This window comes from Lactuca saligna, chromosome 9 (assembly GCF_052625555.1).
Source record: "Lactuca saligna cultivar CGN05327 chromosome 9, ASM5262555v1, whole genome shotgun sequence".
Classification (NCBI taxonomy): Eukaryota; Viridiplantae; Streptophyta; class Magnoliopsida; order Asterales; family Asteraceae; genus Lactuca; species Lactuca saligna.
This window is the reverse complement of record NC_136425.1, coordinates 72,821,570-72,965,748: the sequence shown is the minus strand read 5'-3', so window position 1 is coordinate 72,965,748 and position 144,179 is coordinate 72,821,570.

Here is a 144,179-nt window from a genome sequence, read left to right as displayed (position 1 = left end):
GTTGTATTTTGTATTTTCAAAAATGGTTTTTCCTTAACATTATTATTAAAAGCAGTAGATTAGTACATTGGTTTGTCCTCGGTAACACTCCACAGAGATATGCGAGTGGAGGATCGTCTTTGTAGATAGAACTTAAACAGGAGATTCCACATTATTACTTGTAGATTTTTTATTACTATAATTTGGAGACATGTACTCCGAGAACACTCCATAGAGATACGCGAATGGAGGACTGCCTCTGTAACCTGAATCTCTTAAAATAGGGAGCGTGACTTAAGTGTATAGACCTATACGGGGCTGACTACCCCGCACCTGGCTGCTAGCTACAACCGAACCAAAAAGGTTCAAGGGTGATAAAATTCATAAATGATACTGGCCTTCCTTTTCCATATCTAGTCTATAGTATGGTTATAGAACTCGCAATTTGGATAACATAGATTTACTTGTTAGTAATAATGGATATAGCAAATTAATAACCATAAGAATCAGTTTACTATGTTGATAGTTTTATATACATGTTAAAACTAACATACACTCCACAAGGATAATCATGTTTTCAGTATACATCTTTTACATTACATTTCGGGTTGGTAAACTAACATACACTTCACAAGGATAATCAGGTTTTCAGTATACATCTTTTACATTACATTTCGGATTGGTAAACTAACATACACTTCACAAGGATAATCAGGTTTTCAGTATACATCTTTTACATTACATTTCGGGTTGGTAAACTAACACACACTTCACAAGGATAATCAGGTTTTCAGTATACATCTTTTGCATTACATTTCAGATTGGTAACCAACTTTTAGGAAAATATAGGATTTTCCTAGGGTAATAACTACTCATAACCAGAATTGTGTAACATAACGGAAAACTAAACATTACTTTTAAGAAAATATGGGATTTTCTTGGATAACCACTTTTTCAGAAAACAAAAGGAATCTTGTTCATTTTCATAAAACAAACCGCTTATGAACTCATCAGCTTTATGCTGATTTTTAAAATGGTTGTATTCTCAGGTTCTCCTTAGACAGGTATTCCCGTGTTCTTTTGCAGAAGACAGGGCGTATGGAAGTCACGTCTTTCTTTTGTTTAGACTTATGTATCTATGAAACTTGTATTACTTTACTTTCAAACTGATGTAAATCTAATTTATGTAATGTAATGTTTTGTGTCTTACTTCGCTTACTATGTACATTGGTTATGATACTTAACATGAAGTCACCTCCGCCCCGGAACGTTTCTGCCCTGGGTTTCGGGGTGTGACAGATTGGTATCAGAGCCTTTGTTTATAGTGAACTGAGTATACCAAACCTTACATGGTATAATACTATAAACATAAAAGGGGCCTAAGTGCTCTAAACTAAAAGTATACTTCAAAATATAAGTATTTTCAAAAACATACAAGTATACCTAACCGTCAATATCCGTAACTACAAGTAGAACAAAACATAAGTAAATGGGTGTTTTACGCTGTGGTTAAACCTGGGTAGTTATTTAGTCGTGTCTAGGGTCAATATAGTCTGATCAACTATATTCATTCGGGACACGGCCAACATGTGCATGGGAGTGACTGTAGTGTTCCGCATGCCTAAAACTTACCCAAATACCCCAAACAACGAATCGTCGTCGCAACGAATCATGAAATACTATGGGATTATTTCTAGATCCAAATTTGTTGTAGAAAATTCTCATTCAAGCGTTACCCCCTCGATCATTCCTTTAGTGATAGTTTATCTACCTTGATAATTCATTCTTGCATTATCGCTTAATGGAATTATACGTCTGTCATAAAGAGATATCCTTTGTTTGATATCTATTGATTTAATGCAGAGGACTTACCATCCTCTTTTTCCTAATCATTTTAGATCGAAATGTCTTCAAAGAAAGGACCCAGTTCAAGGAACAACAACTCTCCGCTGCCATACTCTCATCCATTCAACTTCATCTTGTTTCAAACAACTGTTAATGCTGCAGTGACAGCCGCAGAGACATATTTGAACCCTAGCAGGTCCAGCGGACCCGAAGGTAACGTGTATCCCCAAAACCATGAAGATGATCAAAAGTATCAGGATGAAGGTGATAAGAGTAAGAAGGTTTTCTGGAGAAAGCGAAAGGGTCAAAGTTCACAAGGACCCTCCAAGAGGCATGAAACAGTGGCAGTTCAAGCTACCAGTACTCCTGTTGTTGCGTATACAACTCAAGCACCTATCATTGGGTATGTTGGAAACTACCCTTGGTGCAACAGGTGCAATTATCACCATCGTATCCCTGGCCCATCCCGTGAGTTGATCAGCAAAAGATGTAGCAAAAAGGGCTACACCGCTCGAAATATCCAAACACCAGCCCAACTAATCAATCAAGCTTCCGGATCGAGTACGGATCAGGCCTGTTTTGATTGTGGAGAAATCGGGCATTTCAAGCGAAACTGCCCAAAAGCAGCAACCACCAACAACGTCATCAACGCCGAGATGGTTTTATCTATGAAGCAAGAGGAGGCAGCCACTGATCCCACCATTGTCACGGGTACATTTCTTCTCGACAATTCTTATGCTCGCATCCTTTTTGAATCTATTGTCAAGAAAGTTTTATTAGTCATTCATTCAAATATCTTCGTAAAGATATCCCTCGTCTAATAACCAAAACATTTACCGTTAATATGGTTACTGGTGAGAATGAGTGCACTAACGACTTATCCCCAAGTTGTATCCTTACCTTGAGTAATCATTCTTTCCTCATTGACCTGATGCCAGTTTCAATAAAGAGCTTTGATGTTATCTTAGGCATGTATCAATTGAGTCCTGATCATACTGATACACTTTGTTATGAAAAAGCTATTCGTCTCAATTTCCCCTCTGACCAGACCCTCATGATATATGGTGTGAAGCTTATCTCAAATCTTCACATCATTCCCTGTACCAAAGCTCGAAAGCTTCTACAAAAGGAGTGTCAAGTATTCCTAGTCCATGCAAACAACGAGAATCAAGAAGTTAAAGACCTCTAGAGCGTCCCCGAAAACTATAATATTCCTGACATCATCCCGATGAGCTCCTGAGAATTCCTCCCGAACGTCCAGTCGAGTCTCGTATCAACCTAATCCCTGGAACTACCTCTGTAGCCAAATCTTCGTACCGTTTTGCTACAACAGAAATGCTGGAGTTATCTAGTTAGCTTAATGAGTTGACCGTCAAAACCGATATCCTCTTTCCCGAATAGATGACTTCTTCGATAAAATTCAGGGAGCTAACTACTCCTCAAAGATAGACCTTAGGTCAATACACCATCAGCTACGAGTTCACGAGGATAATGTTTCCAAGACAGTATTCAGGACTCGATATGATCACTAAGAGTTCATATTGATACCCTTCGGTCAAACCCTTTTCCCTTGGTCATGTAGTGAACGATGAAGACATATGTGTGGATCCTCATAAGGTCGAAGCAATAGAGAATTGGTCGGCACCGAAGACACCCATACAAAATATGTCAATTCTTGGGTTTCACCAGCTATTATTGCAGACCCGTTCAGAAAATTTTTCCAGAATCACCAAACCCTTAACCACTCTGACACAGAAAGGTGTACCCATTTTGTTGGAGTAAAAAGTGAGATACATCATTCAAAGCATTGAAGTAAGAATTATGCATCACACCTAACCTGTCCCTACCAGAAGAAACAGAGGACTTCATTGTCCTTTGTAGTACGTCCAATCAAAGTTTAGATCATGTGCTTAGGCAAGAAGGAAAAGTTGTCGTTCACACTTTAAGACAAGCAAGAGGCACACGAAGTTAACTATACAACTCACGACTTGGAATTTGGAGCAGCAGCCCCTGCACTGAAGAATGAGAGACATGATCTCAATGGAACCAAGTACGTGAATTTCAATGACCATAGGAGAGTACAACATATCTTTAATAAGAAAGACATAAACATGAGGTGCCCTTAGCTGAAAGGAAAGCTTAAACAGCAAGACTAAGACATTGACAATGACTATTTGTCCTTGTTTACTCACCCAGACCTGAGAAGCCTAGTCAGAAACCCTCGGGGTTTTTCCAACAGCCTAGATACCTGAATGGGAATGGTAAATAACCAACATGGATTTCACCATTAAGTTACCTAGTTTTCCCGAGTGAGTATGATACCATTTGGAAATGGTCGATCCTTCGATAAATTATGCTTACTTCCTTCCGATCAGAGAATCATTCAAGATGGAAAGACTCACGCGAACCCACATCCAAGAAGTAGTCCGACTGCATAGTATACCTGTGTCCATTATCTTTGGTTGAGATAGCAGGTTTACCTGAAGATTTAGGCAGATTCCTTCAGAACACTCATGGAACAAAGTTAGATATGAGTACAACTTATCATCCTCAAACAATTGAACAAAGTAAGAGAGTTATACAGATCATGGAAGACGTACTGGGAGCATGTGTCATAAATTGTCGAACGACTTGGGATACCCCTTTACCTTTGGTCGAGCCCTCGTATTATAACAATTATCGCACCAGAATCCAGACTGCACCATTTGGAACCCTCTATAGTAAAAAGTACAGATTCCCTTGTCTTAGGCCAAGGTAGGAGGCACGTAGCTAGCCAAGAGTCGATTCCCCGGTAGTACCCTCACTGGTTCTGAAATCATCCGCGTAATCATCGAGAAGATCATCCATATCCGAGAACGATTGAAAGCTTCACGAGATTGATATAAGAGTTATGCCAATATACAACGGAAACCTCTAGAATTCCAGGTTGGAGATCGTGTCCTGTTAATGGTCTCGCCCTGGAAAAGATAGGATAAACTATGGAAAGCACGGAAAACTTAACTCGTGATACATTAGACCCTTCGAGATCCTCATTAGGATCAACCTCCGTAGCCTTCAAACTCCGAGTACCTTCAGAACTTAGAAACATCCATCCTATCTTACACGTCCCAAATCTTTAATTATGGCTGTCCGATGAAACCCTAGTAATCACTCTTGAACAAATCGAGACCATAGTCCGAGAGATCAAACATACGAAACAAAGTCACGTCCCGATAGTGAAGGTTCGCTGGAATGTCGAGCGGAAACCTGAAATCATTTGGGAACGTAAAGAATTAGATGAAGTAGATATATCCTCACCTCTTTCCATAACTTGCACCTAAATCTTTGAATTTCGGGATGAAATTCCCTCTAACGGGGGGATAATGTTACAACCTGAAGTTGTTCCATCGTCGCAACCCGTTCTGTCCGTAAAACTCGTCTTAAGCGAATTATTCCGATTTCATTTTTGGATTAGGTCATTTAAGTTAAGAATTTTATTTTGATCTCGTAAGTATCCAAAGACGTTAGAAACACATGAAAATGCCCCAAACTAGTAATTAGAAAAATTTTAGTTTCGACCATATCGGGTTACGACAATTTAATCGGGTGCGACCAAAAGCCTAGGTTAACGTTAGTATCGAGTAGAATTCCATCGTGTCTCAAATCCAAATCATATTTAAAGTTTTTTAAGGCTCATTTGAATCCGTTTTACTCTCTCTCTCTCTCTCTCTCTATCTCTAACTTCTCTCCTCAAATCCAACTTCTTGATCCAAAATCACTCATTTCAAGCTTCAAATCACCAAGGTAACTATCCTAGCTCCTAGTATAACATCCTTAGCCTTCAATTTCGTGTTCAAATCATGATTTAGGACCATAAACATGTGTTTATGGCCCTGGAACACTCTTGGGCCGTGAAGACATATAAAAGGGGTTTTTGAGCCTTAAAACCCTTCCAAACCACCATTGGAGCTTAGATATGGCTTAAGGACTTATTGGATTGGACTTAGAACACCTTAAACTCATTATTTAGGGATTAAACATGAGTTTACTACCCAACAACATGCTTGGGCCATAAACTCCATATCATGGGTAGTAAACTCCTTTTTAGGTGTTAAAATGCCATTTACACACCTCCTAAGCCTTGAACTAATAACTAGAAGCAACCACAATCGAATTAGAAGCCTTAAACTTGATTGAAACAACTCCCTTAGGAGTTCGTGGCCATAAACCCCCCCCAAGAATGGGTTCGTAGGGCGTAAACTCCTATAAATGGGTTAAATGGTGCCCTAAATTCACCACTTGGCTTATAAAATGAGTTTAAATCACATGTGATTAACCTAGGACCTTCAAAGCACTTAAGAATTGAGTGGGTGAGAGTTTACGGCCGTAGACTCACATTTTAATTTCGTAAACTCATCAAATGGTCCATATGATTGATTTAATCCCTTTCTAATGCCCTAGAACCAAAGCTAGCATCATCCCTCAAATATTATAAGGCCATTTAGCACTTAAGAACACCACTAATGAGTTTACAGCTATAAACTCATGTGGATGTGGTGTTTAGTGCTGAAAACTCTTCTAAGAGTTTACTATTGAAGAGTAAACTCCATACCCAAGCCATATGTGTCCATTGATGTCACCCGGGTCACTACAAACACTTGAAATGAAGTGTTTTTGCGACTAGAAGTGTATATCCTTAACTATTTAGTGATTTAAAATCTAAGTAGATACATTTGTGTATCATTTAATATTACATAGGAACCTCGCACGTTCTCAAGCATTGATCCGGCGTTTAGCATCCTAGTCGACACATTCCTCGTCCAGTGAGTTCATACCCTTACCCTTTTTCAATGTTTTTCACTGTTTTCAGGGGGAATACAAGCAAAGTACAAGGAATACTTGTACTCAAAAACATGTTTTATATGTGTTGTGTTTTATATTACATATGTTTTTAACACTGACAATCATAACAGATAACCGTTTGAACTTGCAGATCACATTATCGTATTATTTGTGAAAAACGTTATAAATTGTTGTATTTTATATTTTCACAAATGGTTTTTCCTTAACATTATTATTAAAAGCAGTAGATTAGTACATTGTTTTGTCCTCGGTAACACCCCACAAAGATACGCGAGTGGAGGATCGTCTTTGTAGATAGAACTTAAACAGGATATTCCGTATTATTACCTGTAGATTTGTTCTTCCTATAAATTGGAGACACGTCCTCAGAGAACACTCCACAGAGATACACGAGTGGAGGACCGCCTCTGCAACCAGAATCTCTTAGATAAGGAGTGTGACTTGAGTGTATGGATCTATACAGGGATGACTACCCCGTACCTGGCTGCTAGCTACAGCTGAACCAAAAAAATTCAAGGGTGACAAAAGTGATATATGATACTGGCCTTCCTTTTCCATATCTAGTTTATAGTATGGTTATAGAACTCGCAATTTGGATAACAGAGATTTACTTGTTAGTAATAATGGATATAGCAAATTAATAACCATAAGAATCAGTTTACTATGTTGATAGTTTTATATACGTGTTAAAACTAACATACAATTCACAAGGATAATCAAGTTTTTAGTATACATCTTTTACATTACATTTCAGGTTGGTAAACTAACATACACTTCACAAGGATAATAAGGTTATCAGTATACATCTTTGACATTACATTTCGGATTAGTAAACTAACATACACTTCACAAGGATAATCAGGTTTTCAATATACATCTTTTACATTACATTTCGGGTTGGTAAACTAACATAAACATCACAAGGATAATCCGGATTTCATTATACATATTTTACATTACATTTCGGATTGGTAACCAACATTTAGGAAAATATAGGATTGTCCTGGGATAATAACTATTCATAACTAGAATTGTGTAACATAACGGAAAACTAAACATTACTTTTAAGAAAATATGGTATTTTCTTGGATAACCACTTTTTCAGAAAACAAAAGGAATCTTGTTCATTTTCATAAAACAAACCGCTTATGAACTCATCAGCTTTATGCTGATTTTTAAAATGGTTGTATTCTCAGGTTCTCCTTAGACAGGTATTCCCGTGTTCTTTTGCAGAAGACAGGGCGTATGGAAGTCACGTCTTTCTTTTGTTTAAACTTATGTATCTATGAAACTTGTATTACTTTACTTTCAAACTAATGTAATTAAATTTATGTAATGTAATGTTTTGTGTTTTACTTCTCTTACTATGTACATTGGTTATGATACGTAACATGAAATCACCTCCGCCTTGGAACGTTTCCGCCCTAGGTTTCGGGGCGTGACATAAATTTAGTCACAGATGAGCCGATGGGGTTCCTTGAGCTTGTTTTTGGATATCTTATTCTCACACCATTTGCCAATAGCTAGCAGATTAGTATAATTCATGAATGGGAAATCTTCCTTAGGAACAATCCATGTTTCTCTATTTACCCACTTTAGTTAATTTTGAACGTGTCTGGTAGATTTGAAAGATTCGAAATTGAATTGATTGACTTGTTTTGGTGACCTCTAACATCTAGTTTCAATAAGTTTATCATTTCCGAATGACAGACTTTAATTTATTCAAGATCGGGTATCGGGATTCAAAAGGAAAAATCTTGGACCTTATTAGATGTTGATAATGTTGGTGTATTGGAGCCGTAAATGGGTAAAATAGGAATAGTGATTTTTTTGGACTTTTTATGTGTCTTAATAAACCGGTTCGGTATGGTTTATGTCAAAAATAATTGGATATAATTGTGGGGATTGTCAATACCTTCATGTGTGTATAAGACCACTGAAGTCAACTTCAGAATGAAGAAGTTATGAATGTTTGAAGCTACAGTTGAAAAATCAAAATTTTGGAATTATCTGAGAAGCCTATAGCACCCTTTCACGAGTGTGGGGCACCTCCAACCTAATGGGCTATGCGTTTTTAGGGTTTTTGGAGTATTTAAAAGCCATTAACCATTATGTTCACTTTCTTCAGCCTCCACCTCCTATAGAACACCTCTAATGAAACCCTAGCCTCTATTAAAGTGTTTGGAGTTTGTCCTCTCTCCTAAATTCATTTTGATGCTTCTTTTTGCTCTTATATTCCTCTTGGGTGATGATGCGTGAAAGCTTGGGTAAGGAAGCATGGATCATCAATAATTTATCCTTCTTAACACCTTTGGTACTTTGTTAATTTTAAGGATTCATGATTTATTATGTTTGATCTATAGATCTAAGAGTGTCTTGGGTTTTTGATCCATTTTATTAACTTTTGGTCCCTTTATAGCTTATTCCATTAAGTTGTAAGTGTTGGATTAATGTCTAAGTCCATAACTATAATTGGTAAGACTTGACCCGACCCGACATGGTCCATTTAGGTTGCATACCATCATGCACTTGGATAGACTATAATGAGAGAAATAAGACACTTATGGTTATTAATATATTATAAGTTCTAGTATATTAATAATAAGAATAATAAGATTATTTAATTAGTATTGATCAAGAATTAATCTAGGATTAATTAAGTGATCAAAAGAAGACTAATTAAATATATGGGTTGATTGTGTAAATCATCCATACTTATATAGTGGGCTAATGCTCCATGGATAATCAAGTTGGGCTAAAACCCATAGGATGGTCCATGGATGATCCATGGTGTATTTGAACCCATGGATCCAAGGAAATGGAAAGCCATGACAATTAAGGATTTACCCTAATTGTAACACTATATAAAGATCTTATTCTTGACAAAATCGGCCACTAAGATCACACTAGAAATTAAAGAAAAGGGCTAGCCGATTTCATGAAGTGTAGAACTCTCTCAAGTTATTCTAAGTGTTTTGATGATTGTGATTCCATTTGAGGCTTCCACACTATTGGGGCTAGGCACTCAAGCTTCATGAAGACTTTCTACATCAAAGAGGTATGTATTCTATCTTGTTACACTCATTGTTTTGTATGCTAGATTAGGATAATACCTTGGATGTTCTTATTTGCATGTATAATAGAGAAAACATAGATCCAAGGTATTTAGGGTTGCATGTACACTTAGGAGTGTTAGAATGCTCAAAACCCAACAGTGGTATCAGAGCCTAGGCTTGTTTTCTTGTTATACCTGCAATAGAAGCTGAAAAAACGAATTTGTTGGTGTCTGATCATCAGACTCGGCGAGTCCATCAGGAGACTCGGCGAGTCTATGCCTAAAAAGTGATCAATTCGATCCAACTCGCCGAGTTGGTTCATGCACTCGACGAGATGGACCCCCAGACAACATATTTTCGAGGTTTTTGGCTAGAAATGGACTAGGAACATTACCCTAAGTTGTTTTTGAACTTATAAACTTGTTTTTAATGTGGTAATGTTCATGCTAATCCATTTTCAAAGATAATTGTCAATAGATTCATGTTTTGTATTAGTTTAAGGTTTAGACTAATTACATGAGAAAGTTTGATTTGAATTATCTTGTTCCTATGAGTTGCTTAGATTAATAGAAAAGTTAATTGAAATAGTTGCTTTCAATCCATTTTAATCTAAGTGTTGAGTATAAAATGTGTTTGTGTAACTTGTCCTCAAGTTACATGAAGAGTCACATTAAAGACTCATAAAACTCATAAAAGTTGGTAATGGTTACAAAATGAAGAGTCTTGTGTCATTGAAATTTTTTTTATGACTCCATAACTTATCCTCAAATTATGGAAGTTCAAGAGTCACTTCATTAATAAATAAATAAATAAATAAAGTGTAACCTTAATTAATTCCATAAGTTATAAAAATAAAGAAAAGTTAATTCTCTTATTAGTTTAAAGTCTTCCATAAGTTATGGAACTTAATTAGTTTTCTGGATTAAAACTACTTTAAACACATAAGTTATGGAATTTTTTTTATGACTCCTTAAATTATCCTCAAGTTATGGAAGTTCAAGAGTCACTTCATTAATAAATAAATAAATAAATAAAGTGTAACCTTAATTAATTCCATAAGTTATAAAAATAAAGAAAAGTTAATTCTCTTATTAGTTTAAAGTCTTCCATAAGTTATGGAACTTAATTAGTTTTCTGGATTAAAACTACTTTAAACACATAAGTTATGGAATTAATTAGTTTTGAATAGTTTCAAAACTTGCCCTCAAGTTTTGGAATTTGAAAAGTTTTCACTTATGAATACTTTAATTCCAAGTTAGCCCTTAGAATTTTAAAAGATTTAAAATTCAACCCTTATACTTTATAACATTATAAGTTAATAATATATATATATGAATAAGAGTAAAGTCAGTCTTACCGCTAGTACGCCTCATTCACGAAGCCGGTCTATAAGGTGGGTATAAGGTTGTTGCCTATAAAATGGCGACTTAATGGGTGTCCACTCTCACCCACCGCTTGCTTGATCGGTGGAGGGTCGTTAGCCGAACGGGTAGGACAATGACTTTAAATTCTCATTAAAAGTATAATGAATATTATAAAGTAACTAAATGTTTTATTTAATTCCCAATCTTAGTTATTTTAGGAAAAATGTGAATTTGGTGCTAGCCCATGGAATTCACACTTTTTACCTTACCAAGTCGTTGGTGGAGCGTGTGTGGTTAACCGGCACACTAACTTGGACTAGTAAGTACCACGAAGCGTGACTTAATGTTTGTCATAGATCAATGGAGTGTGTGTGGTTAACCGGCACATTGATTAGGTGATAATATTAAGGGTACCAAGTGAATTGATATGGTTATTCACACCTTGTTTTGTGATCCTCGGCATCCCAGTCACAAAATTTGAGAGGGCACACTCGAGATTGAAACATGCCATTGAAAAGTTCAATGAATCTCAAAAGATCTAGGAATTTCAAATCCGATTAAAACCTAATAAATTATTTCGTTTTTCATGGTGGAAATTGGTGAATCGTCATTCGCCTACCTTCAAATATTTTATAGCTTGGATTACGGCATCCCTCTTCCAAGTTATAAAATATTGTGTTGGGTCCTAGCCTTAATATTTCATATTGGGTGTTATATTAAGGATTTTGAATCAACTAACTTGATATCTCCCAAAAGATGTCTAGTTTAGACATTTATGATCTTCCCAAATCTCTTTAAACAAGCTTTCCTAATGAAGATGATGTCCCTTGGAAATCATACTTCTTTCACCTCTCCAGTTATTCTCCCTAACCCACAAGTTCTTGAAAAGTTTAAGATCACTCAATCCCTATTGGCAAGGCAAGGTCTAGGTGTGGTCACATCTTGGAGATGTAGTCACATATTGACAAGCCGGGAGAGTTGGGTGTCAAAGTCTTGAGAAAGTTGGTGGTTTAATCACTTTCTAAGTCACATAGTGAGTTCCTTTGGGGCACCTATGAAACAGACTATGACATGACCCTTAAAACTTGATGGACATTGACAATAGGGACACAGGAAATCCAAAAAAAAGCATTCTCTTCCCAATGGAAAGGGATCGGCCATAGTCAACTCGGTTGAGCAAATGGTAAAGAGAAAAGCTAAGTTTGTGATAGTCCAGTGTACCGTTATCAAAGGGTCCATATGTTTATATTTCCAAAGGAAGGGGCATTGGTTGCGAAGCTGCCAAATTTACCTAAGGAGGTTAAAGTCAACAAGTTTGACTCTACTTCAGGTAAAGTCCACTGTCTAACTCTATTAAGTTTGTATTTGGAGATTCTTATTACATAATGTGAATGGGTCACATGTTGATGTCTTTTAAGAATCAAATAAAAGATAGGAAGCTTAAAGAAGTATATGCTGATTTTGATTGCGAAGATAGGTTTCGATTGGATGGTTCGGTAATCAGAATTTTGAGTTGTTGCTTAAGAGTTATAATATATTGCTTGTGAATAGATAACAACAAGGTTTTCATGTGGATTGTAAGGATAAGTTTTTCCGCAAAGTTTTAAAATAAAAGAAAAAAAGGGTTTTAATTTTATTTATTTTAAAAATATCCTTACAATGGCATCTGTGGAAAATTGTTGCTTATATGTTTCCAGTAATAGCAATATTGGAAAGTGGATTTGATTTTTTCATTTGTGGTAGTGTATGAATTTACCAAATGAAGAAAGTTTTTCATCACCCAAGTTTCAATTGGACAGAAACTTGGAATCATAAAAGTTGTATTGTATGATGAATGAGAATTTTCATCTTTGAAAAATTAAGACTAATTCTTTGATCACATGTATATGTGAGTCAATTAAAGGACTAAGGAATTAGGTACACTGGGTGTACACTGGTCAAGGTCCACCACAAAGATTGATTTGTCATGATTTACTAAAGATTAGTAAATATGATTATACTTATAAGGTTAAGTATAATTCTGTAACATTGAAAAAGGTTCCAATGTATGGCAGAGCGAATAAGAAGAATCAAATTAGGTAGAAGGATAAAAGTTTCTCAAATCTGAAAAGATGGGTGAGTACTTTAGTATCAGTTTTATGATCATCTTAATGATTTAGAAACCATATCACAAATTCATACTCTAAGGACGTCTTAGTGCATTGTTATGGCTAAGAAGAGAGGTCATGAATTGTTGGATTGGTTAAGATCAAGAAGATGAGTCATACTTCGTTCCAAAACAATTCTTAGAGTCTTACTCCAAGATTGTAACCTTGAGTGACATAAAGTAAGGTTTAAAACACTTATCAAATGTAGTGTAAAATGTTTCTACTCTTGTACATTTGAGATTAGTTAGCTGTGATGTCTTGGATGAGACAAAGACCAACTAAGACCAATTGTGTGAAGTGTTAGTCTTGATAAGAATCCGCACTATCCCTTGAATATTTGTTTTGTCAAGGAATGGTTCTTGACTAGGAAAACATATATGTCAAGGGGGCAGTGGGAGCCTTAAAGATCCCGAAAGAGTTTCAAGATTTGATCAAGAGTGAAACCTGTAATTTATCACTAGCACACGACTTAAGGTTTGCAACCTATCGTGTTGACATAATTCTTATTTTTGTACCTACTTCAAATAAGTTGAATTTGCATGTGAGTTCTAAGAGTTCAACTTGGAAACATTGGTGGGCCTTGTGCTACCAAGGTGACAAGAAAGTAAGATTGAATATGTTTAATCCATGTAAGGCTGAATTTGTCACTAACCTTATCTTGTGATTATGGTTTTGACAAATTCGCATGGATAGGAACTCATACACTATAAAATCTAAGTGTCATAAGGTTTCTCTCCGATTCATGAAAATGATGGTGAGGAAAAGCTTTCACTAAGTAGATTTTACGTAGTAAGCAATTGTGTTATTTGCATTTTCAAAAGTCGTTAGTGGAGCGCGTGTGGTTAACCGGCACACTAACATGGACTTGTGAGAAATGGAAAATGCCTAAGCAATTGAGACTATGATTACGGCATCCCTTTTCATAGTTCTGAAAATTGTTTATACACACATGTGAGCTATCTAAGAAAGGGTGTATGAATCTAAATTTCAGAAGTCCAGCAGATTTCTGGAAATATGTCAGAGTTAGTGGGAGCATAAGTGTTATGATAATAATCATCATGTTAGTGGGAGCATGATAATTATGATTAGTATTGCAAGTTAGCAATGTTAATTATAGAAAACAAGGTTTCAATTGGGAAAGAATTGTTTTGCTATAATTAAGGGAGAGGAAATTATACTTCATCTCAAATCTATAAGCTTAGATCGTGAGGTTTTAATCATTTAGTCAAGGGTATATATGAATTTCATGTTGGAATGGCTCAACATAAGGAAATTCTGTATATGGGTCCATTATTTGTGTTCTAAAATTCGATAATGATTACGGCATCCCTTTTCATAATCTGAATTATGAGAACTTGGCAAATAGAAATGGAAATGTTATAGCAAAGGATTCGTTTGGTCTTTATGTGAGACATCATGAATCGTGTCCCATAATTTGAATTATGTGCTATATTCATCCTTTCTAAAATTTTCCAAATGCCTGGGGCATTAAGAAGGGAAAAGGTTTAGAACTGGATATGACTAAAAGGATTAAATAATTGTCGAGGACAATCTAAAGGTTTACCAAAGATTGGTTGCTCAAGGTCATTTGGAAGTATAGTGATAATTCTGGAAGGACCATATTGACATAATCTGTAAGGAGGCAACTCTTGTTCAGAAGTGATAGTCAAAATGGAATCTGGAAATGTTTCAAAGTTAGAATTTTCAATCTGTTTAAGATTAGGGAACTTAATGCAAGAAGGATGTTCCCAAGGAGCTGATTTCCTTTGGAATGGTCTGTAATGGTTGTTGTCAAGTCTTGCTGACTTTGTGCATAATCATTACAAGAGGATCAATGCATATAAGTTTAGAATCTAACAGATTTCAGTAAATGACATGAATTTGGAATTCTTGCGTTTGCAGTAAGGATTTGGGAGTGTGAAAAGAGAATCATTGAAGTTGTGTTCAATGGATCTAGTTTACAAAGAAAAGGATCATAGAAAAACATAGTATGCATACTTGGTGTGTGGCACGACTATTGTTTAGAAAACATAGTGTACATGCTTGAAGCATGGGACAACTATTGTTTTAAATTCAAGAATAAAGTTGATAGCTGAAACAGTATACAATGAATAATGTGTAATCATATGGTGATAAATAAAAGGTGCTTTATTTATATTCATAAGTTCTGAGACCATATTGGATTCAATTATTATTGTGTTTCACTTTGCATGTTTTGACTTCCCGAATAAACTAGGTTATTCTTCTGGAATGACTAAGTTATTCAAACCATCCACAGTCGGTCATATGTTGGAAGTAGATATGAATTAAGACTGTCATGAGTTGGCTTGTAGAGGTCTAAGGTGTTGGACAAAGGGCTACAACATTCATGAGTGCTCATAAGTTCTGAGTATTGGATTCAACCCGCGCTCATCGGAATCACTTCATGGATTTTATCATGAGTGATCATGAGACGATAATATTTTATATTCTTCAAACCTAGAGATATGAGTTGTTCCTATGAGTTGATAGTACATTGATTGCACGAAAACGCATTTGGTAACTCGGTGCTATAAAACGTGCCTTTGTGTATGATTCAGCAAGTAGTAGAACAAGCCATATGAGTCGAAGTTTATCCATTCCTTTTACCTTCGGGATAAAAGCGATATCTGTGGGCCCCTCGATGATTTGATGATTACAAATGGAAGTGCTCGGCCGGGCCAGGACTGATTTGATTTGTTCAATTAGTCAGTCGTCATAAATCGGAAATCGGGAAACAACAAATGGACAGAGAGAATGATTATAATCCATGTCTCAGTCCATATGATATCTAGAATGGAGGAATATATGATCCCTTATCTAATGGACAAGTCATTGACAAGGTCAGAGTTCATCTACAAGGTCAAAGTTCGACAGAAGCTTTTGAGAGCTACGATTGCCAGTTGGTTCCTGAAGTCATACGCAATAATAAGTTTTAGACTTATCCAAGTGGGAGACTATTGGATTAATGTCTAAGTCCATCACTATAATTGGTAAGACTTGACCCGACCCGGCATGGTCCCATTTGGGTTGCATACCATCATGCACTTGGATAGACTATAATGAGAGAAATAAGACACTTATGGTTATTAATATATTATAAGTTCTAGTATATTAATAATAAGAATACTAAGATTATTTAATTAGTATTGATCAATAATTAATCTAGGATTAACTAAGTGATCAAAAGAAGACTAATTAAATATATGGGTTGACTGTGTAAATCATCCATACTTATATAGTGGGCTAATGCTCCATGGATAATCAAGTTGGGCTAAAACCCATAGGATGGTCCATGGATGCTCCATGGTGTATTTGAACCCATGGATCCAAGGAAATGGAAAGCCATGACAATTAAGGATTTACCCTAATTGTAACACTATATAAAGATCTTATTCTTGACAAAATCGGCCACTAAGATCACACTAGAAAGTGAAGAAAAGGGCTAGCCGACTTCATGAAGTGTAGAACTCTCTCAAGTTATTCTAAGTGTTTTGATGATTGTGATTCCATTTGAGGCTTCCACACTATTGGGGCTAGGCACTCAAGCTTCATGAAGACTTTCTACATCAAAGAGGTGTGTATTCTATCTTGTTCCACTCATTGTTTTGTATGCTAGATTAGGATAATACCTTGGATGTTCTTATTTGCATGTATAATAGAGAAAACATAGATCCAAGGTATTTAGGGTTGCATGTACACTTAGGAGTGTTTGAATGCTCAAAACCCAACAATAAGAACTCTTGATACTTTTATTAAGATTTAGGATATTATATGGTCATTTGGTGTAATAAAGAGTGCATGCAAGACTTCTCTTTACTCCATGTATAAAGAAAGATGTGTTTTTGGTCATTTCTAAACTTAAGGTTTTAGATCTTGGAAGTTTGTTGGTTTATAAGGGATAAAGTTGGAAACTTTATTCATTTAGACATCATGTTGATTCAAATATGAAAGTAGTTAGCTCAGACTTAGTAGATTAACTCGAGAAAGATGAATTCTTGGACTTTTTTGAGACTTAGAAATTAGATATTGCTTGATTGGTGTGCCTTAATGGGTAAAGTTGGAAACTGTATCCATTAAGACATTGTTGAGGAGTGGATCTAAGAATTGGAAGCTTAGAATTAATGGATTAAATTATGAAAATTGAGTTGGAATTATTTTAGGAGCAACGCACTAAACTGGTGTGCAGTGCACCCTGTTTGGGGAATGACACACCTTTTTGGGGCATGGGACACTTTTGTTTTTTTCTAAAGAATCATTTTTTAACTCCATCTATTTTGTAGTGTAGTCGGTGTGGGGTGCCCAGTAGGTGCGCGAAGTTCCTCATTGACTAAAAGTTGACTTGTTGACCAGTTTGAATTTTGGTCAAATTTGGGTGGAATTAAGTATTTGGCTAAGTATTGGTCTTGGTTTGGAATTAGTAGCTTGTGTTAGTTGTTTTGTTGTTGAGGTTCCTGTTAAGCTTCTATTGTTTAGCCCATGTGAGTTTTCTCACTATACTTTATACTTAGTATGTCTCCTCTATAGGATAGGATGTGTTTGTCCAGAGATACGCTAATAGCCACGTAGATTTGTTAGTTAGTATCATGTGTGTGGGATTACATGTGTATATGTGTGATATATGTTTGTTTACATACTTTGTGTTGAGTTACGGGTGGTCTAGCTATATGTTGTAGGACAAGATACTCGAGGCGGACCAACCTTATGTAGAAGGTAAAAGGGGCGGACTAGCTTTTTGTTGAACGTCGGGGCAGACCATCTTTGTGTTGAAGGCAAAATGGGCGAAGCAACTTTGTGCTGAAGGTCGGGGTAGACCAACTATGCATTGAAGGCTAGGGTGGACGAGCTTCGTGCTAGAGGCCATGTTTGTATACATTATGTCTATATTGTTGTATAAGCTATTTTAGGAAACTCACTAAGATTTGTATTTATAGTTGTGGATTAATGTTTTTCAGGTATATTATCAGATCGTCAGAAGGAAAAGGGCTAGAGTGTACACACATATAAGCAATTTTATGATTCGAAATCACGCATTTGTTTTTCTGTATAACATCGATAAATATTTAAGGGCTTTGAATAATGGTTTTCCATGGATGTATATTTATGAATATGGGTGTTTATCCTATTTTAAAAATGAGAATTTTATTCTGAAAATTGTGATGTTACATGACCATATCGTGTTTACTCCTTGAAACCATTGGTGTTTGTAATCAATCAAGTTATGTCGCTCTCTAGCAAGGAGTTCAAAATAGGACGGTTAAGTGGGTACCTATGAAGTGTCTGGATCCTGAAACCAATTAGAGAATTGGAATATCCCAATTTTTATTATTAAAAGGAGGATTGCAAGAATACCTATGGTCATAGTTTTTGTTGGATATGAGAACGATATCATCTAACCACTTCTAGTCATTAGGGATCACTGGTTGCTCTTGCTCATATTCTTTCTGTAACATGGATGAAATTGGTTTCTTTTAATCTTCATCTTCTGATTCTTCAACAACAATCTTGTTTCTTTCAAAAGACAAGTCCTTCAATAGTTCTTCACTATTTCGAATTTTAGTATCATTCTTAGTTTCAATGTTTGCTTGTCTATCAAGCTTAGCTTGTAGCTTCAGAGTAGATTAAAAACGCAACTCTTATTGAATCCCATTTTGCTCATCAACCTATGGAAAAAATTCCTCATATGTAAGAGGAATGGATTCATATTCATCAACTTTGGCTTTTCCTTGATCTTTATAGGAGTAGGAGGAGTATCTACGTTGTTGCCTTACAGGGGAAGAGGAGGTGTGATGTATTGAAGATACAAGGGAGGATGATTTAACTGACTGCTGGAGGAGGGTCCTTCATTTTCTATAAATATCGAAAGAGATTTGGCTTCTACTTATCATTATCCGAAGAGTCTTCAACAATTTCAAGTATGTATGGTTTGGTATGAAAATACCAAGAGTTTGGATGATAATGTTTATGTTGTGATTTCACTCCCTATACATTTACTTGTTGTACTCTTCCTTTTGTGGAGGTAGCACCATTCATAGACATGAATTTGTGATTCTCGAGCTCCTGTAACTCTTGAAGAATTAACATACAATGCTTAGCCGGTTTACTCAAGGGAAGGTGTAGTCTTTCCTTCAAATCATCAATGAATAGCTAAAGCCCCTGTGAAAAAATATCCATCTTGTCATTTAGAAGAGCGAGGGTCTCTTATTTGACATTTAGGATCTTGATATTTCAAGACATCCTTTGAGAAATTTCATAACAAGGTTGCTCAATCTCTTCTCCTTGATCAACCCCCAATGTCAATAGGGATAGAGACTGTGAGATCTTTTAATAAATCATGTTTCTAGTTAATTTCCTTGACCTGCATGACTAATGTAAACTTATTTCTCTGATTTAGTGTCATTTGAACAGACTGACAGCTGAGATAGACTTCTCATCAGATATATGGAGTTTGTCAACTAAAGCCGACTGCACATTGTCATTCCGATATAGATTATTGGTGTTGTTTTCTTCCTCAAATGCAATAATATCTTCAACATCGTCATCGGCACCCAATGTCTTAAAAGCAGTGCCTGAATCCACAATGTGTTTAGGCTCCACTCTGTAACATCCATAAAAATAATGCCAAATTTGAACTTTTAAAAACCTTTGAAAACCATTAATTCATCACAACTTGTTTTCAAAATATAATATATTAGAGTATTCCTAGAAACATAAACAAAAAATGAGGAGTTGTATGATTATGCCTTCGCCTTTCTGTGATCCCCCGATGTACATGAAACAATAAACTGAAGCTGTAAGCTGGAAAGCTTAGTGAGTTCCCCTAAAATACCTATACCCACAACAATACACATATAATCATAAACAACATACTATGGGTCTAGTCAACCATCGGGTTGGAATACCCCAGGCCCTCAACCATTTGGTTGGAATGCCAACATACTATGGGTCCAATCATCCTCGGGATGGAATACCCCATGCCCACAGCCAACAGGTTGGAATGACCAGATACTATGAGTCCAATCATCCTCTGGATGGAATACTAACGGCCCACAACCAACAGGTAGGAATGCCTAGGTCTATTGGCTTTCGCACAAAGCAGATAAGCCTCAACCGCCAAACAAACATGTGCACATATAACATGTAATCACATAACAGTCAATAGACAACAACTGATCTAACGGATCATACCACATAACACATAATATTGTCCCTATCTACCAGGATACTGATCTAACAGATCATACAACACATAATACCATCCTACCCCCTAGGATACCGATCTTACAAATCATACTAGCATAACATGTCGAGATAACAATCCAAAGGACTAGCCTTGGTGCCTTAGACCCTTGAATATAGTGAGGATAATTCACCTCGCAACTGTCGACTCGAAAGATAAGCTCAAACTCTCGGATCACCGCCACAAACTCCACCACCTATATTCGCCACACAACCATGTTCATAAATTCCCAAAATGCCCCAAAAGTCAAATAGTCAACCTTTGGTCAAAGTAAAAGTGAATGATCAAGGTCAGCAGTCCATGTTGACCCGACTCATCGAGTGCAGTCACCGACTCGTCGAGTCCTTCCAGAACTAGAGTTGTCATGAAATACCCTACTGACTCGTCGAGTTTCCCTGTAACTCATCGAGTTCATGTGTGTCCAATGCCGGGAAAACCCTAGCTAACTTGCCGAGTCACCCTACTGACTCGCCGAGTCCATCCAGAAGTCCTTTCACGAACAATCTTCATCGGACTCCCTGAGTTAACCATGCAACTCAACGAGTCCCTTTAGTCCTTCATCCATTCAGATTCTTTTTAATCCATTTTAAAGTTCCATATTGCATATCTAGTTTCCGAAGGCATGTTTATCATGTAAAGTTGAAAACTTTACATATGTGCAAGGCTCTAGAGATTCATAATAACAAATCCAAGCTTGTAATGTAGTTTTACACCTAAGTATAGGTTCATATTTGCAAAAGTTGGAAGCTTTATGGACTTAGAGACCCAAGCAAGTTTAGATCTGATGTTGCAACTTCAAATCCTAACTCATGCACAAGAAAAGCTTCCTAATATGCTAGAAAAGCCTGAATGTTTGCCTAAATGAGATCTAGAAGGAAATGAGGTCAAGATAATGACTTGATAGCTTCCAATAATGCTAACAGAGGTAGATTTCTAATCCCCCACACGTTCCTTGCTTCTAGTCACTTGTTCTCGAAGCTCTTCTCACCAATAATCCACTTCCAAAGGTTAAATCACACAAATGGAGAACACATGTATTAGGATGTGTTGGACTCTCAAGGGACTGTAAAGAGGCCAAATGAGGCTAATGATCCGTTAAATAGGGTGCAAAACCCTAGAAATTAGGGTTTCATCCTCCAGCTCCTACTTGTCGAGTACTATATTGGACTCGGCGAGTAGGTCACTTAAAGACGTGGCCGAAACCGCTGGTACTCGACGAGTCAGGACATCTAACTCGTCGAGTAGACCTTGAAATTATGAAAATTATAACAATAAATCAATACCTGAGAATTGGAGCATTACAATTCTCCCACACTTGAACTAGACTTCGTCCTCGAAGTCTACCGCAGTGAACAACTCCAGATAGTGCTCCCGCATCTCTGCCTCTGGCTCTTACGTCCACTTGGATCCTCTTCGGTTCTCCCACTGTAACTTTAGCAAAGGTATCTCCTTGTTCCATAGAACCTTCATCTTCCTCTCCAGAATGGCCACGAGCCTCTCAACATAATTCAGGTGCTCATCGACCTGAATGCCATCCAATGATACCACCGCCTCCCGATCCATAATGCACTTTCATAATTGTGAAACATGAAAAGTGTTGTGGATCTGATTGAGCTTCTTTGGTAGCTCTAGTATGTAAGCCACCTTGCCTACCCTGGTAATAATCCTGAATGGCCTAATATATTGGGGACGCAATTTCCCCTCTTCATGAAACGCATCACACCCTACCAAGGCAAGACCTTCAGGAGCACCATGTCCCCAACCTGGAACTCTAACTCATATCAACGTTTGTTGCCATAACTCTTCTTTTGACTCCGTGCAATCTACAGTCGCTGCCTAATCTGTTGAATCCTCTCGGTAGTTAGCAAGACTACCTCTGTCCGCCCCATTACACTATGTCCAACCGCACCCCAATAAATCGGGGCGCGACATCTCCGCACATACAACAGCTTGAAAGGCGGGGTGCCAATGCTGGAATGATAGCTATTGTTGTAGGCGAACTCTGCAAGGGCTAGGTGGGAATCCCAGCTCCAACTAAAGTCAAAGTCACATGCCCTCAACATTTCCTCGAGGGTCTGTATGGTCCGCTCGCTCTGACCATCGGTCTGCGGATGATATGTTTGTGCTAAAATGCAGGCGTGTGCCTAGTTCCTCGTGGAACTTCCGCCAGAAATGGGAGGTAAATCTAACATCTTGGTCGGAAACAATGGAGACCGGAACCGTGTGGCAAGCGATGATCTCGCGGACATACACATCGGCCAACTTCTCGGCTGATGAACTCTCCCATATGTCCAAGAGATGGGCACTCTTGGTCAATCAATCCACAATGACCCATATCACGTCAAACCACTTAGTTGTCCTCGGTAGATTGGTAATGAAGTCCTTTGTGATTTGTTCGCATTTTCACATGGGAATATCCAGGGGCTGCAGCCTCTGATGCTCGACCTTGACCATCCTACATGTTAATCACCTCTCAACATACCAAGCGATTTCTCGCTTCATGAACGACCACCAATAACTTAAACTCAAATCCCTGTACATCCTGGTGGCCCCCGAGTGAAAATAAAAGCGAGACTTCTAAGTTTCCTCCATGACTGTCTATTTGACCCCACCAGACATCGGAACCCATACCCAACCGCATCGGGTAAAAAGTCCCTGACTATCCTGCGTAAACTGGGTTTTCTCACCCCTGATCCTCTCCAGCTTCAAGTTCTCTAGTCACATTCCCTTAGCCTGAGCATCCCTGATCAAACTCACAAGCAGAGAATCGACCGCTAGCCTCATAAATACCACTGGGGTGGAATACCCAGCTGCGTCCGCCACCACATTCGCTTTAACTGGGTGGTAAAGGATCTCGTAATCATAGTCCTTGACTACATCCAGCCACCTGCGCTGCCTCATGTTCAGGTTCAACTGATCCATGATGTGTCTTAGGATCTTGTGATTCGTGAATATGGTACAACGGACCCCATAGAGGTAATGTCTCCAAATATTAAGAGAGAGAGAATAGTATCACTCCCAACTCCATGTCATGTGTAGGGTATATCGTCTCATGCGGCTTTAGCTGTCGAGATTCGTAGGCTATCACCAGTCCTCTCTACATGAGGACCGCCCCCAAACCTGTGATGGATGCTTCACAAAATACCACAAAATCCTCAACTCCCTCCGGGAGAGTCAAAACTGGAGCCTCGCATGAGGGCTAGCGGAGGGTCTCAAATGCTCTCTGCTCCTCAGGGCCCCACCAAAATCCACCTCTTCCTCGCAGGCTAGTGAGGGGTACTATAATCTTGGAGAAATCCCGTATGAATCTCTAGTAGTACCCTGCTAATCCCTAAAAACTACTGATGTCGGAAGGAGACCTCAACACCTCCCACTGCATGACTACCTTGATTTTGGCCAGGTCGACCAAAATCCCCTCCTGGTTAACAACCGAGGAACTGGACCTCTCGTAACCAAAACTCTCACTGTGAGAACTTGGCATACAACAATTCTCGTCTCGGAACTCCCAATAACTACCTGAGGTGCTCCTCATGCTACTCTCGGTTCTAGGAATACACCAAGATATCATCAATAAACACTATGACGGATCGATCAAGCATCAGTCTGTAGACCCGATTCATCAGGTCCATAAATACTACCGGCATGTTGGTGAGCCCAAATAGCATCACCATGGACTCATAATGTCCATAACGAGTTTGGAATGCGGTCTTCTCCACATCCTCCTCTCTAACCCGGACCTGATGATATCCCGACCTCAAATCTTTCTTTGGAAACCAAGATGAACCCTGTAACTGATCAAAGAGATCATTTATACTTCGGAGTGGATAAAGTTTCTGCACTGTCAACTTGTTCAACTCCCTATAATCAATACACATCCAGTAAACTGTCCTTCTTCCTGACGAAAAAGATTGGTGCTCCCCATGGAGAACTGCTAGGTTGAATAAACTACTTGCCTAACAGTTCCTGCAGCTGTGATGACAGCTCCTGCATCTCAGGTGGCGCCAATCGTTACGATGTTTTAGCGATAGGGGCCGCACCTGGTACCAAGTCGATCCAGAACTCGACCTGCCTCTCCGGATGTATCCCTTTTAATTCCTCTAGAAACACATCAGCGAACTCCCTAGGCACTTGAACCTCTGAGACTAGAGTCTGATCCTTGACCCGTGTATCCACCACATGCACTAAATACCCCTCAGACCTGTGATTAATAAACTGCCGAGCCCTGGCAGCTAAACAAAACCCTGATCCCACTCTGGTGCGTCGCCAGATACAACCAGTTCTCCCCCACTTGGGGTTCGAATTACCACTTGCTGACCCTCACAATTAATCATGTAACCTAATCGACTAAGCCAGTCCATCCCCATAATCACAAACACCTACCCCTTGGGAACATGAATCAAGTCTATCGGGTAAGACACCCCGAAGATCTCCAACTCGCATCCTCGACAGATCGAAGAAACAGAAAGCTCATGTTTGTTGGCGATAGAGACTCACAATGGACACTCCAGCTCGCCTACTGGCACACTAAACTCCCTACTAAATGTTTGAGAAATGAAAGATCGAGTCGCCCCGAGTCAAATAAAACCAATACAGGAAAGGAGTTCACTAAAAACGTACCAAACCACAGGTACCACAGATAAGCATATAAAAGATATAATAAATGAGATAAAGGATAGAAACATACCAGCAACCACATTCGTTGCTACCCTGGCTTCCTCAGCTGTAAGCTGGAAAGCATGCCCCTGAGCCTTTAGAGGCTCCACCCTAACTGGCCTCCCATCCGTAATCCTCAATGTAGCCAGCGTTGGTGACTGCACCGGCTTGGCTACTAATAGAGGACATTAGGACTTCATATGTCTCATCTACTCATAATGATAACAAAGTTTGACTCCGGGTATAACGTCATAGTTTTCAAAACCAATTTTCTTTTTCATTTTTACAATCATCAAAACATCGAGTAATAAATTTAGGTTCCAATGTAACAATTTAGTCACGACCGATTACATAACAAAGATCCCAAAATGGTTTCCCCGAGTGTGTGTACGATCACGCCGGCGCCTTCCCACGGTCCTCACTAGTACCTGAAACACATAACACAACAATTGTAAGCATAAATGCTTAGTGAGTTCCCCAAAATACAACCTACGCACATACGCCTTTCCAGGCCCTGACCTTCCAGTCCATGTGTCTCAGGGGACTTCCGTCCCGCCTGGGTAAACCTTCCGGTCCTACCCACGTCAACCTTACGGTCCATATTACCACGCCTTCCGGCCCATAACATATTGCCTTCCGGCCCATATCAAGCATATCATACATGGCACATATAACGAATAACTTATCACACATAACACATATATCGCATAGCATATCCGACCTTCCGGTCACACAGTCAAACCCTTCCGGGTACAGTATAGTGAGAAAACTCACCTCGAATGTCTCGGTAACTCATGAACCCTGGAAATCACTCGTGCTCGAACCCCCGAGCTGTAATCCTCCTATGACATCATGAATCTATAATTATTACTTGTACCACTAAGGTTGACCATCCTTATTAAGCCAACACTGGTTGACTTGGTTAACAGTCTTTGGTCAAATTGACCGGACTCGGCGAGTGCACTATAGTGACTCGGCGAGTCTACATGTTTTCTCCAACTCGCAAAGATTTTCCCTTTGACTCGTCGAGTACTCCCCTGACTCGACGAGTTCCACCTGGGCATGAGTCACGGGGCCACCACGACTCAACTCGCCGAGTCACAAGGACAACTCGGCGAGTCCCAACTCGACTCAGTCCACCTGTCAAAACCTTTCTAACTCTCCGTGACTCACTAAGTCACCCACAACTCGGCAAGACTACACACTGGGTGGTCACAAGGAAAATCTTCAAGCGACTCGACGAGTCTGTTCTTCAGAGTCGGCGAGTCCATGCCATGCATCAGCTAAAGCTGGCTTTTGCGGTCAGATCCGTTCCATACACACATATATCTGGCCTTCCCAAGCTCATTTGTCACGTAAAGTCTCAGTCTTGGTCGTCATGCAACGCATACAAGGCTCATTTTGGAGAAATAACCTCTAATATGGCAACCCTAGCTTCCAACTCAAAATAATGGATATAAAGCTTGTCATTTGGGGACTTCTGCACCTGCTATGGTCCAGATCTAGGTTCCATACCTCCATGGGACCTTTCATACTTCCAATTCAAGCCAAATAAGGCAAGAAGAAACCCTAGATTTGACACATCAACCAAAATACGAAGTTTAGCTCTGAAAGTTACCTCAAGAAGGTTCCTTTGATGAAATAGAAGCAGATCCAAGCTCCCTAACTCTTGAAGCTTGATCTTCTCCTTCCTTCTTGCAAAAATCACACAAAATGATGAACAAATAGTCTCTATCTCACTCACAAAGTCTCTCAGCCGTTTGGGTGCACTCAGGGCTCAAGGTGGCCGCATATGAAGGCCATAAGGTCATTTAAATAGGGCTTAGGACAGGGAAATTAGGGTTTCATTAAACAGCACGGACTCACCGAGTCCATCCCTTGGACTCGCTGAATCTGGATGCGAACCTCAGTCCAAAACCACGACCCGACTCGGCGAGTTCGACCTCCAACTCGCCGAGTCCCCTCACAGAATACCAAAAAAAATATGAAAGTAAAGATACCTGGGGATCCGACCTGTTACAATTCTCGCCCACTAGAACAAGACTTCGCCCTCGAAGTCCCGCTAGGAAAATAGCTCCGGATGCTGCTCACGCATCTCACGTTCCGGCTACCAAGTCATCTCTGATCCCTTCCGATGCTGCCACTGAACCAATACCAGGGGTACCTCCTTGTTCATCAAAACCTTGATCTTCCGATCTCTGATGGCTACTGGTCTCTGAGCATAATTCAGGCTCGCATCCACCTGAATATCCCCTAATGGAACCACCACCGATTCGTCGGCTATACACTTTCTCAACTGCGACACATGGAAAGTGTCGTGAATCTGCCCCAACTCTGCTGGCAAGTCTAAACGGTGGGCTACCCGACCCACCCTCGCGATCACACGGAAAGGACCAATATATCGGGGCCCCAACTTGCCCCTCTTCCTGAATCGAATCACTCCTTTCCAAGGAGAGACCTTCAGGAGTACAAGATCACCAACCTGAAACTCAAGCTCGGATCGGCGTCTGTCTGCATAACTCTTCTGTCGGCTCTGAGCGGTCAACAACCTCTGCCTGACCAGCTGAATCTGCTCGGTCGTCTGAAGTACGATCTCCATGCTACCCATAACCTGCTGTCCCACCTCACCCCAACAGATGGGGGTGCGACACCTCCGCCCATACATAAGCTCAAAGGGTGGCATACCAATGCTCAAATGATGGTTGTTGTTATACGAGAACTCTGCTAAAGGTATATAGGTTTCCTAGCTTCCTCCGAAATCCAACACACATGCCCGAAGCATGTCCTCGAGCATCTGAATCATCCGCTCACTCTGACCGTCTGTCTGGGGATGATATGCAGTACTGAAATGTAACCTAGTACCCAAATCCTCATGAAACTTCTTCCAGAACCTGGAAGTGAAGCGCACGTCACGGTCCGAAATAATCGAGATCGGCACTCCATGCCGTGATACTACCTCCCTCACATATAACTCGGCCAACTTCTCCGTAGAAGAGCTCTCGCTGATGGCTAGAAAATGAGCGCTCTTCGTCAGCCTATCCACGATCACCCAAAGCACATCAACTCCCCTCGCAGTCCGCAGTAACTTGGTGATGAAGTCCATAGTGATTTGTTCCCACTTCCATTCGGGAATCTCTAGCGGTTGCAGCTTACCGTGCGGTTGCTGGTGCTCGGCCTTGACTTGCCGACAAGTCAAGCACCTCTCGACAAACCAAGAGACATCCCTTTTCATACAGGGCCACCAGTACTCCTTCCTGAGATCCAAATACATTTTCGTAGCACCGGGATGAATCGAGAATTTCGATCGATGTGCTTCCTCCATCAAAATAGTACGTGTACCGCCCACAAACGGTACCCAAATCCGACCCTGAAAAGTCATAAGCCCTCGACCATCCGTGATGAATCCTGATACTTGACCTACAACCCGCTCCTTCTTCTGATGTTCTGGCTTCGCAGCCTATACCTGAGCTCCTCGAATAATATCCAAAATCGGGGTCAATATCATCAATCTCATACAAATATCTCAGATCGGGGCGCTATCCGCCCTATGGCTCAATGCATCGGCTACCACATTAGCCTTGCCCGGGTGGTACAGGATCTCACAATCGTAATCCTTCACCACATCCAACCACCTCCTCTGTCGCATATTCAGATTTGGCTGATCCATCAAGTACTTCAAGCTCTTATGGTCCGTGTATATCGTACATCGAACCCCATACAAATAGTATCGCCAGATCTTGAGGGCAAACACCACAACCCCCAATTCCAGGTCGTGGGTGGGATATCTCGACTCATGAGGCTTCAACTGCCTAGAAGCGTACGCTATCACATGACTCCTCTGCATAAGCACCGCCCCCAAACCCGATATAGAGGCATCACAGTATACCACAAAATCCTCCATCCCTTCCGGGAGTGCAAGCACCGGAGCCTCGCACAATTTCTGACGAAGCGTCTCGAATGAGGACTGCTGCTCCGGTCCCCATGAAAATGTAACACCCTTCCGGGTCATCCTAGTAAGTGGCACAGCGATCTTGGAGAAATCCTTCATAAACCTGCGATAATATCCAGCCAAACCCAAAAAACTCCTGATCTCGGTGGGTGATCTCGGCACCTCCCACCTCAACACCACCTCAATCTTGGCCGGGTCGACCAATATCCCTTTCTGGTTAACAAGATACCCGAGGAACTGGACCTCTCGTAACCAGAAATCACACTTGGAGAACTTGGCATACAGTCTCTCCGATCTCAAAACCCCTAGAATCTCCCTCAAATGTTCCTCATTCTGATCCCTAGTCCTCGAATACACCAAAATATCATCGATGAATACGATCACCGACCGATCCAGCATCGGCCGGCACACTCGGTTCATAAGATCCATGAACACGGCCGGGGCATTGATGAGCCCAAAAGGCATCACCACAAACTCATAATGTCCATAACGAGTCCTGAAAGCAGTCTTTTGGATATCTTCCTCTCGAACCCTCATCTGATGATACCTCGACCTCAAGTCAATCTTGGAAAACCAAGATGCCCCCTGCAACTGATCGAACAGATCGTCGATCCTAGGTAACGGATATCGGTTCTTAATCGTCAACTTGTTCAACTCCCGATAATCAATACACATCCGGTGTGAACCATCCTTTTTTTGATGAACAAAATCAGCGCTCCCCAAGGTGAGCTACTCGGTCGAATGAATCCCTTTCCCAACAGCTCCTGAAACTGCGAGGATAATTCCTACATTTCCGGCGGAGCGAGACGATAAGGCGCCTTGGCGATGGGCTCCGCTCCCGGAACCAAATCGATACGAAACTCCACTTGCCTCTCCGGAGGCACACCCGGTAACTCTTCGGGGAACACATCCGAAAACTCGCATACAATCGGGACGTCATCAATCAAATTGGGCCTCCTCGCAGCCACTCGAGTATCCATCACATTGGCTATGAATCCATCACAGCCCTGCTGCAAACTCTACCTTGCCCTGGCAGCCAAACAAAACGCCGACCCACACCGGGTCCCCTCGCCATAAACCGTGAGCACTCCCCCACTAGGGTCTCGAATCATCACCAGCTGTCTCTCACAGTCAATGACTGCTCCAAATTTACTCAACCAGTCCATGCCCACGATAACGCAGACATCCCCCACAGCTATAGGGACCAAGTCTATAGGAAACTCGACCCCAAAAATCTCGGGCACGCATCCTCGAATCACCTCAGTGGCGTATACCGCTTTCTCATTTGCTATAGCAACTCGCAGGGGTCGACTCATCACCTCCCGATCGATACCGATGTGCTGGCTAAAAGCCAAAGAAACAAAAGACCGACTCGCACCTGAGTCGAATAATACCAAAGCAGGCACATAATTCACAAGAAAAGTACCTACGCATATAATAATATAAGCACAATATCTCAGTATAAATTTAAATACATGAAAGAATACATATCGGCTACGACATCAGGCGCCGCACGGACCTCATCCGCAGTCAACTGGAAAGCTCTCCCATGAGCCTTCGGAGCCTCGGCCTTCACTGGCCGAACCTCGGGAACCCTGGCAGCAGGCGTAGATCCCTGGTAAAGCTGGGGGCACTCGGCCTTCCGATGGCCAGTCTGGTTGCAATGAAAGAAAACCATGAATCCCTTAGGGAAATCCCTAGCAATGTGCCCCTCCTTGCCACACTTGTAGCAAGCACCCGATCAACATGCCCCCTCGTGACCCTTGGCAAGTGCGGCCCTTCTGACCTCCGGATCTCGAATCGGCGGACTTGGTCCGCTTGGCTGCTGGCTAAGACTGAGCCGGCTGCCGATCCACTCGTTGAGACTCGGCCTCCTCCCTGGCCTTGGTCTCCAACTCGATCTCACGCTTCCTGGCATTCGCCTGAAGCTCAACAAAAGTCTGATATGACGAGTTCGATACGAACTCCCGGATATCCCTCCTCAGCACTCCCAAATACCGACTCATCCGAGCCTGTTCCGTGGACACCTGCTCGGGGCAGAACATCGCCCTCTCATGAAACTTCCGCGTGATCACCGTAACAAAATCATTAACCTGCTTGAGGGTCAAGAACTCCTGAACTAACCGTTCCCTCTCAACTGGGGGAACATACTCGTCTCTAAACATAGCATTAAACCTCTCCCACGTCACAGCTGAGACCTCTGCCAGAGTGAAGTTCGCCGTCACAAACTTCCACCAATCCTTTGCTCCCAGGCGGAGCTGGTTCAAGGCGAACCGTACCCTCAGATGCTCCGGACATGAACAAGTGTAGAAGCATCCCTCGATATCAGCAATCCATCTCATCGCAATGATCGGATGCTGCGTCCCGTCAAACTCCGGTGGCTTCGTGTTGCTGAACTCCCAGAACAGCAACGAGTCACCTCCCTGTGGTCTGACAACGGCCACAGCTGCGGTAGCTGCAGCGGCGGCGGCCTCAGTCAACGCGGCGTACCGCTCATCAAATGTCTCCATCAGTGTGGTCTTAATAGACCCAAACATCTCCAGAATCTCGGCCCGGATCGCTGCAGCTACCTCCTCATGAATCATCTGACGAAGCTCCTCGTCAGTCACACTACTCGTACCAGGTCTGTGTCGTGGTCCAACCATGACGTCTCTGAAATACAACATAAAAATATCAGAGACTCTATCGGGCATAATCACACTCGATAACGCAGTCCTACTCAGTCTCCGATACCCAGGGATTCTTACTTGGGCTGCCCACTGACCCGGTGTCCTTAGTAGTACGGGCCCAATACTACCAATTACACCGCGTCAGTATTCACCCCAAGTCCTCCTCCCCAAACCCCGAATCCTGAGTACTCTATTCTTGTCATACACTAGTTACCACTCGCTCTCAAGCACCTCATAGAAGCAGGTTTCCCTAGACTAAGGCATCACAAAATAAGGCCACTCTAGTCCTAATATGTATAACTAGTCTACTAGCATGCGTATCATATTATATCATATTTCATAACACATATTGTAAGAGTATTTTGGGGATTTTACCGTTCGGGCGCTGGCTGACCGTACACACCCCTTTTTCTTTGGTTGTCTCGAAATCACTTATCAAATTTTATTGATTTATTAATTAAAATTTTCTCAAATCTCCGGTTTGAGTTCAGTTACGCCCGAAGGTGTACCCAAATCCCTCAAACCAAGGCTCTGATACCAACTTATAACGTCATAGTTTTCAAAACCAATTTTTTTTTTTTTTTTCATTTTTACAATCATCAAAACATAGAGTAATAAAATTTAGGTTCCAATGTAACAATTTAGTCACGACTGATTACATAACAAAGATCCCAATATGGTTTCCCCGAGTGTGTGTACGATCACACCGGCGCCTTCCCACGGTCCTCGCTAGTACCTGAAAAACATAACACAACAACTGTAAGAATAAATGCTTATTGAGTTCCCCAAAATACAACCTACGCATATACGCCTTTCCAGGCCCTGACCTTCCAGTCCATGTGTCTCAGGGGACTTCCATCCCGCCTGGGTAACTTTCCAGTCCTACCTACGTCAACCTTACGGTCCATATTACCACGCCTTCCGGCCCATAACATATTGCCTTCCGGCCCATATCAAGCATATCATACATGGCACATATAACGAATAACTTATCACACATAACACATATATCTCATAGCATATCCAACCTTCTGGTCACACAGTCAAACCCTTCCGGGTACAGTATAGTGAGAAAACCCACCTCGAATGTCTCGGTAACTCGTGAACCCTGGAAATCACTTGTGCTCGAACCCCCAAGCTGGAATCCTCCTATGACATCATGAATCTATAATTATTGCTTGTACCACTAAGGTTGACCATCCTTATCAAGCCAACACTGGTTGACTTGGTCAACAGTCGTTGGTCAAATTGGCCAGACTCGGCGAGTGCACTATAGTGACTTGGCGAGTCTACGCGTTTTCTCCAACTCGCAAAGATTTTCCCTTTGACTCATCGAGTACTCCCCTGACTCGACGAGTTCCACCTGGGCATGAATCACGGGGCCACCGCGACTCAACTCGCCGAGTCACAAGGACAACTCGGTGAGTCCCAACTCGACTCGGTTGACCTGTCAAAACCTTTTTAACTCTCCGTGACTCACTGAGTCACCCACAACTCGGCAGGACTACACACTGGGTGGTCACAAGGACAATCTTCAAGCGACTCGTCGAGTCTGTTCTTCAGACTCGGCGAGTCCATGCCATGCATCAGCTAAAGCTGGCTTTTGCAGTCAGATCCGTTCCATACACACATAGATCTGGCCTTCCCAAGCTCATTTGTCACGTAAAGTCTTAGTCTTGGTCGTCATGCAACGCATACAAGGCTTATTTTGGAGAAATAACCTCTAATATGGCAACCCTAGCTTCCAACTCAAAAGAATGGACATAAAGCTTGTCATTTGGGGCCTTCTGGACTTGCTAAAGTCCAGATCTAGGTTCCATACCTCCATGGGACCTTTCATACTTCCAATTCAAGCCAAATAAGGCAAGAAGAAAACTTAGACTTGACACATCAACCAAAATACGAAGTTTATCTCTGAAAGTTACCTCAAGAAGGTTCCCGTGATGAAATAGAAGTAGATCCAAGCTCCTCAACTCTTCAAGCTTGATCTTCTCCTTCCTTCTTGCAAAAATCACACAAAATGATGAACAAATAGTCTCTATCTCACTCACAAAGTCTCTCAGCCGTTTGGGTGCACTCAGGGCTCAAGGTGGCTGCATATGAAGGCCATAAGGTCCTTTAAATAGGGCTTAGGACCAGGAAATTAGGGTTTCATTAAACAGCGCGGACTCGCCGAGTCCATCCCTTGGACTCGCCGAGTCCGGACGCGAACCTCCGTCCAAAACTGCGACCCGACTCGGCGAGTTTGACCTCCAACTTGCCGAGTCCCCTCACAGAATACCAAAAAATATATAAAAGTAAAGATACCTGGGGATCCGGGCTGTTACACCGAGAGTCGGATTCTACTTCCTGCAATCCCTAGCCAGATGGCCCTGCCTGCCACATTGGTGGCACCCACTCCCTGCTCGGCATGTCCCTGAATGAGCCATTTCGCACTTCCCACAAGTATGATATGGCTATCCCCCAGTCCTAGTATCAACGGTCTTAGACCGCTTCGGTGCCGGATGTGATTGTGTCGGGGCTTGTCGCTATTCCCTCAACTGCAGCTCAGTCTCCAACTCATGCCGCCTAGTAGCCTCCTGTAGGTCCAACAGCGTATCACATCTCTGAGTGGCAACAATCTGACGGATTTCAGTCTTGAGCATACTCAAATATCGTGTCATCTGAGCCTGCTCCAAGGCAAACTAAGGGCAAAACGCCATCCTCTTAGTAAACATACATGTGATTCCTATCACCGACTCCGTACCCTGATTCAGGTCCAAGAACTCCTAAGACAACCGCTGATGCTCTACCCGAAAAATGTAACTAGCACGGATCATATACTTGAACTGCTCCCAAGTAACAGTAGCTCTTTGGTCATTCGTATATGACCCAGTAACCAATCTCCACCAATCCTTTACCCCGGTACATAACAAGTTTAGGGCACACCTGACCTTCTAGTAAGTAGGAGATGAACACGAAAAAACATCCCTCCACGTAACACGAAGAAACATCCCTCCACGTCCGACAACCACCTCATGGCTACACTAGGACCCTAAGTACCATCAAAAGTCGGCGGCTTTGTGTTATCGAAGTCCCTGTACTGAAAAACTCGTCCAGTCCCTCCCCCTACCGCTGTTACAGTCGCGTTAGCTGTAGCGGCAGCCGTCTCAGCAAGGGCAACATATCTATCATCAAAGTACTCTGTCAACACCGGCCCCTCCTAGCCGATAACCTCAGGCGCTGTTGGGGCCTCCTGATCACCTTGTCCTGATTCCGATCTGAATCCTGTCAAGAAATGCCTTGTAACCACCATACTGAAAATATAACAGGAAGATATAAGAAAATCCACATAAATAACTGGGAATCAACTCCCTACTAAATCCTAGGGGTTGTGACTTCCTTGCTACGCGTATGGGTCCTGTGCTTTCTGTAGTACGGACCCATACTGAAGGCTTTTGAGCATTCTAACACTCCTAAGGAGTAAATGGAACCCTAGAAACATTGGATCTATGTTTTACTAAGATACATGCAAATTTGATTTTCTAAGGTTATTATCCTAACTAGCATGGCATGGGGATCTTTTAAACATAATAGCTAGTTGAAGTACATACCTTTATGTTGTTTGCATTCCTTGAAACCCGTGTGAGCCTAGCACCTTAAGTGTGATGCCTCAAATGTCTTACACAACACCACAACACTTAGAATAACTTTGAGGGAAGTATACTTACACCTCAAAATCAGCTCGCCCTCTTACACTTGCTTGTAGTGTCGATTTTGGTCATCCATGGGGTCTTTATATAGTTGTGTCACAAGTAGGGTTACACCATGTAACCCCTAATTGTCATGGCTTTTCATATTCAATGATCCTTGGATTTGTAACCTCTATGGACTATCCATGGAGCACCTTATGGGTTTTAACCTAATCCATACAAACCATGGATCATTAGCCCAACTATACAACAATAGATGATTTACAAAATCATCACTCTATATTTAATTAGTCTCTTTTTGATCACTTAATTAATTTTGAATTAATTCTTAATAAATACTAATTAAATAATATTATTAATACATTATAACTTATAATATATTAGTAAACCTTAAGTATCCTTTCTCTCATTTAGTCTATCCAAGTGTTGCAATGTCATGCATCCCAAATGCACCATGTTAACCGGGTCAAGTACATTCCAGGAACAGTTATGAACTTAGACACCTAATCCAACAGTCTCCCTCTTGGATAAGTCTAATAACTATAACTAGAAGAATGAGTTCAGGAACCGATTAGCAATGGTAGCTCTTTCAAGGTCTCGCGGAACTTAGATGATGATGATACACCATTTAAGATAAGTTATCACATAATCCTCTGCTCTAGATATCAGCCAGAAAAATACATGGAACAATGTCTTACTTTTTGTCCTGCAGTTGTTTCCCGGTTTCCGATTTGTTTGACATAGAACTTAATCTAACACATCAATCTAGTTCTGACCGGGCCCGATGTTGGAACTTGAAAGTGAACCTCTAGCAATCCTAATTATATATTCCGAAGGCTGTTGATTCCAAAGATAGATGTGATCCGGAACAAGTTCGGAGCTGGAGAAAAGGAGTGAAGAACCTTGAAGAGGAACGTATTCCGGAACTGATCCTGAAGTTCGGAATGCTTAACGATCCAGAACCAAACTTTCATCTCTGAAACATCACTTGTCCAGAATGAAGTTATTTTGTCCCTTATGCATTTATTATGTTTGTCTTGTATTTTGATGTAATGTTTCATAGGACTTAGTCCAATGTTGATTTAGGACAATCAGAATGTCAGCATTGTATATTTTGTTCGGTCTTATGTAAACACCTGAGTTAATTCGCTGGAACTTTCTCTCCTTTAATAGGAGCATTTAATACAACTCAACGATGGATCTTTCTCTCACTTTTGGCATTTACTCTTATCACATTTAAAACATTACTCTTGTTCCTTATTTATTAACTTTTCATTGATCATTATTTACTTGTTCTTATTTAATTTCTTGATCATTTGTTGAATCGATTATCTCAGACTTTACTGGTCTTTCTAGTCTTGACTTGAACATCCATTATTAAGAAGACATTGATCTCAAGCATTCACTCAAGGTTTGAGTTCTCAAACCTTGTCCCTGCGCAAAGATCTTGTTCTCACAATTGGTATCAGATCTCAAGTGGTTGTCATTTGAATCGATACGATCAAATTATAGTTGGTTTAAATTTACCTTGGTAATTCAACCATTTCTGTGTTAAGGATAATAGTTCTTCTATATACCACTCAAGCTCGAAGCTATGTTGACTTTAATGACTGCTTCAAATCTGCAACAAATGATTTCAATGCAAAGCGTGGGTGGCCCTACACATGCTCCATTGCTAGTTGTGGAAGAATATGATCATTGGAAAATTAGAATGGAATGGTTTTTACTAGCCAAAGAGAAAGGTGAACAAATTTGGAGATCCTTCACAGAAGGTCCTCATGTTCCTGTAAGAACAATTGTAAGAGATGCAGCTGCTCAACTCATGCGTGAATATGAAGTTCGTCCAGCCCCTCTAACTGTTGATGATATTGAGAAACTGCATGCTAATCAAGTCGCCTTCTCTGAAATGGTGTTTGGTGTTCCTCCATCACTCTTTAAGCACATCAAACTATGCAAATCAGCCAATGAAATTTGGGACACTCTTCAGGATCTGATTGAATGTTCAGGAAATATGAAGGAAAAACGTCTCACCTCCATTGTAAATGACTTTGACACATTCACTACCACTCCCGGTGAATCTGTAGCCTCAGCCTCCAACCAATATCGAATCGTTGTCAACAACATGACTGCTCACGGGATTATTCGAACTCCTCTCGAGCACAATCTCAAGTTCATTAACAGTCTTGGTAAAGGATGGGGAAATGTAAAGTCTTGTCTTCGAAGCAACGATTCCTTAAAAAAATTGAAACTCTATCAACTTTTAGATGAGCTTCAAGGAAATGAATCAAACGTTGCTCAAACCATTAGAGAACTTTCCGGAGGACCACCATATCTAATAAGTTCTTTTGAGTCAACCATTCTAAACCCACTTACTTCGAAACCTTACAAACACTCAGTTCCATTACATCAGTCATCCATGATTTCTTTTCCCACCCATAATTATCCTGACGATGATTCCGAAACCTTGGATTCTGAACTCCGTTTCTAACAAGAATTTGCCTTACTCTCCATGAAATACAAACGACCTTTCAATTCTTCTTACAAACCATAAACAAACAGATTCAATGCTCCTTACCAAAACCATCCTCAACCATATACTGCTTCGGAACCAAAACAACCCTACGAAAATCCTACTACATACAAGCCTAACCTCAATAAACCAAACTTAGCCCGAAAATCTTCAAAAAATCCCAACTCAGAAAAACCAAAGATCTTGTGTCATAAACGTGGTCATGTAAACCTCTTTTCCAAAGATTGTCTAGCTGATGCTCCACAAAAACCAAAAATCAAGGACTCGGCTTATTATATCCAAAAAGCACAAGAAATGGTTGAAAGTGAGAAAGCATTCGTTACTACTATTTCAAGAGATGTCGAAGGATACTGGTTATCCGGAGATGATGATGATGTAGTAACTGGAAGAAACCTGTGTTTGATGGATAGACAAACAATTGTATGTGATGAAGGTTATTGGTCTTCTCGAGGTAAAATCCATGATCTTTGACAATAATTTTGATTTGACTTTATGTGAACCTTATCTGACCCAGATTCAAATAGATATGAAGACCATCTATAAAGCCTATGAATCAGCCATAAAAGCCAGTGAGAAGAAATCATGTGAACTAAGACGTCTTAAATTACGTTTTGAGGATAAGAAATTGAAAATCGAGTCTTTGGAGCATGAACTTTTAATATTAAAAGATGAATGTATCATTTTGAAAGATAAATGTGAAATCACTTATTCCGAATGAAATATTGTGATTTCTGATAACAAACATCTTAATACTAAAATAGATTTTTTGTATAACTCTGTTGATATGATTGAAGCTGACATTCAGATGACTCATAGTTTTCGTCATCCACGGTCCAAAGCTCATGGTCTCGGAAGCGAGTTAACGAAACCAATTGTTAGTCCCCTGAAGGATTTGGAAAATATGACATTTATGGGAGAGGTTCCGAACATTAAACATTCGGACACTCCGGTTTCTCCATTGTCACCCCTTCCGGAGACTTAAAAATCTTTTGAATCCCTAATACCTGAGTTTTAACCGATAGTTGTTAAATGTCCTGATTTAATGCCTCTTCCGCCTCTGATAAACCTGGACCTGAATCGAACCACAAAATATCGTCATAGTCTTCCTAATTGTGTGGACCATGTTCCTATAAGCAATCACGTCAACAATTGTGTGATGGAGGAAATTATTCCGGAAACAACAGAAGTCAAAGCCTCAGAATTCGTATGGGCATTTCTAGATGATAAAGTTAAAGTTCTAAGCAATGTGTCCTCTAATTCATGTGAATCGGACTATGTAGTTCTTTTCAAAACCAAATTGGTTCGCGTTACTCCTAAGTTTTTAAATTCATCCAAAGGGAAATCCTCTGGATCCTCTCCTCATCCTAAGAAAAAACCAATGTTGAATAGAAATGATGTTGTATATCCTAAGGTCGAAGCTAGAAATGCTTACAAAAAGGAAGTTAAGACTACACAAAATTCTAGATTCCTTGCTAACTCTAAACCAAACTCATCAAGGAACAACACAAGGAAGTCCTTGTGTCAAAACCATAGTCAAAATTCATTTGTTCCAAAAAGAATTCTAAAGAGACCTTCAAAACCTCCTGGTCGTTCGGAACAAAAGGAAGTCCGAAGCTCCAAATCTCCTCAAGCTCATGTTAATGTCAAAATCATCCGAAACACTTCATCAGCGCCTCAAAATGTTTCATCTATCTTTATTGCAAATTCTGATGGCACGATTTTTAAACCAAAACTCTCTAAGAACAATGTGTCATCAAACAAATCCACCAGTTCAAAAACAACTGTTTCAAAATCTTCAAACAAAAATCTTGTGTGGAAAACGAATCATCTGATAATAAAACAACTGACTCGGAGATAAAAAAAAGTGTCAATCCTTCCGATACCATCGTTTCGAAGAAGTTATCTCCGAACCCACCAGTAGTTGAATATGACTACTGGATAGATGAAAAGACTTTAGCATTTTGTCTGTTTCCAAAGAACTCAAGTAATCTCACCAAAAAACACGTAGTTGTTCCAAAGTCACAATCAACGTCAAAATTCCATGCCTATGTCCCAAAGTCTAACTCGTAGCCTAAAAGCTCCACTGCTCATTAATTTTGCAGGCACTTTGTGCTTCGGATCAAGAAACAATATGGTATATTGATAGTGCTTGCTCCATACACATGACGGGACAGAAGAATTTTCTACGTGACTTAAAGCTCTCTCCAAATGCTGGTTACGTGATGTATGGCAACAACTCCAATTCTCAAATTCATGGTTATGGAACTCTCACCAGTGGAAACTTCTCCATTTCACATGTTGCTTATGTAGCTGAATTGAAGCATAATTTGATAAGTGTTGCTTAGATCACCGACTCAAGCTAACATGTGGAATTTTGCCAAAAAATATAGCTATGTGATGACTGAATATCTTAAAGAATGTTTGATAAAGTCTCGTCGCAACAAAAAACATGTACCCACTCGACATGAATATGATCATTGGCATACCGCAACTCTGCCTTTTCTCTAAAGTTGTTCCTCACGTTAGTTTTCACAACTAGAAATTTTTGTGCCTTGTAACTACATCACTTAAGTCAAATTATGGATCAAAGACATAAGAGCATGTATGATGCATACTCTATGACAACAAAAATTCAATCAAACACACCATGTAAGCATTTCAAGTAGTCAATAAGCAATTGGAAACCCTAGAAGTTCTTGTTTAAGTCCATTTTGGACTAGGACTTATTGGGCCCAATGGACCAATAAGCTTCCAATTTGCCCACCTTGGGCATAGAACTCTTAAATGGTCTCTAATTGGACCCAGTTCCTTTTATTTCAATATTTTGGGCCATATTGGGCCTAGAATGAAATAAATTAATTATATGAACCATTTTGGGCCATAATTAACATAATTTACCCCTAACAAGTCATAAGACTCACATTTATGATTATTTGGACCAAACGTCACTTAACATAACCATGAAAAAGGCTTAAGCTTACAAGGCCCAAATTCTTTTCTCTTCCTCTCAAATTCTCGGCCCAAGCCCAAAAGGAGAAGAAGAAGTTGACTTTTGCATGACACCTCATCTTTGCATGGAAGATATCTAGGTTATTAGACTTCAAACATCCATGTCATTTCATGTTTTCATGCAACTCACTTCAAAAATCACTCTTCTCTCCTCTCTCTCTCTTGCTCTCGGCCGATTCCAAGCACACACACACACACATTTCTCTCACAAATCTCTCAAGGAAACTCCCTCCACTCTTCATCAAGTTCTCGAAATTTAGAAGGTTTTTCAAGAAGACATTTCCACAAATTCTTCATCTAAGGTAAGATCATGCTTGGATCTATGATCTAGGTTCTTTGTCTTATCAAAAATCTCTTTCTAATCCATGCAAAATCATGATCACTCTCTTAGAAACCCTCTAAGTTCGAAATCATCAAAGGAAGGCTTGTTAGGGCCGAAAACAACATCAAGCTCCTTCCAATCTTCTTCAAAACCAAAACTACAACTCAAGGTGAGCTTCATACCCCATTTCTTTCAGGTTTTTATGAGTTTTTATGGGGGAGAATACAAGAAAATGTGTAGATCTATGAGTAAATGTATCATGTTTGTGTGTAATATCATGTGTTGTGATGAATATGTAAGCCAAAAAGTACCTAAAATCTGAGATCTATAACATGAGGGATGAAATAAACATATATTACACCATTTTACACTAATCAAGTCAAGAAAAATAGTTCATTTGGTTAGGATGAACATATTTGGACATAAAACCCATTTTTGGGCTTAAATTGTCAAAAATACAAAACTAAGGGCCCAAAATGACAAATTATAATTTCTGGAGGTTGACAAGGGTTCAAACAGTTTCTAATACAATTTTTCTGAATATCAACATTTTTGAGGGGCTTAAAATGTAAATTTTGAACCTAATGGGCTAAAATGGGCTTTTCGGCCCAATAAGCTCCAATTTGCGAAATTTTTAAATTTGAGGGGCTGGAAAGGTAACTTTCCGTAAAACAGGGGATTTCAAATGTATTAAAACCATTTCAAAGGTCAAAAATGTTTTTCAAATTCAAAAGGGATCAAAAATGCAAAACTTCTCCATTTTGGGCCAAAACGGTACAAGTTGTGAAAATGGGGGTTCCAACCGAGAAAAAATCATTTTTGAAGGACTTAAGCTGTTTACAAAGTAAATTTGGGCTGAAAATGTCTTTTCAATAAGTTATGGTACTAAAGTGTCAAGAAAAAAAATTGGTTTGAGGACTAAAATGGAAATTCTTTTATATAAAGAATTAAAAATGCAAATTTTATCAAAGAAGGGTCGTGAAAAGGTAAAATCTTACTTTTAAACAAATAAACCCCTTAAGACAAAATACGAGATCCACGACTAATGACGAAACATAATAACAAATACGCTTTCAACACCAATATCGTTACCATACGAATTGATTCGGTCTCGAATCAATAACAAATAAAAAATCAATAAACAATAGTACTTCAATAAACACATGAAATCTACGAGGAGTCAATATTCAATCTTTGGGCTCGAAAGTTTCAAATCATGCTTGTTGGGCCTTGCTAGCCCAATAATATGATCTTTAGGCCCGAAGGGAACGCGCTTACATGTTATTGGGCCTTCTATGACCTAGTTCCATGTAAAAGGATCTTCAATAGCTCTATTGTGCTGTTGGGACCCAAAGGTCCATTGGTACTGCTAATGAAGTCGAGAAGTCAAATGCGAGTCGGCCCAAGTGCCTTTCGCATTCCCGATAGCCTTGAACAACTTATGGAAATAAAGGGGTCTTCATACCCTCCTTTCTCCTTGTTTCTGGGGCTATGAGAAGTCAGGGTGGTTGGATTAAGTGAGTAGTACGGACGACGCCTAAAGTATCGTTTGTAATTGGTAGTTATAAACTAGTCATTTTCATTAATGCGTGATTATAACAACTCACAACCCATAATTAATACAATGTCACCTGGGTAATAAAAAACAATCGTTGTATCGGTATAACAATAAATAAGACACGTAATTTTATGTATTGGGAAAACATCGGGTTTTCCCGGGGAGTTCAACACTTTTACTTATGTGATGTATACAAAGTTCAACAATTATACATGTTTACAAAAATTGACAAGCATACTTACGGATCTTCACACTTTTTTTTTTATAAACAATACTCTTTTAAGAAAATATCGGATTTTTTGGGTTTTTCAAACTTCACAGAAATCATTTTTCATAGCATTACTTATGAACTCACCAACATTTCATATGTTGACATTTTTCCAAAATACTTGTATTCTCAGGCAACAGGTAAAACGAAGAATAAGTGCCAAGTGATGTCATGGTGTTTTGCTTAAGTTTATTATCGAACGGTTTATGTTATGGATTTGTAATGTTTAAAACAATGTACCGAATGTAAATATCAGTTTGTAATATTCAATGCATGGTGATGAATGATGTTATGATTCATGTATAATCATTGTGATGGTATTCAATTAAGTCACAATAGCCCTCGGACATTTCCGCCATCTGGTTCGGGGGTGTGACAGGTTGGTATCAGAGCTTTGTTTATAGTGAACTAGCATATCTAACCACACATTGATATGCAACTATAAACCTAAAAAGGGACTAACACAAATCTGAACAAAACAAGTAAAACACCCTTGCTTGCATTAGGAACATGAACATAATACCGAAGCAAACAAGATAATGTTAGTATCTCGGTTAAGGCAGAGTTGTTCTAGTCATATAAAGGAGTGGATGTAGCTTGATCAACTACATTTTCTCCAAGGTATAACTATCACACGTTCTGAGGAGATCGTGAGAGCTAGGGAACCTAAAAACATACCCCTTTATCACCAAAAAGAGAACATTCGTTTAGTCTGTACAATAGTTGTAGCATCCTAGGGATAATGTTAGCATATTTACACACTCTCGCAGACAGCATGGCTGGCTTCCATCACCCCGGAGATCCTTACTTCCCTAACCAGGGAAATAACGGATGGTTAGACGAAGAGCCTAAAGAAGAGCCTGAGGAAGACCCTGAGGAGGAATCTAACGGGGAACCGGAGGCAAGAGTCGAGGGCGAGCCTGCCGAACCAGAAGAAGAACGGGAGGAGGAAGAAGATGAAGGAAGCTTTGAGGAGGAACCCGATAACAGTGAAGGGGGTGATTCGGATGCGTAGTCTGAAGTCATCAACCCCATTACCCGATTAGGGTGCCCGCTTACTGGGTGGGCCCCACTGGTCCTACAACCCCCTTGGGGATTGATCTTAGGAGATGGAGCAGACAGCAGGGACAGCAAGCCCCGTTCGGCATGTCACGCGCGTTCTTTAACCTGAGGGACGGAGGACCGGCTGATCGAACCCTTTCGGTGATGGTGAGACGGTTATGGAACACTGGCAACCTCACTCAGAGCACCGCCGACCAGGTACGCCAACTGTGGACTAGGGTCGAGCGTGCAGAGCAGGAGACACGGGACTGTCTTCGAGAGTTCCATATGAGGTAGGTGAGGTGGGAGTCTCGACTCCAGGATGCAGAACGACAGGTGGCTCGTCTTCAGGGAGCATCCACTTCCTCAACACCACCCCCCGGCCATAGCTCATCGCGATTAGGGATGGACTTATCTTACTAGGTCATTAGGATCCATGGTATGTACCCTGACTCTATGTTTAAGTGACTACACTACTCATAGAGCCAGTATGCTGTCGAACTAATATCACTTATGTATGCTCCATCGAGCAAAAATTTTCATGTATCAAATGCGGATAATATTAGTAAACTTTTATGTGTTTTACTTTGATGTTGTAACCTGGTATGTGTACGAATCCATGATTGTGTGACAAATTGTGAAAGTACCTATGTTAGTGCCACACACCTACCTCATAGGATCACGCTCACACAAAAAGCACAGATACTCAACATCTTTCTATCCCTTGGCAGAAAGATGCCTCGATGACCCACTCGCGGAAATCCTGGACCAACCCCACCCGAAGTTGACTCAACTGCATTCCAGGCAGATGTATCTGCTGCGGTCACCGCAACAATGGCACAAATTCACCAAGGGTACAACAGAGAAGTCAACGGACAAGGGGCCGGGAGTTTGAACAACGGAATGAATCAAGGACCCACCAAAATATGTTCCTACAAGGACTTCACAAACGCCAAACCACGAACCTTTAACAGCATTGGAGGAGTGATCACCCTAAAACGATGGATCGAGAAGGTGGAATCGGTGTTCGAGATATGCGATTGCCCTGAAGAGATGAAGGTGAAGTTTGCTGCATGCACTTTTGTTGACCAAGCGCTCACTTGGTGGAACGGACACAAGGAAGCCATGGCACTCCCCGTAGCCAATTCCATGCCATGGACAAAAATGAAAGAAATGTTGATGGCCGAATACTGCCCTCGTGCTAAAATTCAGAAAATGGAGTAAGAGCTGTGGAATCTCACTGTCTGGAATGCTGATATAGATGCCTACATATCACGGTTTAGCAAACTGTCTCTGTTATGTCCTGACATGATCACCTCAGAAGGAAAGAATATCGAGCGATTCATCTGGGGACTAACCTCCCCGATCAAAGGAAACATGATAGCTGTAAATCCCAAAACTTTCGACAGTGCTAACAGATTGGCCAAGAAGTTGTATGACCACAACAACAAGAAGGGTGAGAAGCTAGCGGGGACCGAAGCCAATAAGGAGAATGATAGCAAGAAGGGGAAGAACAAGAAGAGAAAGGGGCGTCAAAGCTCCGAAACTTCCAAGAAGCAGCAGGCAGTGGTGGTTAATGCTGCAACCGTGCAGGTTCCGTCCACACCACATGCTCCAGCCTCAACTGCTCCATGTGCTCCTAGACCTTATTCCGGTAATCCTCCCAAGTGTAACAAGTGCGGTCTCCATCACAATGGAGAATGCAGGGAGATGCAGTGCACCAGTTGCAATCGGAAGGGGCACACGACAAGGTACTGCAGGACTTACCCTCCTCAGAATCAACAACAGGGTAGCAACAACAACAACAACCGCAACAACAACAACACCAACACAATCGGAAACAATGCAGGACCTATCCACACCTGCTATGGGTCTGGAAGGATTGGGCATTTCCGTCGAGATTGCCTTAACAACAACAATCCCCGAAATTGAGGAACAGGAAGGGTGCTGACCATGGGTCATGGGGAGGCGATTCAAGATGCCGCTGTTGTTACCGGTACGTTTCCCCTAAACCACACTTATGCATGCATCCTATTTGACACTGGAGCAGAGCGAAGCTTTGTGAGCAATAAGTTTAAACATTTTTTAAAACAACAACCCCAAAAGCTCAATGAAACCTTTACGGTGGAAATGGCCAATGGGAAAACCGAATCCACTGGGGAAATCTACATCGGATGTACCCTAACCCTGAATCAACACGTCTTTCGAATAGACTTAATGCATGTTTTAATTAGGAGTTTTGATGTGATTATTGACATGGACTAGTTAAGCCCCCACCATGCTGTAATTATGTGTCACGAGCAGGCCGTTCGCCTTCACCTTCCAAATCACGAAACCCTAGTTATTTACGGAGACAAACCTAGCACAAACCTTCGCCTCATCTCGTGCATCTAGGCACGGAAGCATCTACGAAAGAACGATTTGACGTTCCTGGCTCACATAGTGGATAAAACCAAGGAAGAGGTTAACATTCAAGACATTCCAGTAGCATGTGAATTCCCAAACGTATTTCCTGGAGTACCCCCATAGAGACAAGTTGAGTTCCGAATTGATATCGTTCCAGGAGCAACCCTTCTCGCTAGATCGCCTTACCGGCTAGCTCCTGCTGAAATGCAGGAATTGTCCAGCCAACTCAGCGAACTCCTGGGCAAGGGATTCATCCGACCCAGCTACTCGCCATGGGGAGCTCCGATCCTCTTTGTCAAAAAGAAGGACGGATCTTTTAGAATGCGCATCAATTACAGAGAGCTAAACAAACTCGCTATCAAAACTTGCTATCCACTCCCACGAATGGACGGTCTATTTGACAAGCTCCAAGGAGCTAGTTACTTCTCTAAGATAGATCTACGGTCCGGGTACCATCAGCTCAAGGTCCGGGAAGAGGATATTCCCAAAACCGCTTTTCGAACTCGTTACAGACATTATGAATTTGTCGTAATGCCCTTCGTTCTAACAAATGCCCATGCCGCATTTATGGACCTAATGAACCAAATCTGTCGACCATTCCTCGACAACTTTGTTATCGTCTTCATTGATGACATTCTAGTCTATTCCCGAAGCGAAAAAGAGCATGGCCAACATCTCCGACAAATCCTGGAAACCCTGCGAACAGAATAGCTATACGCAAAACTCTCCAAGTGTGAGTTTTGGCTCTGTAGCGTGAACTTCCTAGGTCATGTTGTTAGTCGGGAAGGAATTCATGCGGATCCTTCTAAGTTCAAAGCTGTTAAAGGATGGGCAGTCCCGATGACACCCACAGAAATTCGCCAATTCTTAGGCCTAGCAGGCTACTATATGAGGTTCATTCAAAACTTCTCTAAGATCGCCAAGCCACTTACCTCGCTTACACAAAAGGGCGTACCATTCAAATGGACGGACAAACAAGAAGTTGCATTCTGAACCCTGAAGCAAGCGCTCTGCAATGCCCCGTCACTATCTCTACCAGAGGGAACAGAAGATTTCGTGGTCTACTGTGACGTGTCAAATTAGGGTTTAGGTTGCGTTCTCATGCAGCGTGGAAGAGTGATAGCTTACGCATCCCGCCAACTAAAGACACACGAAGTGAATTATACGAACCATGACCTAGAATTGGGAGCAGTGGTCTTTGCTATGAAGATTTGGAGGCATTACCTTTATGGTACGAAGTGCACCATCTTCACGGACCACAAGAGTGTCCAGCACATCTTAAATCAGAAAGAGCTGAATATGAGGCAACGAAGATGGGTTGAATTATTAAATGATTACGAGTGTGAAATCAAGTACCACCCAGGCAAGACCAACGTAGTAGCTAATGCCTTGAGCCGGAAGGAGTACTCTAATCGTCGTGCGAAAACTTTCTCAATAACCATCTAATCTCATCTAACCACTCAGATCAGGGTAGCCCAGTCAGATGCCATGAAGATAGAAAACAGAGTAAGCGAAGCGTTACGTGGAATGCAGAAGAATCTGGAGGTAAAAGAGGATGGAGTATAATATTTCATGAACCGTATTTAGGTCCCGAAACTCGGAGGATTTAAGGAGGTAGTCATGAATGAAGCTCACAAGACGCGATACTCCATCCATCCAGGTTCAGACAAGATGTACTTGGATATTAAACAACATTATTGGTGGCCTAACATGAAGGCAGAAGTTGCCACCTATGTCAGCAAATGCCTTACTTGCGCCAAAGTAAAGGTGGAGTACCAGAATCCCTCGGGGTTATTACAGCAACCGGTGATCCTCGAGTGGAAATGGGAAGTGATTTCCATGGACTTTGTGACCAAGCTACCCAAGACGTCAGACGGATTAGACACTATATGGGTAATAGTTGACCGACTAACGAAATCCGCCCATTTCCTGCCAATAAAAGAATCCTACAAGATGGAGAGACTGACACGATTATACATTTGAGAAATCGTGAGACTTCACGAAGTACCAGTGTCTATCATCTCAGATAGAGACAGTAGATTCACTTAACGTTTTTGGCAATCACTTCAGAAAGCACTTGGAACCCATCTCGATGTGAGCACCGCTTATCACCCACAAATGGACGGTCAAAGCGAACGAACCATCCAGATGCTCGAAGACATGCTTCGCGCATGTTTGATAGACTTTGGGAAGTCTTGCGATACCCACTTACCCTTAGTTGAATTCTCGTATAACAACGGCTACCATTCGAGCATCAAAGTCGCTCCTTTCGAAGCACTATATGGACGTAACTATAGATCACCGTTGTGTTGGGCTGAGGTGGACGACACACAGCTAGCAAAGAAACTGGCATTGGACAAGGCGTTAATAGGACCGGAGATCATACGTGAAACCACGGAAAAGATAGTTCAAATCAGAGCTCGATACAAGCATCGCGCGACCGACAAAAGAGCTACGCTGATAAACGACGAAAGCCCTTAGAGTTTTAGGTTGGGGATCGTGTGTTGTTAAAAGTTTCACCTTGGAAAGGGGTCATTTGTTTCAGAAAACGGGGAAAACAGAACCCACGATGCATTGGACCTTTCGAGATCGTTGCCCGAATAGGTCCAGTGGCGTACAAACTGCAACTACCCGCTGAGCTAAGCAACATACACCCCGTGTTCCATGTTTCCTATCTAAAGAAGTTCCTATCAGATGAAACTCTCATCATTCCCCTTGATGAGATTGAAATCAACGAGAATTCACGTGGGAATGCGAAGACCAAATGAAGCAAAAGTACCCTCACCTATTCTAGCATTCTCAAATCTAGCTTTCAAAAGAATTTCGGGACGAAATTCCCTCTAACGGGGGGATGATGTCACAACTAGAAATTTTTGTGCCTTGTAACTACAACACTTAATTCAAATCATGAATCAAATACATAAGAGCATGTATGATGCATACTCTATGACAACAAAATTTCAATCAAACATACCATGCAAGCATTTCAAGTAGTCAATAAGCAATTAGAAACCCTAGAAGTTCTTGTTTAAGTCCAATTTGGACTAGGACTTCCTTCTTGGGCCCAATGGACCAATAAGCTTCCAATTTGACCACCTTGGGCTTAGAACTCTTAAATGGGCTCTAATTGGACCCACTTCCATTTATTTTAATATTTTGGGCCATATTGGGTCTAGAATGAAATAAATTAATTATATGAACCATTTTGGGCCATAATTAGCATAATTTAGCCCTAATAGGTCATAAGACTCACATTTATGATTATTTGGAGCAAACATCACTTAACATAACCATGAAAAAGGCTTAAGCATAGAAGGCCCAAATTCTTTTCTCTTCCTTTCAAATTCTTGGCCCAAGCCCAAAAGGAGAAGAAGAAGTTGACTTTTGTATGACACCTCATCTTTGCATAGAAGATATCTAAGTTAGTAGACTTCAAACATCCATGCCATCTCATGTTTTCATGCAACTCACTTCAAAAATCACTCTTCTCTCCTCTATCTCTTACTCTCGGCTGATTCCAATCTCACACACACACACACACACATTTCTCTCACAAATCTCTCAAGGAAACTCCCTCCACTCTTCATCAAGTTCTCGAAATTTAGAAGGTTTTTCAAGAAGATATTTCCACAAATTCTTCATCTAAGGTAAGATCATGCTTGGATCTATGATCTAGGTTCTTTGTTTTATCAAAAATCTCTTTCTAATCCATGCAAAATCATGATCACTCTCTTAGAAATCCGCTAAGTTCGAAATCATCATAGGAAGGCGTGTCAGGGCTGAAAACAACATCAAGCTCCTTCCAATCTACTTCAAAACCGAAACTACAACTCAAGGTGAGCTTCATACCCCCTTTCTTTCGGTTTTTATGAGTTTTTATGGGGTAGAGTACAAGCAAATGTGTAGATCTATGAGTAAATGTATGCTTTGTGCGATTTGATGCATGTTTGTGTGTAATATCTTGTGTTGTGATGAATATGTTAGCCAAAAAGTACCTAAAAACCAACATCTACAACATGAGGGATGAAATGAACATAACTTACAACATTTACACTAATCAAAGTCAAGAAAAATAGTTCATTTGTTTAGGATGAACACATTTGGACATAAAACCCATTTTTAGGCTTAAATTGTCAAAAATACAAAACTAAGGGCCCAAAACGACAAATTATAATTTCTGGAGGTTGAAAAGGATCCAAACAGTTTCTAATACAATTTTCTGAATATCAACATTTTTTAGGGGCTTAAAATGTAAATTTTGAACCTAATGGGCTAAAATGGGCTTTTCGGCCCAATAAGCTCCAATTTGCGAAATTTTTAAATTTAAGGGGCTTGAAATGTAACTTTCTATAAAACAGGGGATTTCAAGTGTATTAAAACCATTTCAAAGGTCAAACATGTTTTTCAAATTCAAAAGGGATCAAAAATGCAAAACTTCTCCATTTTGGGCCAAAATTGTACAAGTTGCGAAAATGGGGGTTCCAAACGAGAAAACTTCATTTTTGATGGACTTAAGCTGGGCTGAAAATGTCTTTTAAATAAGTTATGGTACTAAAGTGTCAATAAAAAAATAGTTTGAGGACTAAAATGGAAATTCTTTTATATAAAGAATTAAAAGTACAAATTTTATCAAAGAATGGTCGTGAAAAGGTAAAATCTTACTTTTAAACAAATAAACCCCTTAAGACAAAATACGAGATCCAGGACTACCGACGAAACGTAATAAAAAATACACTTTCAACACCAATATCGTTGACAAACAAATTGATTCGGTCTCGAACCAATAACAAATCAAAAATCAATAAACAATTGTACTTCAATAAACACATGAAATCTACGAGGACTCAATATTCAATCTTTGGGCTCGAAAGTTTCAAATCGTGCTTGTTGGGCCTTGCTAGCCCAATAATATGATCTTTAGGCCCGAAGGGAACGCGCTTACATGTTATCGGGCCTTCTATGACCTAATTCCATGTAAAAGGACTTTCAATAGCTCTATTGTGCTGTTGGGCCCCGAGGGTCCATTGGTACTGCTAATGAAGTCGAGAAGTCAAATGCGAGTCGAGCCAAGCGCCTTTCGCATTCCTGATAGCCTTGAACAACTTATGGAAATAAAGGGGGCTTCATACCCTCCTTTCTCCTCGGTTGTGGGGCTATGAGAAGTCAGGGTGGTTGGATTAAGTGAGTAGTACGGACGACGCCTAAAGGATCGTTTGTAATTGGTAGTTATAAACTAGCCATTTTCATTAATGCATGATTATAACAACTCACAACCCATAATTAATCCAATGTCACCTGGGTAATCAAAAACAATCATCGTATCGGTATAACAATAAATAAGACACGTAATTTTGTGTATTGGGAAAACATCGGGTTTTCCCGGGGAGTTCAACACTTTTACTTATGTGATGTATACAAAGTTCAACAATTATACATGTTTACAAAAATTGACAAGCATACTTACGGATCTTCACACTTTTTTTATAAACAATACTCTTTTCAGAAAATATCGGATTTTCTGGGTTTCTCAAACTTCACAGAAATCATTTTTCACAACATTACTTATGAACTCACCAACATTTCATATGTTGATGTTTTTCCAAAATACTTGTATTCTCAGGCAACAGGTAAACCGAAGAAGAAGTACCAAGTGATGTCATGGTGTTTTGCTTAAATTTTTTATCGAACAGTTTATGTAATGGATTTGTAATGTTTAAAACAATGTACCGAATGTAAACAATATCAGTTGTAATATTTCAATGCATGGTGATGAATGATGTGCATGGTGATGAATGATGTTATGACTCATGTATAATCATTGTGATGGTATTCAATTAAGTCACAATAGCCCTCAGACGTTTCCGCCGTCTGATTCGGGGGTGTGACATTAGTTGGTTATGGCATCGAAGGGTCGCACATCTGAACTTCCAATACATGAATGATCTTGTCTCAGTTGAAATGGTAAGAGGTTTACCTCTTCTCAAGTTCGAAAATGATCATTTATATGCTGCATACGAGTGTGGTAAGCAATCAAAAAATGGTCATCCTGTTATCATCGGAAAATACATCTCCAATCCCTTAGAACTCCTACACATCGATCTTTGTTGACCATCCAATGTAGAAAGTCTTCATCATAAGAAATAAATTATTGTGATTGTTTATGACTCTACAAGGTTCACCTGGGTCTTCTTCATAAGGCTGAAATCCGAAACAGCCTTTGAGCTCGTCAATTTTATCAAAGGAATAGAAGTTCTTATCAAACTCTCGGTTAGAACAATCCGAAGTGATAATGGTTCGATCACGACTGCTTGCAATACTCAAAACCGAAGCATCATCAATTGACAGCTCAACATGACACCATAGGAAGCAATGAATGGTCGAAAACCAATGATTTTATTCCTTCATGTCTTCAGAGGCAGATGCTTCATCAAAAACAACCGTGATCAACTTACAAAGTTTCAACCTAAAGATGGTGAAGCTATCTTTTTAGGGTACTCCTCCAAATCCAAGGCATACAGAGTTCTCAACCGAAGGACTCGTGTTCTGGAAGAAAGCTTCGATATTACCTTTGATGATAACTTTGTTCAGAATTCTCGACCCACTCACATCACAACTCACATCATAGAGTCTAATGCTCCTCCGCCAGGACGTTCGAACCCTCAAACCATTCTCGAGGCTGACTTTCAAACTCTTTTTGGTCCTTCTAAAACAACGCTTGATCCCGAATCTTGATCTCAACGACATCTGATTCCAATTCCTCCTTCAGAAGCCCCAATTTCCCCCAACCTCTCTGGTCCTGTTCTGAGCCTACCTCCATTTGATTCCGAACCATTTCAACCTTCACAGGTTGAGGTAGAGAATAATGCCAATCCCTCTCTTGAATCAAATGTGGATGGCTTCCAAGATGCAGCTGCTGATTTCGATGACTCAAATCCTCTCAACATTGATGAAAACGAAATTCTTTTGAGTTTCCTTCTGATGATGATGTAAACCTCTCTGGTTCAGAAGTTCAGGGGGAGCATCATGCCAATATTCAAATCATTCAGGGGGGGGGGGGGCAAATCAATTAAACTGTTGATGTAGGATCCTCTGCTACACAAGAACTCCCTTGATTGCATGTTTGGACGAAGGATCATCCTCCAAACCATGTGATTGGCAACTCGAATGTTGGTGTTCAAACTCTCTCAACTACCAACATTCAAAATGAATGCCACTTTTCAGCATTCATTTCCATGGTTGAACCCAAATCCATCAAGGGAGCATTAGAGCATGCTGATTGGAATATAGCCATGCAAGACGAACTGGAAAAATTTGACCGAAATGAAGTTTGGACTATCGTACCTCCTCCTCAGCATCACCCTATTGTTGGTACAAGATGGGTATTTCGCAACAAGCTAGGCGATGAAGGAGTTATCATTTGAAATAAGGTAAGATTGGTAGCTAAAGGTTTCACTCAAATTGAAGGTCTTTACTACGACGAAACATTTGCTCCTATTGCACGACTTGAAGCTATCAGAATCTTTCTTGCCTATGCATCCCACAAAGGTTTTAAAGTTTATCAAATGGATGTTAAGAGTGATTTTCTCAATGGTGAGCTTGATACCGAAGTATACCTTCGACACCCCCCCCCCCCCCGAATTTATTAATCTTTCCTTTCCAAACTATTGTTACAAACTTCGAAAGGCTGTCTACGGACTCAAGCAAGGTCCTCGGGCTTGGTACGAGACTCTCACTGATTTTCTGAAGCACTAAGGTTTTCAAAGAGGTATACTTGATCCCACTTTATTTCGTAGATCAAATGGAAAACATCTCATGCTGGTACAAATTTATGTGCACGACATCATTTTTGGATCTATGGATTCATCCATGGTTGCTGATTTTGCCAAACTGATGGTCAATCGTTTTCAAATGAGCATGAATCGAGAATTAAAATTCTTTCTTGGTCTTCAAGTCAAATAGACTAACAAAGGTGTTATTATTCACCAAGAGAAGTACATTTCGGAGCTTCTTAAGAAATACTCTATTGACACCTGTGCCTCAACCAAGGTACTTATGGGCTTTGGTCACAAAATCTTTGCTGACCCTTCGGGTGTTTCAGTAGATGATAACAAGTGTCATGGAATGATTGGATCCCTACTCTATATTAGAAGAAAGCAAATTTAATGGTTTTCTAAAAAAAATCTTTGCTGACCCTTCGGTCACAAAATTTTTGTGCCATCTGACGATCAAATTGTTGGTGTCTTTACTAAGGCATTCGAAGAAAGCAAATTTAATGGTTTTCTGAAAAAAAATGGGAATGATGATGCCTGATCCTCAATTCTTTCAGGAGACATGGTCTCTTTGATTGAAGTATTTAGAAGAAGAATAGGCTCCGAACTCATTTAGTTTGCTTTAGAACTATTTTTCCTCTAAATACATAGGATCCTTTTACTTGTCTCTTTTACTAATTATCCCTTGAGTTTCTTAAGTTGTACAATTTATTCACTTCTTCATGACGATCTGGATCGACCATCATCATAATCAGCATTCTAGAATTTCAAAAATGCTCCGGAATTTTCAAATTCCATTCTGGTATTTCAAACTTGCTCCAGAATTTCAACTTGCTCCGGAATTTCAAAAATGCTCTGGAATTTTCAAATTTGTCCGGAATTTTCAAAACTTGCTCAGGAATCTTAATTTGCTCCGGAGTTTCACAGTGCTCCAAAATTTTCATAAATGCTCCAGAACAATTCATCCGGAATACCAAGAGGCAATAAGGTGAAATAGTTTTTACTCAACGGCTACTTTTTAGGAAGATCCTTATCCAATCTTCCTCAATTTGTGTGACACGATTGCACACCCTCTTAAGTGAAAAACGAATTGATGGTTACATTCCCTTCTTTTAGACTAATTGCCTTGCCCTTTCATTTCACTTGTCTAATCACATTTTCCCCACATTAAATGCAACCCGATGGATCTCGGATCCTCATCATTACCTTTTCCAACCCGACCCGACTTGTCCTACCTATAAATACCTTTTACCAATTATCTTTACCACTTTACAATCTCTCAATTCTAAAAGCTCTCTAAAACCCTCACAGTTCTTCGTGTTCTTCAAGCTATCATCATCTTTAACAATGGAGTCCTCCAAGAAACAAGCCTCTACTGCTCAAACCTCAAAGAAATCCGTTGTCAGGAAGAAATCATCGAAAAGATCGAAGGGTTCATCATCATCGGCTGATCAGGAACCTTTTCTTCGTGACACCACTCAACTGTTTTCACTAAATCCCGTTGACTACGATGAATCAATCAGGATCATGATTGAGTCCCTTACTCATCATCCTCTCTCTATTCCACTTACCAAAATCCCAGATCCTTTACTCCCTCTTTCTCATCTTCATCGTCCTTTCACAAGCATCAAACTTGAAGATGATGTTCTATTGGCTTCCATCATCGATGATTGCAACATTCTTGTTTACAAGGAGACCTTCCTCAAGGCCATTGGCATTTCTCCCAACCCTGCTGGTTTCAAAGTGTTGGAACCAATTGCTGAGGAGTTTCAGACGTTTCTTAACTTCATTGGGTACAATCAAGACTATCAGGCAAAAGATTTTAAGAAGACTGAAGTTTCAGGGCTCTAGACCATTCTCATGAACGTAATCATTCGAGGAATATCAGGCAAGCATGGAGGCACTGATACGCTTAGCAAGGACTGGCTAAACGTGGTATTCAACATCTATTCCGGACGCAACAATGAAATCGATCTTCCGGATGTTCTATGGCAAGACTTTTGCAAATTTGCCATCAAGAGGAAGTCGAATGAAATTTCGAGCACTAGATTTTGGGCCCTGATGATTGAACAAATCTTCAAGGAACTTAGCATTCCTATTCTGATGAGCACCATTCTTTCGGAGGTATGTGCATCCTTTAAACTTGTTAAGTCCTACAGAATTTCGAACCAATCATCTTTTGGTCCGGTCAGATGCCTTCCGGATAATATGTTGGCCCTCATTCCTTCTGGATCCCCATATTTGAAACACCATCTTGAGACTTCGGTTGTGTTCGACCTAACACAACATGCCCCGGTCTCAGTTGAGCCTATTCCGGAAGAGGCCATCCTCACTAAGTCCGAACCAAAGGTTAAACAACCGGCCAAACGCAAGGCCTCTCCCACCAATCCCAAGCACACACTCTCAATATGAGGGCATTCATGATATTCTGGCCGATTCTGGCTGTCCGCACACCCCTTGTGACATCCCCAATTTCACGGCCAAAAAAGACCGATTTTGTTTATACTTTATTTCAAAATCAGAGTAACCTTTTAATAAAAGAATTGCGGAATTTGTCCCAAAAAAATAATATGATAAAGATTTATCAAAAGCATTTCCTTAGAAATGTATTTGATTAAAAGACTTGGGTTGTCATGTTTGATACAGTACATAACTATAAACAGTACATTATAAGCCTTACAACAGTTATTTACAACTAATGGCCTATAATCCAAAATTCCCTCATCGTCATCATAATTATGCTCTGAGTCCACTACCTGTAAAACAGAAAGATGAGTGAGTCAGGCTTGGGAGCCTGGTGAGCATATAGGGCTTTCAACCCACAAATAATAATAAATTTATTAATTTCATCGATCAACAATAAACTTATTAATTTCATCAACCAACAATAACCCTGATTACCTATTCTCTTTATCCTCACTTTACGTCCCTAAACACCTATACAAGGGACCTAGTCTAAGGATTTTATCATCGGGATGGAAACTACTACTAAGGGGGTTCCTCAACATTAAATGTCCTAAAGGTAACCATGAGGGGGATGTAGTAACCGGTGAACACATCGTTCACAACACCTACAGGTTGCGAGCCTACCAGCGTTCCAGTGGACTGTCTAGAAGAGTCCATGGTCGTCATCCATACTCCGCTAGATGACTGGAACAACAACAACATCGAGGCCTCTCATCATTTTAACACACATCAACTATTTTGTCTACCCATGTTGTACCCAACATATTTGTAGATAAAATACATATACAGTTTATAACTTGTATAAAACATTGTATTCAACAATCACCTCAAATAAACAATCAATATAATTACACATAACACGTATTTTATAGAAATTACTTCATATCTATGTGTAAGATGAAAGTGACTATACACTCACTTGATTTGATGATAATCGAAAATCAATTCGTTCCTTAAAATGATCGTATCTGATAAAATTTTCCGGGTTTTCGGGTTCTTTGGGACATATTCCGGGCTTTAAAAATGATACCAGGCCTTCGGGGGAATTCAAAATAGTCAAAATATAAGTTTAGGGGTGAAAAATGTCAAATTTTCAAAAGTAGTCGGGAGATGTCGCAGCCCCTCTATTTATAGGGTGCGAGGCCAAGGTCTCCGTGGCTGAGAAGCTTCCACGTAGCTCCTGCGAACTTCGAACACGGAAGGGAGATATGGCAGCGAAGGGGCAAGGCGCGTGACAGCAGCGAGGAGAGACGCGGAGGTTGGCTACGAGGCTTGGACGTGGCCCTGCGAGATTCAGACACGCGGCGGCCACGGGGCATCTTCTGATTGGCCGAGGCTTCGGTCTGAGGGAATAGCGACACGTATCGGTACCGGATTCGGCCACATCGTCGCTGACGCAGCAGCTTCGGCGAGGTGACGTGTTTGGTTACTGTTCATGCGAAATTTTTCGAATTTTGAGCCCCGAACTTCTAAAATCCATAACCTTCTCATACGAGCTCCTTTCTTGACGTTCTTTATATGCACCCGTAGCTAAAATTATGCTCTACAACTTCCGTTTAGACTTCGTCGGCTAATTTTGAATTTAATTTTAATATTATTATTTTTAACAGACCGGGACAGGAAAATCCGTTAAAAATTCATAACTTCTTCATCTGACGTCCTTTTCGTCACTCTTTTTACTGTTGTACTACTATTGACGAGACCTTCGATTCTCGTTTAGGTTGTGTTGGCTAAATATCGCTCGATCTTAAATTCGAGTATTTAGCTGTCTACTGCTAGGCTAAAACTTAGAAAAATCATAACTTCGTCATACGAAGTCAGATTTGGGCGTTCTTTTTATTGAACTTCTCAGTTTAACGAATACTACGACTTTAGTTTAGATTGTTAAGGCTAAAAAGCAGTTTATCGAAATATTCACTTTTTACGCCTCCCGGTGCCGTGCCGGTTTTGTCGCGAAACTTCGATAGGTCATAACTTCTTCGTTATAACTCGGATTTCGACGTTATTTATATCTCCGAAATTCTTGTTTCGGCCACTACAACTTTCTTAAAAGATATCGGCTTTTTATAATATATATTTTAAATGCTTATTTTTATTATTAATTAATTCAATCATAATAATTAAGCAAATAAGCATATAATTCACATAATATTCACATAATTCCTCTTTATTACTTCAAAATGAGTTACAAATGTTGACCTAGACTATTACAACTTTATTAATGCTTTTAGCCCAGAAACACGGGCGTTACACATCAGCAAACATATACGGTAATCACACATAATATTCTTGTTTCTCCCCTTAGGATGATTCCGTCCCGGGAATCACACATCAGCAAACATATACGGTAGCGACTCACCATGTTACTCTCCGTTTCCCAGGTGAGATTTGGCCCATTCGTATGTTTCCATTACACAAGCACTAAATCGACCATCTTGCGTCGCAACGTTTTAGTCTTACGGTCAACGATTGCCTCTGGTTCTTCGATTAACCTCTTGCTTTCATCCAGTCTTAACTCAGATATTGGAATTATGTCGGGAACATCTCCCGTGAACTTCCTTAAATAACACACATGGAAAGTGTTATGAATACCATCTAGTTATTTATGTAGTTCTAGCTTGTAAGCTTGATTCCCAATCCTCTGAAGAACTTTAAATGGTCCAATAAACCTTGGACTCAACTTTCCTTTTTTACCAAATCTTATAACTCCCTTCCACGGCAAGACTTTAGGCAAAACCGAATCACGAACTTCGAATGTTATCGGTTTTCTTTTCTTGTCAGCATAACTCTTTTGATGATCCTGAGCTGCTAACATCCTTTCCCTAATCATTTTCAATTTTTCAGCAGTCTGATGGATAATCTCAGGTCCCGTAAACTACTTTTCTCCAGCTTCAAGACAACAAGACGGCATACGACACTTCTATCCATACAAAGCGTGATAAGGTGCCATCTTTATGCTCGAGTGGAAACTATTGTTGTAGGAAAATTCTACTAAAGGTAAATGTTTATCTCAGTTACCTTGGAATTCCAGGGTACATGCTCTCAGCATATCTTTAAGTGTTTGTATTGTTCTTTCGCTCTGACCATCAGTTTGTGGATGGTAAGCTGTACTTAAACACAACTTGGTACCCATTTCCTCTTGTAGACTTTTCCAAAATCGTGACGTGAAACAACTATCACGATCTGATACAATTGTTAGAGGAACACCGTGAAGTCTCACAATTTCCTTCATGTAAGCATTCGCAAGCTTATCCATAGACCATTTTTCATTAGCTGCTATGAAGTGTGCACTCTTCGTGAAACGATCCACGACCACCCAAATCATGTTGTGACCACTCTTTGTTCTGGGTAGTTTAGTCATAAAATCTATTGTGATGTCTTCCGGGTGGCTTCACCCTTACAATCTTCTTCTTGCAAAGAATCTCAACATCGTTGGTGCTAAGCCAATCCATACCCAAAACGATGTCGAAACCATTTAACTCTATGGGTAATAGCTTTTCGTGGAATTCATTTTCGTTTAGGTCAATGATGATGTTCCTAATACGATTACTAACAGGTATGAATTTGCCACTGGAAACTTCTACAATCAAGGCATTATCAAGTTTTTCTACAGGTAATGCTAATTTCCCACCAAATTTATGCGATTCAAAGGGGTAGTTGGCTCCGGAATCAAATAGTATGTTTGCAGGCAAACCATTTACAAGAAAGGTACCTGAAGCAACGTCTGCTGCCTCCTTTGCAGCCTCATGTGTCATCTAGAAGGCTCTCGCCTTCGGATTTGGTGGTATGTTGGGTCGTCCTGCCTCCTTCTTCTTTGAGCAATCGTTTGAAATGTGCCCCTCCTCGTTGCACTCATAACATACCTTCTTAGTGAATGTGCATTCATTGGCATAGTGCCCAGGCTTTCCATATTTGAAACAAGTGACCCCTCCGTCACACTTCCCAGAGTGCTTCTTCTTACACTTGTCACACCACTTCACTTCTGATCCTCCTCCTCTCAAACCAGACTTTGAGAATCTACTCTTCTTGTTGGATTTCGAGGATCCATCGAACTTCCATTTCTCACCAACCTCAGCCCTTTTTAGACCTGTTTCCTTTTGTTGGGTCTTTACATTCTTAGCTGCTCGAATGGCTAATTTTAGAGTGGTTGCCATCTTAACTGTTGGGCCAAAGTCAGCCAACAGTCCGTTTGCGAACTTCTCAACTTTGGAAAGTTCGGTTGACACTAGGTATGGAAACAACTTCATCTTTTCCGTGAATGCAACACCATAGTCATCGATGCTAATTTTCCCCTTTTTCAAATTTTGGAACTCATTGTTCAAATCAATCAGATCTATCTCTGAACAGTACTGCACCTTCAGTTGTTCCAAGAACTCATCCCACGACATTTTCAGAGCTTCTCCTCACGGTATATTATCTTCCAATAGCTTCCACCAGCTCAAGACTCCAGTTTTCAATTGTCTCACAGTGAAGACAGTCTTCTGCTTCTCGCTACAATCGCAACTTTAAAACACCATTTCCATCTTGGAGATCCAGTCCATCATCTCAACAGGCTTTGGGCTTCTTAAGAGACTTGGTGGTTTCGCACCCATGAAATTTTTGTATATCTGCCGATCCTTGTTGTTTCTCCCTTCTAGGCCATCCCTTTGCTCACCTTGAGTCCCTATTTGACTAACTTGGCGGTTGTAGTTCCCCTCCTCAGATTGCTTGGGAATTGGCTCCATCGGTTCAACATGTATGGTTGATTCGTCCCTATTCTTGTGGAGGATCCATCTCATTTCTTCCCTTTGTTCAGCTAGCATAGCCTGAATTATGGCTTGAACTCCAGCCATGGTGACTGGCTCAGGTGCAAATTCTTCAACAACAGGTATTTGCTGAACCACTGGGGGTTGGTTCCTATCTCCATTTGCGTTTACATTTCTGCTACGGGTCCTTGCCATCTTTATCTATACACCGAATAAGGTGAATTTAGATCTTTATTCACTATAGACTCCGAAACGTTTACATGCTAGTTCTAATATCGTAATCATATGCTTAGAATCCTACACACATAAGGTTTTCCAGATCCGGTCAGCAACAGAGCATAGATCCGAACAAAAATATCATGTATAACAAACACATAACATTTAGCATATAAAAGCATTTTAGGCATCTTTCCTAAAATATACTAGTGCTCACACCTCACAATCATTGCTTAGAATTCTAAGTTTAAGTCTAGAAATCCTACAACTTCCTAGTTCGCTTAAACTAATGCTCTGATACTAACTGTGACATTCCTAATTTCACGACCAAAAAAGACCGGTTTTGTTTATACTTTATTTCAAAATTAGAGTAACCTTTTAATAAAAGAATTGCGGAATTTGTCCCAAAACAATAATATGATAAAGATTTATGAAAAGCATTTCCTTAGAAATGTATTTGATTAAAAGATTTGGGATGTCATGTTTGATACAGTACATAAGTATAAACAGTACATTATAAGCCTTACAATAGTTATTTACAACTAATGGTCTATAATCCAAAATTCCCTCATCGTCATCATAATTATGCTCTGAGTCCACTACCTGTTAAACAGAAAGCTGAGTGGGTCAGGCTTGGAAGCCCGGTGAGCATATAGGGTTTTCAACCCACAAATAATAATAAATTTATTAATTTCATCGATCAACAATAAATTTATTAATTTCATCAACCAACAATAACCCTGATTACCCATTCCCGTTATCCTCACTTTACGTCCCTAAACACCTATACAAGGGACCTAGTCTAAGGATTTTATCATTGGGATGGACACTACTGCTAAGGGGGTTCCTCAACAATAAATGTCCTAAAGGCAAGCATGAGGGGGATGGAGTACACCGGTGAACACATCGTTCACAACACCTATAGGTTGCGAGCCTGCGAGAGTTCCACTAGATTGTCTAGAAGAGTCCGTGGTCATCATCCATACTCCGCTAGATGACTGGAACAACAACAGCATCGAGGCCTCTCATTATTTTAACACACATCAACTATTTTGTCTACCGATGTTCTACCAAACATATTTGTAGATAAAATACACATACAGTTTATAACTAGTATAAAACATTGTATTCAACAATCATCTCAAATAAACAATCAATGTAATTACACATAACACGTATTTTATAGAAATTAATTCATATCTATGTGTAAGATGAAAGTGACTATACACTCACTTGATTTGATGATAATCGGACATCAATTCGTTCCTTAAAATGATCGTATTTGATAAAACCGGGAGTTTTATTGAGAAACCGGGCTCTACGAGTGTTGGAGCATCAAAACCAAAAAGATAAATTTTTTGTGTTTTCGGGCACTTTGGGACGTATTCCGGGCTTTAAAAATGATACCGGGGCTTCGGGGGAAGTCAAAATAGTCAAAATATAAGTTTAGGGGTGAAAAATGTAAAATTTTCAAAAGTAGTCGGGAGATCTCGCAGCCCCTTATTTATAGAGTGCGAGGCTGAGGTCTCCGGGTCTAAGAAGCTTCCACGTAGCTCCTGCGAAGTTCGGACACGGAAAGGAGACGTGGCAGCGAAGGGGCGTGGCGCGTGGCAGCAGCGAGGCGAGACGCGGAGGTTGGCTACGAGGCTCGGATGTGGCCCTGCGAAATTCGGACATGCGGCGGCCACGAGGCGTCTTTTGATTGGCTGAGACTTCGGTCCGAGGGAATAGCAACACGCGTCGGTACCGGATTCGGCCACATCCTTGGCGATGCAGCAACTTCGGCGAGGTGACTTGTCCGGTTACTGTTCATGCGAAATTTTTCGAATTTTGAGCCCTGAACTTCTAAAATCCATAACTTTCTCATACGAGCTCCGTTTTTGACGTTCTTTATATGCACGCATAGCTAAAATCCTGCTCTACAACTTCCGTTTAGACTTCGTCAGCTAATTTTGATTTTAATTTCAATATTATTATTTTTAACAGACCGGGACAGGAAAATCCGTTAAAAATTCATAACTTCTTCATCCGACGTCCATTTTCGTCAGTCTTTTTACCGTTGTACTACTATTGACGAGACCTCCGATTCTCGTTTAGGTTGTGTTGGCTAAATATCGCTCGATCTTAAATTCGAGTATTTAGCTGTCTACTGCTAGGCTAAAACTTAGAAAAATCATAACTTCCTCATACGAAGTCAGATTTGGGCGTTCTTTTTATCGAACTTCTCAGTTTAACGAATAATACGACTTTAGTTTAGATTGTTAAAGCTAAAAAGCACTTTATCACAATATTCACTTTTTACGCTTCCCGATGCCGTGCTGGTTTTGTCGCGAAACTTCGACAGGTCATAACTTCTTCGTTATAACTCGGATTTCGATGTTATTTATATCTCCAGAATCCTTGTTTCGGCCATTACAACTTTCTTAAAAGATATTGACTTTTTCTAATATTTATTTTAAATGCTTATTTTTATTATTAGTTAATTAAATCATAATAATTAAGCAAATAAGCATATAATTCACATAATATTCACATAATTCCTCTTTATTACTTCAAAATGAGTTACAAAGGTTGACCTAGACTATTACAACTTTATTAATGATTTTAGCCCAGAAACACGGGCATTACACCCCTCCTGTGTACTCATCTAAGGTACCCCTCAATGTTTCATTATCACAAGCACACACTCATGGGGAGTCTACACATATTCCACCCTCACCTTCCCAAAAAGGGTGTTGTAGGTGTTAAAGTAATTTCCTTCCAGCCCCCTGGAACACACCCACGTGTCACTTTTGATAATCGAATTATTTCTTCCACATACACACACTCGAGAACCGTTGTTCTAAAACCCAAGCATCCGGAAGAAGAAGCAGTCCCTCCAACTTACGATGCCCCAACTGGTCTGATACTCGAAAGGCTTACAGGACGACCAGGTTCTAATGACCCCTTGTGGGAAGATTATGTGAACAGGGCTGCATCAAGGCATCCAAATCTGACTCAAGCTCAATTTGATTCCACTCTCATCTCCATGAGGAACCATGCTATTCAAAGCAACTATGCTCTTCCCTCAGACGATGATGACATTAAGGAACTCACTTCGGAACTTCCCCCAATAGTCACTCACCAAAGCATCTTCCACACTGATCGGGAAGAATAGATTTCCGAAGAGGTTATGTTGGAGGACGACACTATAAACATTTCGGATGCTCATCTCATGACATCTATTGACTACCAGTCTAAAGCATCAGTATCCAAGTCTACTTTTGACTTCGGAACCTCCTATACATCCACTCCGGATGATGGCTCCAACTCTCACCTTCAAGAAGACGATGATGCTATCAAATCGGATCCTTTCCCCATTCCAGATTCTCACCAGCCCCCTCCGCAACACTCAGACTCAGATTCCGAATCCTCTGCTGGTGATCATGTTGACCCATTCGCCCTACTGGAGATCCGCACCAATGTCTCTGACACTATGGCTAAAGTGTCCTTTGTAGAGACCTCTGTAACCGAGCTGAATTCGAAACTTGATCAAAAAGTCTCCAGACTTGATTCAAAACTTAATGCCATGCTTCTGTCTCTTTCATAAAAATCCGGACCATCCACAACTGAGAGAGAAGCCCATTTTGACCAGTTCATATCCATCCGGTTGAAAAACATTGTTGAGTAGATTGATTCCAAATATGATGCCCTTGTCGACAACTATCTCAACACCATCTCTTCTATGCTCAAGGTTCATGACGACCTTGTCTCTTCTACCAATGATCTAATCAAGCAGACTCATGTTCGTCATGAGAAACAAATTCAACGTTTAGAGAAGGAGATCCGGAAGAAGGATGAGATGAATCTGATCCTCCAACAATTCCTCATCAAAGTCCTACGCTCAACTTGGAACATTGTTGATGTTCCAAACAGGAAGTTGGATGAGATGATCAAAATCCTTAGCAGCTTCATGCATCTATCCGTACAAGCTCCCACCACTAAATCCTATGACACCCTAGCTCCTCAATTCTCCATCGGTCTTCAGAAGGTGTTCTCCAAACTTGATAACATCAACAAGGACTTATTGCTTGCACCAGTCTCCAGGGTCACCGATGCAAGAGGGGGAGAAGGCCCAAGCGGGCAATAGAAGCCAGCCTCAGAATTCACACTGCGGGACGAGGACCTCGATTCCGAAGAAGATGTCCAATTTGTCTCCGGAATCCTAGGCATTACTGAAGGAAATGAAGAATATGAAGACTACAATGTTTATATCTTGGATGAAGCTCCTAAAGGGATTCTTGGTCTTCAAACCCCAAAGCAGATTGCTCAAAAAATCTTATCAGAATAACAGAAGAGGATCTAGTCCACCTTCTCATGGCCATCCTCACTTTAGGATGCTTTCAAAATGGCTGTTAAAATGGCTAAGGCAAAATATGCTCTCACTGCTAAAGCCTTCCGAGCCACTCCCTCCATGATACAATCTGCTTCCATTCCGAAACCAAAAATTGCCCCAATTGATCATGTCACACCCCAGCTGTCGGCGGAAACATCGGGCAGTGTAACGTCATTTCTGGTATCATAGTTATCAACTGCCTGAAAACACATGCAATTTAAAATACGTCAACATAAAGTTGGTGACTTCACAGGTTTTGACTCCATATAAAAATAACACTTTTTCTCAAGTTCAAAAGTATAGTTTTGAAAGTATAATTTTGAGTCTCCAACGTTTACTGTATACATCCTAGGTATAAAATTTTACTTACCAAATAAGTATATACCTATAAGTCTAATAGACTATAAATATAAGTGTTTGTAATTCCATACAAACAAAAGTTGCTACGTATAAATCTTATTTCAATTCTATACGAGAAAAACCACTACGTATAAATCTATTTCAATTTTATACGAGTATGTGTGCTAGGTATAATTATCTACTTAATATAAGTAGTACCTAGGGTATAAGTAGGGGGAAACTTATACTTAACATTAAGACTTGTATAACGACAAAGTATAATGCTTCTAACAACTTGCTACCATGAGTCCATAACCGCTACTTGACAACAAAACCTCTGAAAAAACAATACACTCATGATTTATCATGAGAAACAATACACTCATGATTTACCATGAGAACAATACACTCATGATTTACCATGAGAACAACAGCGCACGCTTCATCGACACCGGAATAAAAATAAAAGGAACGAATCTTCAGTCACTTGTCTTGGGTTGTAATTAACAACCAAGAGTGGGGTCGTCAACGCGTATCTTATTCATACACGACTTCCTCGCTCACACGGGATCAACGGTTACAGGTCAAAGGACTTCCACTAAGATACCCACTCTTAGTTGATGAATGAGTTAGCTCATGTAGATTTTGATGGCTTCCTATAGCTCTAACAACAAAAGCATTTTCATGTATAAAACCTTAAGTTACTAGACTATGCTTTTAAACATCACTCCTAACTTCATAATATTTAGGCAGTATAACAACTATATCTTGAAGTAAAAGCCAGGTTTTATCTGGACCTAAAACCAATCATAACAACATATAGTGTTTCTAGTTTTATCTTGAAATAAAACTATCAATAACAATACCAGGTTTTAGCTTAACTAAAACTAACAATAACAATATATAACATATCCAGTTTTATCTTGACATAAAACTATTAATAGCAACATACTTCATAACTTAACATATAGAACTTCCGAATATAACATCGGAAATATATCGCACACAACATATATATAGAATCGTAAGTATAACTCAATATCTACATTAAAATAATAATATAGCAATAACATGTTAACAATGTTACGATAGTTGTATATTTTTAGATACGAAATAACTATATCCTGGTTATTATAACTATCTATGTTGATACTAATATACTATCATATAGACATAATAATGATGTATATACAATATTTAGCATGCGTTTCCCCCCGAAAATATTAGAAAGTGGGGCCGTGAAACTCTCCTTAAGCAGAAACGGTCATCGGTACGAGGTCATCGGTGCTCGGGAAGCGAAACGGCTTAATCAAAGGAGAGAGGAGGAAGGAGATCGGGTGTGAGAAAACAAATGGCCGAACATGCTATTTATATGTAGATTTTTGGCCCTCACGATGTGAGAAATGAGAGTTTCACGTCGTGAGTTATGGCAAGAGTTATCCTGTAGCTTTAACGCGTGTTTTCTAGCCCTGATTCGTGTCCTGTAGCATCCTCACGCCGTGAGAAAACCTTGCTCACGTCGTGAGCTTTTGGGTTATCATTCCATAGACTTATAGAAGTAAAATGAGGCGGTTTGACTCCTCACGTCGTGAGTTTTTATGCTCACATCGTGAGTCTTGTCAAATTAGGGTTTCTGACACGTGTCGTGCACTCAGAGAGCTGTAACTTCGGAAGGTCGTAAGTTTTGCATACGAACTCCATTTTTGACGTTTTTTATATCCACGCATAGGTATTTACGAGCACTAAGACTCTATTTTAGACTCAAATAGTTAATTATAATCCTATTTTAAATTCCTTATGTTATAGAGATTTTATAGTGTTACGATTTGTCATAACTTTTTCACGCGAAGTCAGATTTAGACATTCTCTATAACTTTGGAATCGTATGGATGTATACATTGAGTTGTATCATAAAATATGTATGAAAGTTCATACTTTAACATGAATTACATAGTAAGTTTATCAAGTTACTAGTTTAAAAAAAATCACATTACATGATTGGCATAATCACATGTGATTGTTTTTGACCTATTTTGACTGGTGTTACAGATCAAGGCTCTCCTCTTCACACTCCAGATGACATTCTGGAAGAACCACTTCTAACTCCTACTACGGAATTCGTCATTGACGAAAACATGAAGATGGTTATTGATGCTCTTCAGAGAGACAAAGGGATGAAACCGATGACTTCGGAACAACAAACCCTTCATTCTGGACCTCCCCTAAACAAAAATGTGGATGGTCTGAGGAAAAAATTCAAAAAGCACTAGAGGATAGCATCTTGATTCAACCATTGAAAGATCATCCCAATCCGATGTGTGGCATTTCTCCCTTGTGTCTTGAAGGCATTCTTGAAGCCAAGGATATCATCCTAAGTCTCTACTATGACCTTCCCTCACATGATACTGATCAACTGGATCTTCCTCTCTCTCTCTCTCTCTCTCTCTCTCTCTCTCTCTCTTTCTCTCCCTCCAGAAAGTTCTACACAAAGTTTGCTCCTCTCCACCCAAACGACAATCCAGAAGTGATCATTCGGACCGAATGGCAAAGGCTCAAAACCTTTTATGCAGAGAATTCTCTGCCCCTCAAGGAGGTATGGACAAGAAAGAGGATCACTAAGGTTCATGGATTCAGAAGAAAAATCTTAGTAAAATTTGAGCTGAACTGTCCTCTATTCCATTTTCATCTTTTCCGGAACAAACTAACTCCAAAGACTGTTATTGATGCAGATTTTCCTTCTATGAACCCGAATGACATCCTCACTCTTGGTGCGTACTTCCGAGAAAACCAAAAGGATGACATCAGTATGGGTGACTATCACTCTGCTCTCAGCTTTCTCAAAGACTATGTTGCTGAGTTTTATAGATGTGATTACGAACTTGCTCACATCTACAGAACTGAAAAATCTGTAGCAAAAGTTGACTTTGTTCTTCTAGAAGCTGAAATTCTTGTAGATGGTCCAATCGAAGAACCGATTCTAGGGTTTGTATACACCACCAGAAGAACAGACAAGAAGGACTTCTTCCGAGTCCTTGACAAACACCTAGTTCCTACCAAAGCTCTGCAAAAGTTCATTTCCCAGGCGTCCAAGTTTGATGCTCCGGAATAGGTTAAAGGGAAGTTTGTAAGTCACCTGACTTGGTACATTGCAGTGCAAGAATGGTTGTTCTGAGCATACACCTTCATCAAGGAAGAAATGAACTAATCTTGATGGATTGCTAAGTTCACTTAAGGGGAGATTGTTGGAACCTGAAAGTGAACCTCTAGCAATCCTAAGTATATATTTTGAATGTTGTTGATTTCGATGATAGATGTGATCCAGAACATGTTCGGAGCTGGAAAAAAGGAGTGAAGAACCTTGAAGAGGAACACTTTCCAAAACTAATCCTGAAGTCCAGAATGCTTAACGATCCGGAACCAGACTTTCATCTCCGGAACATCACTTGTCCGGAATGAAGTTATTTTTTCTCTTACGCATTTATTACGTTTGTCTTGTATTTTGATGTAACATTTCATAGGACTTAGTCTAATGTTGATTTAGGACGATCAGAATGTTAGAATTGTATCTTTTGTCCGATCCTATGTAAACACCTGAGTTAATTCGTTGTAACATTCTCTCCTTTAAATAGGAGCATTCAATACAAGTCAACTACGGATATTTCTCTCACTTTTGGCATTTACTCTTATCACATTTAAAACATTCCTGTTGTTCCTCATTTATTAACTTTTCCTTGATCACTATTTACTTGTTCTTATTTAATTTCTTGATCATTTGTTGAATCGATTATCTAAGACTTGATTGGTCTTTCCAATCTCGACTTGAACATCCATTATTAAGCAGACATTGATCTCAAGCATTCACTCAACGTTTGAGTTCTCAAACCATGTCCCTGCGTAAAGATCTTGTTCTCACACCCGGTGCATAATTCAAAACAAAATTGTCAAGAGGTCCATATATCGCTTCTAATCTAAGAAGGAATAGATAAACTTCGACTCATATGCTTGTTCTACTACTTGTTGAATTATACACAAAGGCACATTTTATAACATCGAGTTACCAATGCGTTTTCGTACAATCAATGTATAACCAACTCATACTTAACAACTCATATCTCTAGGTTTGAAGACTTATATGATATTATCGTCTCACGATCACTCGAGATAAATTCCATGAAGTGCTACAACTGAGTGTGGGTTGATTCCAATACTCAGAACTTATGAGCACTCATGAGTGTTGTAGCATCTCTTGCTATGTCCAATAACCTAGGCATCTACAAGCCAACTCATGACAGTATTGATTCATATCTATTTCCAACATATGAACGACTGTTGAAAATTGGAATAATATGATATACCATTAACATAATTGTTTTGGAAGTTAAAACATGCAAAATGAAATGATAGTAAACGATTGAAAAAAGATAGCAACACTTATACTTCTAAATAAACAACAACTTTTATTTATCATCAAATGTCAATTACATTTTACAAATTTCAAAGTTATCTAGCTAATAAAACTAATATCATCCTTCAGTTGTATGCACCTCATTCCCTTGGTTCCTTGGCTAAGGCAACTGCACTTTCACTATCACAAAAAGTATCCATAGGCTCCTTAATAGCCGGTACAACTCCAAGGTCTCCAGAAGTTCTTTATCCATATAGCATCCTTTGTTGCCTCGCATGTCACTATATACTCTGATTCGCAGGTTAAATCAGCCATTGTCTCCTACTTGGAACTTTTCCAAGTAATTGCTCCTCCATTTAGGGTAAAGACCCATCCTGACTGAGAGCGGAAATTATCCTTATCATTTTGGAAGCTAGCTTCACTATACCCTACTAATCTCAAGTCATCACTCCCACCGAGGGTAAGAACCAAGTCCTTAGTCCTCCGCAGGTACTTGAGAATGTTCTTTACCGCAGTCCAGTACGCCTTTCCAGGGTTCCTCTAATATCTGCTGACCATGCTCACTGCAAAGGCCATATTCGAACGACTACAAGTCGTAGCATACATGATCGAGCCTACATCGGAAGCATACGACACTCGACTCATCTCAGCTATCTCAACCTCTGTACTCGGGCTCTGAGTCTTACTCAGTCTGGCGTTACTCTGGATTGGTAACTCTCCTTTCTTGGAAGTCTGTATGCTAAACCTATTCAGCACCTTATCCAAGTAGGTATTCTGACTAAGTCCAATTAGTCTTTTAATCCTATCTCTCAAAATCCTTATCTCGAGGATATAAGCAGCTTCTCCAAGATCCTTCATAACGAAACACTTCCCAAGTCAGGACATAACCTCCTGCAAAGTTGGGATGTCATTTCCCATGAGTAGTATGTCATCCACATATATTACCAAAAAGCTAACTATATTCCTACTATCCTTGACATATACACAAGATTCATCTTCACTCCTCGAAAAACCAAACTCTTTAACTTTCTCATCGAACCAAAGATTCCATCTGCGAGGTGCTTGTTTCAATCCATAAATGGATTTCTCAAGCTTACACACTCTATTAGGGTACTTTGTGCTGACAAATCCCTTTGGTTGACTCATGTAAACATCCTCAGCTAACTTTCTATTAAGGAATGCGGTTTTGACTTCCATTTTCCATATTTCATTATCATGAAATGCAACAATGGCTAACATAACCCTAATAGACTTAATGTTCGCTACTGTTGAAAAGGTCTCATTATAAGTGTGCACATTACCATCCATGTCGGTCTTCTTCTTGAAGATCCATTCGCACCCAACTATCTTACGACCTGGTACATTGTTAACCAAGTTTCAAAGTTGAATTTCATACATGGATTATATCTCGTTGTCGATAGCCTCTTTCCATTTAGCAGCCTTAGGGCCTGCCATCGCTTCCATGTAGCCATTAGGTTCATCCAGACCTATCAGTGTGTTATCACTGATAAGTGTATCACCTTCTGTAGTAATATAGAAACAATAGTAATGCTCAGGTGCATTCGTAACTCTCGTGGAACATCTCAGAGGTACAAACTCATCAGTCGGATCAATAGGAGTTTCCTCCTAAGGTTGATTTCTAAGGTTTGAGGTTCCTTCACCACTTGACTCTTGAATCTCTTCAAGATTAATTTGCCTCCCACTATTTCCTTGTCTTATGAACTCTCTCTCATGAAAGACTCCCCTCCTTACTACAAAGACCACATTATCACTAGGTCTGTAGAAGAGGTAACCGAAGGATTTCTTTGGGTAGCCAATGAAAATACACATCTCACTTTGAGGTTCGAGCTTATCGTGAGTCTCGCACCTCACAAAAGCCTCGCAACCCCAAATTTTGATGTGGTCCAGATTGGGAACTTTTACGGTCCACGTCTCATGAGGTGTTTTTGCATCCTTTTTGGTAGGGACGAGATTAAGAATATGGGCGGTAGTCTCTAAGGTATACCCCCAAAATGGGATTGGTAGCGAAGCTTGACTCATCATGGAACGAACCATGTCCAACAAGTTTCGATTACACCTCTCAGCTACACCATTAAGCTGCAGTGTCTTGGGAGGTGTCAATTGTGAGACAATCCACATTCCTTAAGATAGTCAAGGAACTTTGTACTAAGATACTCACCACCTCGATCGGATCAGAGCATCCTAATGTTCCTGCCTAATTGATTCTCCACTTCCTTCTTAAACTCTTTGAACTTTTCAAAGGCTTATGACTTATGCTTGATTAAGTAGACATATCCATAACTACTAAAATCATCAGTAAAAGTCACATAGAAGCGGTTAGCATCCCTTGTGGCGGCTCTGAAAGGTCCACACACATCTATGTGTACCATATCTAACAAACCTTCACCCCTAGCACAAGAACCAGTGAAATGTGATTTTGTCATTTTCCCATGTAGACAAGATTCACAACCATCATCTGACTTTAGGTCAAATGAATCCAAGACTCCATCCTTTTGGAGTTGGCCTATGCATTTCTTTCTTACATATCCAAGACGACATTGCCATAATGATGCTTTATCCAAGTTAGTGGAAGAATCAATACACAATACATTATTTCCTAGGTTATCTAAAACCGACACAGCTTCATACACACCATCACAAGGTAACACTTTAAAATGAAGAACGTTATTAAAGAAAACATTAATACCAGCACATTCATTATCAAAAGAAAAGGTAATCCCTTGTTTGTACAAAGCATGAAAAAAATAATATTCATCGCCATTTCAGACGAGTAACAACACTTATTTAAATCTAATGTTAACCCACTACTTAGCAACAAAGTATAAACTCCAATATTGGTGACATGTGATGCTTTCCTATTCCCCATGATTAAGCTTATCTTCCCATGCTCCACATCTTCACTTGTTCTTAGTCCCAGCAAATCAGAAGAAATATGAATACCACAACCATTATCAAGGACCCAAGAATTAGAATGGGGTGAGTTCTTAGACAATATATTGTAAATACCTGCATGCTTGGGTTTCACTTTCCCATCCTTCACATCTTGCAGATACTGTAACGACGTAAATTTTAAAACCAATTTTTCATTTTTATAAACATCAAAAACATCGATTAATATTTCAAATTCAAACGTAAACAATACTATCACAACAAAATACATCCCAATGATCATAAAATAGTTTTTTCCCCGACAATGTGTACGATCATGCCGGCGCCTTCCCACGGTCCTCGCTAGTACCTAAAACACAACGTGGTACCCAATTCCTCTTGTAGACTTTTCCAAAATCATGAGGTGAAATGACTGTGACGATCTGACACAATCGTTAATGGAACACCGTGAAGCCTTACAATTTCCTTCACATAAGAATTCGCAAGCTTTTCCATAGACCATTTCTCCTTGGCTGCTCTAAAATATGCACTCTTAGTGAATCGATCAACGACCAATCAAATCATGTCGTGACCACTTTTTGTTATGGGCAGTTTAGTGACAAAATCCATAGCAATTTCTTCCCACTTACCCATAGGCACAGGCAATGGTTCTAAACTCCCATACGGTTTCTGATGTTATGTCTTTACCCTTGCACAAGTCACACACTCGGCCACATACTTTGCAACATCAAGCTTCATCGTCGGCCACTGGTAGTAGGGTTTCAGGTGTTGGATTAATGTCTAAGTCCATAACTATAATTGGTAAGACTTGACCCGACCCGGCATGGTCCATTTGGGTTGCATGGCATCATGCACTTGGATATACTATAATGAGAGAAATAAGACACTTGTGGTTATTAATATATTATAAGTTCTAGTATATTAATAATAAGAATAATGAGATTATTTAATTAGTATTGATCAAGAATTAATCTAGGATTAATTAAGTGATCAAAAGAAGACTAATTAAATATATGGATTGATTGTGTAAATCATCCATACTTGTATAGTGGGCTAATGCTCCATGGATAATCAAGTTGGGTTAAAACCCATAGGATGGTCCATGGATGCTCCATGGTGTACGTGAACCCATGGATCCAAGGAAATGGAAAGTCATGACAATTAGGGTTTACCCTAATTGTAACACTATATAAAGATCTTATTCTTCACAAAATCGGCACTAGTATCATTCTAGAGAGGGCTAGCTGATTTCATGAAGTGTAGAATTCCCTCTAAGTTATTCCAAGTGCTTATGGTGTTGTGTGAACCATTTGAGGTATCAAACTTCGAGCACTAGGCACTCAAGCTTCATGAAGACAAGCACTAATAAAAGGTATGTTATTCTAACTTGTGTTATTCAATGTTTAGTATGCTAGAATAGAACAATACCTTGGAAAGTTGATATTTGCATGTATAATAGAGAAAACATAGATCCAAGGTATTTAGGGTTTCATGTACACTTAGGAGTGTTAGAATGATCATAACCCAACAGTGGTATCAGAGCCTAGGCTTGTTTTCTTGTTATACTTGTAAATGGAGCTGAAAAATCGAGTTTTGATGCTGTCTGCCTAGCAGACTCGTCGAGTCCATGGAGGGACTCGACGAGTCCAAGGAAAAAAGCATCCAACTCGTCGAGTTGGTTAGTGCACTCAACGAGTTGGACCCCAGACAGCATAAATTCGACCTTTTTGGCTGGAATTGGACTAAGAACATTACCCTAAGAGGTTTTTGAACTTATAAACTTGTTTTTCATGTGGTAATGTTCATGCTAATCCAATTTCAAAGATAATCGTCAATAGATTCATGTTTTGTATTAGTTTAAGGGTTAGACTAATTACATGAAAAAGTTTGATTTGAATTATCTTGTTCTTATGAGTTGCTTAGATTAATAGAAAAGGTGAGTGAAATAGTTGTTTTCAATCCAAATTAATCTAAGAGTTGATTCTAAAATGTGTTTTTGTAACTTGTCCTCAAGTTATTTGAAAAGTCACATTTAAGTTTCATAAAACTCATAAAAGTTGGCAAAGGTTACAAAATGAAGAGTCTAGTTCTAATTAGTTGGAGTTATGACTCCATAATTTGTCCTCAAGTTATGGAGGACCAAGAGTCTCTTCATTAAATAATAAATAAATAAAAAAAGTGTAACCTTAATTAATTCCATAAGTTATAAAATAAAGAAAGGTTAATTCTTTTATTAGTTTAAAGTCTTCCATAACTTGTCCTCAAGTTATGTAACTAGAAGAGTTTTTGGATTAAAACTACTTTAAACACATAAGTTATGGAATTAATTAGTTTTGAATAGTTTCAAAACTTGCCCTCAAGTGTTGGAATTTGTAAAGTTTTCTCTTATGAATACTTTAATTCCAAGTTAGCCCTTAGAATTTTAAGATTTAAAATTCAACCCTTATACTTTATAATATTATAAGTTAATAATATATATATATATATATATATATATATATATATATATATATATATATATATATATATATGTATAAGAGTAAAGTCAGTCTTACCGCTAGCACGCCTCATTCACGAAGCCGGTCTATAAGGTGGGTATAAGGTTGTTGCCTATAATATGGCAACTTAATGGGTGTCCACTCTCACCCACCGCTTGCTTGAGTGGTGGAGGGTCGTTAGCCGAACGGGTTTCACAGGACTATAATTCTCCCTTCATTAAAAGTATTAATGATAAATACTAAGTAACTAAACTCTTAATAATACCCAATCTTAGTTACTTAGGAAAATGTGAATAAGGTGCTAATCCATGAAATTACACTTTGCACATTGTTTAAGTCGGTTAGTGGAGCGTGTGTGGTTAACCGGCACACTAACTCGTATTTAACAAGGTAGACAAAGGGTAACTTAATGTTTATCATAGTATCGATGGAGCGTGTGTGGTTAACCGGCACATCGATTGTGGGGTAAACACTTAAGGGTACCAAGTAATTTGCATGGTTACTTCACACCTTGTTTTGTGATCCTCGGCATCCCAGTCAGAAAACCTGAAGGGCACACTCGAGATTGAAACATTCCAGTGAACAGTTCAATGAATCTCAAAGATCTAGGAGTTTCAAAAACCAATTAATACCTAATTATTATTTCGTTTTTCACGGTGGAAATTGGTGAATCGTCATTCACCTACCTTCAAATATTTTATAGCTTGGATTACGGCATCCCTCTTCTAAGTTATAAAATAATTTGTTGGGTCCTAGCCTTAATATTTCATATTGGGTGTCATATTAAGGACTTTATATCAACTATCTTGAATATCTCCCAAAACATGTATGGTTTAGATATTTATGATCTTCCCAAATATCTTGAAACAAGCTTTCCTAAATGAAGATGATGTCCCATGGAAATCATACTTCTCTCACCTCCTCCAATTATTCTCCCTAACCCACAAGTTCTTGAAAAGTTTAAGGTCACTCAAGCCCTATTGGCAAGTAAAGGTCTAGGTGTGGTCACATCTTGGAGATGTAGTCACATATTGACAAGCCGGGAGAGTTGGGTGTCAAAGTCTTGAGAAAGTTAGTGGTTCAATCACTTTCTAAGTCACATAGTGAGTTCTTTTGGAACACCTATGAAACAGACTATGACAAGACCCTTAATGATCTTATATATTGGTTAAGATCAAATTCCTTAAAACTTGATGAACATTGACAATAGTGACATAGGAAATCCAGAAAAGCATTCTCTTCCCAATGGAAAGGGATTGGTGATAGTCAAATCAGTTGACCGAATGGTAAAGAGAAAAGCTAAGTCTGTGATAGTCCCGTGTACCATTATCAAAGAGTCCATATGTTTATATCTCCAAAGAAAGGGGCATTGGTTGCGAAGCTGCCAAATTTACCTAAGGAGGTTAAAGTCAACAAGTTTGACTCTACTTCAGGTAACATCCACTAATCTAACTCTGTTAAGTTTCTATTTTGAGATTCCTGATACATGATGTGACTGGGTCACATGGTAATGTTTTAAGAATCAAAGAAAAGTAAAGGAACTTAAAGAAAGAATATGTTGAATCTGATCGCATAGATGGATTTCTATCGCGTAGTTTGAAAATCGGATTCTTGAGCTACTTCTTAGGAGTTATGAGATATTGCTTAGGAATAGATAACAACAACTTTTCATATGGATTGTGAGGATAAGTTTTTCCACATAGTTTTAAAATAAACAAAGTTTGATTTTAGTTATTTTAAAATATCCTTACAATGGCATTTGAGGAAAAATTGTTGCTTATATGATTCCATTAATAGCAAGAGTGGAAATATGAAATTGATTCCTTAATTTGTGGTAATGTCTAAATTTACCAAATAAGGAAAGATTCTCATAACCCAAGTCTCAATTGGACCAGAACTTGGATTCATGCAAGTTTTATAGCATGATGAATGAGAACTTTCAAGTATTGGAAAAATAAGACTAATTACTTGTTCTCATGGATGTGTGAGTCAAGTAAAGGACTAAGGGATCGAGTACACATTCTTGTGCACTGGTCAAGTCCACCACAAAAGATCAATAAGATTATTCGTCATAATTTACTAAAGTTCAGTAAATATGGTTATACTTACAAGCTTAAGTGTAATTCTGAAACATTGGAAAAAGGTTCCAATGTAAGGCAGAGCGAATAAGAAGAATCAAATTAGGCAGAAGGATAGAAGTTTCTCAAATCTGAAAAGATGGGAGAGTACTTTCGTATCAGTTTTTATGATCATCTTAATGATTTAGAGACCTTATCACAATTCATCCCCTAAGTGCTTTCTTATAGCTAAGAAGAGAAACTATGAATTGTTTAAGTGGTTAAATCAAGAAGATGATTCATACTTCGTTCCAAAAACAATTCTTAGAGTCATACTCCAAAATTGTAACTTGAGCGACATGTCTCGAAGAAGGTTTAAAACACTTGTCATATGTAAGAGTAAAAGTTTTCTACTCTTGTACATTTGAAATTGGTAAGTTGTGATGTTTTGGATAAAATAAAGACCAACTTAGGCCAATTGTGTGAAGTGTTTGTCTTGGTTAGAATCAACACTATCTCTTGGATGTTTGACAAGGGAGTCTTATAGGTCAAGAGGAAAGTGGGAGTCTTAAAGGTCTTGAAAGTCTCAAGAACAAATCAAGAATAGAACCTGAAGTTCTTCACTAGCACACGACTTGAGGTTTATAACCTATCATGTTGACATATTCTGTGCTCATTCCAGTTAAAGTTGGTTTTGCATATGAGTTCTTAGAGTTCTCAATGTGTTGCACAACAACTTGGAAGCAATGGCAGGCCCTTGAGCTGCCAGGTGGCAAGAAGTTAAGATTGAGTTCAGTCCATATGAGTTTGGATTTGTCATTATCCTTGTCTTGTGACTATGGTTTTGACAATTCACATGGATAAGAGCACATACACTATTAAATCTAAGTGTCATAAGGTTTCTCTCTGATTCATGAAAATGATGGTGAGGAAACACTTTCACTAAGTAGATTTTAGTTAGATAGCAATTGTGATATTTGCATTCTCAAAGTCGTTAGTGGAGCGTGTGTGGTTTACCAGCACACTAACCTGGACTTGTGAGAAGTGGAAAAAAGGTCTAACCATTATGATTACGTCATCCCTCTTCATAATTGTTTTGACACACAAGTGTGCTATCTAAGGGAAGGTATATGGTTTTGATAAAGTTTTATTAAAACAATCTAGTATCAGAAATCTGAACTTTAGTAAGAAAGTCAGCTAATTTCTGAGTACATGTCAAAGCTAATGGGAGCATAAGTGTTATGCTAATAATCATCATGTTAGTGGGAGCATGATAATTATGATAAGTATTGAAAGTTAGCAATGTTAGTTATAGAAAACAAAAGGTTTCAATTGGGAAAAAGTTGTTTTGCTATAATTAAGGGAGAGGAAATTATACTTCATCTCAAATCTATAAGCTTAGATCTGTTGGGTTATGAGCATTCTAACACTCCTAAGTGTACATGCAACCCTAAATACCTTGGATCTATGTTTTCTCTATTATACATGCAAATATGAACACCCAAGGTATTATCCTAATCTAGCATACAAAACTATCAATATAACAAGATATAATACATACCTCTTTGATGTAGAATGTCTTCATGAAGCTTGAGTGCCTACTGCTCCAAGTGTGACACCTTAAATGGTTCACACAACACCAAATACACTTGGAATAACTTGAGAGAATTCTACACTTCATGAAAATCGGCTAGCCCTCTCTAGAATAATATTAGTGCCGATTTTGTCAAGAATAATATCTTTATATAGTGTTACAATTAGGGCAAACCCCAATTGTCATGACTTTCCATTTCCTTGGATCCATGGGTTCAAATACACCATGGAGCAGCCATGGAGCATCATATGGGTTTTGGCCCAACTAGATAATCCATGGAGCATTAGCCCACTATACAAGTATGGATGATTTACATAATCAACCCATATATTTAATTAGTCTTCTTTTTGATCACTTAATTAATCCTAGATTAATTCTTGATCAATACTAATTAAATAATCTTATTATTCTTATTATTAATATACTAGAACTTATAATATATTAATAACCATAAGTGTCTTATTTCTCTCATTTTAGTCTATCCAAGTTCATGATGCCATGCAACCCAAATGGACCATGGCGGGTCGGATCAAGTCTTACCAATTATATTTATGGGCTTAGACATTAATCCAACAGTCTCCCACTTGGATAAGTCTAAAACTATTATTGCGTATGACGTCAGGAACCAACTGGCAATCGTAGCTCGCAAAAGCTTCTGTCGAACTCTGACCTTGTTGATAAACGCTGACCTTTGTCAATGACTTGTCCATTAGATAAGGAATCATATATTCCTCCATTCTAGATATCATATGGACTGAGACATGGATTATAATCATTCTCTCTGTCCATTTGTTGTTTCCCGATTTCCGATTGATGATGACTGACTAATTGAACAAATCAAATCAGTCCCGGCCCGGCCGAGCACTTCCATTTGTCATCATCAAATCATCGAGGGGCCCACAGATATCGCTTTTATCCCGAAGGTAAAAGGAATGGATAAACTTCGACTCATATGGCTTGTTCTACTAATTGTTGAATCATACACAAAGGCACGTTTTATAGCACCGAGTTACCAAATGCGGTTTCGTGCAATCAATGTACAACCAACTCATAGTAACAACTCATATCTCTAGGTTTGAAGAATATAAGATATTATCGTCTCATGATCACTCGTGATAAAATCCATGAAGTGATTCCAATGAGCGCGGGTTGAATCCAATACTCAGAACTTATGAGTACTCATGAGTGTTGTAGCCCTTTGTCCAACATCTTAGACCTCTACAAGCCAACCCATGACAGTCTTGATTCGTATCTACTTCCAACATATGACCGACTATGGATGGTTTGAATAACTTAGTCATTACGGAAGAATAACCTAGTTTATTCTGGAAGTCAAAACATGCAAAATGAAACACAAGAATAATTGAATTCAATATGGTATCAAAACCTATGAACATAAATAAAACACCTTTTATTTATCACCATATGATTACACATTATTCATTGTATACTGTTTCAGCTATCAACTATATTCTTGAATTTAAAACAATAGTTGTCCCATGCTCCAAGCATGTACACTATGTTTTTCTAAGCACTAGTCATGTCATACACCAAGTATGCATACTATGTTTGTCTATGATCTTTACTTTGTGAACTAGATCAATTGAACATAACTTCCATGATTCTCTTTTCACACTCCCAAATCCTTACTGCAAATGCAAGAATTCCAAATTCATGCTATTTACTGAAATCTGTTAGATTCTAAACTTATATGCATTGATCCTCTTGTAATGATTATGCACAAAGTCATAAAGACTTGACAACAAACATTACAGAGCATTCCAAAGGGGATCAACTTCTTGGAAACATCCTTCTTGCATTAAGTTTCCTAATCTTACACAGATTGAATAATTTCTAACTTTGAAACATTTCCAGATTCCATTTTGACTATCACTTCTGAACAAGAGTTGCCTCCTTACAAATTATGTCAATATGGTCCTTCCAAAATTATCACTATACTTCTAATTATCCTTGAGAAACCAATCTTTGGTAAACCTTAGATTGTCCTTGATAATTGTTTAATCCTTTTAGTCATATCCAGTTCTAAACCTTTTCCCTTCTTAATGCCCCAGGCATTTGGAAACATTTAGAAAGGATGAATATAGCACATGTAATCGAACCTATATCCGAAGCATATGGGACACGATTCATGATGTCTCACATAAAGACTAAACCAGTCTTTTGCTATAACATTTCCATTTCTATTTGACAAGTTCTCATAATTCAGATTATGAAAAGGGATGCCATAGTCATAATCGAATTTTAGAATGCAAATAATGGACCCATATACAGAATTTCCTTATGTTGAGCCATTCCAATATGAAATTCATATATATATCCTTGACTAAATGATTAAATACTCACGATCTAAGCTTATAGATTTGAGATGAAGTATAATTTCATCTCCCTTAATTATAGCAAAACAACTCTTTCCCAGTTGAAACTTTTCTTTTTCTATAATTAACATTGCTAACTTGCAATACTTATCATAATTATCATGCTCCCACTAACATGATGATTATTAGCATAACACTTATGCTCCCACTAGCTTTGACATGTACTCAGAAATCAGCTGAGTTTCTTACCAAAGTTCATATTTCTAATACTAGATTGTTTTGAAAAAACTTTATCAAAAACATACACCTTCCCTTAGATAGCACACTTGTGTGTCTAAACAATTATGAAGAAGGATGCCGTAATCATAATAGTTAGACCTTTTTGCCACTTCTCACAAGTCCAGGTTAGTGTGCCGGTAAACCACACACGCTCCACTAACAACTTTGAGAATGCAAATATCACAATTGCTATCTAACTAAAATGTGCTTATTGAAAGTGTTTCCTCACCATCATTTTCATGAACCGGAGAGAAACCTTATGACACTTAGATTTAATGGTGTATGTGTTCTTATCCATGTGAATTGTCAAAACCATAGTCACAAGACAAGGATAATGACAAATCCAAACTCATATGGACTGAACTCAATCTTAACTTTTTGCCACCTGGCAGCTCAAGGGCTTGCCATTGCTTCCAAGTTGTTGTGCAACACATTGAGAACTCTAAGAACTCATATGCAAAGCCAACTTTAATTGGAATGGGCACAGAATATGTCAACACGATAGGTTATAAACCTTAAGTCGTGTGCTAGAGAAGAACTCTAGGTTCTATTCTTGATTAGTTCTTTAGACTTTCAAGACCTTTAAGACTCCCACTGTCCTCTTGACCTATAATACTCCCTTGTCAAACATCCAAGAGATAGTGTGGATTCTAACAAAGACAAACACTTCACACAATTGGCCTAAGTTGGTCTTTGTATTATTCAAAACATCACAACTTACCAATTTCAAATGTACAAGAGTAGAAAACTTTTACTCTTACATTTGACACGTGTTTTAAACCTTCTTAAAGACATGTCACTCAAATTACAATCTTGGAGTATGACTCTAAGACTTGTATTGGAACGAAGTATGACTCATCTTCTTGATTTAACCATTTCAACAATTCAAGATCCCTTCTTCTTAGTCATAAGAATGCACTAAGACTTCCTTAGAGAACTAATTTTGATATGGTTTCTTAATCATTAAGATGATCACAAAACTGATACTAAACTCCCATCTTTTCAGATTTGAGAAACTTTTATCCTTCTGCCTAATTTGATTCTTCTTATCCGCTCTGCCATGCATTGGAACCTTTTCCAATGTCTCAGAGTTACACTTAAGCTTGTAAGTATAATTATATTTACTGAGCTTTAGTAAACTATGACAAATAGCCTGATATCTTTTGTGGTGGACTTAATCAGTGCACATGACTATGTACTCGATCCCTTAGTCCATTACTTGACTCACATATCCATGTGAATAAGTAATTAGTCTTAATTTTCCAATACTTGAAAGTTCTCATTCATCATGCTATACAACTTGCATGATTCCATGTTCCGGTCCAATTGAGACTTGGGTGATGAGAATCTTTCCTTATTTGGTAAATTTAGACATTACCACAAATGAAGGAATCAATTTCATATTTCCACTCTTGCTATTAATGGAATCACATAGGCAACAATTTTTCCTCAAATGCCATTGTAAGGATATTTTAAAGTAACTAAAATCAATAATTTTTCTTTTATTTTAAAACTATGCAGAAAAACTTATCCTTACAATCCATATGAAAACTTGTTGTTATCTATTCCTAAGCAATATCTCATAACTCCTAAGAAGTAGCTCAAGAATCCGATTTTCAAACTACGCGATAGAAATCCATCTATGCGATCAGATTCAACATATTCTTTCTTTAAGTTCCTTTACTTTTCTTTGATTCTTAAAACATTACCATGTGACCCAGTCACATCATGTATCAGGAATCTCAGAATAGAAACTTAATAGAGTTAGATTAGTGGACTTTACCTGAAGTAGAGTCAACCTTATTGACTTTAACATCCTTAGGTAATCTTGGCAGCTTTGAAACCAATGCCCCTTCCTTTGGCAATATAAACATATGGACCCTTTGATAATGGTACACGAGACTATCACAGACTTAGCTTTTCTCTTTACCATTTGGTCAACCGAGTTGACTATGGCTGATCCCTTTCCATTGGGAAGAGAATGCTTTACTATATATCCAATGCCATCATTGTCAATGTCCATTAAGTTTTAGGAAGTTGATCATAGCAAACAGATAAGATCATTAAGGGTCATGTCATAGTCTGTTTAATAGGTGTCCCAAAAGAACTCACTATGTGACTTAGAAAGTAGTTGAACCACCAACTTTCTCAAGACTTTGACACCTAACTCTCCCGACTTGTCAATATGTGACTACATCTCCAAGATATGATCACACCTAGACCTTGCCTTGCCAATAGGGCTTGAGTGACCTTAAACTTTTTAAGAACTTGTGGGTTAGGGAGAATAATTGGAGGAGGTGAAAGAAGTATGATTTCCATGGGACATCATCTTCATTTAGGAAAGCTTGTTTCAAGAGATTTGGGAAGATCATAAATGTCTAAACCATACATCTTTTGGGAGATATTCAAGATAGTTGATATTAAAGTCCTTAATATGACACCCAATATGAAATATTAAGGCTAGGACCCATCAAACTATTTTATAACTTAGAAGAGGTATGCCGTAATCCAAGCTATAAAACAATTTGAAGGTAGGTGAATGACGATTCACCAATTTCCACCAAGATAAACGAAATGTATTATTAGGTTTTAATTGGTTTTGAAACTCCTAGATCTTTTGAGATTCATTGAACTGTTCAATGGCATGTTTCAATCTCGAGTGTGCCCTTCAGGTTTTGTGACTGGGATGCCGAGGATCACAAAACAAGGTGTGAAGTAACCATGCAAATTACTTGGTACCCTTAAGTGTTTACCCCTTAATCGATGTGCCGGTTAACCACACACGCTCCATCGATACTATGATAAACATTAAGTTACCCTTTGCCTACCTTGTTAAATACGAGTTAGTGTGCCGGTTAACTACACACGCTCCACTAACCGACTTAAAGAAAGTGCAAAGTGTAATTTCATGGATTAGCACCTTATTCACATTTTCCTAAGTAACTAAGATTGAGTATTTTTAAGAGTTTAGTTACTTAGTATTTATCATTAATACTATTAATGAAGGGAGAATTATAGTCCTATCAAACCCGTTCGGCTAACGACCCTCCACCAGTCAAGGAAGCGGTGGGTGAGAGTGGACACCCATTAAGTTGTCATTTTATAGGCAACAACCTTATACCCACCTTATAGACCGGCTTCGTGAATGAGGTGTACTAGCGGTAAGACTGACTTTACTCTTATACATACATATATATATATATATATATATATATATATATATATATATATATATATATATATATATATAAGGGTTGAATTTTAAGTTTTAAAATGCTAAGGGCTAACTTGGAATTAAAGTATTCATAAGTGAACACTTTTCAAATTCCAAAACTTGAGGGAAAGTTTTGAAACTATTCAAAACTAATTAATTCCATAACTTATGTGTTTAAAGTAGTTTTACTCCAAAAAAACTCTTCAAGTTCCATAACTTATGGAAGACTTTAAACTAATAAAAGAATTAACTTTTCTTTATTTTTATAACTTATGGAATTAATTGAGGTTACACTTTTACTCTTTAATGAAGTGACTCTTGAACTTCCATAACTTGAGGACAAGTTATGGAGTCATAAAAAATATTCAATGACACAAGACTCTTCATTTTGTAACCATTACCAACTTTTATGAGTTTTATGAGTCTTTAATGTGACTCTTCATGTAACTTGAGGACAAGTTACACAAACACATTTTATACTCAACTCTTAGATTAAAATGGATTGTAAGAAACTATTTCAATTAACTTTTCTATTAATCTAAGCAACTCATAAGAACAAGATAATTCAAATCAAACTTTTTCATGTAATTAGTCTAAACCTTAAACTAATACAAAACATGAATCTATTGACAATTATCTTTGAAAATGGATTAGCACGAACATTACCACATTAAAAAACAAGTTTATAAGTTCAAAAACAACTTAGGGTAATGTTCCTAGTCCATTTCTAGCCAAAAACCTCGAAAATATGTTGTCTGGGGGTCCAACTCGTCGAGTGCATGAACCAACTCGGCGAGTTGGATCGAATTGATCACATTTTAGGCATGGACTCGCCGAGTCTCCTGATGGACTTGCCGAGTCTGATGATCATACAACAACAAATTCGTTTTTTCAGCTTCTATTGCAGGTATAACAAGAAAACAAACCTGGCTCTGATACCACTGTTAGGTTATGAACATTCTAACACTCATAAGTGTACATGGAACCCTAAATACCTTGGATCTATGTTTTCTCTATTATACATGAAAATATGAACATCCAAGGTATTATCCTAATCTAGCATACAAAACTATCAATATAACAAGATAGAATACATACCTCTTTGATGTAGAATGTCTTCATGAAGCTTGAGTGCCTAGTGCCCCAAGTGTGACACCTCAAATGGTTCACACAACACCAAATACACTTGGAATAACTTGAGAGAATTCTACACCTCATGAAAATCGGCTAGCCCTCTCTAGAATAATATTAGTGCCGATTTTGTCAGAATAATATCTTTATATAGTGCTACAATTAGGGCAAACCCCAATTGTCATGACTTTCCATTTCCTTGGATCCATTGGTTCAAATACACCATGGAGCATCCATGGAGGATCATATGGGTTTTGGCCCAACTAGATAATCCATGGAGCACTAGCCCACTATACAAGTATGGATGATTTACACAATCAACCCACATATTTAATTAGTCTTCTTTTTGATCACTTAATTAATCCTAGATTAATTCTTGATCAATACTAATTAAATAATCTTATTATTCTTGTTATTAATATACTAGAACTTATAATATATGAATAACCATAAGTGTCTTATTTCTATCATTTTAGTCTATCCAAGTGCATGATGCCATGCAACCCAAATGGACCATGCCGGGTCAGGTTGTAACAACCCGAAATTCATATCCTTGATTGTAACCCTTTTCGCGACTCGTTCCGATCATCAAATCGCCGTTTCTGATTTTGTTTCCGTTTCCGACCTTTTATTAAGTCGTTAATGTGAATTTTATTTTATGACTTAATAAGTGTCTTAATACACTTAGAACTCATTCTAACGTCTCATATTAATGATCGGAACATTTTTAGAACCAACCATATCGGGTTACGGCAATTTGGCCGGGTGCGACCAAAAGCCCCGTCTAACGCCGGTATCGGGTAGAATTCTACCATGTCCCGAACTTGGACACTATTTAAAGTGACTCAAGTCTCCATTTTGAAGCTTTTGCTCTATTTTACAACTATCACTCCAACCTCTCTCCTCAAACTAGATTTTTGGGTCAAAATCTCAAGTTTAAGGCTTCAAATCATCAAGGTACTTTCCCTAGCTTGTTATGTAACATTCTTAGCCTTCAAATTCGAATTCAAAGCATGGATTAAGACATCATTCATGAGTTTACGGCCATGGAACCCTCTTGGGCCGTAAACTCATATATAGTGGATTTTTGAGCCCTTAAACCCCTCCTTGGCAAGTTTGAGACTTAGATATAGCTAAATGACTTCAAGATATGGACCCTAAACAATTAAAACATGAAATTTGTGAAGTTTGAAGGAGTTTATGGCCAAGGATCATTCTTGGGCCGTAAACTCATTAAACTAGGGTTTTCATGCCCTTAAACCCTTCCAAACCACTCCTTTGTCTTAGTTATGAGTTATAGAACATAGATCTTTGCATTTGGACACTTTAAACACAATTTTTGGAGGAATAACATGAGTTTACGACCAAGGCTTGTGCTTGGGCGGTAAACTCCATGAAACATGGTACAAATCCAATTCTAGGGTGTTTGAAAGCCATCCAACACCACCAAAAGCCTTGGAATAAATCAAAGGACCAACCAAAAATAGTTTTAAGGCTTTACAAACATCAAAACCCCACATTTGAGAGTTTACGGCCATAGAACATGTCTCATGGCCGTAAACTCATAAAAAGGTGTCAAATGGTGCCTTAAACTCATTTCTAGGTTTGTGGGAATTTTTATAATCACATGTGATTGATTTTAACACCTTAAAAAGACTAAATCTTGGAGATTTGAGAGTTTACGGCCAAAGACCCCATGCCTAGGCCGTAAACTCCCTTTTGTATTGTAAATGATGTTTTTAATTCAATCCAAGCCTTAAGAAAAATTAATCCAAGCATTTCCAAGTGTCCATATCCATTTATGACTCAATTTTGCCCATATTTGACCCCACCATGCGTTTACGGCCGTAAACTCATGGGGAATGGGTCTTGTGGCCGTAAACTCCCTAAAGGGGGTGTTCCTTTGAGCTCCCAACTCATTTCCTAAGTTCCTCGCATCATTCATGTCCTTAAACGCCACCTGGGTCCCTACAAACACTTGTATCGGAGTGTTATCGCGACTTGAAGCATTTGTCCCTATCCAACAATCAACCTAAGTCCTAATTAGATAAAAATGTGTATCTTTACTTTATAATTAGGAACCTCATGTGTTTACAAGTCCCGGATCAACTCTTAGCATCCAAACCGTCTCATATCTCGTCCGGTGAGTTCATACCCCTACCCTTTTTCAATGGTTTTTCAATGTTTCCAAGGGGGAATACAAGCAAAAGTACAAGTATATCTTGTACTCAATCACATGATTTCAATCAAATGATTTCATAATTGTACACTTTAAGAATTGAAAACCTTTTAAACAAACCGTTTTAACTTGCAGAGTTGTTTGTTTTAACCCGATTTTCAATTCTTATTATACACTGTTATATTGTACTTGGTAATTGATTGTTCACATTTAAACTGATAGAATACATAAACCATTGTAATGTCTGTAATAAAACACTAAGGTTCGAGTGTAAAGGACAGACTCCATTAGAAAACATGAAACATCTATATGTCCTTAACAGTACACCTAGGCTCGAGTGTGATAGATAAATACCATCATAACACACAAATCACTATAATGTCCTTAATAATACACCTAGGATCGAGTGTAAAGGACCATAATCATTAAATAACACCTAGGTTCGAGTGTAATGTCCTTAATAATACACCTAGGTTCGAGTGTAAAAGGACAACCATCATTAAATAACACCTAGGCTCGAGTGTAATGTCCTTAATAAAACACCTAGGCTCGAGTGTAAAGGACAGGTACGTAGAATATAGTCAGTTGTAAATACTACTTTCCTAGTCGAAAAGTAAAGAGTAATGTTAATGATTGGAGACACGTCCTTGTAACACTTCCATGGCACGAGATAGTGGGGGACTAACCCTGTAACCAGAATCTCCGTTCTTAGGAGAGTGTGGCTTGAGTGTATAGATCTATACAGGACTGACAATCCCACACCTGGCTGCTAGCTACAGCCGAACCGAAAGGTTCAAGGGAGACGAGAGTCATAAAAAGGATATTGACCACGGTTCGAGTCATATCTAGTCTGAGTATGGTTAAGGACTCGCAATCTAGATTATTAACGTTTCAGATTCATTTACTAGCTTTATGTACATAGTAAAGCTAATGTACATTTAGGGATTGAAGATATACACATAGTCAGGAAAACATGGGGTTTTCCTGGGAAGAACACTGAACATAACCATAACCAGTAAAGACACACACACACAGTCAGGGAAACATGGGGTTTTCCTGGGGAGAACACTGAACATAAACAAAACCGGTAAAGATATACACACAGTCAGGGAAACATGGGGTTTTCCTGGGAAGGACACCGAACATAGTCAGAAACTAGTAACAATTCACACACACACACAGTTAGGAGAAGATGGGGTTCTTCCTGAGTAATAGTAGTACGAAATTAGAGAAGTGTAATAAGTCAAACAATTGAATTACATTTCACAAGAACAATCATGTTTTAATTAAACATCGTTTACTTTACTTTCGGATTTGGAAACTAACTTTACATAAGAAAATATGGGATTTTCTTGGATAACTACTTTTCAGGAAAACAAAGGAACTCGTACATTTTCAGAAAAACTAACCGCTTATGAACTCACCAGCTTTATGCTGATTTTCAAACCGCTTGTACTCTCAGGTCCGAGTTAGACAGGTACCCGAAGATCCTTTTGTGTGAAGACGGAGTTCTCAGAAGACTCATTTTGTATTGTTCATATATACTATGTATCACTTGTATAACTTATGCTTTTGAAACAAATGTAAACTTTCATATATGTAATGTAATGGTTGATTTACTTTACTTACTATGTACATTGGATTTGATACTCTACGTGGAGTCAACCCCGGAAATGTTTCCGCCTTCAGTTTTCGGGGTGTGACAGATTGGTATCAGAGCCCTTGTTTATAGTGAATGAAGTATACCAAACCTTACATGGTATAAAACTATAAACATTAAAGGGCCTCAGTGCTCTGAATTAAAAGTATCTTCAAAACTATAAGTATTTTCAAAAGTATACAAGTATACTGACCTGCCGAAATCCGTAACTACAAGTAGAACAAAACATAAGTAAATGGTTGTTGTACATTGCGGTTAAACCTGGGCAGTTATGTAGTCGTGTCTAGGATCAATGTAGCCTGGCCAACTATATTCATTCGAGACATGGCCAACATGTGCTTGGGAGTGACTGTAGTACGCAGCATGCCTAAAACTTACCTAATATCTCAAACAACGAATCGTCGCTGTAGTGAACCATGAAATACTATGGGAGTATTTCTCGAGCCAATCCTTCATAGAAAATCCTCGTATACGCGAAGTTACTTGATCATTCCGCTAGCGATATAATGTTCTGTCTTGATAACTCTTTCCCGCTTTATCGCTTAGTATAATGCTATATCTGTCTTGATGAGATATCCCCTGTTCCATATCTCTTGATTCAATTCAGAGGACTTATAATCCTCTCTTTCCTGATCTTTTTAGATCAAGATGCCTCCGAGAAAGAGACCCAGCTCGAAGAACAACGAAAATCCTCCTCCGCCATCACCTCCTCCTCAGTTTGACCTAGCATCACTCCAGACAGTCATGACAGCTGCAATGGTGGCAGCCATGTCACAAATGAACCCTAGCGGTTCAGGAGGTGGTCCTCAATCCCAAAACCCAGAAGATAGCCAGGGACGCCGGAAAGTGGGTTCCTATAAGGATTTCATGAACGCCAAACCCACGTCTTTTGATGGCACTGGAGGTGTCATTTCCCTTACCCGATGGTTCAAGAAGATCGAATCTATCTTTGAAATCTGCGCTTGTTCAGATTCAGACAAGGTGAAGTTTGCCTCCTGCACCTTTATCGACAAAGCTCTGACTTGGTGGAATGGCCGAGTCAAATCCCTAATGTTACCTGTAACCAACGCCATGGGTTGGGAAGCCATGAAGGAACTTCTGCTGGCTGAGTACTGCCATCGAGGAGAAATGCAGAAGTTAGAACATGAACTGTGGAACCTGAAGATGAAAGGTTCCGACATTGCTGCTTATACTTCCAGGTTTGACGGCTTGGCACTACTTTGTCCGGGAATGGTTACCCCGGAAAGTAAGAAGATAGAGAGATTTATCTGGGGACTGACTCAGCCAACGAAAGGAAATGTCATAGCTGCAAGGCCGGATACGTACGACAGCGCCAAATGTTTAGCACAAATCCTAATCGATCACAGTGATGACCTTGAAGAGGCAGTTACCACTACTAAACTGACGGTGAGGAGTGGCGAGAAAAGAAAACTTAGGAAGAAAGAGAAAAGCCAAACATCAGATGAGTCTTCAAAGAGACAGCAAACGGTGGCAATTCACGTTGTCACTTCCTCTGCAACTGTTTCTGTTGATGGGTCCTCAACCCGAAAATCTATTAATAGGTATGCTGGAACCCTTCCTAGTTGTGGCAAGTGCAACTATCATCATCTTTCGTCCGGTCCGTGTATAGAGGTAATTTGCAACAAATGTGGCATAAAGGGTCACATGGCGAAGAACTGTAAGACGCCAACTCAATCAACAAGTCAAACTTTCGGAGCAGGCATCGGTCGGGCCTGCTATGGTTGCGGAGAAGTGGGACATCTCAAGCGAAACTGTCATAAGACTGTAAAACCTAGTAACATTGGAAGAGTTCTAACGATAAGACAAGAAGAGACAGCCACCGATCCTACCGTTGCCACAGGTATATTTTCCCTCGTTAAATTTATATGCCTATGATTCTTTTCGATTCTAGCACCGAAAGAAATTCGTTAACCATCCATTTGAACATTTTTCTAACCCCGTCGTTTACAAGTAACTGGAAATGTATGTCTTCGAGATGGTTATCACATAAAAACGAGAACGCTTGTGTTGTATTCGTAGATTGTTTTCTCAATCCGAGTTATTATTCTTTTCCATTCGATCTATTGGTAAACTTTTATGAAATGCTTTGATGTCACCCTTAGCATGTAATGACCGAGCCTCATTCATGTTGTCTTTCCTAGATTCGAGAAAGCTATTTGTTCTAATCTTCCTCCAATTCGACTCTCATGATCTTCGTACATCAAAGCTTAAAAAGTTTACCCATGTATCTCTCGTCCAAGTGATCATCGAGAAACGAGAAGTCTACGATCATTTCCCGATGCTGTTCTAAAGAATTCTTGAGAATTCTTTCCGAACGTGTAGTCTAGTCTCGCATCGATCTAATCCCGGGAATTTTCTCGTAACCGAACCTCAGTAAGCACAATGTGTGCAAGTCAGCAATCAGGGCATGATACGATCACTAGGAGGAGGTAGTGACACCCTTCGGTCGAACCATTCTCTTGTTCATGTAGATAAGCAAAGCAGTCATACTCGTGGATCCTTTCAAAAGCTAAGGCAATAAAGAATTAGTCGACACCGATAGCCCCCATGGAACCTGTCGATCTTTGGGTCCCGTCGGCTACGATCGTAGACTCACGTAGGAGTTCCCCTTAGAACCATTGGACCTTTAGTTACTCTGACATGTGAAAGCGTACTCACTTGCTGAAGGTTTTACCCTGGAAAGACATAGTACATCTTGGGAAGTGCGGAAAACTTAACTTGTGGAACATTAGACCCTTCGAGATCTTCGTTAGGAATCGATTCCATAGCCCTCTCCGAGCTATCTTAAGGACTCAGTAACAATCATCTGGTATTCCGCATCTTTATTCGTAAGGCTTGCCGACCTGACGAAACCCTAGTAAATTCCTTTGAGGAAATAAAAATCCAAATTTTTATGTATGAATCAATTGAGATCGTAGATTGAGAGATTAATCATGCATAACAAAGCCACATCCTGATAGTGAGGGTTCGCTAGATTATTAAGCGGAGACCTGAATGCAGTAAATTCATCCCCATATATCTTTCCACTTCGTGATCTGTATTCGAATCTTTGAATTTCGTGACGAAATTCCCTCTAACGGGGGGATAATCTAACAACCCGAAATTCATATCCTTGATTGTAACCCTTTTTGCGACTCGTTCCGATCATCAAATCGTCGTTTCCGATTTTGTTTCCGTTTCCGACCTTTTATTAAGTCGTTAATGTGAATTTTATTTTATGACTTAATAAGTGTCTTAATACACTTAGAACTCATTCTAACGTCTCATATTAATGATCGGAACATTTTTAGAACCAACCATATCGGGTTACGGCAATTTGGCCGGGTGCGACCAAAAGCCCCGTCTAACGCCGGTATCGGGTAGAATTCTACCATGTCCCGAACTTGGACACTATTTAAAGTGACTCAAGTCTCCATTTTGAAGCTTTTGCTCCATTTTACAACTATCACTCCAACCTCTCTCCTCAAACTAGATTTTTGGGTCAAAATCTCAAGTTTAAGGCTTCAAATCACCAAGGTACTTTCCCTAGCTTGTTATGTAACATTCTTAGCCTTCAAATTCGAATTCAAAGCATGGATTAAGACATCATTCATGAGTTTACGGCCATGGAACCCTCTTGGGCCGTAAACTCATATATATAGTGGATTTTTGAGCCCTTAAACCCCTCCTTGGCAAGTTTGAGACTTAGATATAGCTAAATGACTTCAAGATATGGACCCTAAACAATTAAAACATGAAATTTGTGAAGTTTGAAGGAGTTTACGGCCAAGGATCATTCTTGGGCCGTAAACTCATTAAACTAGGGTTTTCATGCCCTTAAACCCTTCCAAACCACTCCTTTGTCTTAGTTATGAGTTATAGAACATAGATCTTTGCATTTGGACACTTGAAACACAATTTTTGGAGGACTAACATGAGTTTACGGCCAAGTCTTGTGCTTGTGCCGTAAACTCCATAAAACATGGTACAAATCCAATTCTAGGGTGTTTGAAAGCCATCCAACACCACCAAAAGCCTTGGAATAAATCAAAGGACCAACCAAAAATAGTTTTAAGGCTTTACAAACATCAAAACCTCACATTTGAGAGTTTACAGCCATAGAACATGTCTCATGGCCGTAAACTCATAAAAAGGTTTCAAATGGTGCCTTAAACTCATTTCTAGGCTTGTGAGAATTTTTATAATCACATGTGATTGATTTTAACACCTTAAAAACACTAAATCTTGGAGATTTGAGAGTTTACGGCCAAAGACCCCATGCCTAGGCCGTAAACTCCCTTTTGTACTATAAATGATGTTTTTAATTCAATCCAAGCCTTAAGAAAAATTAATCCAAGCATTTCCAAGTGTGCATATCCATTTATGACTCAATTTTGCCATATTTGACCCCACCATGAGTTTACGGCCGTAAACTCATGGGGAATGGGTCTTGTGGCCGTAAACTCCCTAAAGGGGGTGTTCCTTTGAGGTCCCAACTCATTTCCTAAGTCCCTCGTATCATTCATGTCCCTAAACGCCACCCGGGTCCCTCCAAACACTTGTATTGGAGTGTTACCGCGACTAGAAGCATTTGTCCCTATCCAACAATCAACCTAAGTCCTAATTAGATACAAATATGTATCTTTACCTTATAATTAGGAACCTCGTGTGTTTACAAGTCCCGAATCAACTCTTAGCATCCAAACCGTCTCATATCTCGTCCGGTGAGTTCATACCCCTACCCTTTTTCAATGGTTTTTCAATGTTTTCAGGGGGGGAATACAAGCAAAAGTACAAGTATATCTTGTACTCAATCACATGATTTCAATCAAATGATTTCATAATTGTACACTTTAAGAATTGAAAACCTTTTAAACAAACCGTTTTAACTTGCAGAGTTGTTTGTTTTAACCCGATTTTCAATTCTTATTATACACTGTTATATTGTATTTGGTAATTGATTGTTCACATTTAAACTGATAGAATACATAAACCATTGTAATGTCTGTAATAAAATACTAAGGTTCGAGTGTAAAAGACAAACTCCATTAGAAAACATGAAACATCTATATGTCCTTAACAATACACCTAGGCTCGAGTGTGATAGATAAATACCATCATAACACACAAATCACTGTAATGTCCTTAATAATACACCTAGGATCGAGTGTAAAGCACCATAATCATTAAATAACACCTAGGTTCGAGTGTAATGTCCTTAATAATACACCTAGGGTCGAGTGTAAAAGGACAACCATCATTAAATAACACCTAGGCTCGAGTGTAATGTCCTTAATAAAACACCTAGGCTCGAGTGTAAAGGACAGGTACGTAGAATATAGTCAGTTGTAAATACTACTTTCCTAGTCGAAAAGTAAAGAGTAATCTTAATGATTGGAGACACGTCCTTGTAACACTTCCATGGCACGAGATAGTGGGGGACTAACCCTGTAACTAGAATCTCCGTTCGTAGGAGAGCGTGGCTTGAGTGTATAGATCTATACAGGACTGAAAATCCCATACCTGGCTGCTAGCTACAGCCGAACCTAAAGGTTCTAGGGTGACGAGAGTCATAAAAAGGATATTGACCATGGTTCGAGTCATATCTAGTCTGAGTATGGTTAAGGACTCGCAATCTAGATTATTAACGTTTCAAATTCATTTAATAGCTTTATGTACGTAGTAAAGCTAATGTACATTTAGGGATTGAAGATATACACACAGTCAGGAAAACATGGGGTTTTCCTAGGAAGAACACTGAACATAACCATAACCAGTAACGACACACACACACAGTCAGGGAAACATGGGGTTTTCCTGGGGAGAACACTGAACATAAACAAAACCGGTAAAGATATACACACAGTCAGGGAAACATGGGGTTTTCTTGGGAAGGACACCGAACATAGTCAGAAACTAGTAACAGTTCACACACACACAGTCAGGAGAACATGGGGTTCTTCCTGAGTAATAGTAGTACGAAATTAGAGAAGTGTAATAAGTTAAACAATTGAATTACATTTCACAAGAACAATCATGTTTTAATTAAACATCGTTTACTTTACTTTCGGATTTGGAAACTAACTTTACATAAGAAAATATGGGATTTTCTTGGATAACTACTTTTTAGGAAAACAAAGGAACTCGTACATTTTCAGAAAAACTAACCGCTTATGAACTCACCAGCTTTATGCTGATTTTCAAACCGCTTGTATTCTCAGGTCCGAGTTAGACAGGTACCCGAAGATCCTTTTGTGTGAAGACGGAGTTCTCAGAAGACTCATTTTGTATTGTTCATATATACTATGTATCACTTGTATAACTTATGCTTTTGAAAAAAAATGTAAAACTTTCATATATGTAATGTAATGGTTGATTTACTTTACTTACTATGTACATTGGATTTGATACTCTACGTGGAGTCAACCCTGGAAATGCTTCCGCCTTCGGTTTTCGGGGTGTGACACGGGTCAAGTCTTACCAATTATAGTTATGGGCTTAGACATTAATCCAACAAGATCATGAGGATTTAATCATTTAGTCAAGGATATATATATATTTATATATATATATATATATATATATATATATTAATTTCATGTTGGAATGGCTCAACATAAGGAAATTCTGTATATGGGTTCATTATTTGCGTTCTTAAATTCGATTATGATTACGGCATCCCTTTTCATAATCTGAATTATGAGAACTTGCAAATAGAAATGGAAATGTTATAGGAAAAGACTGGTTTAGTCTTTATGTGAGACATCATGAATCGTGTCACATATGCTTCGGATATAGGATCGATTACATGTGCTATATTCATCCTTTCTAAAAGTTTCCAAATGCCTGGGGCATTAAGAAGGGAAAAGGTTTAGAACTGGATATGACTAAAAGGATTAAACAATTGTCGAGGACAATCTAAGGTTTACCAAAGATTGGTTGCTCAAGGACAATTGGAAGTATAGTGATAATTCTGGAAGGACCATATTGACATAATTTGTAAGGAGGCAACTCTTGTTCAGAAGTGATAGTCAAAATGGAATCTGGAAATGTTTCAAAGTTAGAATTTTTAGTCTGTTTAAGATTAGGAAACTTAATGCAAGAAGGATGTCTCTAAGGAGCTGATATCCTTTGGAATGCTCTGTAATGGTTGTTGTCAAGTCTTTCTGACTTTGAGCATAATCATTACAAGAGGATCAATGCATATAAGTTTAGAATCTAACAAATTTCAGTAAATGACATGAATTTGGAATTCTTGTATTTACATTAAGGATTTGGGAGTGTGAAAAGAGAATCATTGAAGTTATGTTCAATCGATCTAGTTCACAAAGTAAAGATCATAGACAAACATAGTATGCATACTTGGTGTATAGCATAACTAGTGTTTAGAAAACATAGTGTACATGCTTGGAGCATGGGACAACTATTGTTTCAAATTCAAGAATAAAGTTGATAGCTAAAACAGTATACAATGAATAATGTGTAAGCATATGGTGATAAATAAAAGGTGTTTTATTTATGTTCATAAGTTTTAATACCATATTGGATTCAATTATTATTGTGTTTCACTTTGCTTGTTTTGACTTCCCGAATAAACTAGGTTATTCTTCCGGAATGACTAAGTTATTCAAACCATCCACAGTCGGTCATATGTTGGAAGTAGATATGAATTAAGACTATCATGGGTTGGCTTGTAGAGGTCTAAGGTGTTGGACAAAGGGCTACAACACTTATGAGTGCTCATAAGTTGTGAGTATTGGATTCAACCCGCACTCATTGGAATCACTTCATGGATTTTATCACGAGTGATCATGAGACGATAATATCTTATATTCTTCAAACCTAGAGATATGAGTTGTTACTATGAGTTGGTTGTACATTGATTGCACGAAAACGCATTCGGTAACTCGGTGCTATAAAACGTGCCTTTGAGTATGATTCAACAAGTAGTAGAACAAGCCATATGAGTCGAAGTTTATCCATTCCTTTTACCTTCGGGATAAAAGCGATATCTGTGGGCCCCTCGATGCTTTGATGATGACAAATGGAAGTGCTCGGCCGAGCCAGGACTGATTTGATTTGTTCAATTAGTCAATCATCATAAATCGTAAATCGGGAAACAACAAATGGACAGAGAGAATGATTATAATCCATGTCTCAGTCCATATGATATCTAGAATGGAGGAATATATGATCCCTTATCTAATGGACAAGTCGTTGAAAAAGGTCAGAGTTTATCGACAAGGTTAGAGTTCAACAGAAGCTTTTGAGAGCTACGATTGCCAGTTGGTTCCTGAAGTCATACGCAATAATAGTTTTAGACTTATCCAAGTGGGAGACTGTTGGATTAATGTCTAAGTCCATAACTATAATTGGTAAGACTTGACCCGACCCGGCATGGTCCATTTGGGTTGCATGGCATCATGCACTTGGATAGACTATAATGAGAGAAATAAGACACTTATGGTTATTAATATATTATAAGTTCTAGTATATTAATAATAAGAATAATGAGATTATTTAATTAGTATTGATCAAGAATTAATCTAGGATTACTTAAGTGATCAAAAGAAGACTAATTAAATATATGGATTGATTGTGTAAATCATTCATACTTGTATAGTGGGCTAATGCTCCATGGATAATCAAGTTGGGCTAAAACCCATAGGATGGTCCATGGATGCTCCATGGTGTATTTGAACCCATGGATCCAAGGAAATGGAAAGTCATGACAGTTAGGGTTTACCCTAATTGTAACACTATATAAAGATCATATTCTTGACAAAATCGGGACTAGTATCATTCTAGAGAGGGCTAGCCGATTTCATGAAGTGTAGAATTCCCTCTAAGTTATTCCAAGTGCTTATGGTGTTGTGTGAACCATTTGAGGTGTCACACATCGGGCACTAGGCACTCAAGCTTCATGAAGACAAGCACTAATAAAAGGTATGTTATTCTAACTTGTGTTATTCAAAGTTTAGTGTGCTAGAATAGAACAATACCATGGAAAGTTGATATTTGCATGTATAATAGAGAAAACATAGATCCAAGGTATTTAGGGTTGCATGTACACTTAGGAGTGTTAGAATGCTCATAACCCAACATCAGGTCCCTATACATTTTAGTGCTACTGGGATGAATCGAGTACATGATCTTATTAGCTCCTTCCATCAAAATATCTCTGACTCCTCCTATCTTAGGTACCTAAATCCGATCTTGGAACACCTTCAGTCCATGATAGTTTATACCGAACACCAATGTTTTGCCCAAACGTTCCTCCTTTTGGTCATTCTTTTGAGAAGCTTCCTCTTGAGCTTTCTTTACACTTTCCACAATTATCGAGACAACTTCAATTACCAACGCTCTTGGCCTTTTTCTTTCAAGATTGACTTTCCGGCTGAGAGCATCAGCAATAACATTAGCTTTACCGGGGTGGTAAAGTACCTCACTGTCGCAGTCTTTAAGTAATTCTAGCCAGCGTCGTTGCCTCATATTCAATTCCTTCTGACCAAAGAGATATTGGAGATTCTTATGATCAGTGAAAAGTTTGCACTTCATGCCATAAAGGTAATGCTCCATATTTTTAGAGCGAAAACTACTGCTGCCTACTCCAAATCATGATTCGGGTAGTTCTTTTCATGCTCCTTCAACTGTAGAGATGCATATGCGATCACCTTATCTCTTTGGGTCAAAACACAACCCAATCCAACACCAGATGCATCGCTATAAGCAACGAAGTCTTCAACTCCATCGGGTATAGAAAGTATCGGTGTCTCGCATAGTTTCTTCTATAGCTTCTTGAATGCTTCATTATGCTTATCATTCCAAGCATAAGTAGCTCCTTTGTGGGTCAAAGCTGTCAATGGACTAGCGATCAAAGAAAAGCCTTGGATAAACCTTCAGTAATATTTGGCTAATCCTAAAAACCTTCAGATCTCCGTGGGACTTTTCGGGTGTTCCCACTTCATTACAGCTTCAATCTTTGCTGGATCAACCATTATACCTTCTTGGTTGACCACGTGACCCAAGAATTGGAGTTCTCGAATCCAAAAATCACATTTGGAGAACTTAGCATATAACTTCTCCTTCTTCAAGACTTCCAACACTTCTCGCAAGTGTCTGTCATGCTCCTGTTGGATTTTCAAATAAATCAGAATGTCATCTATGAACACTATCACAGATTTATCAAGGAACGGATTACAAACTTTGTTTATTAAATCCATGAATGCTGCTGGAGCATTGGTTTGTCCAAACGACATAACCAAAAACTCATAGTGTCCATATCGTGTTATGAATGCAGTCTTCTCTATATCCTGCTTTCTTACTTTCAACTGATGATATCCTGACCTCAGATCGATCTTTGAAAAATAACTCGAATCTTGTAGTTGATCGAATAAGTCATCAATCCTCGGCAACGGATATCTATTCTTTATCGTTGCCTTGTTCAACTCTCTGTAATCGATGCACATTCTCATACTTCCATCTTTCTTCTTCATGAATAACACCGGAGCTCCCAGGGTGATGAACTAGGTCTTATGAAACCTTTGTCCAATAGCTCCTGAAGTTGCATCATCAGCTCTTTCATCTTCGTTGGTGCTAATCGATAAGGTGCTTTTGCTATAGGCGTCGTCCCTGGTAACAAGTCTATTCTGAACTCCACTTTTCTATCATGTGGTAATCCAGGAAGATCTTTGGGAAATACTTCCGGATAATCACACACCACAGGAATATTTTGCATCACCTTCTTTTCCTTCTTCGCATCAATCACGAATGCTAAATATGATGTACACCCCTTAGTCAAACACTTTCTGGCTTTCATTATGGAAATGATTCTAGAATTCACTCTGCGTTTATCCCCATACACCATAAATGACTCTTTCCCTGGTGGGTTCACTTTCACTATTTTCTTCTTGCATAAAATCTCGACATCATGGGCGATAAGCAAATCCATTCCAAAAAAGATTTCGAAACCATTAAGTTCGATAGGCAATAATTCTTCGTGAAACTTATTCCCATTCAAGCCAATTAAGATGTTTTTCATATGATGGCTAATAGGTACAAACTTGCCACTAACAACTTCGACTAATAAAGCATTATCTAGTCTATCGACAGGCAAAGCTAGTTTTCTACCAAATTCATGCGAAATAAAGGAGTAGTTAGCTCCAGAATCAAATAATATTTGGACAGGCAATTTGTTTACGAGAAAGGTGCCTGCAGCGATATCAGCTTCATCTTTAGCAGCTTCCAGTGTCATCTGGAATGCTCTCACCTTCGGATTCGGTGGAATGTTGGGTTTTGTTGCCTCCTTATTCTTTGGACAATCCCTCGAGATGTGCCCCTCCTCACCGCAACCCTAGCAAACTTTCTTGGTGAGGGTGCATTCACTGGCATAATCCCCTAGCTTTCCACATTTGAAGCATTTGGATTCCCCACCATATTTCCCATGATGCTTCTTCTTGCATTTTTCGCACCATTACGCTTCGCCTCCTCCACCTCCTCTCGAACTAGACTTCGAGAATTTACCCTTTTTGCTGGACCCCAAGGGTACATCGCTTTTCCTCTTTTCACCAACCTCTGACCTCTCCAGACCTTTCTCCCTGATCTGGGTCTCAACATTTCTAGCAGACCAGATGACGGCTTTCAATGTGGTTGCTTGCTTAACCATTCGACCATAGTCCACTGGTAGTCCGAGGGAAAACTTGTTGACCTTAGAGAGTTCTGTTGGTACTAAATATGGGACAAGCTTCATCTTTTATGTGAAACTAGCAGCGTATTCAGTAACGCTCAACTTACCCTTCTTCAAATTTTCAAACTCATTAGTGATTTTCAGAAGGTCCTGCTCGGAGCAGTATTGCAGTTTTAGTTGTTCCACAAAGTCTTCCAAAGACATATTGCTCCCTTCTCCCTTGGGCGTAGAGTTAGCTAACAACTTCCACCAACTTAACACACCATATTTTAGCAGAGGGATCGCAAGAGCGGTCTTCTGCCCGTTGCTGCATTAACAACTTTCAAACATTGTCTCCATTTCGGAGATCTAGTCCATAACTTGCACCGGCGTCGGGCTTCTGGATAGACATGGTCGTTTGGATGCCATGAAATCCTTATACTTTCACCCACGCCCATCATTTCCTCTATCCTGATTGTTGTGTCTAACCACCGATGGGTCGTCTTGACCAACGATCCCACTAAAGTTTCCTCTTTCAGACTGCCCTCCATTCTCCTCGGGCTCTTCCACTTGAATTGATGGTTCTTCATGATTCTGCCTAAGCATACTTCTTGTTTCTTCCATCTGACGATCCAACATCGTTTGAATCATCATTTGTACACCAGTCATTGATATCGGCTCAGGTGCAGTAGCTACAACAGGTATTTGCTCAATCACTGGTGGTTGATTCATGTTTTCATCAGCATTTCCCACTCCACTCCTTGTTCTCACCATTTTTTTATATATACACCGAATAAGGTGAAATCAGATCCGCATTCACGATAGATATTCAAATCATCCTTATTAATTCGAAACTTTTACATGTTAATTCTAATATCGTAACCATACACTTAAAATCCTACACACATAAGGTTTCCAGATCTGGTCGGTAATAGACCGTAGATCCAAACAAATAATATCATATATGGCAACATAACATTTAGCACATAAAAGCATTTTAGGCAACCTTCCTAAAATAAACTAGTGCTCGTGTCTAAAATATAACATACATACATCTCAAAATTTCACTTAGGATTCTAAGTATAAGTCTAGAAATCCTACAAATTCCTAGTTCGCTTAGACTAATGCACTGATACCAACTGTGACATCCCCAAAATCTCGGCCAGAAAAGACCGCTTCCATTTATCCTTTTTAAACATTTTCAGAGTAAATTCTTTTGATTTAAAAGAGTTCCGGAATTTGTTACCAAAGACAAAACATGATAAAATAGACTTTTATCAAAACATTTCATAAAGAAACATAATTTCATTTCATAATCAAAAATCAAGATCTCATTTTCCGATACAGACCATAAAGCATAAACGATAACATTACAAGTCATTCAACAAATATATACATATACAGACTTGTAAACAAAACAACTTATTGGTTCATCCATCTTATGCCCTTGCGCCACTTCCTGTAATACAAATAAACTGAGTGGGTCAGGCTTGGGAGCCTGGTCAGCATATAGGGTTTTCAACCTGCAATAAATAATTATATTTACTTTTACCAACCAATAATAACCCGATTACCCATTCCCGTTATCCTCACTTTACGTCCCTAAAACAACATATATCTCAAGGGACCTATTCTAGGATTTTCATCCGAACGAATATTACTGCAGAGGAGCTTCCTCAACAATAAGTGTCCTAAAGGCAACCAAGTGGGGGATACACTACACCGATGAACACTCATTCACAACACCTACAGGTTATGAGCCTGTTAGCGTTCCACAGGACTGTCAAGAAAGAGTTTGTCGTCGTTATCCATACTCTGCTGAATAACTAGATCAACAACAACAACATCGAGGCCTCTCATCTGTTTATCACACATCAACTATCTACCCATGTTCTACCCAACATATCGGTAGATAAAGATATATATTTTTATACGTAGTTTAAAACTTGTAAAGTATTCTCATTCAATACATATTCCAAATAACAGATGAGACACATACAACTAACACGTATTTCATAGAGAATAAATCATATTTATGAGATAGAAGAAAGTGAATATACATTCACACATATAACAACAAAATATACACACAACACATATTTTGTATAAAATACTTCATAATTATGCGTTACAAGAAAGTGACTACACACTCACTTGATCAGAAGATGATCGGACAACACTACAACTTGTAGAAGTAGTATTTTTCGGTAGATCTGGAAGATCTTCACAAAAAATTAGCTTCTCGCGGGCAGAGCTTTGGCTCGGGAATCTTACCTCTCTGTAACTTCGGGGCTTCGGAACTTACTTCAGGGTCGGGACTAATACCGAGGCTTCGGGATATGATTGGCAAGCAAAATGATGCAAAAATTAAAAGGAAGAAAAATGGCAAAAGAAGCGGCTGCCCTCGCATGCTATTTATAGGGGCTGAGCTTCGTGGTTACGTTGGGCGTAACTTCGGAGTACGCTATACATACGTGACCAAAAATGTCACTGCTTACGTCTTCGGAGTACTCGAGTGCGAGGCTGATCACGCTTCGCTGTATGATGGGCGTACAGCCTTACGTTGGGCGTAACCCAGATAAGTCCGGTGACTCCTCTTCGGATAATATCGGTTTAATAATTAAATATATAGCTTAATTATTTATTAAACTTCAAAAATTCATATCTTCTTCATACGAGCTCCATTTTCGACGTTCTTTATATCCACGCGAAGGAGAGACTACGTTCTACAACTTTTGTTTAGACTGCGTCGACTAATTCTGAATTTGATTTTTATTATTTATTTTTAGTAGGCCGGGACAAAAAAACTTTGTTAGAAATTCATAACTTCTTTGTTTGATGTCCGTTTTCGTCCCTATTTCTATCTTTGCACTACTATCGACGAGATCTTCGATTCTCGTTTAGAAACTTTCGGCTAAAACTCGCTCGATCTCAATTCGAAGTTTTGGGTTGTCTACTGCTAAGCTGAAACTTCGAAATATCATAACTTGCTCATACGAAGTCAGATTACGGCGTTTTTTATGCACGCTCTCGGTTCTACACTATCTACGTATTTCGTGGTGATCACTAAGGCTAAATATCACTCCTTCGTAAATTCACTATTTACGTCGCGCTGTGCTACACCGGTTTTGTCGCGAAGCTTCGACAGGTCATAACTTCTTCGTTATAACTCGGATTTTAGCATTCTTTATCTATTCGGAAACCTCGTCTCAACTACTACAACATCATCCGTAGATATCGACTTTATCTAATATTTCATTTTGATGCTTATTTTTATTATTAATTTAATTAAGTCACACAACTAAGCACAAAACACATAATACTCAAATAAAACATCTTTATTATTTCAAGATGGGTTACAAAGGTTAACTTAAACTATTACATTGCTAAAAATGACAAGCCCAGAAACACGGGCGTTACAACATTCTACTTTCAAATTCATGAATTTAAACATAGTAATCATGTAACAACACTCTTATTATACTTTTTTTTTACTCTAATCAATATCATACATCTAAACCCTAGCAATTCACATAAATTCACAATTATGGTTCATGGGAAACTTCTAAAATGAAATATTAAGTCAAGTTAATCATTTCACATGTGTCTAATTGAGATAGATACTGCAAATCCCCGTTTATTAAATAAATAAATAGATAAAATTAATATGAATAGTAGCCCGAAAATCCATAATATTTAGTGGGGTGTTGTCTTTCAGGAGCCAAATGTTACAATTTGGATTATTCGGGGGTTAAAGTTTAAATTCGAGATTTATTTGATAAAGATTTTTAGAAGAGAGGGGTGTTTGGTATTTTTTGGACTTATTATGAAAGGATTTATTGAAGAAAGGGATAAAGAGTAAATTCTTGACCAAAGCCAAAAAGGTTTTGTAGAGGAGGGGCCATTTGGTAACATAAGGACTCCAATTGAAAATAATTTGTAGAGGGCGGGACTGCTTGGTAAAATTCCGGACTAGATTTATAAGTGATTCCAAAAGGCAGGGTTCAAATGGTAAATTATGGGCTTCATTTGGAAAGATTGTTATGGGGAGGGACTATTTCTATCATTATGGGATAAAGTTCTAAGGGTGCCGGGTATATAACCCATCCCTTAACACTAACCTGAAAGACAATGCATCAGCTGCCATCTTTACCTATTCAACTTTCGGTGCCGCACCACCCTTATACCTCCAGCACCAGCATCGCCACCTTTCCACCCTAGTCTCTCCACCTCCGTCCCCTCCATAGCTGCCACCGTGAACTGTCGTATCTTCCTCAACCAATAGAGTGGCATCGAGTGGGAGTTGCGTCCGTTAGGGAGGTCGGAAGTAGACGACCGGAGCCACCACCCCTGCTGTTCAGACTGTAAACCACCAGCCATTCCCCTCCATAGCTGCCACCGTGTCTATGTGCCTCCACTCTCAGATGCGCTTCCTCCATCCTTTCTGCTAGCTTTCGCCAACGCCGCTATCATAGTTGTTTCCATTGCTATTAACACCCCGAAAACCAAAGGCGGAAACATTTCTGGGGTTGACTCCACGTTGAGTATCAAATCCAATGTACATAGTAATCACAGTAAACAACCATTACATTACATATATTTGAAAGTTTACATTTGTTTCAAAAGTAAAATGTACAAGTGTTATACATATATCATATGAACAAAAGTTGAGACGAGTCTTCTGAGCTCTCCGTCTTCACCAAAAGATATCGCCGGCTACCTGTCTAACTTGGACCTGAGAATACAAGCAGTTTGAAAATCAGCATCAAGCTGGTGAGTTCATAAGATGTTTGTTTTCTGAAAATGTACCAGTTTCCTTTAGTTTTCCGAAAAGGTTTGTTATCGAAGAAAATCCCATATTTTCTTATGTTAAACAGTTTAGTTATCCTTCATTACAGTTCAATTACGCGTTATATGTTAACCCCAGGAAAATCCCATATTTTCCTAAATGCAAGATTGATTGAACAACACAGAGTATAGTTTAATACGCAAAACTATATATTGAGAATCATGGAATTACTATCCCGAATTAGATATAAAATACTTTAATATACACGAACTGTAGATAGAAAGTAGTTTGAAAACCTTGGGACTAATATCCCGAACTAGATACAAGAGAGTTTGATATACTTGAAAATATAGACTGAAACCCATGGGACTACTATCCCGGACTAGATACAAAATAGTTTGATAAAACCATGGGATTACTATCCCGAAATAGATATAAGATAGTTAATTTGATAAAATCATGGGATCACTATCCCGGACTAGATATAAGATTGTTTAATAAAATCATGGGATCACTATCCCGAACTAGATATAGATTCTAACCATAGGAATAACATCCTGAAATAGATATGAACCCTATAGACAAAAACCATGGGATTACCGTCCCGAACTAGATATAAGATCTAAAGATAGAAGATTGCTATAAAATCAAATCCAAAACCAATTCGTGAATAAACTTATATTAATACGTGTTGTGAGTCGGGTAATCATGCTGATACGACAACGAGACCTCCTTGACGCTTGTTAGACGTTAGACGATATCCAGAATTTTTCACCCCAGGCGTGCCCGCCTAACTGTAGCTAGCAGTTAAGGTGTGGGATTTTCAGTCCCGAATAGATTTATTTACAAATTCCTCGCTCTCCCTCCAGGAGCCTCTGGTTACACTTCCGGGGAGGATTTACTGATCATCCATAAAGGGTAGTGACTAACTCACAAACTAGTACTAAATTATTCACAGGGTTCTCATACGATATCAAACATACAAAAGATTATGAAACATAATACAGTGAATATACATACATACAATGAAACTATCTGGCAATACATTCAAATGATATGGAGATAAAATGAATCAGACATAGTTTATCTAATAACTTTATATACATATTAGTACATGATAAAACGAACACTAAAGAACCCCAAATTATTCCCATAATAATTTGATTAGTTTGTTTATTTTCTTAACTAAAATCCATTTAGTTGTAGTTGATAAATCATTCCTTATGCTCAGCATAATATATAAGGGGCTAAAGTGTTTATAAGTTTACCAGATATTATTTGAAACATATCAATGTTATAAATTCAAAAAAAGTTATAGTTTACTTGTATCCCACCCCCCCCCCCCCTGAAAACATTGAAAAACATGGAAAAAGCGTAGGGGTATGAACTCACCGGACGAGAAATGTGACAATTTCGGATGCTAAAAGTTGGTTCGGGGCTTGCAAACGCATGAGGTTCCTATGTATAATGAAAAGATACACATTTGTATCTCATTAGGACTTGAATTATCTATTAGTTATGGATAAACACTTCTAGTTGCGGAAACACTCCATTACAAGTGTTTGGAAGGACCCGGGTGGCATTTAAGGACATATGAAGCCTTGATATAGAGTTTACTCCTCAAGAGTAAACTTACAAGATGGTTTAGGGCCCTAATGACCATTCCCCATGAGTTTACGTCCGTAAAATCATGGGTGGTGAGTTATTGGATGCCAATTGGTCAAACAATGCACACGGGAAGTTCTAGGGTTGATTTCATGGCTTAGGAAGTGATCGGGACTTGAAATGACCTTGGAAATGAGTTTAAGGTCTATGCAGATGTTCTTCGGGAGTTTACTACCATAAAATCATGAGTTTACAACCATAAACTCATGTTTGTCCATGAATCAAGGGCCTTGGTGGTTGTAATTCAATCACATGTGATTCTAGTCCAACATACAAGCCATTCAAGGTGATAAGGGCACTTAAACACCCATTTGAAGAGTTTATGGTCTAGGAAGATGAGATTACGGTCTAATAATGTTCTTGGACCGTAAACTCTAGTTGTTCCATTTATGAATGTTTTGGTGCATTTCTTGAAGGGTTATACGGTTATATGCACTCATGGAAGTTCATTGAAGGTGTTTAGGGGCAAACTAACACCCAAAACGTTGTTTAAAGTCTAAGATTGAAGGTTTACGGTCCAAGCATGTTCTTGGACCGTAAACTCATGTTTGGTCCCTTCTTGTATGATTTGGTGCTTCAAATGATGAAGTAGAAGGTCCTAGACACGTTTGGAAGCTTGTGGTGGTGTTTAAGGGCATTTTTAACACCTTAAGAGGTGTTTATGGTTCATGCATGGGGGTTTACGGTCCAAGAAGGTTCTTGGGCCGTAAACTCATGTTCATAGATCAAATGTCATGATTTTTTGGTCCTTATTCCATGCATGCAAGTTTCTAGGTCGAATCTAGGCCCTAGAAGTGTTTTGGAGGGGTTTTGAGGCTTCAAAACCCTCATATGAGGTGTTCACGGCCTAAGGAGAGTTCTTAGACCATAAACACATGTTCATATGTGTTTTGGGTTATTCCAACATGAATTTGCAAACCAATTGAGTTAGATAACAAGTTTAGGATGGATTTCTTACCAAATGCTCCTTGAAATGGGGTTTTTGAGCCAATTCGAGTTCTAAAGAGAGTGTAGTGAGAGAAAGTTTTTAGAGAGAGGGAAAAAGCCTCAAAATAATTTCACTCAATCCCTTATATAGGGGTTTAGTTTGTGGGCTAGTGGAATTCTACCTGATACTACCGTTAGACGATGCTTTTTGGTCGCACCCGATTAATTTACCGTAATTACGATTTAGGCGAAACTAAATAATTTCTAAATGAAAATTGGAAAATATTTTGTTGAATTAAAATGTAATCCAACTCTTATGAAATTTAAATAGAAGTCGCAAATAAATTAAATTCAAACAAAGTTGACGGAAACTTTTGGAATGAAACGGCTTTATAAACGGAATCCGGTTAAAAGCGATGGAATAAATTTACGAGGTGTTACATTATCCCCCCGTTAGAGAGAATTTCGTCCCGAAATTCAAAATTTAGATGCGACTCACGGATTGAAAGGAGAATATGGATACTTCCGTCCTCTTGGATCATCACACTACTAAGTGAATTCAGATCCTCTCATGGCATTCGGGGAACCATTCGCTTATCAGAATTCGGCTTGATCATACGTTTGACTTCTTGATCTATAAGTTTGATCGGTTCTACAGTGATGCTCAAATCTTCCTTGATTCTTATCTCATCAAGGGGATTACCAGAGTTTCTTCGGGTAGTTACTTCTTAGAGATACAGACGTGAAGTACCAGATGGATGTGACTATGTTCTGAAGGTAGTCAGAGCATGAAGGTTACAGAATCGGTCCAAACGAGGATCCTGAAGGGTCTAAAGTATCACGAGGGATGTAGTTCTCACTCCTCAAAGCATATTATGCTTTTCTAGGATAAAGCCTTCAACAGGACACACGTTCCAACAGGAAAGCATATCTTCATGGAGCCGATTAACTAAGGGTCTGATGGTTCTAGAAGAAATTTCTGGGTAGCTCTACGATAATAGACGATGGGACCCAAGAATCGACAGGTTTCTATGGGTATATCTGGTGCCGAATAATTCCTTATTGCCTTAGCTGTAGGAGAAGTACACGGTTATGATTGCTTTGCTTGGCTACATGATCGAGGGAAAGAGATTTGACCGAAAGGATACCACTACTAACCCGTAGTGGTCATATCAATTCTTGGTCACCGTTTTGAACACGCCATTCTCACTGAGGTTCGGTCACGAGGTAGATCTAGAGATTAGGCCGATGCGGAACTAAGCTAAACGTTCGAAAGGAATTCTCGGGAATTTTTCTGGAAAGACATTTAGGGGAAAGAGCTGCTGACTTCCCATTTCTTAATGGTCATAGAAATGAGGAATACGTGGTAATTCATATCGGGAAAAACTTTTTAGCTTTAAGGCATGGATTGATACGAAGGTTTGATGCCGAAGATCACGAGAGTTGGGTCGGGGAAAAGATCTAGACGAGCGACCCTTTTCGAAACTAAAGGATAGCAACATGAATGAGACTTGGTCATTCCATGTCAAACATAGCATCAAAGTATTTTGTGAAAAGTTTCCCCCTTTTAAATCGAATGGAACAGAATAATCCTCCGGACTGAGGATTCAATCTATAGGTATAAAGTTAGTGTTCTCTATCTCACTGGTTAGTCGCCTCGATTGTACTCAATTTCGATTACGAACAAAGGATTAAGTTTAGAAATTTCTCGGATGGATAGATAACAAGTTTCCCTTATGGTAATAGAATCGAAAAGAGTTGCAGGGATAAGAATTGTCAAAGAGGAGTATACCTGCAGCGATAGTGGGATCAGCGGTTGTAGCTGGTTTGGGGCAATTTCTTTTGCAGTGCCCTACTTCACCATAATTGTAGCAGGCTGGACCGATTCCCGCTCCAGATGATTGGTTTGTTGATTTGGCTGGTTTTCTGCAGGTTCGAGCAAGGTGGCCCTTCTTGCCACAGTTGTCACAGATTGTTTCGTGACATGGACCAGGAGTACGGTGATGGTAGCTGCACTTACTACACCAAGGAAAGGTACCGGTGTATCCACTGGTAGGAGTTTGGGCCGTGGATCCGACAGCTGAAACAGTAACAGGGGTAGTAGCAGCATGGACTGCTACCGTTTGCTGTTTCTTAGAGGAACCTTGCACACTCTGGGCCTTCCGCGTATTCCAGAATTTCTTTTTACTTCAACCTCCACTTGTGACTTGATCAGGAGTGGTGTCCTCCTCATCAGAGTTGTCTTCGTGATCGATCAGGATTTGTGCAAGACATTTGGCGCTGTCGTAGGTGTCTGCCTTCATAGCCATGACATTCCCTTTTGTTGGCTGGGTCAATCCCCAGATGAATCTCTCGATCTTTTTACTCTCCGGGGTAACCATTCCCAGACAGAGTAATGCCAGGTCATCGAATCTTGAAGTATAAGCGGCTATGTCAGAACCCTTCATCTTAAGGTTCTAGAGTTCGTGTTCTAGCTTCTGAATTTCGCCCCAAGGGCAATACTCTGCAAGCAGAAGCTCCTTCATAGCTCCCCAACCCATGGCATTTGCTAAAGGTAGAGTTAAGGATTTGACTCGGCTGTTCCACCAAGTCAGGGCTTTGTCAAGGAAGGTGCAGGCGGCGAACTTTACTTTGTCAGATTCCGAACAGGCACATATTTCGAAGATTGATTCGATTTTCTCGAACCATCGAGTTAGGGAAATGACACCTCCAGTACCATCGAAGGATGTGGGTTTCGCGTTCATGAAGTCTTTATAGGAACCACCTTTTCGGTGTCCCTGTCTGTCTTCTGGGTTTTGGGGTTGGGGACCACCTCCTGAGACACCGGGGTTCATTTGCGACATGGTTGCCACCATTGCGGCAGTTAGAACTGTCTGGAGTGATGCGAGATCAAATTGTGGAGGAGGTGGTGGAGGAGGAGGATTGTCGTTGTTCTTCGAGCTAAGTCTCTTCCTTGGAGGCATCTTCATCTAAAAAGATCAGGAAAGAGAGGATCATAAGTCCTCTGAGTTGAATCAAGAGATAGGGAATAGGGGATATATCATCAAGACATATATAGCATTATATCAAGCGATAAAGCAGGAAAGAGTTATCAAGGCGGAACATTTTATCGCTAGAGGAATGATCAAGTAACAACGTGTATACGAGGAATTTCTATAAAGGATTGAATCGAGAAATACTCCCATAGTATTTCCTGTCTCGTTGCAACAACGACTCATTGTTTGAGTATTGGGTAAGTTTTAGGCATGTTGCGTACCACAGTCACTCCCAAGCACATGTTGGTCGTGTCTCGAATGAATATAGTTGGCCAGACTATATTGATCCTAGACACGACTACATAACTGCCCAGGTTTAACCGCAGCGTACAACACCCATTTAATTATGTTTTGTTCTACTTGTAGTTACGGATCTCGACGGTTCTGTATACTTATATACTTTTGAAAATACTTATAGGTTGAAGATACATTTAGTTCAGAGCACATGGCCCTTTAATGTTTATAGTTTTATACCATGTAAGGTTTGGTATACTCCTTTCACTATAAACAAGGGCTCTAATACCAATCTGTCACACCACGAAAACCAAAGGCGGAAACATTTCCGGGGTTGACTCCACGTTGAGTATCAAATCCAATGTACATAGTAATCACCATAAACAACCATTACATTACATATATTTGAAAGTTTACATTTGTTTCAAAAGTAAAATGTACAAGTGTTATACATATATCATATGAACAAAAGTTGAGACGAGTCTTCTGAGCTCTCCGTCTTCAACAAATGATATCGCCGGGTACCTGTCTAACTTGGACCTGAGAATACATGCAGTTTGAAAATCAGCATAAAGCTGGTGAGTTAATAAGATGTTTGTTTTCTGAAAATGTACCAGTTTCCTTTAGTTTTCCGAAAAGGTTTGTTATCGAAGAAAATCCCATATTTTCTTATGTTAAACAGTTTAGTTATCCTTCATTACAGTTCAATTACACGTTATATGTTAACCCCAGGAAAATCCCATATTTTCCTAAACGCAAGATTAATTGAATAACACAGAGTATAGTTTAATACACAAAACTATATATTGAGAATCATGGGATTACTATCCCGAATTAGATATAAAATACTTTAATATACACGAACTATAGATAGAAAGTAGTTTGAAAACCTTGGTACTAATATCCCGAACTAGATACAAGATAGTTTGATATACCTGAAAATATAGACTGAAAACCATGGGACTACTATCCCGGACTAGATACAAAATAGTTTGATAAAACCATGGGATTACTATCCCGAAATAGATATAAGATAGTTTGATAAAATCATGGGATCACTATCCCGAACTAGATATAGATTGTTTAGTAAAATCATGGGATCACTATCCAAACTAGATATAGATTCTAACCATAGGAATAACATCCTGAAATAGATATGAACCCTATAGACTAAAAACCATGGGATTACCATCCCGAACTAGATATAAGATCTAAAGATAGAAGATTGATATAAAATCAAATCCAAAACCAAGTCGTGAATAAACTTATATTAATACGTGTTGTCAGTCGAGTAACCATGTTGATACGACAACGAGACCTCCTTGACGCTTGTTAGACGTCAGAGGATATCCAGAATTTGTCACCCCAGGCGTGCCCGCCTAACTGTAGCTAGCAGTTAAGGTGTGGGATTGTCAGTCCTCCAGAATAGATCTATTCACAAATTCCTCGCTCTCCCTCCAGGAGACTCTGGTTACACTTCCGGGGAGGATTTACTGATCATCCATAAAGGGTAGTGACTAACTCACAAAATGTCACACCCCGAAAACCGAAGGCGGAAACATTTCCGGGGCGGACTCCACGTTAAGTATCAAATCCAATGCACATAGTAAGTAAAGTAATCAACCATTACATTACATATACGATTTACATTTGTTTCAAAAGTAAAGTTGTACAAGTAATATACATATGCATCATATTAACAAAAGTAAAGACGAGATCTTCAGTACGCTCCATCTTCTCCAAAAAGGATTGTTGGGTACCTGACTATCGCTGACCTGAGAGTACAAGTGGTTTGAAAATCAGCATAAAGCTGGTGAGTTCATAAGATGTTTGTTTTCTGAAAATGTACCAGTTTCCTTTAGTTTACCAAAGAGGTTGTTATCCAAGAAAATCCCATATTTTCTTATGTAAACTAGGTTTACCAAAGAGGTTGTTATCCAAGACAATCTCATATTTTCTTATGTAGACTTAGTTTAGTTATCACTTGTTACCAATTCGTTTATGTGTTGTATTTTACCCTAGGAAAATCGCATATTTTCCTAATTGTAAGACCGGTTGTATATTATAGAGTATAGTTTAATACATAAAACTATATTTTGAGGATCATGGGATTACTATCCCGAAACTAGATATGAATTAGTTTGAAATGTGCGATCTATAGATGGAAAGTAGTTTGAAAACCACGGGACTCACATCCCGTACTAAGTACAAGACAGTTTGACATACATGAAAATATAATTTGAAAACCATGGGACTACCGTCCCGTACTAGATACAATATAGTTTGATATTCATGGAAACATGGATTGAAAACCATGGGACTGCCGTCCCGTACTAGATACAGTATAGTTTGATATTCATGGAAATATAGATTGAAAACCATGGAACTTCCGTCCCGTACTAGATATAGATTCAAAACCATGAGATTATCATCTCGTATTAGATATCAGATCAATAGGCTGAAAATCATGGGACTACCATCCCGTACTAGATATGGAAACTATAGATAGAAAGTAGATATGGAATTGAAACAAAGTCTAAACCAAACCCCAAAGCAATACCGTGAATAAACTTAGATTAATACGTATTGTGAGTCGGGTAACCATGCTGATACAACAAAGAGACCTCCTTGACGCTTGTTAGATGTCGAATGATATCCAGAAATTTGTCACCCCAGGCGTGCCCGCCTAACTGTAGCTAGAAGTTAAGGTGTGGGATTGTTAGTCCCAAACAGATCTATTCACAAATTCCTCGCTCTCCCTCCAGGAGACTTTGGTTACACTTCCGGGGAGGATTTACTGATCATCCATAAAGGGTAGTGACGAACTCACAAACTAGTAATAATCTATTCACAGGGTTCTCATATGATATTAAACATACAAAAGATTATGAAACATAATACAGTGAATACAACTATGTACAAAGAAATCATCTGGCAATACATTCAAAATGAAACGGAGATAAACTAAACCAGACATACTTTATCTAATAACTTTGTATACATATCGGTATGTGATGAAACAAGAACTAAAATAACCCCAAATTAGTCCCATAATAATTTGATTGGTTTGGTTACTTCGTTAACTGAAATTCATATAGTTGTAGTTGATAAATCATCCCTTATGCTCAGCATAATACATAAGGGGTAAAAGTATTTATAAGTTTGCCAAATATTATTTGAAATACATCAATGTTATGTATTGAAAACAATTGTAGTTTGCTTGTATCCCCCCCCCCCCCCCTGAAAACATTGAAAACCCATTGAAAAAAGGTAGGGGTATGAACTCACCGGACGAGAAATGTGACGATTTCGGATGCTAAACGTTGGATCAGGGCTTGCAAACGTACGAGATTCCTATTTATAATGAAAAGATACGCATTTGTATCTAATTACGACTTAGATTACTAAATTGTTAGGGACAAACACTTTTGGTCGCGAAAACACCCCATTTCAAGTGTTTGGAGATACCCGGGTGACATCTACGGACGTGTAATGGCACTAGGGACTTGGAATTTGAGTTTACTCCCCAAGAGTAAACTCATATAAGATTTTTCGGCCCATAACACCCATTCCCCATGAGTTTACGGTCGTAAACTCATCGTGGGGTGTTTTTGGTTGTTAAATGGCTTTATATGACTAGGGAAAATTTGATAGGATTAAATCTAAGGCCTTGGAATGGATTATAACACACATAGGGACCATTTATTGGAGTTTATGGCTGTAAACATGGAGTTTACGGCTGTAAACTCCCCCATACATAGAATCCTTAATGTTTTTGGTCCTTAATCAATCACATGTGATTGTAAAAATCCCTACAAGCCTTGAAATTAATTTGGGGCACCAATTGACACACTTTTAGGAGTTTACGGCCATGGGACACATGCTATGGCTGTAAACTCTCAAATGATGGGTTTGGTTGACTTTAAGGCCCTAAAACTATTTTTGGTTGGATCTATGATTTATTCTAAGGGTTTTGGTGGTGTTGGATGGCTTTCTAACACACTGGAAATGAGTTTACACCCATGTTTGAGGAGTTTACAGCCCAAGCACATGCCTTGGCCATAAAATCATACAAATCCCTCAAAATTCATGTTTGAAGTGTTCTAAGTCGATTACCAAATTTCTAAAAGTCATATCCAAGTCTAGTTTGAGTCATGGAAGGGTTTAAGGGCTTAAAAACCCTTTAATTATGAGTTTACGGCTTAAACACCATCCAGGGACATAAACTCATATACAAGGATCTAAATTATAGTTTAAGGAATTCTAGGTCGATTCCATAAAGTCATCTAGCCATATCTAAGGTCCAATTGTGGTTTAGAAGGGTTTTGTTGCTCCAAAAACCCCCATTTAGATGGGTTTACGGCTAAGGGTTGTTCTAGGGCCGTAAACTAATAATAACGGTCCTAATACATTATTTAAACTCGAATTTGAAGGCTAGAGAGGTTGCATAACAAGTTACGGAAGGTACCTCAAGGATTTGGAGCCTTAAATTGATGATTTGGACCCTTAAACTTGGATTTAGGAGAGAGGTTAGAGAGAGAGAGAGAGAGAGTAGAGAGAGGAAGCAAAAGCTTCAAATGGATGTTTAAACACGTTTAAATAGGTCCTAAAACTTGGACACGGAGGAATTCTACCCGATACCAGCATTAAACGGGGCTTTAGGTCGCACCCGATTAAGTTTCCGTAACCCGGCGGGGACGTTTCTAACTTTTAGAAATAAACATTTTTGGGCTAATTATATGAGTTCCAAAGAGATTAGGAAATTCATTTGATTATAATAAACATATAAATTTAATTAATTTAACCTAAAACAGAAACGGAACGAATTGATTAACAGCAAATTTTTACGGGTAGAACGGGTTTTCGACGATGGAAAACTTCGGGTTGTTACATTATCCCCCCGTTAGAGGGAATTTCGTCTCGAAATTCAAAGATTAAGATATAGATCATGAGTTGGAATGAGATATGGACAGATTGTTGCCTCGTATTTTCACGCTCTCAAGTGGAATCGGGTCTCCGCTGGGCGCTCCAGCGAACCCTCACCATCGGGATGTGTCTTTGTTTCGTACATTAACTCTCTCAATCCATAATCTCAATTGGTTTTCCCATGGAGGTTCCAACCCTTGATGACTTTAATCTCCACAAAGAAATCACTAGGGTTTCGTCGGGTAGGTACTTCTAAGGATTCGAGACGTGAAGTACTGGATGGATATTACTAAGTTTTGAGGATAGCCGAAATTTGTAAGTTACGAAATCGATTCTACGAGGATCGCGAAGGGTCTGATGGTTCTAGAAGAAATTTATGGATATGCATGCGATAATAATCGATGGGACCCAAGAATCGACGAGTTTCTATGGGTATCTCTGATGCCGAATAATTCCATATCGCCTTAGTTTATTGGAAAGGTTCACGAGTATGACTGCTTTACTTAGCTATATGATCAAGGAGAATGATTTGACCGAAAGGGTACCACTACTAACCCGTAGTGATCATATTAATTCTTGGTCACCGTCATGGAAACGTCATCCTCACTGAGGTTTGATCGCGAGGTAGTTTCAGAGATTAGACCGGCGTGAGACTTGGCTATACGTTCGGAAGGAATTCTCGAAATCCTTTGGGAAAGACATTTAGGAAAAAGAGCTGAAGACTTCTCGTTTCCGATGATCACAGGAACGAGGGATGCATGGAAATCTTATCGGGAAAACTTTTTAAGCCTTAAAGCATGAAATAATACAAAGGTTTGATGTCGAAGATCACGAGAGTCAGGTCGAGGAAAGATCTAGACAGGCGACCTTTTCGAATTCAAGGATAACAACATGAATGAAGCTCGGTCATTCCATGTCAAACATAGCATCAAAGCATTTCGTGAAAAGTTTCCCATTTAATCGAATGGAACAGAATGATTCCTACGGACTGAGAATACAATCTATAGGTACGAAGTTAGTGTTCTCTATCTTGCTGGTTAGCTGTCTCGACGGTACACATTTTCGATTTCCAAAAAAATATTAAGTTTAGACAGGTGTTCAAATAGATAGATAACATGTTACCCTTCTGGTACTAGAATCAAAAAGAGTTGCAGGTATAAGAGTTGTCAAAAGGGATTATACCTGCGGCGATAGTAGGATAAGCAGTTGTCTCCTCTCGTCCTATTGCTAGGAGTCTTCCGGTGTTACCGGTTGTTGCTGTTTTAGGGAAATTTCTTTTGAAGTGGCCTACTTCGCCACAATTGTAGCAGGCTGGACTGATTCCCGTTCCGGATGATTGGTTTGTTGATTTGGCTGGTTTTCTGCAGGTTCGAGCAAGATGTCCCTTCTTGCCATAGTTGTCACAGATCCTTTCGTGACATGGACCAGGGATACGGTGATGGTAGTTGCACTTACCACACCAAGGAAGGGTACCGGTGTATCCACTGGTAGGAGTTTGGGCTATGGATCCGATAGCTGAGACAGCAACAGGGGCAGTAGCAGGATGGACTGCTACCGTTTCTTGTTTCTTAGAGGAACCTTGCGTACTTTGGGCCGTTGGTTTGTTCCAGAATTTCTTTTTACTTCCACCCCCACTTGTGACTTGCTCAGGAGTGGTGTCCTCCTCATCAGAGTTGTCTTCGTGATCGATCAGGATTTGTGAAAGACACTTAGCGTTGTCATAGGTGTCTGGCTTCGCAACCAAGACATTCCCTTTTGTTGGCTGGGTCAATCCCCAGATGACTCTCTCGATCTTTTTACTCTCTGGGGTAACCATTCCCGAACAGAGTAATGCCAGGTCATCGAATCTTGAAGTATAAGCGGCTATGTCGTAACCCTTCATCTTAAGGTTCCAGAGTTTGTGTTCTAGCTTCTGAATTTCGCCCCGAGGGCAATACTCTGCAAGAAGAAGCTCCTTCATGGCTTCCCAACCCATGGCATTTGCTACAAGCAGGGTTAAGGATTTGACTCGACCGTTCCACCAAGTCAGCGCTTTGTCAAGGAAGGTGCAAGCGGCGAACTTTACTTTGTCAGACTCCGAACAGGCACATATTTCGAAGATTGATTCGATTTTCTCGAACCATCGAGTTAGGGAAATGACACCTCAAGTACCATCAAAGGATGTGGGTTTCGCATTCATGAAGTCGTTATAGGAACCCGTTCTTCGGTGTTCCTGGCTGTCTTCTGAATTTTGGGGCTGGGGACCACCTCCTGAGCCACCGGGGTTCATTTGCAACATGGCTGCCACCATTGTGGCAGTCAGAACTGTCTGAAGTGATGCGAGATCAAATTAAGGAGGAGGTGGTGGCGGAGGAGGATTGTCGTTTTCTTCAAATTGGGTCTTTTTCTTGGAGGCATCGTGATCTAAAAAGATCAGGAAAGAGAGGATCATAAGTCCTCTGAATTGAATCAAGAGATATGGAACAGGGGATATCTCATCAAGACAGATATAACATTATATCAAACGATAAAGCAGGAAAGAGTTATCAAGGCAGAACATTTTATCGCTTGAGGAATGATGAAGTAACAACGCGTATACAAGGATTTTCTATAACGGATTGACTCGAGAAATACTCCAATAGTATTTCTTGTCTCGTTGCAACGACGACTCATTGTTTGGGTATTGGGTAAGTTTTAGGCATGCCGCACACCACAGTCACTCCCAAGCACATGTTGGTCGTGTCTCGAATGAATATAGTTGGCCAGGCTATATTGATCCTAAACACGACTACATAACTGCCAAGGTTTAACCACAGTACATAGCACCCATTTACTTATGTTTTGTTCTACTTGTAGGTACGGATCTCGGTGGTTCGGTATACTTGTATACTTTTGAAAATACTTGTAGTTTGAAGATACTTTTAATTCAGAGCACTTAGGCCCTTTAGTGTTTATAGTTTTATACCATGTAAGGTTTGGTATACTTCATTCACTATAAACAAGGGCTCTGATACCAATCTGTCACACCCCGAAAACCGAAGGCGGAAACATTTCCGGGGCGGACTCCACGTTAACTATCAAATCCAATGCACATAGTAAGTAAAGTAATCAACCATTACATTACATATAGGATTTACATTTGTTTCAAAAGTAAATTTGTACAAGTAATATACATATGCATCATATTAACAAAAGTAAAGACGAGATCTTCAGTACGCTCCGTCTTCTGCAAAAAGGATTGCTGGGTACCTATCTATCGCTGACCTGAGAATACAAGCGGTTTGAAAATCAGCATAAAGCTGGTGAGTTCATAAGATGTTTGTTTTCTGAAAATGTACCAGTTTCCTTTAGTTTACCAAAGAGGTTGTTATCCAAGAAAATCCCATATTTTCTTATGTAAAGTAGGTTTACCAAAGACGTTGTTATCCAAGATAATCCCATATTTTCTTATGTAGACTTAGTTTAGTTATCACTTGTTACCAATTAGTTTATGTGTTGTATTTTACCCCAGGAAAATCCCATATTTTCCTAATTGTAAGACCGGTTGTATATTACAGAGTATAGTTTAATACATCAAACTATATTTTGAGGATCATGGGATTACTATCTTGAAACTAGATATGAATTAGTTTGAAATGTGCGATCTATAGATGGAAAGTAGTTTGAAAACCATGGGACTCACATCCCGTACTAAGTACAAGACAGTTTGATATACATGAAAATATAATTTGAAAACCATGGGACTACCGTCCCGTACTAGATACAATATAGTTTGACATTCATGGAAACATGGATTGAAAACCAAGGGACTACCGTCCCATACTAGATACAGTATAGTTTGATATTCATGGAAATATAGATTGAAAACCATGGAACTTCCATCCCATACTAGATATAGATTCAAAACCATGAGATTTTTATCTCGTATTAGATATCAGATCAATAGGCTGAAAATCATGGGACTACCATCCCGTACTAGATATGGAAACTATAGATAGAAAGTAGATATGGAATTGAAACAAAGTCTAAACCAAACCCCAAAGCAATATTGTGAATAAACTTATATTAATACGTATTGTGAGTCGGGTAACTATGCTGATACAACAAAGAGACCTCCTTGACGCTTGTCAGACGTCGAATGATATCTAGAAATTTATCACCCCAGACGTGCCCGCCTAACTATAGCTAGCAGTTAAGGTGTGGGATTGTCAGTCCCAAATAGATCTATTCACAAATTCCTCGCTCTCCCTCCAGGAGACTATGGTTACACATCCGAGGAGGATTTACTGATCATCCATAAAGGGTAGTGACGAACTCACAAACTAGTAATAAACTATTCACAGGGTTCTCATATGATATCAAACATACAAAAGATTATGAAACATAATACAGTGAATACAACTATGTACAAAGAAATCATCTGGCAATACATTCAAAATGAAACGGAGATAAACTAAACCAGACATAGTTTATCTAATAACTTTGTATACATATCGGTATGTGATGAAACAAGAACTAAAATAACCCCAAATTAGTCCCATAATAATTTGATTGGTTTGGTTACTTCCTTAACTGAAATTCATATAGTTGTAGTTGATAAATCATCCCTTATGCTCAGCATAATACATAAGGGGTAAAAGTATTTATAAGTTTGCCAAATATTATTTGAAATACATCAATGTTATGTATTGAAAACGATTGTAGTTTGCTTGTATTCCCCCCCTAAAAACATTGAAATACCATTGAAATAAGGTAGGGGTATGAACTCACCGGACGAGAAATGTGACGATTTCGGATGCTAAACGTTGGATCGGGGCTTGCAAACATACGAGATTCCTATCTATAATGAAAAGATACACATTTTGTATCTAATTAGGACATAGATTACTTAATTGTTAGGGACAAACACTTTTGGTCGCGGAAACACCCCATTTCAAGTGTTTGGAGAGACCCGGGTGACATCTACGGATGTGTAATGGCACTAGGGACTTGGAATTTGAGTTTAATCCTCAAGAGTAAACTCATATAAGAGTTTTCGGCCCATAACACCCATTCCCCATGAGTTTATAGCCGTAAACTCATGGTGGGGTGTTTTTGGTTGTTAAATGGCTTCATATGACTAGGGAAAATTTGCTAGGATTAAATCTAAGGCCTTGGAATGGATTATAACACACATAGGGACCATTTATTGGAGTTTACAGTTGTAAACATGGAGTTTACGGCTGTAAACTCCCCCATACATAGAATCCTTAATGTTTTTGGTCCTTAATCAATCACATGTGATTCTAAAAATCCCTACAAGCCTTGAAATGAATTTGGGGCACCAATTGATACACTTTTAGGAGTTTACGACCATGGGACACATGCTATGGCCGTAAACTCTCAAATGATGGGTTTGGTTGAGTTTAAGGCCCCAAAACTATTTTTGGTTGGATCTATGATTTATTCTAAGGCTTTTGGTGGTGTTGGATGGCTTTCTGTCACAACTAGAAATTTTTGTGTCTTGTAATCACTATACTCAAGTAAGATGTTGAATCAAAAACTTAAGAGCATGTATGATGCTTACTCTATGACAACAAAATTTCAATCCAATACACCATACAAGTACTACAAATAGTCAACAAGCAGTTGGAATCCCTAGAAGTTCTTGTTTAGGTCCATTTTGGACTAGGATTTCCTTATTGGACTCAATGGACCAATAAGCTTCCAATTTGACTATCATGGGCTTAGAAACTTTAAATGGGCTCTAATTGGACCCAATTCCATTTAACTCAATATTTTGGGCCATATTGGGCCTAGAATGAGATAGATTAACTTTATGAACCATTTGGACCGTAATTAACCTAATCTAACCTAAAGGGTCATAAAAATCATATTTATATTTTTTTTAAGCCAAAAATCATCCACCCTAGCTATAACATGGGCTTAAGGGCATCAAGCCCAAAAATCTCCTCACACCCTCCCCATTCTCGGCCCAAGCCCAAAAGAAGAGGGGGTTGACTTTGTGAGTGACACCTCACAATTATCCAAGGGACTTCCATGCAAGGGGACTCATACTTCCATGCACCATCCTTTCATACTTCTCTCTTCTCTCCTTCCTTCTTGATTCTTGGCCGATTACAACACACACACACACACAATTCACTCACTTTTATCTCAAGGAAACTCTCTCATATTTCACCCATATTTCGAGATCTAAGAAGGAATCAAGGGAATTTTTACACAAAAATCATCATCTAAGGTAAGAAATCTCTTAGATCCTTAATTTCATCCAAAAATCACCTCTTAATTCATTCAAACTCATGATCTAGCACCTAAGAAGCATTCAAGTTCGAAATCATCCAAGGAAGGTTGCTAGGGCCGAAAATCACCTCATTTTCTTCCATATTTTCTCCAAAACCAAAACCACACCCAAAGGTGAGCTTCATACCCCCTATTTTTCGGTTTTATAAGTTTTGTGGGGGGGGATACAAGCAAATGTGTAGATCTATGAGTATATGTATGCTTTGTATGATTTCTATGCTTATTTACATGTTTATATGTGATTATGGTGTTGAAACTTGTCAAAAGACCTTAAAAATCGAGATTTGCATTAGGATGTAGGAAACAAGTGTTAAACATATTACTACAAACAAATCATTTCTAGAAAAATAACCAAGTTGGTTAAAATGAACTTATTGGGCTAAAAATCCCATTTTTGGACTCAAAATGCTAAAAATATAAAGTTAAAGGGCCCAAAATGAAAAAAATCCAAATTCTGATGGATGAAATGAGTCAAAACAGTTTTAATAAGGTATTTTTCTGGAAATATTCTCTTGGAGGATTAAATGTGAAATTTTTAAGCATAATGGGCCAAAAATGAATTTTTCGGCCCAATCAATATGCGAGATTCTCAAATTAGAGGGGCTGAAACTGTGATTTTCTGTAAAACAGGGGACTACTAGTGCTCCAAATCCATTTCAAGGGTTAAAAATGCTTTTCATATTTAAAAGGGACCAAAAATGAAAAAATTTTCTATTTTGGGCCAAAAGTGTAAAAACTGTGAAATTGAGGGTTCTAGCCGAGAAAATTTTCATTTGGTGGACTAAAACTGTTCTTCAAATAACTTTGGGCTGAAAAATAACTTTTCTACAAGTTTTGATACTAAAGTGTCAAGAAAAATAGTTTGAGGACTAAAATAGAAATTATTTTATATAAAGGGTTAAATGTGTAAATTATTCAAAAGAAAAGGGGCTGCTATAAAGAAATATCCTAAAGTGTTAAATAATAAATCTGTCATGATGAAATACTAGCATCTTGTCTATCGGTAAATTATAATACACATTGAACACCAAAAATCGTTATTAAACGAATTGATTCGGTCTCGAATCAATAATGAATCCGAATTTACTAACACGACGAAACTTCAATACACACGCGGAGAATTCGGGAAGTCAATACACACGTGAGAATACACCAGACGTCGATACACCGTCTTTGGGCCCAAAAGTTTCAAATCATGTTTGTTGGGCCTAGCTAGCCCAATGGCATGATCTTTAGGCCCGAAGGAAACTCGCTTACATGTAGTTGGGTTTTACATGACCTAATTTCGTGTAAAAGGATTTTTACGGGCTTTGTGCTGTTGGACCCCAAGGGCCTTTTGGTGCTGCTGGTAAAGTCGAGAATTCACCAAATGCGGATCGGGCTAAGGGCCCTTTGCATTCACGATAGCCTTGAATGACTTACGGAAAATATCGGGGCTTCGCACCCACTTTTCCTCCTCGGTTGTGGGCTACATGAAGTCTGGGTGTTTGGATTAATTGAATAGTGCGAGCGACGCCTAAGGGATCGTTTGTATGGTTGTAAACTAGTCATTTTCATTAATGTGTGTTTATAACAATTCACAATCCATAATTAATCCAACGTCACCGGGACTCAACGAATACACTTGTCGTAACGAAATAACATGATACAAATTTTTTTGATGCAAAGTATTAGTTCCTGGGGTTTTCAATTAATACACCTACGAGTTACATACTGAGTTTTACAAATCGCTCTTTTACATTTATAGAAACAAACAAGCATACTTACGGATCTTCACACTTTTTATACTAAGTTCTTTTCAGAAAATGTCGGATTTTCTGGTGATTTTCAAAACAATACAAACCACTATATTTCAAACATTACTTATGAACTCACCAACATTTCATATGTTGACGTTTTTCAAAATACTTGTATTCTCAGGTAACAGGTAAATCGAAGGGAAAAATGTACCCAATGATGTTTTGTTGTTTGTCTATTCAGTATCGAACAATTTACTTTTTGGGAATGTAATGTTATGAAACAATGTATTAAATGTAAACACTACCAATTGTACTATTTCAATGCTTGGTATTGTATGATGTTATGTTTCATGTATATTCATTGCGATGGTATTCAATTGAGTCACAATAGCCCTCGGACGTTTCCACCGTCTGGTTCGGGGGTGTGACACTTTCTAACACATTGGAAATGAGTTTACACCCATGTTTGAGGAGTTTACGGCCCAAGCACATGCCTTGGCTGTAAACTCATACAAATCCCTCAAAATTCATGTTTGAAGTGTTCTAAGTCCATTACCAAATTTGTAAAAGTCATATCCAGGTCTAGTTTGAGTCATGGAAGGGTTTAAGGGCTTAAAAACCCTTTAATTATGAGTTTACGGCCTAAACACCATCCAGGGCCATAAACTCATATACAAGGCTCTAAATTATAGTTTAAGGCATTCTAGGTCCATTCCATAAAGTCATCTAGCCATATCTAAGGTCCAATTGTGGTTTGGAAGGGTTTTGTTGCTCCAAAAACCACATTTAGATGGGTTTACGGCCTAGGGCTGTTCTAGGGTCGTAAACTCATAATAATGGTCGTAATCCATTGTTTAAACTCGAATTTGAAGGCTAGAGAGGTTGCATAACAAGTTAAGGAAGGTACCTCAAGGATTTGGAGCCTTAAATTGATGATTTGGACCCTTAAACTTGGATTTAGAAGAGAGGTTAGAGAGAGTAGAGACAGGAAGCAAAAGCTTCAAATGGATGTTTAAACACGTTTAAATAGGTCCTAAAACTTGGACACGAAGGAATTCTACCCGATACCGGCATTAAACGGGGCTTTAGGTCGCACCCGATTAAGTTTCCATAACCCGGCGGGGACGTTTCTAACTTTTAGAAATAAACATTTTTGGGCTAATTATATGAGTTCCAAAGAGTTTTGGACATTCATTTGATTATAATAAACATATAAATTTAATTAATTTAACCTAAAACAGAAACAAAATGAATTGATTAACGGCAAATTTTAACGGGTAGAACGGGTTTTCGACGATGGAAAACTTCGGGTTGTTACACAAACTAGTACTAAACTATTCACAGGGTTCTCATACGATATCAAACATACACAAGATTATGAAACATAATACACTGAATATTGATACATACAATGAAACTATCTGGCAATACATTCAAATGATACGGAGATAAACTGAATCAGACATAGTTTATCTAATAACTTTATATACATATTAGTACATGATAAAACGAACACTAAAGAACCCCAAATTATTCCCATAATAATTTGATTAGTTTGGTTATTTTCTTAACTAAAATCCATTTAGTTGTAGTTGATAAATCAACCCTTATGCTCAGCATAATACATAAGGGGCTAAAGTGTTTATAAGTTTACCAGATATTATTTGAAACATATCAATGTTATAAATTCAAAAACAGTTATAGTTTGCTTGTATTCCAGCCCTGAAAACATTGAAAAACATGGAAAAAAACGTAGGGTTATGAACTCACCGGACGAGAAATGTGACAATTTCGGATGCTAAACGTTGGTTCGGGGCTTGCAAACGCACGAGGTTCCTATGTATAATGAAAAGATACACATTGTATCTAATTAGGACTTGAATTATCTATTATTTAGGGACAAACACTTCTAGTTGCGGAAACACTCCATTACAAGTGTTTGGAAGGACCCGGGTGGCATTTAAGGACATATGAAGCCTGGATATAGAGTTTACTCCTCAAGAGTAAACTTACAAGAGGGTTTACAGCCCTAATGACCATTCCCCATGAGTTTACAGCTGTAAAATCATGGGTGGTGAGTTATTGGATGCCAAATGGTCAAGCAATGCACATGGGAAGTTCTAGGGTCGATTCCATGGCTTAGGAAGTGATCGAGACTTGAAATGACCTTGGAAATGAGTTTAAGGTCTAAGGAGATGTTCTTGGGGAGTTTACTACCATAAACGCATGAGTTTACAACCATAAACTCATGTTTGTCCATGAATCAAGGGCCTTGGTGGTTGTAATTCAATCACATGTGATTCTAGTCCAACCTACAAGCCACTCAAGGTGATAAGGGCACTTAAACACCCATTTGAAGTGTTTATGGTCTAGGAAGATGAGTTTACGGTCTAAGAATGTTCTTGGACCGTAAACTCTAGTTTGTTCCGTTTATGAATGTTTTGGTGCATTTCTTGAAGGGTTATACGGTTATATGCACTCATGGAAGTTCATTGAAGGTGTTTAGGGGCAAACAAACACCCAAAATGGTGTTTAAGGTCTAAGATTGAAGGTTTAAGGTCCAAGCATGTTCTTGGACTGTAAAATCATGTTTGGTCCCTTCTTGTATGATTTGGTGCTTCAAATGATGAAGTAGAAGGTCCTAGACACGTTTGGAAGCTTGTGGTGGTGTTTAACGGCATTTTTAACACCTTAAGAGTTGTTTATGGTTCATGCATGGGGGTTTACGGTCCAAGAAGGTTCTTGGGCTGCAAACTCATGTTCATAGATCAAATGTCATGATTTTTTGGTCCTTATTCCATGCATGCAAGTTTCTAGGTCGAATCTAGGCCCTAGAAGTGTTTTGGAGGGGTTTTGAGGCTTCAAAACCCTCCTATGAGGTGTTCACAGCCTAAGGAGGGTTCTTAGACCATAAACACATGTTCATATGTGTTTTGGCTGATTCCAACATGAATTTGCAAACCAATTAAGTTAGATAACAAGTTTAGGATGGATTTCTTACCAAATGATGCTTGAAATGGGGTTTTTGAGCCAATTCAAGTTCTAGAGAGAGATGTTGGGTTTTAAGCATTCTAACACTCCTAAGTGTACATGCAACCCTAAATACCTTGGATCTATGTTTTCTCTATCATACATGCAAATAAGAACATCCAAGGTATTATCCTAATCTAGCATACAAAACAATGAGTGTAACAAGATAGAATACATACCTCTTTGATGTAGAAAGTCTTCATGAAGCTTGAGTGCCTAGCCCCAATAGTGTGGAAGCCTCAAATGGAATCACAATCATCAAAACACTTAGAATAACTTGAGAGAGTTCTACACTTCATGAAATCGGCTAGCCCTCTCTAGAATAATACTAGTGGCCAATTTTTGTCAAGAATAAGATCTTTATGTAGTGTTACAATTAGGGTAAATCCTTAATTGTCATGGCTTTCCATTTCCTTGGATCCATGGGTTCAAATACACCATGGAGTATCCATGGACCATCCTATGGGTTTTAGCCCAACTTGATTATCCATGGAGCATTAGCCCACTATATAAGTATGGATGATTTACACAATCAACCCATATATTTAATTACTCTTCTTTTGATCACTTAATTAATCCTAGATTAATTCTTGATCAATACTAATTAAATAATCTTATTATTCTTATTATTAATATACTAGAACTTATAATATATTAATAACCATAAGTGTCTTATTTCTCTCATTATAGTCTATCCAAGTGCATGATGGTATGCAACCCAAATGGACCATGCCGGGTCGGGTCAAGTCTTACCAATTATAGTTATGGACTTAGACATTAATCCAACAGTCTCCCACTTGGATAAGTCTAAAACTATTATTGCGTATGACTTCAGGAACCAACTGGCAATCGTAGCTCTCAAAAGCTTCTATCGAACTCTGACCTTGTAGATGAACTCTGACCTTGTCAATGACTTGTCCATTAGATAAGGGATCATATAATCCTCTGTTCTCATGATATCAGCCGGACAAATACATGGAACAACGTCGTACTTATTGTCCAGCAGTTTGTTTCCCGATTTTCGATTTGTTTGACAAAAAACTTAATCGAACACATCAATTCTGTTCTGACCGGCCCGTACATAGGTCACAACAAAATCATCGAGGGGCCCATATATCGCTTCTATTTCTAGAAGGAACAGATAAACTTCGACTCATATGCTTGTTCTACTACTTGTTGAATTGTACACAAAGGCACGTTTTATAACATCAAGTTACTGATGCGTTTACGTGCAATCAATGCACAACCAACTCATAGGTAACAACTCATATCTCTAGATTTGAAAATTTATATGATATTACCATCTCACGATCACTCGAGATAAATTCCATGAAGTGATACAAGTGAGCGTGGGTTTATTCCAATACTCATAACTTATGAGCACTCATGAATGTTGTAGCAACCATTGCCATGACTAAACCCATTTAGCCATCTACAAACCCGATTCATGACGGTCTTAATTGATACCTACTTCCAACATATGAATGACTGTGGAGTGTTTAAATAACTTAGTCATTTAGAAAGAATAACCTAGCTATTTTGGAAGTCAAAACATGCAAAGTGAAACACAATAATAATCAAATCTAATATGGTCTCAGAACCCTTTTGAATATAAATAAAACCACCTTTTATTTATCACCATATTGATTACACATTATTCAATGTTTCAAATAATCATCTTAAGACTTGAATAAAAACAACAGTCATCCCATGCTCTTGGCATGTACACTTTGTTTTTCTAAACAATAGTTATGCCATACGCCAAGTGTGCACACTATGTTTGTCTATGATCCTTACATTGTGATGTAGATCAATTGAACATGATTCCATTGATACTCATTTCACAATCCCAAATCCTTATTGTAAATGTGAGAATCCACGATTCCTATCATTTACAAAAAAATCTGTTAGATTTTAAACTTTTATGCAATGTTCCTCTTGTAATGATTATTCACAAAGTCACCAAAACCTTGTCACCAGTCATTACAGAGTATTCCAAAGAAGCTCAACTTCTATGGAACGGAAGTCTCATATTCAAAGTACATTGCTTTGAACATCCACCTTGCATTAAGGTTTTCTAATCTTACATAGATTGAATAACTTCCACCTATGGAGACATTTCCATAGTCCCATTTTGAATATCACTTCCGAACAAGAGTTACTTCTCTTCAGAGAATGTCAATATGGTCCTGCTAAAATTAACACTATACTTCCAAATGTCCCTGAGCAACCAATCTTTGGCAAACCTCAGATTGTCCTCGACAATTGCTTAATCACTTTAGTCATATCCAGTTCTAGTTGCCTTCTAAATGCCTTAAGCATTTGGAAAATTTAGAAAAGATGAATATTATAGCACATGCAATCGATCCTATATCCAAAGCATATGGGACACGATTCATGATGTTTGACATAAAGACATGATACTAGACCAGTCTTTTGCTACAATATTTTTATTTGCCATGTTTTTCAAAATTTAACTATGAAGAGGGATGCCGTAATCATAATCGAATTTTGAAAATGCAATATATATAGAATTTCTTCAAGTTGAACCATTCCAACACAAAATTCATATATATATATATATATATATATATATATATATATATATATATATATATATATATATATATATATATATATATATATATATATTCTTGACTAAAGATGATTAAAATCTCAATCTAAGCTTTAGAATTGAAATGAAGTATAATTTCCTCTCCCTTAATTATAGCAAAACAACTTTTCAACCCCTACAACTTCACGGATTGAAACTTTGTTTTCTATAATTAACATTGCTAGCTTTCAATACTAATCATAATAATCATGCTCCCACTAACATGATGATTATCAGCATAACACTTATGCTCCCACTAGCTCTGACATATTTTCAGAAATCTGCCGGACTTCTGAAATTTAGATTCATACATCCTTTCCTAGATAGCTCACATGTGTGTCTAAACAATTTTCAGAACTATGAAAAGGGATGCCGTAATCATAGTCTCAATTGCTTAGGCATTTGCCATTTCTCACAAGTCCATGTTAGCGTGCCGGTTAACCACACGCGCTCCACTAACGACTTTTGAAAAATGCAAATAACACAATTGCTATCTACGTAAAATCTACTTAGTGAAAGCGTTTCCTCACCATCATTTTCATGAATCGGAGAGAAACCTTATGACACTTAGATTTTAAAGTGTATGAGTTCCTATCCATGTGAATTTGTTAAAACCATAATCACAAGATAAGGTTTGTGACAAATTCAGCCTTACATGCATTAAACTTGTTCAATCTTAGTTTCTTGTCACCTTGGTAGCACAAGGCCCACCAATGCTTCCAAGTTGAACTCTGATAACTCACATGCAAATTCAACTTATTTGAAGTAGGTACAGAAATAAGAATTATGTCAACACGATAGGTTGCAAACCTTAAGTCGTGTGCTAGTGATAAATTACAGGTTTTACTCTTGATTAAATCATGAAACTCTTTCAGGATCTTTAAGGCTCCCACTGTCCCCTTGACATATAAGTTTTCCTAGTCAAGAATCATTCCTTGACAAAACAAATATTCAAGGGATAGTGCAGATTCTTATCAAGACTAACACTTCACACAATTGGTCTTAGTTGGTCTTTGTCTCATCCAAGACATCACAACTTACCAATCTCAAATGTACAAGAGTAGAAACATTTCACACTACATTTGATAAGTGTTTTAAACCTTACTTTACGTCACTCAATGTTACAATCTTGGAGTATGACTCTAAGAATTGTTTTGGAACGAAGTATGACTCATCTTCTTGATTTTAACCAATCCAACAATTCATGACCTCTCTTCTTAGCCATAACAATGCACTAAGACGTCCTTAGAGTATGAATTTGTGATATGGTTTCTATATCATTAAGATGATCATAAAATTGATACTAAAGTACTCTCCCATCTTTTCAGATTTGAGAAACTTTTATCCTCTGCCTAATTTGATTCTTCTTATTCGCTCTGCCATACATTGGAACCTTTTCAATGTTACAGAATTATACTTAACCTTATAAGTATAATCATATTTACTAATCTTTAGTAAATCATGACAAATCAATCTTTGTGGTGGACCTTGACCAGTGCACACCCAATGTACCTAATTCCTTAGTCCTTCAATTGACTCACATATACATGTGATCAAAGAATTAGTCTTAATTTTTCAAAGATGAAAATTCTCATTCATCATACAATACAACTTGTATGATTCCAAGTTTCTATCCAATTCAAACTTGGGTGATGAAAAACTTTCTTCATTTGGTAATTCAAACACTACCACAAATGAAAGAATCAAATCCACTTTCCAATATTGCTATTATTGGAAACATATAAGCAACAATTTTCCACAGATGCCATTGTAAGGATATTTTTTAAAATAAACAAAATTAAAACCCCTTTTTTTCTTTTATTTTAAAACTTTGCGGAAAAACTTATCCTTACAATCCACATGAAAACCTTGTTGTTATCTATTCACAAGCAATATATTATAACTCTTAAGCAACAGCTCAAAATTCTGATTACCGAACCATGCGATCGAAACCCATCTTCGCAATCAAAATCAGCATATATTTCTTTAAGCTTCCTATCTTTCCTTTGATTCTTAAAAGACATCAGCATGTGACCCATTCACATTATGTAATAAGAATCTCAGAATAGAAACTTAGCAGAGTTAGATAGTGGACTTTACCTGAAGTAGAGTCAAACTTATCGACTTTAACATCCTTAGGTAAATTATGGCAGCTTTGCAACCAATGCCCCTTTCTTTGGCAATATAAACATATGGACCCTTTGATAATGGTACACGGGACTATCGCAGACTTAGTTTTTCTCTTTACCATTTGGTCAACCGAGTTGACTATGGCCGGTCCCTTTCCATTGGGAAGAGAATGCTTTTCTGGATTTCCTGTGTCACTATTGTCAATGTCCATCAAGTTTTGAGGAGGTCGATCTTAACAAATAGATAAAATCATTAAGGGTCTTGTCATAGTCTTTTTCATAAGTGTTCCAAAAGAACTCACTATGTGACTTAGAAAGTGATTGAACCACCAACTTTCTCAAGACTTTGACACCCAACTCTCCCGGCTTGTCAATATGTGACTACATCTCCAAGATGTGACCACACCAAGACCTTTACTTGCCAATAGGGCTCGAGTGACTTTAAACTTTTCAAGAACTTGTGGGTAAGGGAGAATAATTGGAGGAGATAGAGGAAGTGAAGCATGATGTTGAGGAACATCATCTTCAAGAGATTTAGGAAGACCATAAATGTCTAAACCATACATGTTTTGGGAGATATTCAAGATAGTTGATTTAAAGTCCTTAATATGACACCCAATATGAAATATTAAGGCTAGGACCCAACAAACTATTTTATAACTTAGAAGAGGTATGCCGTAATCCAAGCTATAAAATATTTGAAGGTAGGCGAATGACGATTCACCAATTTCCACCATGAAAAACGAAATAATTTATTAGGTTTTAATTGGATTTGAAATTCCTAGATCTTTTGAGATTCATTGAACTTTTCAATGGCATGTTTCAATCTCGAGTGTGCCCTCTCAAATTTTGTGACTGGGATGCCGAGGATCACAAAACAAGGTGTGAATAACCATACCAATTCACTTGGTACCCTTAATATTATCACCTAATCAATGTGTCGGTTAACCACACACGCTCCATTGATCTATGACAAACATTAAGTCACCCTTCGTGGTCCTTACTAGTCCAAGTTAGTGTGCCGGTTAACCACACACGCTCCACCAACGACTTGGTAAGGTACAAAGTGTGAATTCCATGGGCTAGCACCAAATTCACATTTTTCCTAAAGTAACTAAGATTGGGAATTATTATGATTTTAGTTAGTATTTATTATTAATACTTTTAACGAAGGGAGAATTTAAAGTCATTATCCTACCCGTTCGGCTAACGACCCTCCACCATTCAAGCAAGCGGTGGGTGAGAGTATACACCCATTAAGTCGCCATTTTATAGGCAACAACCTTATACCCACCTTATAGACCAGCTTCGTGAATGAGGCCTACTAACGGTAAAACGACTTGTTCTTATACATATATATAATAATTAACCATTAATGTTATAAATAGTATAAGTGTTGAATTTTAACTCTTTAGAATTCTAAGGGCTAACTTGGAATTAAAGTATTCATAAGAGAAAACTTTTCAAATTCCAAAACTTGAGGGCAAGTTTTGAAACTATTCAAAACTAATTAATTCCATAACTTATGTGTTTAAAGTAGTTTTAATCCAAAAAACTCTTCAAGTTCCATAACTTATGGAAGACTTTAAACTAATAAGAGAATTAACTTTTCTTTATTTTTATAACTTATGGAATTAATTAAGGTTACACTTTATTTATTTATTTCTTTATTAATGAAGTGACACTTGAACTTTCATAACTTGAGGACAAGTTATGGAGTCATAAAAAAAAATTCAATGACACAAGACTCTTCATTTTGTAACCATTACCAACTTTTATGAGTTTTATGAGTCTTTAATGTGACTCTTCATGTAACTTGAGGACAAGTTACACAAACACATTTTATACTCAACTCTTAGATTAAAATGGATTGAAAACAACTATTTCAACTAACTTTTCTATTAATCTAAGCAACTCATAAGAACAAGATAATTCATATCAAACTTCTTCATGTAATTAGTCTAAACCTTAAACTAATACAAAACATGAATCTACTGACAATTATCTTTGAAAATGGATTATCATGAACATTACCACATTAAAAAACAAGTTGATAAGTTCAAAAACAACTTAGGGTAATGTTCCTAGTCCATTTCTAGCCAAAAACCTCGAAAATATGCTGTCTGGGGTCCAACTCGTCGAGTGCATGAACCAACTCGGTGAGTTGGATCGAATTGATCAATTTTTAGGCATGGACTCGTCGAGTCCCTTTATGGACTCGCCGAGTCTGATGATCAAATAGCAACAAATTCGTTTTTTCAGCTTCTATTGTAGGTATAACAAGAAAACAAGCCTAGGCTCTGATACCACTGTTGGGTTTTAAGCATTCTAACACTCCTAAGTGTACATGCAACCCTAAATACCTTGGATCTATGTTTTCTCTATTATACATGCAAATAAGAACATCCAAGGTATTATCCTAATCTAGCATACAAAACAATGAGTGTAACAAGATAGAATACATACCTCTTTGATGTACAAAGTCTTCATGAAGCTTGAGTGTCTAGCCCCAATAGTGTGGAAGCCTCAAATGGAATCACAATCATCAAAACACTTAGAATAACTTGAGAGAGTTCTACACTTCATGAAATCGGCTAGCCCTCTCTAGAATAATACTAGTGGCCAATTTTTGTCAAGAATAAGATCTTTATATAGTGTTACAATTAGGGTAAATCCTTAATTGTCATGGCTTTCCATTTCCTTGGATCCATGGGTTCAAATACACCATGGAGTATCCATGGACCATCCTATGGGTTTTAGCCCAACTTGATTATCCATGGAGCATTAGCCCACTATATAAGTATGGATGATTTACACAATCAACCCATATATTTAATTACTCTTCTTTTGATCACTTAATTAATCATAGATTAATTCTTGATCAATACTAATTAAATAATCTTATTATTCTTATTATTAATATACTAGAACTTATAATATATTAATAACCATAAGTGTCTTATTTCTCTCATTATAGTCTATCCAAGTGCATGATGGTATGCAACCCAAATGGACCATGCCGGGTCGGGTCAAGTCTTACCAATTATAGTTATGGACTTAGACATTAATCCAACAAGAGAATGTAGTGAGAGAAAGTTTTTAGAGAGAGGGAAAAAGCCTCAAAATAATGTCACTCAATCTCTTATATAGGGGTTGAGTTTGTGTCCCGGTGGAATTCTACCCGATACTGTCGTTAGACGATGCATTTTGGTTGCACCCGATTAATTTACCGTAATTACGATTTAGACGAAACTAAATATTTTCTAAATGAAAATTGGAAAATATTTTAATGAATTAAAATGTAATCAAACTCTTATGAAATTTAAATAGAAGTCGCAAATAAATTAAATTAAAAGAAAGTTGACGGAAACTTTTGGAACGAAACGGCTTTATTAACGGAATCCGGTTAAAAGCGATGGAATAAATTTACGGGGTGTTACAACTATCCACCTCCAAGACCGTTGTACGATTGAGTGGTGGGTATTGTAGAGGTCGAAATTAGTTGTAAGATGTTGAAACTTTTTCATGTTCATGATTTTGAGTACTATTATTTACAAAGGCATTTAAGTTTCGAAATTGTAATGCTTAGTCCTTTGTATTTTTGTACGCTTTCTGTTCTCTTATAAATAAGAGTTGGTACTTAGAGTTAGTAAAGAACTTTTTGATTGTACTCTGTCTAGATACTCTTTGTATTCGAAACCATAATAGAGTTGAAACCATATCTTATTTACTCTCGGTGTTCTTAATGTTGGGTTTTGAGCAATCTAACACTTCCTAAGTGTGCATGCAACCCTAATAAACCTTGGATCTATGTTTGTCTAAATACATGCAAAATAATAATTTTCCAAGGTTTATAACCTATCTAACATGGCATGGGGAGCATTTCAACATAAAAGAGTTAGAAGAGATTACATACCTTTTGGTGAGTTTGGTTCTAAGGAGTTTGAGAGCCAAGCACCAATAGTGTGAATGCCTCAAATGGAATCACAAACACCACAAACTCTTGGAAAACTTTGAGAGAGTATACACCTTGTATAAAATCAGCCACACACATGCACACACACACTAGTTCACTAGTTTTCTCTTAGGCTCCATTTCATGCTCCATAAGCATGCTTATATAGTGTGCATGGTTAGGGTGAAACCCTAATAACCCATGTCTTTTCGTTTTCCAAGGATCCATGGGTTAAAAGCTCCATGGATCATCCATGGACTTCCACATAAGCCTAGCCCATTAACAAATGAGTATTAGCCCACACTATATAAAACAAATAGCCCATAATTTAATTAGTCTTCCTTTTAATCTCTAAATTAATTCATAATTAATTTAAGACTAAAACTAATTAAATAACGTAACTTCATATTAATATATTATAACTCATAATATATTAATAAACATATGTGTATAACTCTCATAAAATTATCCATAATAGTTTGGATGAGATGGAACCCAAATGGACCATGTCGGTCGGGTCAAGTATATACCAAATAAGTTATGGACTTAGACACCTTATCCAACAGACTCCCACTTGGATAAGTCTAATAACTATATTTGCCTATAACTTCAGGAACCATCCAGCAATCGTAGCTCTCGAAAACTCCCTCGAACAATGAAGACTCTGTCAAACTATGAAGCGCCATTTTAGATAAGTGATCACATAATCCTCTGTTCTCATGATATCAGCTGGACAAACACATGGAACTATGTCTTGCTTATTGTCTAGCAGTTGTTTCTCGATTTTCCGATTTGTTAGACGAAGAACTTCACTGAACACATCGGTTTAGTTCTGACCAGGCCTGGTACATGGGTCAACACAAAATCATCGAGGGGCCCAGATATCGCTTCTATTTCTAGAAGGAACAGATAAACTTCGACTGATATGCTTGTTCTACTACTTATTGAATTGTACACAAAGGCACGTTTTATAACATCAAGTTACTGATATGTTTACGTGCAATCAATGCACAACCAACTCATAGGTAACAACTCATATCTCTAGGTTTAAAGATTTATATGATGTTATCGTCTCACGATCACTCGAGATAAATTCCATGAAGTGATACAAGTGAGCATGGGTTTATACCAATACTCATAACTTATGAGTACTCATGAATGTTGCAGCAACCATTGCCATGTCTAAACACCTTTAAGGCATCTACAAACCCAATTCATGACAATCTTGAGTCATACCTACTTCAGACGTATGATCGATTGTGGAGGTTTGAATAAATTAATTATTCTGGAAGTCAAAACATGCAAAACTGAAACAATAGTAAATAATTGACAATGATAGTAACACTTTACTCATAAATAAATCACAAATTTTATTCATCATCAAACGTCGATTACATTTTACAAGTTTCAGGAAAACTATCTAATCTATAAAACTAATATCGTCCCTCAGCCTGATGCGTCTCGCATGCTGAAAATGCTTAACCCTCGTCAGTCCCTTCGTAAGGGGATCTGCAGGATTCTCATCCGACGATATCCTCGTTGTCACAAGGAGTCCTTCTTCAATCTTGTGTCTTATGAAGTGATATTTTTTGTCAATTTGTCGGGATCTGCCATGATCTCTTGGTTCCTTGGCTAAGGTAACCGCACTATTGTTGTCACAGAAAATCTCTATAGGTTCCTTAATAGCTGGTACAACTCCAAGGTCTCCGATGAAGTTCTTTAGCCATATCGTCTCCTTTGCTGCTTCACTCGCTGCTATATACTCTGATTCACAAGTCGAATCAGCCACCGTCTCCTGCTTGGAACTCTTCCAAGAAATTGCCCCTCCATTTAAGGTAAAGATCCAGCCCGACTGAGAGCGGAAATTATCCCTATCAGTCTGAAAACCAGCATCACTATACCCTAATACTTTCAAGTCATCACAGCCACCAAGGGTAAGGATCCAATCCTTAGTCCTCCGTAGGTACTTGAGAATGTTCTTTACCGTGGTCCAATGAGCCTTGCCAGGGTTCCCCTGAAACCTGCTGACCATGCTCAAAGCAAATGCCACATCAGGACGGGTACAAGTCATGGCATACATGATCGAGCCAACTGCGGAAGCATATGGTAATTGGCTCATGTCAGCTATCTCTGCCTCTGTACTCGGACTCTGAGTCTTACTCAGTTTGGTATTGCTTTGGATCGGTAAATCTCCTTTCTTGGAATTCTCCATGTTGAACCTTTTCAACACCTTATCCAAGTAGATACTCTGACTAAGTCCAATTAGTCTTCTACTCCTTTCTCTTAATATCCTTATCCCTAGGATATAGGTAGCCTCCCCTAGGTCCTTCATAGCAAAGCACTTCCCAAGCCAGGACTTAACCTCCTGCAAGGTTGGGATGTCATTTCCTATGAGTAGTATGTCATCCACATACAGTACCAAGAAGCTAACTATACTCCCACTAGCTCTGACATACACGCAAGACTCATCTTCGCTTCTCAAGAAGCCAAACTCTTTTACCTTCTCATCAAAACAAAGATTCCAGCTACGAGATGTTTGTTTTAATCCATAAATGGATTTCTCAAGCTTGCATACTCTATTAGGGTACTCTGCATTAACAAAACCCTCTGGCTGATTCATGTACACATCCTCAGCCAACTTTCCATTAAGGAAAGCGGTTTTGACATCCATTTGCCATATTTCATAATCATGAAATGCTGCAATGCCTAACATAACCCTAATAGACTTAATCTTTGCTACCGGCGAAAAGGTTTCATCATAATCAACACCTTGAGTTTGAGTAAAACCCTTCGCAACCAGTCGAGCCTTATAAGTATGCACTTTTCCTTCCATGTCTGTCTTCTTCTTGAAGATCCATTTGCACCCGACTGTTTTACGGCCTGGTACATTGTCAACCAAGTTCCAAACTTGATTGTCATACATGGACTGTATCTCGCTGTCCATAGCCTCCTTCCATTTAGCAGACTCCGGGCCTGCCATGGCTTCCTTAACACTGCTAGGTTCATCCAAATTTACTAGTGTACTATCACTAATAAACGTATCACCTTCCGTAGTAATATGAAAACCATAATAAAACGAAGGTGTGTTCTTAACCCGTGTGGAACGCCTCGGAGGTACAGACTCGTCAGCTGGATCAACAGGAGTTTCCTCCTCAGGTTGATTGCTAGTGTCTGAGGTTCCTTCACCAATTGATTCTTGAATTTCTTCAAGATCAATCTGCCTCCCACTGTCTCCTTGGCTTATAAATTCTTTCTCGTGAAAGATCCCTCTTCGTGCTACAAAGACCACATTCTCACTGGGTTTGTAGAAGAGGTAACCGAAGGATTTCTGTGGGTAGCCTGATGAAAATACACCTTTAACTTCGGGGTTCAAGCTTATCATGAGTTTCACGCCTCACGAAGACTTCGCAACCCCAAATTTTGATGTGGTCCAAATTGGGAACCTTCCCAGTCCACATCTCATGAAGTGTTTTGGTAACCTTCTTTGTAGGGACTAGATTAAGGATATGGGCGGCAGTCTCTAAGGCATACCCCCAAAAAGAGATTGGTAACGAAACTCGACTCATCATATAGCGAACCATGTCCAACAAGGTTCGATTACGCCTCTCAGCTACACCATTCAGCTGTGGTGTCCTGGGAGGAGTCAATTGTGAGACAATCCCACACTCCTTAAGATAGTCAAGGAACTCGGTGCTAAGATACTCACCACCTCGATCGGATCGAAGCATCTTAATGTTCCTGCCCAATTGATTTTCTACTTCCTGTTTGAATTCCTTAAACCTTTCAAAGGTTTCTAACTTATGTTTGATTAAGTAGACATACCCATATCTACTAAAATCATCAGTAAAAGTCACATAATACCGATTAGCATCCCTTGTGGTGGTTTTGAATGGCCCACATACATCAGTATGTATTAGGTCCAACAAACCCTCACCCCTCTCACAAGTTCCAGTGAAGGGTGATTTTGTCATCTTTCCAAGTAGACAAGATTCACAACTATCATCCGATTTAAGGTCAAATGATTCCAAGACTCCACTCTTTTGGAGTTGGCCTATGCGTTTCTTGTTTACATGTCCAAGACGACAATGCCACAATGATGCTTTATCTAGGCTAGTAGAAGAATCAATATACAACACATTATTTCCTAAGTTGTCTACAATCGACACAGTTTCATACACACCATCACAAGGTAATGCTTTAAAATAAAACACATTATAAAAGAAAGCATTAATACCACCACATTCATTATCAAACGAAAAGGTAAAACCTTGTTTGTACAAAGCATGAAAAGAAATAATATTCCTCGCCATTTCAGATGAGTACACACATTTATTCAAATCTAATTTTAACCCATTATTAAGCAACAAAGTATAAACTCTAATCTTGGAAACAGGTGAAGCCTTCCTATTCCCCAAGATTAAGTTTATCTTCCCGTGCTCCACATCCTCACTTCTTCTTAGGCCCTGCAAATCAGAACATATGTGAATACCACATCCTGTATCAAGCACCCAAGAGTTAGAGTATGTTGAGTAATTAGACAATATAGTGTAAATACCTGCATAGGTGGGTTTCACTTTCCCATCCTTTAGATCCTGCAAGTACTTAGGGCAGTTTCGCGTCCAGTGTGCCTTTTCATGGCAATAAAAGCATTCAGCATCCTTGGGAATGGCAGAAGGAGTGGCAGAACCGTTCTTGGTCTTTGATGAGGAGCATTCAAGAGACTTTCCCTTGGTACCCTTCGAAGGTTGCTTCCTCTTCTTCCCTTTGCCTTGCCCAATAGATAAAACAGGGGTAGATGTTGGAGTAGGAGTAGTAGAGGTAACAACCGCTTTACCCTTAAGACCGGTTTCAGCGGTCTTCAAGAGTCCTTGAAGCTTGCTGAGGGTAACTTCCTCCTTGTTCATATGATATGTCATTCGAAAATGATCATAACAAGAAGGCAAGGAGTGCAAAATGATGTCAATTGCCAACTCCTCGGGGATGTTAACATTCAGCTTCAGCAAACGGTCCACATACCTATGCATCTTTTGCATGTGGCCCGTGACGGATTCACCATCCTTCATGCAGGTAGTTATTATGGAGGAGATTATTTCATACCGCTCCTGACGAGCACTCTGATGGTACCTTTCCATCAGGTCTTGGTGCATCTCAAAAGGGTAGAAATCTTCATACGACTTTTGGAGCTCGGCTGTCATCGTGGCCATCATGATACATGCCACCTTAGTAGCATCTCTCTCATGAGTCCTGAATTCAGCGATCTCCTCAGGAGTAGCAGTAGACTCATCAAGTTCTTTTAACTCCTTATCGAGGACATATTCCTTGTCCTCGTAACAAGTAACCATCCTGATGTTCCTAATCCAATCCATGAAGTTGGAACCATCAAAGATGACCCTCCCACAAAGATTCATGAGAGAGAAAGAACCAGTTGGGTTAGAGCCTGAAGCATTAGTGTTGGAAGACATCTGAAAGAAGAAAGTAAGTTTAGATTAGATATTTAGGATCCTTAATAAGACACCCAAATGTAATATTAAGGCTAGGATCCAATCACAATATATTACACTTAGAAGAGGGATGCTGTAATCTAAGTAATAATATATTTGAAAGGTAGGTGAATGACGATTCACCAATTTCCACCATGAAAACGAAATGATTTATTAGGTTTAATTGGATTTGAAATTCCTAGATTCTTTTGAGATTCATTGAACTTTTCAATGGCATGTTTCAATCTCGGTTGTGCCCTTCAAGTTTTGTGACTGGGATGCCGAGGATCACAAAACAAGGTGTGAATAACCATGCTAATTCACTTGGTACTCTTAATATTATCACCTAATCAATGTGCCGGTTAACCACACACGCTCCATTGATCTATGACAAACATTAAGTCACCCTTCGTGATCCTTACTAGTCCTAGTTAGTGTGCCGGTTAACCACACACGCTCCACCAACGACTTGGTAAGGTACAAAGTGTGAATTCCATGGACTAGCACCATGTTCACATTTTCCTAAAATAACTAAGATTGGGAATTAAAAGAGTTTAGTTATTTTATAATATTCATTATACTTTTAATGAGGATTTAAAGTCATTGTTCTACCCGTTCGGCTAACGACCCTCCACCGATCAAGCAAGCGGTGGGTGAGAGTATACACCCATTAAGTCGCCATTTTATAGGCAACAACCTTATACCCACCTTATAGTCCGGCTTCGTGAATGAGGCCTACTAACGGTAAAACGACTTATTCTTATACATATATATATAATAATTAACCATTAATGTTATAAATAGTATAAGGGTTGAATTTTAACTATTAAAACTCTAAGGTTTGGAATTAAAGTTTATTAAAGTGTGTGAAACTTTACAAATTCCAAAATTTGAGGGCAAGTTTTGTAACTTTGCAAAACTCTTCATTTCATAACTTATGAATTAAAGG